The sequence below is a fragment of the Cinclus cinclus genome, chromosome Z (genome assembly GCF_963662255.1).
Source record: "Cinclus cinclus chromosome Z, bCinCin1.1, whole genome shotgun sequence".
Lineage (NCBI taxonomy): Eukaryota > Metazoa > Chordata > Aves > Passeriformes > Cinclidae > Cinclus > Cinclus cinclus.
Window position 1 is genome coordinate 5,862,015 of NC_085084.1, and position 144,179 is coordinate 6,006,193.

Genomic DNA, 144,179 nt, shown 5'->3' on the forward strand with positions numbered 1-144,179 from the left:
CCATTGTCAGGTGGTAGCAGCTGCTCAGCAGAAGGCTCTGCTTTAACTTCAGCTCATCACACCTGGGGGCAGCCCTAGAAGTGCTCCACACCTCAGCTGGTGCCAGAGCACAGGGACACCCAGACACCCTCTTTAGACCCTTGTGTGCCATAAACTAAAGGCATCTCCCCAAACCAAGCTATCCAATTCAGCACTTAGCACAGAATATGTCACTGCCAGGGAAGTCAGCATGTAAGAATTCAGAGAAAAATGCAATCATGAAATGTATTGGGGATTCAATATAACAGAGGATAAATTCAAATTTTGGTACTTACCTTCATAAATGAGCATATATACTAGCTGTTTTCTCTGGAGTGTACTTCAAGAGTGTGCACTTTCCATAGCAGTAACATTCTTCACTTCATGCATTCACAGCCACCAGAGCTCTCACACAACTTGTTGTTTCTCTTAACTGTAAGGAAGGCCTTAGTTCAAATGAACCATGCTGCTTCCTCCAAAAGATACCGAATTATGGCAATAATACATGCAAAGTCATAGGTTCTTTAAGGCAGGCCACTGGTATCTAAAATAAGGATGGTTTACATGTAGCATCATATGCACATAAGGTAACAATCAATTTTCTTATGTTTGTGAAAAATATGCTTTGTGCTCCCAGAAAGTACACAGTCAAATAAAGCCAAACTCAGATACAAATGCTTTCTTCACCATGAAAATGGCCAAACAAAGAATAGCTGCCAGTGATACATTTCCTACAGCTCTGTTTGCCCCAGGTGTGGATACAACCAGCGTCTGAGCTGCTCAGATCATTCCGGCCCGTTGATCCGAGCCTGTCCCAGAGTGTCACCAACAAGGACATGGAAGTTCAGCGTCCCGTGCTCTATGCCCTGTGCTCCTCTCTGGGTTCCTGAGAGCTCCTCCAGGGACAGGATAAACCCCCGCCAGTGGGGACCAGCTCCTGCTGTGTCACCAGGCAGCCTCGGATGGTGCTGGGGCAGCAGCCCATGCAGGGCTCGCTCAGCGCCAGCCCCGGGCACTGTGGGCAGTGCTGCATTCTCAGCAAAGCTCTGCTGCAGGCTTTGCAGAAGTGTGGGTGTTCTGTTGGATTGATCCCTGCAATCCCCAAATTCAGAGCCCGCAGCAAAGTCCAGCTGGCTGTGAGTGATCTTCCCATTTGTCCCGTGGCCTTTTTGGGAATGCTGCCAAGGAGCCTGATGTCTCTTCTCCCCACCTGGAGGCATCAGCACATGCCAGGGACCTGTCAGTGGCACCAGGGTTAATCACAGTTCCTAGACTACTGCAAACAGGGTGGTGTCAAAACATGCATTCGCTAATTCCTCTGTGCTAATGCCTGTGCCCAGCAGGAAGAGTGCAACATCTGTGAAAAGCTCCTGCACATCCACAGCAGCCTCAGTATCTGTGTTGGTAGAAGCATTGCAGAAAAGTGTGCTTGTGAATTCTCAGCCAGTCTGATAAGCATTTCAAGGTTTCAATCAATCAATCAATCAATCAATCAATATTTTTATGGTTTTAAAAAAAAAAGCAATTAGTGGGAGCATTTAAAGCAATTAAATTACATAACGTTCATATATCCCAAATTAATATTATCATGAGAATTGTGGGGGAGACAAATTCCTCACAAACTAGCACAGCTGTCTTTAGAAACACCTTACAGGTAAAGTTACAACACAATCAATAATTCATGTTTTCCTTGCAGGTTGCATTAAACACAGCCTACAAACATGTGTAACAGGAAATCATTGTAGGCAGAGTTCTTAGGTAACCAACTGCAGCAAAGGCCTGTTGTACCTGTCTCTGTAGCTCTCTTACCTCGTGTCTCAGTCTTCAAGTTGCAATAAACAACTGAATGATCCCAGCAACTCTGAGTCCTTCCTCTTATCATCCTGAATGGATGGGCAAAAGTAGCATTAAACAATACAAACAACTCTTCCATTCTATCATAACTTAAACCTCAGAAGTTTGGATTTTGTGTCTTGCAGGGCAAGCGGATGTACCAAACACACAGGAGAACATGATTTGAGATGATGCTGTTTGGTCTGGTATGCTCAAGAGCTGCTTTCCCAAGGAACTGATGGATAATCCCTCTCTAAACCTCAAGAACTGCAGAATGGTAAAGCCTGAATGGACAAACTTGCATTTCACGTGGTACCTGGTAATCCGCATAGACTCAGATTAGTGTTGGATAAAGCAGGTAAAGGATACTGGAAAAAACATCCTCTCCTGATGTGATCTGTGATTTCCAGGTAAGAGAAAAGTCAGTTTTCAAAAGACAAAAAGGATGTTTACATTGAGGTATTCCCTAGACCTGCCTGAGAAGGTTGCCCTTCAGGGAAGGCAATGAAGCAATAGACAGATCAAAAAGAAATTTAGCTTAAAATTGAGAATAATAACACAGAAACACATGTTTCAAATATTAACCCATTTTATACACCTAAGGGCTACAACTCAGTATCTTTTAATTCAACTTGTACAAGTTTTCAATCATTTTTTTTCACATTTACTTTTAAGTGGGACTGTACAAATAATGTAAGGAAAAACATGAAGTACACTTAATGCTGACTAAAGCAGGATGTTAAATACAGGCAGAATCAAATACTGTCAAACTATGTCAAGTATTTTCTGAAGCAATCTGAAGTCTGCTGAGAAGTCACTGACTGAAAGGAAGAGTAGCAAAAACCAGAATAAGTGTAGAAAAGACAGGGCTGGTATAGGAGAACAAGTAGGGTGTGGAACAGAGAGCCCAGTTGGTCGAGACATTCTGGCTTTGGTCGGGTACAGACCATGGAATAAGAAAGCACAGATATGAAGCAAAGAGCTTCATGTGCAGCTGTCAGGTTTTTTGGAACTATGTGTTTTTGTAAGGCTGCCAAGTAATGCGAACAATAGGCTGATTCTGTAACTGGGGGGACATTCTGGCCTGGGGATGTGACTGCTTGGGGCTGCAACAGTCTAGAAGGCTGACCTGAGAGAACAATACATTACTTCAGTGACTGCAGTGACTTCAAGAACTTCAGTAACTTCAATGACTTCAATGTCTTCAATTCTGATTTCAACTCTGATTTCAACTTCAAATCTGACTTCTTTCTGCTTGGACTTTGGCTTCTTGCTTGGATTACTTTTTGTACCCCTCCTTTGCAGTCCCATCTCTCAGTCATGCAGCAGACTGGCTATCACATCTTTAATAAATATCCATGTAGAAGTGCCTTATATTATGATCAAAAGTTTGTTCAGTTGAGGTGAGTGAAAGGATTCTTGCTGACTGCAGTGGGTTGGAAACCGCATACTTTGAGAGAAGATCACAGAGAAAAGATTGAAGTGATCAGCATATCCTTTGTATTCAGTCTCTGTTTTCTCCCGTCTAAATGAGATACATACTCATAAATCACAACCATTCTTCTGTTCTCTTTAAGTCTTAGTTTGGTATTCCAGATGGCTGTTGAAATTAAATTGGCTTTCTGGAAAGCAATTTGCTATTCTTCTAGTAGTCACACAAGTAGGGACAACAAGGGTTGAAAGCTCAGAGTAAAGAATCAAAAAGCAAATTTGCATGTGTTATTTTGTGGTTTTCTATTGCTACATCACATACATATGTGAACTTCTCCTAATGTGAGTTTTGCTATCATCATTCATAAATATCACAGTGATTCAGCAAAGGGATTACTTTATTTCCAAAGTCAGTGCCCTTCAAGAAGCTGTCTTCTCACCAATGGAGACCTCAACAAAGCTTCTTGGATTTCTCCTGGGAGTTAACAGCAGATGTGCCAGCGGAGCACCTCTGCAGCTCCAAACATCTCCTGCAGCCCCTTATGCCTCAGTGCTGAGCTAGATTTATTTATATACATATTTTATATGAATTGATTTCTATATTTATTTCTCTATTTCTGTTTCTATTTCTATTTCCATATCTATTTCTACAGAAAGAATATGAGCAGCTCATCTCAACCTCATCAGCTCATCTTCTGTACCCAAGACACTTGTCCTGCACTCCATGTCTTAGGGGTGCAGGTATGTATGGGAGACCCATTTACTTCTGGAGCAGCAAATGAGGCACAACAGATCCGACAGGGAAGATTCAGTGGATCAAAAGGCCCACTTTAAGGCACCTGAAGCAAGGATGAGATCTCCACCAGCCCTAAAGGCAGTTTGGACACCCAGCTCCCCTGGAGGCACAGGTAGGTGGGAAACTGAAGGACAGCCCTGAATGATGAACTATCTAACTGTAGTACACCTCAATTTTCCCTGGGGAAATAAGGAATGCAAAGAACATGCAGCCCTACTAGAGAAACTTTGTGGAGCTGTCTGAGAGTGTTTGATAGCATTTTGAAAGGTAGATGCCATTTTTTATTTGCCTATCCAAAAGGGCTTGTGTGTTCCACAGCTTTTGTGTCATATCCGTACGTCCTTTATGGGCATTTTGTATTTAAAACGGTTCCAGAGGGCTGTGCTGAGACCATGGAATTAAATTCTAGATATCTGGTTATCACAGGTTTGACAAGCCTTCATACACAACCGTGGAGGAGCCCAGAAGAGCAAAGACAAAAATGGAAGTCAAAGTGATTCTGGGTTTAGATGGCTTAAAATAATAAGAGGGGAAGAAGATGAAAACTTTTTTTATTATTACTTTTCCTAGATGGAAAGCATAAATTCTGGGATCTAAAATGTCTCTTACAATCCACAGCTGCACTGTCCTCTTACCAAGAGCACAAATATTAGCTGATAGAATAAATCATGCTGCACATGGATAATCAAGAAATTTTATAATGTGGTCTAAACAAGAACCAATCTTTAAGATTGAATTACATTGCTGCTGCCTCAGCAGCTGCCAGATGAATGAGTACAATAATCAACTAGGACAGAAACTGACTTTTTCTGCCTTTCAAAACAGGATACAATGATACTGGTCACTTGTGTTTATAATTCTGCATCATGTGGTTTAATTGTCATTTTATGATTTCTTACAATATCTGTCAACCAAGTTTTCTTCTACTGGCCCATCTTCTGCTTTATAGCCATGGCTATTTCTGAGATTTGTTTTGCTCTCAGCAAATCTGCTGGCAGACAGCAAATCAGACCTATGTTTTCCTGCAATGTTCAAGAGCTCCTGGGAATACCTGACACTGGCAATCTCTGTCATTCACAACGCTTTCTGACCCTTCAGTGCCAAATCAAGTGACACTGTTTCAATACTGCAAGCTGCAGCAATGAGTTTATTTTTTAAATCTGTGGGCTGAGACTAAAATGATCAGCATGAATTATTCGGCAACATAAAAGAAGTGATGAGTTTTCAATCACTATACATCTAATCCATATAAAGCACATTTTAAGTATAATTAAGATGAGCTAGATAAGCTCTTTTTATTGTTATCAAATGAAGTTTTCATCTTCGGCACCGAGGTCTCTTATCTACGTCATTTATGAGATCTTCATATTAACTGCTCTACAATATCCCAAAGATACTTTGTGCAACGCTCCTGTTAATAATGTCTATTGTTTACCATTCACAAAGTGTCAATTTTGTTTCTCTTCAGCAAGAGAGAATTAAAATTATTATTTGAACGATCCTAAATCAAACTTCATCAAACTTGTCAATTTTTTAACCAATTAATTTTGGAAAGGACAGTAGTATTTCTCTTCCTGATTTTACTAAGAAAGAACAAAACACGAAGCTAGCAAAAACTGTAGATGAGATCTTGTTTATGTAGAGCATTTCTTCAGCTGATACTTCATACCTGTACATATATACGTTGTATTTAGATTATAGTATATTTACCTAAGGGCTTACAAACTGATGCAAAATACCTATCAGGTCATTGCTTTAAAGGATTTGTTCTCTTCCCTTCCTTTAACAGTTGTGTTCCTGAGAACCATGGGTAATTGTAAATGATAAAGAAGTTGCATGGTATCAATTAGTTCAGTGGGTTACTGGCATTAAAATCAAAATCAAAAATATACACACGCCTTGTTTACTAGGAAGAAAGAGAACAAAAGGGAAATCGAGATTTTGATTCCTGGACATTAATCGGATTTAATGGAAATATTGCAAAGATTGAAAGAGAATTTGGATTCAATTCTAAACCAGCCCTGCAATTCTCACCCTTAACTGCTTTAGCAAAGTGTCTTGATACTAGAGGTTCCTTAGAAAATAAGTTGAACTAAAGTTCTATGGAACCATGCTGTTGTAAAACCTTTCTTAAATTTGCCCTTTCTTCACAGAGAAGCATGAATGTTCTAGAAATCTGCTAAAGGAGAGAAGACATGGTTCTAAATGCTGAGCACTACCTTTTGAAACACCCAGGGTACGTAATGCAGAGATAGCCTAGAAAGTAAAAAATCAGTATTAATAGTGGGGCAACAAGCGCTGAAGTCTTATCATTGATCCCATTTATAATCAGGTCTGCTCTCGGCAGTGGATTTGAGCTCCAAAAGCCAAGCAGAGCCTGCAGGATGGGGTACTGATCTGTAACTGCAGTTCCAGGAGGGGTCCTGTTGGCAGCTCAGGAACAGCTCCCTTGTCCATCAGCAATGTGCCCGTTCCTCCTGCGTGCTGCCAGTCCTTCCCTTGCAGTGCCAGCAGGAGCTGCTCCCTGCCACCGGCCAGCTCCTTAGCCTGGAGTGCCTTCCAGTGCTGGCAGTCCAAGCTCCCTCTTGCCTTGAGCCAAACACGTGCCTGCACCTTGGGCTGGCTTTGCCAGGTCTCTTTTTCCAAGTGTCTGACTCCCAGGCTTCTGCCCCAGCCCAGGGACATTGGTTATTTCCATCACCAGGTAGTTTTACACCATGAACCATTTTGTTTTTAGTCAGGAGGTGAATCATTATGATTCTGGTGTTTTCTTGTACCCAATGTCCTGTTAAGACCAAGAATGAGCTGTTCCCACAGCTTAGTTGGTGGCTATTCCTACACCATTTTATTCCACACTGCATGACTAAAGAAAAGCTATCCTTTTCCTTCCTATGTTCAAGCTCACTGAGTACTTCCTACATGTATATACATATACATATACATATACATATACATATACATATACATATACATATATATATATTTGTATATATGGATGTTGGCATATAAAGAACCAAACATCAATGGAATGATCTGAAAATCCACAGAGCACAAGTTCTGTGCCCAGTGGAGTCCCGGAGTTTCCTCAGCAGGCTTTGCAGGGAGTTCTTGGTTGAACATGTGCCTCTGCTGCCATCCCAAATCTCCCTTTCCTTGCCCAGCCTGAGAGCACGTGGGACTTGTGCTGGGCATGGCTGGAGATTTTCACAATCAAAATCCTCCAGCACCATCGCCTTTACACCTGCTCATTGCTTTGGACAGCACAAATCACACAACACCCATCTCAGCCGACAAATGTCATTTCTTGCACATTGCTACAGCCACACTGCTGATCGACAAACACACAAGAATATTGATTTCAGCTGAAAAAGAGAGTTTGTTACAAATTGTGACACCCGTGCTGACAATACAGAACGACACCAATCTCTGTTAAGGTTAAAAAAAGGAATTTATTACATTAGGACAACAATGCTATGGAAATATATACAAATACTAACTGCAGTTAACAAAAAGATTAATTTATTGCCAACATCTACAACAACTCACTATACACAAAGATCAATTAAGTGTTGAACAACCTAATTTATTACATACTACTACAAGTGTACAGTCCATATAGAAGTACAAATATATGCATTCCCTCTCTAAATAGATAAAACTATACCATTCTACAACTCCATACACGTTGAAATAGAACTCAATTAATACATATATACATATATATAAATACATATAAACATATAACTATACACAGATGTAAAGATAGATTAAATATTACATATTAAATACAATATAGATAAACACATATATAAAAAACCCTATCTATAAATTTAAAAATATCTCTGTGCCAAACTAAATGTCCATATAACTGCACCAGTACAGAGCTATTCAATTGGATACAAATGTGAATAGAATGACATCTAGAAATTGATTATTACACATCTAAAAATAAAACATAGACCTATGCAAATAACAATATACCTATTTAAAACGCCATCTACCTATAATTGCATCAAAACAAATAAATATGTACAGAAAAACGTATACATAGGAAACAGAACTAAAACTAGATAGCATAATATACACATCTACTTAGACACATATATACACATATCTGTAACTACAAACATATATGTATGTGTATGCATACATATATGCATAGCATAGGTCCATTAATATAACAACAGACGTATAAATATAATTCTATACAAATAGCAATCCACATATGTTTATTTCCATATAATTACTGCTGCCTATGTGCAAGTCCATCTATCTTGAACAAGGACGCTGAGGGATTCCAGCAGGCCCAGCTCCAAAGCCTCTCCCTCGGTCTCCTCGTCCCGTGCACAGCAGCTCTCCTGGACAGGGACAGCACATGGCACATCTGGGAAGCAAAGGGAACACGGAGTCAGGATCAGGCCCTTTCCCTTGGCAGCACCTGCCCTTCCATCAGGGAAGCGAAGAGAAAACCTCAGCACCTCCCCAGGAGGGTTGGAAGAAAAAGCAGGCCCAGCGGGCCAGGCTGTGGTGAGCGCAGCCGCGGCGGGACTGTCCCACAGCCCCCGGCAGCCCGGCACAGCCGGCACAGCTCCCGGGCCCTGCCGGCACAGCTGCCTTGCCCAAGGACAGCCCCTGTGCCGGCCGGGGCAGCTGCGCTGAGCAGCCCCAGCACGGACAGGGCCCGCTCCTGCCCCGCCGGGCAGTGCCCACGGCCACAGCCCACGGCACCCTCACCCCCACCCTGCCTCCCCGGCCCTGTGCCCTCACCCAGGCTCTCGGGGACAGCAGCAGCTCCCTGCTCGCTCCTCTTGCTCCTGCCCTTCAGCTCCTCCCTGCTGCCTCCTGTCAGTGCTCCTGCTGTCTTCCAGGCCTTCACTGCAGCTGTGGCACAAGAGGAGGCTCAGCAATGGCTTCCAAGGCCTGCCAGAGCTGCAGTCCCGCAGCCCTCTGTGCTCACTGCTGGCCCCCTCCATCCCCTCAGCCCCGCCATGCTCTCGGCAAACCCCGAGTCCCCTTCAGGTTCTTCTGAGCCCCGCAGTTCCCTCACCCCCCTCAGTCCCTTCTGACCCATCCCATCCCCTTAGACCTGCCACCACCCCCCTCAGCCTGTGCCAACTTCCCTGTCACCTCAGTGCCACCATTGCCCTCTGCTGCCCCACAGCCTCAGCCCCAGCAGCACCTCCAGGTCACCGTCCCTTCAGTGTCACCGCCTCCTCAGCCCCCTCAGTCCCCTCAGTCTCACCGTCCCTCAGCAGCTCCTCAGGGGACAGTGCCTGGGGCCACCGGCAGCTCCCACCTCTCCAGGGACACCCGGGGCTGGAACTGCTGCTCCGCCCGGCCCGGCCGCCAGCTCGGACCCAGTACAGGAGGAGGGGACAGAGGGGAAAAACAAGAGATGAGAAAGGCATCCAACAGGGAAAAAAGAAAGTAAAAATGCAGCCTAAGCCTGCACAAATATCCATCTATCCACCTAAATATCCATATAACTTTAACTATGCAACAATGCAACTTCATCAATATTACTTCTTATTACTTGCAAGTTTACATACTTACTTATGTTTACGGTACTTATAAATATTACGTCTATGTTTAAATATTTTGCTACGCATATATAAATGCACTCTGCCAATCTATAAATATAATTGCATAGACATGATTCTATCTCATCTATAACTCGATATATATATTTAACTATATAGGTCTATAAATATATATACATGCATTAACATAACTCCATAAATCTATAAATGTAAATATAAGCATGTATAAATATAACTATATAGACACCTATACATCTACATATAAAAAGAGGGATTCCACCTGCCCAATGATCACTGGCTCTCCCTTGCTCCCTCCTTTGCACGCAGGGCAGCCCTCCTGGCAAGGTAGATCAGGTGGATATCTGGGAAGCAAAGGAAACACTGAGTTCATATAGGCCTGTGTCCATCTGTTCCTTTGGAAGTAACTGTCCTTCTATCAAAGAGTGTAAAAGATGGCCTGAAAGGCAGACTCTCACTTGGGAATTGGAAGCCTGCTCTTTAAAGAGCAGGGATCCATCCAAGCGTTCAAACCTGTGGATAGCACTGCAGTATCTCGATAAAGTCTCAGCACTCACAGCGCAAATCGCACCCAAATCCAGACCTTGAAACACAGACAGTCTCAGCTCCCACAAAGAAACCCAGCCTTGCTCTTTGTCTGTGCTGACAGAGACATCAGTCCTCTCTGAAATGGCTGAAGCTGAAGGCTGCCGGGAGCTGAGTTATGAAACCAAATGGGGACACCCAGCTTGGGGCTGACACAACTCCCACAAGGTCAGGTTTACTCCTGGCTCTCTTGCCACAGCAGAAGACTCAATGTCAGAGCCTTTGGAGAAGCGTGGAGGGCAGGGCTCAGGGAGGTTGTGTCACTGCAGAATTGGAACTAAAGGCTCCCAGAAGCACCAACACTGCAGACAAGAACTCAACTCTTCTCATCTCCCTTCCTGCCACACGCAGGCTCAGAGCAGCTGTCCCACACCTCCCTAAACCAATGTGGGCTCTCTCCTTACCAAGCTCCTCGTGTTCCTGGGAACTGTTCCCACAGCTCGCGGCGCCAGGCAAAGCTCCCTCTGCTGCAGCCTTGGTCACAGGCTCCCCTCCTGAAGACTCAGGGGCAGCATTAATATTCCCCTTGAAAGAGAAACACAAAGAAATAAACCCTTCCTACCAGTTACACAAGACATCTGGTCCAACAACTCTGTGGCTCACATACTTCATCTCTTGTTCCTAACAAGAAATGTGGACCCCAAAAACCTTGAAAAGCCAGAGAGATTTGACTTCTCCAACATGATCCAAAAGCTGTCAAAGCTGACAGTGTTGAGTGTGTGGGTGACACTGAACACATAGATTGGCTGCTGAGGAAGGAGTCCTGCCAGCTCCTGGCACAGGGATGTGCTCCTCCCTCCACAGCCCTCTGCAGAACAGTCTCACACAGGCTGCAGCTTTGCAGGGACTGCGTGGCAACACACATCTCTTCCCACACACATGCGCAACAGCAAGGTGACCCAGCTCTGGGACATGGAGAGCAAGACTGGCCAGTTTGCCCAGTGGAGGATTTCCCAGACAGAAACTGGACTGCAGGCACCAGGTTACTGAGAGGGCAAGAGAGCTGCAGCTCCAGCCCATCCCCAAACACAGCTCTGGGAGCACCTACACGCACAGCAGGGCTCACACAGCAGCTGCAGCAGCTCCAGCCCAGCCCTTGCTCTCCCTTGGCCTTCCAACAACAAAGAGGCAGAGCCCACATCTGCTGCTGCAGCAGAGGCACCTCTCGCATGCCCCTCCCTGCAAGGGACACTTGGCCTTCAGTAGCATTCTCCAAACACTCCTCTCTTCTTCCCCATCAAACAAAGCCTGGTTGAATGCACAAAGCTTCCACTTCCTCACCGCTAACGCCCCTGCAGAAGGCATTCTGCCCAGGAAAAGGAGCACCCAAACTTGGCCAACACAGGCTGACACCTCTCATCCTCACCAAGGGCACACACTTTTTCATTCCCCTTCCCTTGGAAACCTTCCTTCAGCAAGCAAATCCTTCCCTGGCCATTCACAACTGAATTCAAGAAGCCTTTGCTTCTCAGCCATGTAACAACTTTCCAAAGCTCTCCATCCAGTCCCTTTCATCCCTCTTCAGTGCACTTACCTGAGCACAGCGAGACCTTTCACGTGGGGAGGATGAAAGCATCTCCTCCAGTGTCTCAAGCACCATGTCCAGATCTGGGGGTGGCAACTCTTCTTCCCCAGGAGTATTCCAGAGCCAGCTGGGGGCTCTCCATGGTGCATAAGCAGCACAGCCAGCTGGAGCACTGGGGGCTGAAGTGCCTGGATTGGCTGCAACAATTCAAACGCATGGGTCAGGTTCCAGAATGCAGCTTTGGGACACTGAGCTCTATGCTGCCTTGGATGAAACATCACAAGAAGCACACAGCAACCTCACTTCCAGACCTGTGTTCAAATTTCCCAGGGAATGGGAAGAGTGACTTCTAGCTCTTGAGAAGTCTTTCTTCTAAAGGACGTATATGTATATTAAAGGATGGATTCTAAAATTGATCTACACATACAAAAAAACACTTGACAATCACTGCCTTTTCTATCTCCCCATTAGCTTTTGGATTTGGTGGCTTCGCAGTTTCTCATCACAACAAACCACAGAAAGTGGATTCACCCAGGAAGAGCCCAGATCTGCAGACACACATGCTGAATTAAACTGTGAGTTTATTCTAAAAAGCAGCCTTGTGGGTGAGGCTGTATTCTGCCGCTGCAGCTCTTCTGGGAACACACAGAGCTCACTGAATTTTAATAGCATTATTTGAAGGAGAGACAACCTAGAAACACTGCAATACCCTATCGTGTTCCTAGTTTGGCTTCATTCCGAGAAAGATGGCCATTTACCTTGCACTGACCAGTTGTAGACAAAGGGTTTTTTTTCCTTGCCCTTGCACCCCTACAGATTGGCTGTCTGGAAAATGCCCAGAACCCCCTCCAAATCTGCAGCAAGGACAGGAAAAGCAGACAGAGATGGGTTCTGTTTTCATGGTTCCACTTCCTAGAACACCTGCCCCTTTCCTCCTCATTATCACTTGAGATCTACCCATGACAGAGCAGTGCAGGGAAATATTTTAAGCTTAATTTTCATGACCATTCTGAAAAGCAAGGGTAGAAACTATTTCCCTACCTGATGGGCAGTAGGTTGGCAAGCGCTGCTCAGGAGATGCGCAGCTGCTCCGCTCCGGAACTGTCACCAAAGTGCTTTGCTGGTGCACAGGAACCGGTGGAACAATAAGCTCAGGCCGGAGTTGAAATCTGTACGTGCCTGCCTCCACTGATCTGGACTCGCCAAGAAGTCCAGAGGTGACAAACACTTTCTCAGGAGGTGCTGGGGAAGCCTGATGCTTTTGAGCACCTGCACTTGTCCTGCAGGTGCCTGGAGGCACCTCTGCATCCTCAGGTGAGGCAGCACTGTTGGCTGGGATGGGCTGCCCTGAAGAGGTGCAGCTGCTGCTCTCTCCAAGGGCCCTGCAGGCAGCTTCAGGCTCGATGTGAACCAGCGGAATGGTGAGCTGGTGGAGATTAAATCTGCGCAGGAGCTCCCTTGATGTTTCCACTGCTAAAGCGCCAGAAAGTCCAGAGGAGGCACAGACTTTCTTGGCAGGTGGTGGGGAAGCCTCAGACTCCTGAGCACCTGCACGTCCCCTGGAAGAGCCTGGAAGCAGCTCTGCGTCCTCAGCTGAGGCAGCAGCAAAGTTCTGGCATGACGGAGCTATGCAGCAGTGAGGGAAGAAGAAAGGAAGCAAAGGAAAGCCTGGGTCACTTTTGGTCTTTGCGTGTGTTTCCCTTGGCAGCAAGTGTACTTCTGTCAGGGAAGACAAAAGCTCCCCCCCCGCCAAGTAAGGTGAGAAAGAAGAGGAAGGAAAAAAGAAAAAAATATTCTGGGGCTATTCAATACCCAGTTCCTTGCCTACTTAGCTCTCCCCTGTTCGTTCAACTGCCTGGGAAAAGTGTCCTGCTGCCATTCCCTGGCAGGAAGCAACTGCCAGGAACCCAACTGCCAGGTGTCTTCCCCTGCGCCCCAGAGGAGCAGGAGGCTCCCTCCGGCTGGGCCTGACCACGACCGAGCCCCTCGGCTCACACGCACTCACGGAGAGCTCCCCAAGCATCCCCGGGCCGGGCACGGAGCAGCAGCGGCCACGGCGCCCGCAGCTCCCACCCCGTCTCACCGGCTCTGGGGGGCTGCCCGGCAGAGAAGGCGAGCAGCGGCCGCTGCGTGTGGAGCTGCTGCAAGCGGCTGGGCTGGCGGCTGCGCACCTCCAGCCCCGCCGCCAGCCGCTGCCTGTTGGCCCTGGTCAGGCGCTTGATGCGGAGGAGGAGGTCGGGGCGATCGCGGCGAAAGTTGGGATTGCTGAAGTGCAGGCAGCCCCCGACATCGCCCGGCACCTTGTGGAAGCCGTAGAGGTTGAGCTGGCGCACGAAGCTGCCGAAGTGCGTGGCTTGGAAGGAGTCCGGGGCCGGCCCCGCCCCTTGGGCGCCCGCTCCGTGGGCGCCGCCCGGGCTGAGCAGCTCCCGCTCGAACAGGCAGCGGTCGACGAGCAGCCCCTGGGCCCGGCCGTCCCAGCGCACGGACACGACGCGGGGGCTGTTCACCAGGCGCCACAGCTTGGCGGGGAAGGTGTCGGCGTTGAGCCCGGCGGGCAGCGGCAGCTCCGCCATCTCGCCCATCGCCGACTGTCGCCACAACGCCCGCGGCGCAACGGCCGCGGCTGCAACGGCGGCGCGCGGCCTGAGGGGGGCGCTGCGCTCGGCCCCGCTCGCGGCCCCCGCGCGGGCCGGACTTGGCGGGGACGAGCGCCGCAGAGCCGGGGCTGCGGGACCAGCGCGGGCGGGGCGGCTCCCGGGGCTGGCCGGGCACCGCAGGGCGGGCCGGGGCGGGGCGGGGCAGGGTGAGCTGCAAACCCTTTGGAGGTCAAGTGGGAGAAGGGGAAACGGAAAGAGAGAATGGAAGACGTTCTTTTTGCCCCATTTCCAGCCAGCTGGCTGCTTCTTTCTCACTGTCTCTGCCTGTCCTCAGCAGATTTGGCACATTTCTCACTCTCTGGAGATTGAAGCAGCAGCAGCAGGAAGGGGCAGCAATTTTGTCAGCATTTTCATCAGACCTAGAGTCCTGCCGCCTGGAAGGATGTTGCTTTAGCCGAGGTAGTCATTGCTTACAGTGACAGTGAACTCATGCTGCTGTCTTCACCAAGAGGTTTTGCATTCTTCTTTCCTCAGAAATGTTCTCTTTTTTCCCCCCACAATCAGGGGAGAGTTACAATGTAAAATCCCTCCCACCACCATGTCTCTTCAATGTAAACAGGCAAAGGTGATCTAGCAATGATCTGCTTAGTGTCACTTCTTCTTTTTATTTTAAATGCTCTCTTGAAATGGAAACATTTTTTCAGAGCAGGGAAATATAGACCTATTTCTCCCATCTCTTTTAGTTCATGCCCCTTTTTTTATGTCTTTCCATCATTTCACCATGAGGCCTCATGTGAGTATATTGGGTGGAATGGCAGAAGCTCACCCCCCACACACAGTGGGTATTTTCCTTACGTCCAGCTTGCCTGGAGTTCTGGCTGACACTGCCTTCTCTTGCCCTCCTTCCAGGTCCCTCTGTGAGGAGCCCAGCCCTGTCACTTCAGCCACTGCCCTGTGGGTGACATGCTGACACAAGGATTGTTGGTCCCATCACATTCTGGAGCAGTCTTTCGGAGTGAGTGTTTCCAAGATGCCCTGTCATCTTTTCCTCTGTGTGCTGGCTTTCTCAGAAAAATTGAAATGCACTGCCTAGAAAATCTCTTCCCATTTCATCTTAAATAGCTTCAAACAGAACCTGAATTACAAATGTTGCACCTTGGCTGGATGGTGTTGGTCTTTTTTTTCAACGCAGTGTAAGAAACCTGCCAGAAAGTAAGCCAGCAACTGAATTAGAACAAAATTCCTGATGAATAGGCCAGCAGGAGAAGAGGGGAGTTCAGAAAAGAGGGGACATCTGTCTTGATGTTGCATGGCCCTTATTTCCCACATGTCCCTCTATGTGCTGCTGCATCAAGCAAAGCCTCTTTTTTAAGGCCTCCTCTGTAATCTCTGTGAGTCATGAGACCCACAGGAATAGTGGCCCTGTGGCCTGCTGGAGATGAGGAAGCAGGTGGTTGAAAAGTGCATTGTCCATTGGAGTGTTTAGTCCCACCTGTAGTATAGTTGTGGTTACATGGACTTTTCCACAGTACTCTGTGGCTAAGAATGAGAAGTTACCCTTAGCTGTGTTTCAAGGATGCTGAAACTCATAAAGAAATTATTATTGAGAAGTTGTCAGAAATGATTGATCTTTTCAATATATCTGTGATACACTGGTGTGTGTTTCAGCTGGAACTCTCCTGTGTGCCCTAATGCTAGCAGGTGTGATTTCTTTGCAGTGTAGGAAGACACAGCTTTCCCTTTCTGATTTGCACACAGCTCTGTCACTGCCTTCACCTTTTCATCTCCAATGCTTAGATAGTTTTCCCTCCAACACATGTGCCAGCAGTATTCCTTGAGGTGATGGAGGTGTGGTGGGCATGCAGGATCCAAAGTGTTCCTGATTTTCTGGGAGCTAACTCTTGGTCCCTGAATGAATCCTTTCCTGTTGATTTCTACACTAGACTTGTGGCAAAGGGTGTTCCTGCCTGTGTTTTTAGGTTACTTGGTCCAACCACAGCACCGTGAATAGGAAAAGCTGAAGAAAATAGTGTGTCTTTTTCTGACCACTTTAGCTGGAGTCTGTATCTGGGGCTTCCATTGCTGATGAAAGGGAGAACTCTTGGCAAGCTGATTCCTGGAAAGCAAGTGATGAGTCATTGAATTTAGCATGTATTTCATAGATTTCTGGGCTACAGAATGGGAAAGAGAATGTTCATCATTTTCTTCCTTTTCACAGGTGTGCTCTTTACCATGGATGGGAAGATTTAGGCTTCAAATTTTACCTATGCAGAACTGAAAATATTTGCATAGGAGATAGAATGCCATCAGAAAAAGGGGCAATGTTACTGCAAGAGCAGGTACAGAGTATGGTGAATGGAAGAGACAGATAAAAGTGATGAAGGGGTCTGGTATCTCTAGGCCTTACAGAGCAGAAACCACGGGAGAGGTGGACACAAGGTAAGTGCTCCATGGGCAAGAAGTGACTGAGAAACATGTGGTGAAATTTTGTGATAAGATAATGTTACCAGGTAATGTGATGTCATGAAGAATGTGTAACCAGTGGGAAATTGTTACCAAAATTAGAGCCCTCTGTGATTGCCCTACAAGGTAAACCCCATATAAACACCTTGTATACTCAATGAAACTGGCTTCAAGAGATGTTCCCCATCTGTCCATTCACTCACAACAGAGTAGCCATACTCTTCAGTCTAGTGAATTCAAAACACCTGAAACGAACACTTAGGGGGCCACCTTAGTCTCTGGACTTGAGAGTGTAGGGAGAGATAACATCAGGCCTGTTATAACAAAAATAAGACTGCAAAGCAAAAAGTCGTGGTAAATGCCTTGAAAATGCATCTCAGTTTTGGAACAAACTTGGCATGAAATGGTTCTTTGTTGAACTTCACCAGCAACTTCTTTCTCTGCTTCCTCACTTGGGTTTGTTTTGTCTGCAAACACCACTTCAGGTTGTTGTAGTGCTGCTCCCGCCTGACTCAAATGTCACTGTACATTCCCCAGTCTCAGCTGAATATCTCCATGAAGTGTTTTGTGTGATGACTGCACAAGTCTTGTTAAACCTGAAGCTGGGATGCTTTGGTTTGAGTCCCCCTGTCTGCTGGACATGCTGCTCAGGTCTGCCAGGATCCTTATCCTCCCTCAAGTGAGCTGAGCTAGTGGAAGCGTGTCAGGGACATTGAAGAGCCCAGGGAGCTCAAGTGGAAGAAATTCTCTTCATGTGTGCCCATTCAGGCTGGCTGTGACTCTGCCAGGGGGGAGTGGCATTTGTTGCCCGAGTAGCTCCAGGAGGACTGAAGGTCAGGATGAGATGTTGTGGTGAGGGCTGTGGCAAAGGAGCAAAAGTGGGATTTTTCAGGGGATTTTTCAAGTAATAATCGCATCTCGTTCTCACTGCTGTCACAGGTAGTTTAATCACTGCCCTAAGGTAGTTCAGAAGTGGTTGTGGAATACTGCCCTTGGTCTTGAAATGGTATGGAGTACTCCTCATCCAGATGGGTGGCTGTGACCCTGTGTGTTTATCAGGGACACGCAAACTGAGAGAGGCAGACAAATTCTGCAGGGCTCCTGGGATTCAGGTGTGCCCTCCTGCAAGATGCATCTCACTGTTCTTGTCCAGGAGTGTCAGCTTGACCATCTGCATCTTGCAGCTCATGCCAAGGGAAGTATGGGGGACCTGGACATTTCATGGACTCTGTTGGGGTTGTGGGTTTAATCTTCAAAAGAGCTGAGCTGTTCAAAAGAGTTGAGCTGTTCGTAGTTGCTATAAAGTTGTTTGTTGGAAAGGCACGTGGGTCTCAAAAAGGAAAGGTTCCCAAGGGTTCAAGTCCCTTCTAAAAGCTTTTGGCATAGAGTCCAGACCAACATGGAGCATTTTTTTTTGTTATGTCAAGGCATGGTTGCCAGATAGTTGTGGTGACATCAGAAAGTTGTTTTGATGCACCCAAGACCTCAGTGCCAGAGCAGCTCTTGGGTGTGCCCAGCACAGCAGCATCCTCGAGTTTGTCAGTGGGCAGCTGAGCACAGTGACAGGGGCCTTGTTTTTTCTGGTGTTTCTGAACTGTCTGCAAACTGCACAGGAGCGCTACAAAGATTGAGCAAGTCATTGCTGCAATTTGCACAGTTTATGGCAGTGGTTGTTCAGGATATTACCTGACTAACGTGACATGTAAGTAGAGATTTTCCGTGGGTATAACCTAGTTTGTCTTTTAGATATCTTCCTGCTCTTTCTTAGTGACTGGGTTGATTTTGAAACAGAAAGAGCATTAGGATGCCACTGGTTTGGTAAAGCTCCTTTCAAACTGTTCCCCTAAACATGGGGTGTCTGTAGCCAGGGGGCTGCGGGCAGCATTTGCAAGGGAACCTGCAGGGGTTGCATTCCCTCCCCGGGAGAGTCTGTGGCAGCAGAGTCTGCCATTTCCTCAGTTTGCTGGGTCAAGCAGGACAACTTTGAAAATGCAGACTGGAAGACCTTCTCAGAAGCCCTTCTAAAGACTTTGTGGTTCTCCCCAGCACTGAGCAAAAGCTGCTTTTATTGTGAATTGTGACATGAAAGGATTGGACTATCTAACCTGACCCTTTACTGAGTGCTTAATAGTGATTGCCTTTACAATGAAGTGCAAACTGCAAAGCAGTGAGTGTCAGCTCCTGAAGCCTGGAGCTGCTCCTGAGCTGTTTCACAATAGAACTGCCATAGCTCAGGGGGATTTGGGGGAAGTTTTTCTGGGCAACTGTTTTCAGCAGCTTAATGAGAATTAGTGCATCCAATTTATTTGAGGAAAAGGTACATGAAAGAGAAGAGAAGAGAACAAAAGGTGCTTTATCTGGTGGACATGAGCATTGAGAGTTAAAAAACCAATTGTGTTCTCTTCCTAAGTTAGCATTCATTTACTGTCAAAACAGACCACAGTGTAGGCAGGACAAAAGATATTGTCCTATTCTCTTTCTGGCTGTGTGAAAGAGCTGTGTCTCCTGGAGGGATGTTGTGAAATGGAAAGGCCCTCTGTTTGGCTTGAGCTGTTCTGAGGGATTCAGCAGCCCAGATTTCTCAAGGAATCTGGTTCATTTTCCCTTGCCCACTGCAGGTCACCTGAGGCAGATATTGAGAGGTGAGTGAGAAAGGAAGATTTGATGTTCCTGGTGTTTTGGAATTGTGCAGCAAGCTGTGAACTTGACCTGTGGCAGTTGAGGGCCAGCTGAGTAGGCTGAAAGAAAATCCATTTCCATGTCTGCAGCAGCAACAGCAAAGGCATCGCTGGCTATTTCCTAATGCTGCATTTCAGATCTCTTAAGGAACTGAAAGCCCAGTTTTGCAGAGAGAATGTTGTTTCCTGACAGTAGTCAGGGTGGATTATGGAATTCAGAGCAATTTGCAGTTCTGTTGAAGAAGAAGAAGAAAAAGAACAAAAACAAGAAGAAAAACAAGACAAAAACGTAAAAGGAATAGAAAAAATAAAGGAAAGAAAAGAGAAAATGAACAAAAATAAGGAGAAAAAGAAGAAGAACAAGGAGTAGAAAAAGAAAAATATGAAGAAATAGCGAAAGAAACAGAATAAGAACAAAGACAAGAAGAAGAAATAGAAGTAGAACAAGAAATAGAAGAAGAAAACCAATAACAATAAGAAAATGCAAATGAAAATGAGAAGAAAATAAGTAACCACCAAAGAAATCCTCAAGCAGTTGTGCTTGCTTTTCCCTTCATTAACCAAAGCACGTCAATTTTCCTGCATACTGTACCATCTTTTCCTGATCCTGTGTGTCTTCAAATCTTTCAGGCTTTCAAATCATCTGTACATTGTTGTGTCATGTCCCTGGGTGACCCGGCTAAGTTTAGGATGTTTTTTTCTCTGACTGCAGTTAGAATTGCCCACCAAAGCCTTGGGTGTTTCTTGGTACTTTAACAGTAGATGAGCTGCAGTCAGGTGTGTGGCTGGGATCCAAGGGCTGTGGTTGATGCCGGTGCTGTGTTCCTTTACTGCAGGAGCAGGGCCATCCCTGACTTGCACAGTTCCAATGACAGTGAGCATTTCAGCTCCCCACCACGTCCAGTGGCTGAGCTCAGCTGCAGAAGGACGGGATCAAAGCCCCTTTGTGATCTCTGGGGTGTGGGTGAAGTGAAGGAAATTTTCCTCTGGCTTGAAAAGGAAAGTAACAAAGTCTCTGGTCCCCATCTGTTTCAGTGCCAGCAGCACCCAGCTGTTACTATTGCAGTGGGCATTTTCATGGAGAGTCCTAGGCCTCTTCCCATTGCTCTCTCTCTCTAGTTGAGATAGATTCTGCATCTGCATTTTTTTTCTAGAAGAGAACAAAAAACTTGATTTTTGTTTAGTGGGAGCTGTGCTAAAGGGACCAAGCACTGCAGAGATTCCTTTCGTGCCATAATGCTTGGAAATAGTATAGCTAGAGCACACTGCCCTTCCAAACAGCTTGTCAAACTGGTGGGAATCGTCAGAGAAATGAAATGTGCTTTTGCTGATGTAGCTGCCACTAAGTAGGTCAGTCACTGAAATCAGCTGCCAAGGCAGGATCCCTTGAATGTTGGAAAAGCTGTGGCTGCTTTGGGGTTTGGGTGTTTTAGTGGTGTAGGAAAGTCATCTCTGCCTCTCTGCCAGGGCAGAAACTGCCACTGCAGAGTGGAGGTTAAACAAGGGCATCTGGGAGAGCAGTTACAGATGTGAAAGAAGCAGGTAGAGCCTCCTGTTTCCTTTTTGTGCAGCCTCAGCTCCTGATAGCCACCGGAGGGAGACCAAAGCTGCAGCAGCCCGACCTCTTCTCTCCTTTGCTGCGGCACCTCCTGAGCTGCTGCCTGCAGAGAGACGAGGCACAGTGCTGGTCTGCCAAGGAGCTCCTGCAGGTAAAATGTGAAGGGGCTGCAGGTGAAACAGTGTGCCAGGGATGGGTTCCTCCTCCTCCACTGAGTTCCAAGGCATCAGATGAGCCCCCCTCCTCCCCACCTCTAGTCTTGGTGCTGTTGAGAGGAAAAGGGCAGGGAATCCCTAGACTGGGCTGGGCTGGCAGGGAGCTGTAAAGGTCATCTGGTCCAAGTGGCCTGCAATGAGCAGGGACAACTTTCAGGAGGTCAGGTTGCTCAGAGCCTTGTCCCACTTGAGCTGGGATGGTTCCAGGGATGGGGCACCTCCCAGCTCCTGGGGCAACTTGTGCCAGTGTTGCTGCATGCTCCCAGTAAACAACTTCTTCCTTAGGCCTACTGGGACTTGATCCCCTTTTTGTTTCCAAATGGTAACCCAGCAGTATTACATTGTATTGTAAGTGGACATTTTAAAGGAGGTGTCCCCCACTCCCTCAGAAACCACACGGAAGTTTTGGAAAGTGGCACTAAAGTCTCCCTGGGGCCTATTCTTCAGGTTCAATAACTCTAGGTCTCTCAGTCCGTCCTCAGGAGAGAGGTGCTCTGTCCTCTGACTGTTTCTGTTGCCCTGTTTTGTAATTTGGTGGTGGTTAAGTAGAGCAATGCTGGGTGCAGAGGCATGAAACAGTGTTGGAAGAAGCCAAGGAAGCCAGACCTGACTGAGCAGTCTGAGATTTGGCTGCGGGAAGGAGGGGCTGTGGTGGGCTCAGAGTGAGCCTCTGAGGGGCCGTGCTCTGTGCCCCCCACCCCACTCTTAGAGGTTTCTACCAGGCAAACAGGGACAGCTGAGAGGGACTTGTCCCAGCCCCATCTGCTGCCTGGCGTGGTCAAGCAGACAGGAACTGCCCCAGGGTTTCTGCCAGGCTGTGGGGCAGAGAGGGAACTGCAGGACCCAGTGCCACTCGGCTGTCCCTGCTAGGAAGGAAGGAAGGGAGGGAGAGAGGGAGGGAGGATTCCAGGAAGGAAGGATTCCAGGAAGGAATCCAGGAAGGAAGGAAGAATTCCAGGAAGGATTCCAGGAAGGAAGGAAGGATTGCAGGAAGGAAGGAAGGAAGGCATCCAGCACAGGGAGGCACATGGCATGCAAACACTGCTCTGTCTCCATGTGGAAATTAGCATGATGCCTGTCTTCAAAGAGAGGCACCTACGTGAGTCTTTGGAGTTTCCTGAAAGGAAGAAACCTCAGAGACCGAAAGCACCATTTCCAGAGCCCTGGCAGGAGAAAAATCCCAGCAAGGTGAAGACACCAGAATTAAGAGATGAGTGGGATTCTGGGCCAGGTTTGCTTGTGATGGCAAGGTCCTGCACATGAAGGTTGAGGTGCAGATGACCCCACTGGTCCTCTTGCTGCGTCTTTCTCTGAACCAGAGGAATCCTGATTGACCTTGTGAAGCACTGACCTTGAAAACTCATGGTTCATTGCTTTTCTGTTGTTTGTTGTTCTTTGATTTTTTTTGGTTCTTTTCTTTTCTTGTGGCCAGCATCGATTTGTGGCTTCGGTCAAGCCTACTTCCTGCCTGCTGCCACTGATTGTTTCTATGAAGAAGAGGATGGTGGAGAAGAGACTGTCATAATCACATCTGGATCGTTTGCTCCCCAGGCAGTTTACCGTTTTAGAGTAGGACTGTAGAGTAGGACTGCAGAGTAGGATTGCAGAGTATGATTGTAGAGAAGAATTATAGAGTAGCATTGTAAATAATGATATTTTCTGAAACGTCAACTCATCTGGACGATTCATTTCTAGATCACCGTGTGTCAGAGACTGAAATATCCGAATTTTAGACTGAAACATTTTCTTGAAGGACTTGTAGAACTGTATTACAATAGCTGCACAGAATATCACCTTATCCTTTGGAGTGAGCCCCTGGATTGTTGCACAATGAAGGTAAGATAAAACTCAGGAACTGGGGACATTCACCAAGCACAAGCTTAGCACCTTTGGGGAGGAGACAACAGCCACAAGGCTATCAGCTGCCAGACTCACACAGAGCCTCACCCCAAAGGGTGGGCAGAGAGAGAAGCTTTGGGGGTGTGTTGGAAAGCCTCTGGTGAGAGGGTCATGATACGAACCCAAGATGAAGTGGCAATGGGAATGATAGACACCAGTTCCCAATACTGACACACCAATGCTTCTGCTCCTCTGGAACTGAACACCTGCTTGTCTTGGAGGACAAAAAATCCTTCCACATGGAAATGAATCCCTCAAAGCCTCCTGAGATTAATTCTTGCTAACAGTAAATATTGAACGCGATGAAATTCAGTACCAAGAGAGAAAACAGCTTGTGCCAGGGATGTGTCCCAGGCCTGATGCAGCTGCCTGGTGTGCTGGTGTGTTCTGCAAAGGAAAGTACAGATGTCTTTGCAGGTTTTGGCAGGTGCCTCAGAAGAAATAGCCTGGACTTGTGCCATGTGCCCAGTGCCATTTCCTAGCAAGAGCCCTAGCACAGGCCTCCCTCAGCTGCTCCCCTGCAGGGCCAGCCTTGCCCTGAGCCTTGCCACGGAGCATCCCTGGCTGTATCCAATGTGAGCCAGGGCCCTGCCGCGCCTGCTCCAAAGGCCACAGCTGCCCCAGAGCCCAAGGGCTGCAGGAGGCCTGACTGCCCTTGCCACCATCAGTGCTCTGACAGAAGCTCTGAGCCATTCCCAGCCTTTCATACCACACACAAACACACAGACACACAGACACTTCTCCCTGCCCTCCTGCTCTGCAAATCCCAGGGGGGATGCAGCACCAGAGCTGCAGCTGACCCTGTGCAACTGCACTGCAGGAAGGGAGGGCCCGTCCGGGACAAACCCACCTCGGGGTCCATCTCAGCTCTTAGCCTGGGAGATACAGCTAAACCTTCTCCAAATCATCCTTTCAATACTGTAAACAGCTTCACATGGCACCCCACTGCCAGTGCCAAGGCTTAATTGTTATTTCACTCACCTCAGGTAGTCAGCTTGGTTGTTTGTTGCAGACCATGTGGACACAATGGAAGTCTCTATTCTCTCTCCTGTAGAAAAGCAGAATTTGGACACTCTTCACCAGGAGATCTTTAAAAAGCAAAAACAGACCTCCGGGATGACCATGAAAAATTCCTTCAGAGCTTTGTTCTCACAGGAAATGACTCATGAAAAGCTACAACACTTATTAATGAGGCAGCCATAATGTTCTCTACAGTAGCCAAGTCCCGAGCTTTAGACAGAATGCATGGCCACTTTATTCTACAGGTTCTGCACTAGCACAGGATAAAGCCCAGCTCAGCTCTTCTGTTTTGAGGGCATGAGATGGCATCTGCACAACCATTCAAGTCTTGCAGTAACAGATGCAGCTTCACAAAAGACAAAAGCTTGAGAGGGACAGAGGGGCAAAGAGAGTGATGGCAAGAGAGGGCAGATGTTCACCAGGACCACGGGAGGTGTTTTAGAGCAGCACTGATAGCTCTGGTGTCTCTGCAAGAACTACTTCATGTACAGAACTGCTGCAGCCTCAGGAAATGCAAAGATGCAAAGACCACTGTGGACTTCAGTGCTGGGATAGAAGATGTTGGAAAAGTCCAGCGAGAAGTGTGGAGGAGGCAGATGGGGAGAAGAAAGCTCGAACTGTAGAGGCAAAATATTTTAGATGGAATTTTCAATCCAAGTGCAGCTGAGCTTCAGCAATTTGCAGCTTGCTGTTAATATAAGCTGCTGTGGGGAGAGTTTAAGGAGTTGAGTGGCAAATATTTTAGCATAAATCTTCCTAAAGAGTCTAGAGCAAAAAGCATTGATTGTGAAAGGCACATGGAATTATTTGGTGGAACAAAAAGAAGAGCAGTTTGTTGTGGACAGAGGATGATTTTGGCATTTGAAAAAGTGGAATGGTTTGTATGGCTTGTGGAGTAACGCTTTGTGTGTTGTTATGCCCTGTCCCAGGTATTTGTGTGGGTTTATTTCTCATGGAGGGAAATAAAAGTGAAAAAGAAATAAAAGTGAAAAAAAACAAAATAAAAAGGGTAAGAGCAATGGTTGGGAATGCTTGTGGTAGGGAGGGCAAGAGAAGTGTAAATAAGAGAGGTTTTTCAGTGTTGAAAGATGACGCTGGTAAAAAGGAAGTAGTGGTTTACTTGTGAGTCAGAAGGTTTGTGTGAGGTTGGAGGTGTGAGTGCAGAGTGGAGGAAAAGGGAGAAAAGGAAATCGGAGGGGGAAAGGAATGGAGTGGGTTAGTGCAAGAGCAAAATGAATTGTAAGGACAAGGGAGATTTTTTTTTTGTGTCTCCCCAAATGGCAGATGAGAGGCGAGCAGGCAAGGCAGGAGCTGGCTGACTCCCACTGGGCATTTTATGGGCACAGTCTGTGGCCAAGGAACTGGCTGAGCCAAAAGCAAGTTCCCAGCAGGCTGAGCTTAGTCTTGAACCTGCACTATTGCAGTCATCATGGCATATCCAACATCACTGAGCCAAACACTCAGGACACTTGCAGTGTCTCTGTGCAGGTGGTGATGGCTGTGCTGCCACCTCTGGCTGTGTCCCTGCATTGCTGCCATGTTTCCCTCTGGCCTGTCTCTGCTCTCATTCCCTCTTTACTGCCATGTTCCCCAATGTCCTGTCTCTGCTGTCACTCCCACCTTGCTGCCATATTCCCCACTCCCCCAGCTCTCCATGCACCACAGCCCTGCCACGCTGACTCTGCTCCAGCTGCGGGACAAGCCAAGCGTGCCATGGACCTGCCTGCCCTGCCATGGCCCTGGACAGCTCCACCAGGAGCCCTGCACAGAGGATTCCATGCTGCACCAGCTTTCCTGATGGCACTTGTCACCGCGTGGGGGACCCAGCTTGGAGCAGCCTGGCCTTCAGGGACTGCACCCCATGGAAGAGTGAGCCAAACTGACACACTTTGTGGACAACGGAGCCATGCACTCACACTGGAGGAATTCCTGGACAGCTCAGCATCATCCTTTCTCAGCACAAGATTACATGCCATGACTTTTGGGATTTTTCCCTTTTTAATTTCATTCAATTAATACTCATTTAACTCACACTCTGCAGAACGCTTAATCTGAGCTAAAGTTCTGGCTTTACTCAGAAGATTATTATGACATGAGAGTGGGCAAATGATCAGGAAGGTCACTGTCCTGTCAAACCTCCTGAAGGCTTGGACCTTCCTGTCCATTTTGGATTTCCTTCATTCTGGCAATAACCATTTGTAATGTTTCAAACTTCCATTGCTATGGACAAGGAATGAAGTTGTGTGGTTTAGAAGAACTGAAATTCCCTCCTGCTATCTCCTGTCTTTGACCTACAGGAAGAAGGACTATGTCTTTTTCTCATGAACAGTTTCTCAGGCTTCTGAAATACACTGTAGAGAAAAAGCTTAGGGCAAAGATAGGAGAGGAGATTAACTAAATCTATATGTACATAATTAAAACTTTTTTTTCTTCCCAAATAACCTTTTGTCTTAAGCTATAAGAAATCTACACAGCATGATGCTACTTATCTTTCATCTGATGGCTGGACTTCACTGGTACAAGGAGGGCTCTTCCAGTATTCAATATTGGTTTTCTAGGGCTATTTGAGATGCCCTTGCACAGCCTGTCTGGTCTCCTGCTGTACTGCAGAATGGTGTTTATACCTGTGTATTCTGTGTGATCCTCAGGCCATTCCAGCTGACTGGGTGAAGAGAGATGAAAGCACTGGATTAGACAACCCCACAGCTTCCATTTGGCTGAGGGGTCATTTCCATTCTGCACTGGGACCAAACAAGTGCCAAGACAAGCACAGCTTTAAGCTGAATGCACAGCAGCTCATGTTTAGTATTTAATGTGTAGTTTTTCAAACCAGTGTTCCAGTGAGAACACATTGGTGGCTTGTTTCATTCCCTGGCTTCTTTCCTCCAACTTCGCAGTGCAGAGTGTGGGATTCAAGGCTTGCACAATGAAGACAGCAGGTTCTCCATCTGAGGACACACACATTGATCAAAAGCATCCCCAAGTTCAGGACTGTGTGGGGCAGAGACAAGGCTGTCCAGGCTGGCAGTGATGAGGTTGACAAGAAGAGCACCTGGGTAGTTAAAAAGGACTTCAAGGCTCTGGGTCTCGTGGTTGATGGGGCAGGAGCTCTGGTGGTGTTGTGCTCAGTTCCTTCACTGTGAGGGATGAGTGAGGAAATTAGAGAGGCAAAAGCCCAGTTAGAACTTGCTGGTGGCTGCTGTGAAGGATGATAAAAATATTTTTATAAATACATGAAGGGAAGAGGATGGGCAAGGACAACCTGGGTTCTTTATTGGATGTGGGAGGGAATTAGGTAGGCAAAGATGGGGAAAAGGCAGAGGTACTTGAACACCTTGTTTGGGTCACTTTTCAACAGTAAGAGTGGTCATGCTCAGGACAAGTGTCCCCTGGGCTGGGAGATGGGCCAGGGAGGAGAACAGACCCCTGTGATCCAGGAGGAAGCAGCTGGGAACCTGCTGAGCCACTCACATGTTCACAGGTGTGTCTGGGAGCAGATGGGATCCATCTTAGAGGGATGAGGGAGCTGCTGGATGAGCTCCCCAAGGTGCTCTCCACTATTTATCATCAGTCCTGGCTCACCAGGGAGGTCTCAGAGGAGTGGAGGTGCCAATGTGACCCCATCCCAAGAAGGGCTGGAAGGAGGATCTGGGGAACTCCAGGCCTGTCAGCCTGACCTGGGTGCCTGGTGAGGTGATGGAACAGATCACCTTGAGTGCCATCACAGGGCACCTCCAGGATGGCCAAGGGATCAGAGCCAGCCAGCATGGATTTAGGGGGGGCAGGTCCTGTCTGACCAACCTGATCTCCTTGTATGTCCAGGTGACCAGCCTGGTGGATGTGGGAAAGGCTGTGGATGTTGTGTGCCTGGACTTCAGCAAAGCTTCTGTCATGGTGAGCCACAGCATTCCCTGGAAAAGCTGCAGCCCACAGCTTGGAAAGGTGCACTCTTCAGTGGGTCAAGAAGTGGCTGGAGGCTGGGCCAAGAGAGTGGTGGGGAGTGGTGCCACATCCAGCTGGGAGGCAGTCACCAGTGGTGTCCCCAGGGATCAGTGCTGGGGCCATCTGTTAACATCTGTTTAACATCTGCATTGCTGTTTCCTGTTTACAATCTTTATTGAGGATGTGGATGAGGGCATTGAGTCCACCAGTAGCAAATGTGCAGATGGCACCAAGCTGGGTGTGAGTGTGGATCTGCTGGAGGGGAGGAGGGCTCTGCACAGGGACCTGGACAGGCTGGATCCAGAGGCCAAATCCAACAAGGTGAGCTTCAACAAGACCAAGTTCCAGGTCCTGCACTTTGGCCACAACCACCCCTGCAGTGCTGCAGGCTGGGGACAGAGTGGGTGGACAGGGGCCAGGCAGAAAGGGACCTGGGGTCAGTGATGGACAGCAGGCTGGGCATGAGCCAGCCGTATGCCCAGGGGGCCAGGAAGGCCAATGGCCCCTGGCCTGGATCAGGAATGGTGTGGCCAGCAGGAGCAGGACAGAGATTCTTCTCCTCTACTACTCTGCACTGGTGATGCTGAACCTCCAGTGCTGTGTCCAGTTCTAGGTCCCCAATTTCAGATAAGGATAAATTTGTGATAAGGTGGTGTTAGGTCACAGCTTGGGACTTGATGATCTCCACGGTCTTTCACAGCCTGATTGATTCTGGGATTCTGGGATTCCAGGCCCTTTTTGTCCTTGAGTGGAAACTTGACTCTTCATGAAGAATGTTAATGTATAACCAATGATTACTTACACTAGGTAGTTAATCAGGATCACTCTTTGTTCCTTTTTTGATTAAGAAGATGGCAGTTTGAATGTAAAACAAGGGAATTACTTAGGATTAAGCCCTCTGTTTTTTCAACAGCATTGAAGGAATGCTGAGTTTCTCAGCTTTGCCTAGAAAAACCTGGAAAGCAGAACTATACTTTTGCAATACTGGATTGCAGCTTTTATAATCTGAAATATTAGACCTCTATGATGGATTTTTCTGTTTTAGCATTACTATTATTACTAGTATTTTCTTTTCTCTTTTCTTTTCTTGTCTTGTCTTGTCTTGTCTTGTCTTGTCTTTTCTTTCCTTTTCTTTCCTTTTCTTTTCTTTCCTTTTCTTTTCTTTCCTTTCCTTTCCTTTCCTTTCCTTTCCTTTCCTTTCCTTTCCTTTCCTTTCCTTTCCTTTCCTTTCCTTTCCTTTCCTTTCCTTTCCTTTCCTTTCCTTTCCTTTCCTTTCCTTTCCTTTCCTTTCCTTTCCTTTCCTTTCCTTTCCTTTCCTTTCCTTTCCTTTCCTTTCCTTTCCTTTCCTTTCCTTTCCTTTCCTTTCCTTTCCTTTCCTTTCCTTTCCTTTCCTTTCCTTTCCTTTCCTTTCCTTTCCTTTCCTTTTCTTTTCTTTTCTATTCTTTTCTTTTCTTCCAATTCTTTAATTGTTCTTATTTCAACCCAAGGACTTTCCTTTCCTCTTCTCCCTGCGGGAGTAACTACCTGCATGGTACTCGGTTGCCAGCTGGGTGAAACCATGAGAGCACAAATGACATTTCCTACATTTCCCGTGCCAATTCAAAATACCCTGTAGTCAAATGTAAAACAAACAAAAAAGTTCAAAGCACTTCCCATCTTTCATTAGAGACTTTATTGCTTTAACCTACATGTACATGAAGTATATGGTAGTGAGAGGGAGAACGATGAACATCAGTCATCTCTGGAAAATATGTTCCCACAACAAAACACTTTTTTTATATCAACTAAGAAAAAAAAACAGGCATACTTGAAAGGTAATTGGTGAATCAGGTCTCCTGTACAAAGTGGTATTTGTTAAATTCCACTGTCCTCAGAGTATTACTAATCTGGAACATGACAGACATAAAGCCTATACCTGAAGTCACTAAAATGTGATGTTATCAAGACTAATCTGCAAACTACTATTTTTTAAGACAGTATATTACAATATAAATGTGCTTCATACTTGTTTCTAGAAAATGTACTGCCATGAAGCAAAAAAAAAAAAAAACAAAAAACAAATGAGGACAAAAAGGCAGAAGAAAGAGGATGCCCAGAGTGTGGCATTTGTCCATCTGTCAATACAAACCTCATGCTGAGATTTGCTTAAGGTACAGCAATGATCTGGCAGACAGAGGAGGTGCCAAGAGAGATGGTAAACTAGAGAGGAAGGAGCACGACCGTGCCACCCTGCCCCTTGAGCGTCCCAGGGCTGTAGGCATCAGCTTCTTGCTGGGTCAGTTGCTGCTGACCCCCTTTGTGGAGGCTGTGGGGTTCCCTAGGATGGGAAGCACATCTCGTAGTGGCATGGAATGTGGCTCTTTTTTTGGCAGGTCGTAGGGATCCTGGCCAAAGCGCCCGCCGCCGCTGCCGAACGAGCCCTGGACAACGCTGACCGTGGGCTCTGTGAGGAGAGAGAGCATGCACACAACTTTAGGGAAAACACTGAGACTTCATTTCAGCTTCTGCTGCAGCAGGAAGATTCCTCGATGTGTTGAGTCCTCAAATGTAGCTGTACAAACACAGGTTGGTGTTTTTGCTTTGCACTTGCAGCGGGGCCCTGACATGAGTGTCTTTACAGACAGAAACGAGACAGCATCTCTTCCTTTTGTGTCTTTATTTTCAGCAAATTCAAAAAACAAAACAAAACAAAACAACAGTTTACCAACTTGAATTTGAAGTTTTTACTCAAGGCTTGATAAAAATTCTTAAAAGCAGAATGGGTATGTTGATGGAATTCAGTGGTCTCTACTTGCATGCAGAAAAGGAAAATATATCCTGTAGCAGGGGACACAATTTATTCCAGCCCAGAGGTGATCAGGATAGCTACCAATCCACAGGACCCCAAAGTTTTCTGTATCTACAGAAATATGGTAACTGGCTAGGGCCCATATGAGTGGAATACTGTGTCTGTGGATGGAGTTGCCATTTTTTTCTGATCAAGAGAAAGCAATAGAACTTCAACCCTGCCATCCATAATTCCAGCTGTGCTCAATCTCACCTAGAGCTGAACTCCATTGCAATCAAATGCCAAGCTTATCATATGCTGTTGTTCAAAAGAAGGCTTTCACACCAGGGAAATTCAGAAGTACCTGAGCAGAGCTGAAGGTACTTCAAACCCTGTTTGTGTGAATTACAGCAAAAGAGTAAAGAACGCTGTTGTTACAGCTTTTGAGCAGAACATGGACTCTAATCCCATCATTTTGTGTTTCCAGTGATTTTCACGTTTTTTGATGAAACTGAATCAAGGAATAAAAAGCCCTGTGCTCTTTGTCCCCAAGCCCCAGCATCCAGAGGTGGATTTTGTTCCTACCAACTTCATACACGTTCTTGCTGGCTGTAGCAGAGCCGGCGATCTGGGCGTAGCAGGAGTCACGACATGCTGGGGACTTGATTTCCACGTAGCCACATTCTGAACTCTGTGGCACCAGAGCTGGTGGGTCTTTGATAGTAGCACAGGGGTTCTCAGAGCTGCTCAGCGAGCAATGACTTCAATGGTATTCCGAGCTCTTCACCAGATCTCTTCACCAGATCTTCAGCAGGTCTCCAGCCTGCTGCCTGCTATGGGCATTGCTACCAAAGAAACCCAAAGAACACTTTTCTTACAAGATGCCTTCTAAAAAATCACTCAGAAGTGAACATGTAAATGGAAACAAGTAGCAACACTTCAAAATTCTTTACAGCAATCAATGAAAGCATCTCAGCTGCTGTGCTCCTTAATGGGCTTGATCTTGCCACCAGCAAATTACTTTTGCAAAATCCGAGCATCTTCATATCTGGTTAAAATAGCTCCTAGTATTATTTAGAGATAGGCTGTAGAATCAGTTTTCAATAAGCCCTGCAGAACACTTTCTGCCCCTCCAGGTGTTGAACTCAGGACACTTGAAAATAACTGATCTGAGACCGTTCCAGAGCAATGTCTGGGCAAATGGCAGCATGGTTTCTAGGGATGGCTTTGGTGGTGCAAAGTTGCAGAATTTGAGTACACTAAAAGCATAACCAGCTTCTCCTAAGTTTTCTCTAAGGCACACACAGTAGACCTGGAATGGAAACATCAGGTGGCTTGTGATATCAGGATTTAACTGAAGGACGACAAACTGGTTTCAGACATGTTTGCTCTTGCTGTGATTGCAAGTGATTTTGTGGTGTTTGTGTTACTTTGTTCTCTGTGTTGATTCCTGATAGTGTTTTTTAGCATGAGACTTCCTTAGCTCATTCCTGACTCCATATCCAACATGAGACTGACCTGGTGGACCTGTCAGTGGATGAGTGCTCATGATTTTGGGATTCATTCAAATTGGGCTTTCTGTACTCATAGAATTGTAGAATGGTTTGGGTTATCAAAGACGCTTCAGATCGTGGAGTCCAACCGTTGATATAACACTGTCAAATCCATCACGTTAACTGTGTTCCTAAGTGCCAAATTTTCTCATCTTTTCAATCTCCTTGGGGATGATGACTCCACCACTTCCCTGGGCAGCCTGGGCCAATGCTTGACAGCCCTTTGAGGAAGGAATTCCTCCTGATGTGCAACTTCTCAAAGCCTGTCTTGTTGTGAGGGGCCCAGAGCTGCCCTGAGGATTTGAGGTGTGGCCTCAGCAGGGCCAGCACAGGGACAGTCCCTGCCCTGCTCCTGCTGCCACACCATGGCTGGGACAGCCCAGGGGCCAGCGGCCTCTTGGCCACCTGGGCACCCCTGGGCTCGTGTCCAGCTGCTGTCACCAGCACCCCCAGAGCCTGTCCCAGCTTTCCAGACACTTTTCCCCCAGCGTGGAGCTGCAGGGGTTGTTGTGATCTGAGGGCAGGAAAAAAACAGGTGTAAGAAATCACTCTGTCAATTTAATTGTGGCCTATTGTACACAAGGGGACAACCCAGCTGCCCTCTGTCTATGTGTTTAACTCATCATCCATAGGGACCTTGCTGTACCTTTTCCATTCTTTGGCTATCCAGGCAGGCACCCTTGGCATGCCCTGATCAGGTACCACAAACAGTGAGTGACACACATCAGGGGGGTACAGTGGAAAGTCTTGTGAGAAAACTGCATCATTCACAAGATCAAAGTATCAGACCACTACCCTGAATTTCGGAAGCTTTTCATTGCTGTCTGTGCCTCTGTATTTTGATATCCTTTCCAAGGGTCTTCCTTTCCTATCCTTTCCAGTGCATGCAGTGAAGGTTTGTGCTCATGCAGACCAGGCCAGCTGCAGTTGGAATTGTCTCTCTTTTACAGCCTTTCAGCACAGGCAGCATGTGTTCTGCAGTCTAGAACCGTGCTGTGCTGTGACTTGAGCATGGCAGAAAACATTCGATCTCTGTGACACATAGGGCACTTAAAATGCCTTGGTTTGTGGTTTTGTCTTTTAATTTAGTAAAAAAAGTGAAGCAACAACCTCCCCTGAAAAAAGATAAAAAGCCCCACACCAACGAACAAACCAATCATGCATTGATTGTCTATGTAATCATGTATGGTGTCTAAAAAATTTAGTCTAGAATGATTTTTATATTCTCTTCACCTAGAAACCAAGGGTAATTCAGAAAAGTACAAGGCATGTCTATGTAGTTTCACCTAAATACATCAGGAAAAACCTCACCACGCAGGGACTTCCCCACATATCCCCTATCAAGTCCAAATCTCCTGAGGAGACAATGATACAAAAAAACCAGAGTAGTTTTAAAATCAAAGAAAACAAAAGTGATTAGGCAGCAGCATCTCAATGTTTAGGAATTGCCTTGGCACTCATTTCTGCCCTAGCTGAATAATTCTCTCCTAAGGACTGTGGAACTGCCCAGGATGGGGGTGCAGAAGCACTTGTACTATTTGCTTGCACATTTTCCAGCAGGAGCAGGGAAGGTGGGTCATAAGGGACCATTAAATGATCAAGTCTGACCTCCCATAATGCCAGTTACCCACCCCTGAATAATTCTAAGAAGTGCTGCTGCCCTACAGTTTGTTTGATTGTTTCTTTGTTTGTTTGTTTCTTTGTTTGTCTGTCTGGATAAAACCTACCTAGCAGAATGGTATCCCACCTTGACCTGAAAATGTCAGGTGCACAGAGATCACTCCAATTCTCAATGCTCTGCTTCCAAATGTAATCCCTCTGGAATCAGGGTCATCCTGCTCCAGCACCAGTGGCCTCAACACCTTGCCCCTGAATTTACAACTCTGCAATTACCTGCAATTACTGCAAATTTCTCTCAGTAAATGTAAGCAGCAGTTCCCGACATCTGTCCTCAGAGACCTGGCACTTTCCGGGTTACTGAGCTATTCAAATAGCTTTGATTGATATTGTGAAGACTGAATTTATTCCTTAGGCTGTATTGTGGAACTATGCCAGAAGCATTATAAAAGCCTAAAATGATTTTATCTATACCAAAACCAATTTCATAATTTTCAAGAAGGAAGTGACATTATTTAAGGGGACTTAAGCATAATTAATTTCATTCCTACCCCATTAGTATTTATGAGATCTCGTGTCACCTGTCCTGTTGTTTTCACAAGTTTGATGCTCAGGTCTCCAGCCTCGAGTTACCCAAGTAATCCTATTTGATTTTCTAGGAAATAGACACAATATCAACATTCATCCAGTCCTCTGGAACCTTCCTGCTGCTCAAGATCCTCCTGCCTTGGGCTGACCACAGCAAGTGTCTCTAAGGAATATTTAGTGTGAGTTAAAACGTTCTAAGAAAATACAAAGCTGAATATTGAGCATGATGACTGAAATCCCATTCTGAAAAAAAACACCAAAAAACCAACCCAAACAAAACCCAAACCAAACACTACAGATCTGAGCCTGAACTGTGGTTTGACCAAGGCTGGGGAAGAGCAGGGAAAAAACCCAGTGCTGCATACTGTTGTTCCAAATTCCAGAGACTGATGTATGGAAGTACCAGAAGTGAAGGTAATTCAATTTCCTGAATTATACTGCCACTGAAAGTCCTTTTAAAGACTTTCACTGGTCAGGGCAATCCAGCCTTTTTTTGGAATGTATGAGAGTGGAAAAGGATGAAAAGACAACCTAAAGCAGGATGCAGCAACTCTCAGTATTTCTTGGGCATTTCTCTTCTTAAAGACAGTGCTCTGTCTTTCAGCAGACAGGAGGCTTCTCTGGGAAGATCTACTATTTACACCTGAAGTGGCTCAGGTAATGGAAAAATACTTTTGAAAGCACTGACTGCATTTTGTAGGGATTCAAAAAGGAAAAGAATATATGCAAACATTCATTTATTTAATACGAATTTTTAATTTTGTCCAAACAGACACTTGTAGAGACCCACATTTTTGTGGAACTAAACAAGAAGCAAATCTCTCAATAAAATGAGATATTTTTCACATCATCTCTGCACTTGGCATCAATATCTGTTCCACCATTCCTCACAAGGGATCACTTTTTCATCTCTTCCTGCCTTAAGGGATGCGTCCCACATACAATGAATAACACTGACATTCTCCTCCTCTTTCTTTTCCTTTTTTTTTTTTTTATTACCAAGCTCATTGATGTAGCCACCATGTTCCCACCCTGCTGACAGTGTTCCTGTGTAGTCCATGACAGCACTTTCTTTTCCAGCCTCCATATCCTTCAGGTTCACAAAGAGCTGCCTGGTTTTTGCCTATTCAAAATTCTGCCCCCTCTCTAGCAGTTTTGTCTGCTACTTGATTTCTGATGTTGCTGGGTCTTTGTGTGTACTGGTGAGCTTTGCAGTGCATTATTGCTGCTTTAGCAGGGAACTGGACACTCCCAAAGCTGTCCATATTTGCTTGGAGATTGTGATTCCTTGTAGAAGGATTGAGGAACATAGCAGGGTTCAAGGTAGGAGCTGTCTTTAGCACCATGTCTTTTGATCTTGCAATACCACCTGTTATTTTAAGATTCTGCTCAGGGATAACCAGTGACTTCCTTTGTGCTCTAAACCACACATAACCTGGGTGACACAGAAGCTGGCATTTTTTCCCCATTCATTTTCCAGCCTATTCTATCAGTGAGGACCATGGTGTCTCCTGGTCTGAGGTGAACTGGCCATCCCTCGAGTACATGTGATATGGAAAAGGAGCTTGGATGGAAATATTCAACGCATTTTCAATGGCATGCTTTATTCCCTCTCCCTGTAATGACTGCAAGAGAGTATTATTGCTGCCAGTTGACTGAAATCAGGAGTAAGATTGGCTAAGGAGAAGCTGGAAGTAAAAGGATCATAAACTGACTATAAACTATTTTTCCAGATGTGTCAATATAACTTCAATGGCCACCTGCAGTCAGCACAACTATCAGCCTGTGATTGTGTTCAGGGTCAGCACTGGCTCTTCCATGTCAGTTCCTCCTGCAGAGCCCATGGGGGCCTGTGCATGCTGCTGGCTTGTATCCTTTTAGGAGAAGGGGATGAGGAAAACTCCAGGGGCTTTTGTCAAAGAGATGATATTTGGGTGAGCAGGTACGTGCTGGAAGCCTCACAGACTGACCGGCCCATGGCAGGATCGAGCAGTGCTGGTAGGGCTGCACCTTGCTGCCCTTGTGAGAGGTGTTCAGCTGCACCTTCACCCAGGAGACAGCCAAGTACAGCACTTTTGTGCAGAAACACTTAATTAGCCCTGCTTTGCACAACTGCAGCAACTGGGGTGACCGGAGCACCTCTTCCTGCTCTTGGAAATGAGCTGAGTCCCTTGGGGAACTGGGCAGTGCATTCCTATGTGTGCCCAGTGGGAATTCCCTCTGCCCTGGGTGTGTCCCATCCAGCTCCTCAGTGACATCCCACCCAGCCTGGAACATGGAGCTGCCTGTTTGCAAGGACACGAGGCCATTGTCAGCAGCACAGGGCAGGACCGGTCAGACCCTTCCGTGGCTGCAGCGAGAGCGGAGGTGTCCGAGCGCTCAGCGAGTGCTCTTCCAGCTTGGTTGGATCTCACACCCGTTGGTCAAGAGGCTGATCCACACACTGAGTGGAGGTAAATATTTACAGTTCTGGGCAGAAAGGGGGGGCTCAGTGGCAAATTCACAAAGCCTGCACCATAAGCCCCAGAACATTTTAGTATTCATACATTTGAACCAGCAAAGCTCTTTGTGTTCATTGACTGCAAGTTCCCGAGTTCTGTTCATAATTAATATTCTGTCTGTTCTTGGGTAACGATCCTCTTGTTTCTCCTGCTTAGGAGGAAAGCAGTGTATATGATTACCATACTGTTTATGATTAATTTAAGAAGCAATTACAAAGTTAATTAAGTACATTAAGCGGGAGAAAATATAGGCTAAACAAGTAATGAAATGCTCCATAAATAATCCAGGCTGGTGGAAACCCATCAGCCCCCTCTGATATTTGTTCCCATTCTTCTATAAAATGCACGGGTGGTCTTAGAAGAAACTTATTCATTTAGCTGACGTAAAAGGATGTGAATTTCAGGTGACTCCCTGCTCCCCTTGATGTCCAGTCCCTATCCTAAGCTCTTCCAGTGTTGATGACTGAAACAGAAATCTCAGTGGAATTGTTTTGAGGCAATACTTAGTGCAAATGACAGTGCCATGGATGAAGGATGAACAGTGTCACAAGCAAAATGTTGAGGGATTTCCAAAGGACGGTGGAATATTGCTTTCACAGGTATTTGCAAGTGATATTCCTGTTTAAATAAAAGTCCAGGCAAATTCCAGATGAATAGATTTTAGCTTCACTTTCAGCCCATTTTGCTTTTAGAATGAAGCAGTTACATGGCAGTAGGCTGTTTTTGTTAAAAAATATGGTTTTGTTTACAGACATTTTAGTGAGTTTTGAGCTCCCTGTGGCACATTCTGTAGCAAATGATGAGTTCAGCCAAGCAATCCAAATTTTGTTACATGTCATTAACCTGGGATAAACTGTTTCCATGTCACATCTATGCAAATAAATACACCTAGAGCTGCGGAGAAGAGAAAGGGTTTTGGTGCCTGTTCCAGACAAAATTCACCATTTGCAGTTGAAATTCTTCTTGGAGCTCACTGCAGCATGTGCTTCCTTAGTACCAAATCAATGCCAGCGCTGGGTGCTGTCCCAACTTTGTGATCTTTTTGGGAACCACTCTCACCTGGTTTGTCAGCTGAGCTCTGGCCAGTCCAGTTGTCCTCAGGCACTTGATTTCAAGGGAAGCCCGTGCCTATAAATTCCAGCAACTGGGACAGGATGACTTGCTACTTGAGCACTTGTCTGCATTGGAGGTGAAGTGACAGTCGCTGTCTCAGGGCAGTTTTGTAGCCGGCTGCTTTCAGAGGGAGAATTGTGTCACAGCAGCTGTTTTTAGTGATGGGACAGCAAAAATTTTCAACTAGAGCTCTCGTTTAAAAGTAAGGGCCTGGTGAATCACCAGGAATGGAGTGCTGGCTGGAAGTTTTACAGAGCATTTCTTTTTCCTTTTAGCCAAGTTCCAGTGAGGCATTGCACATTGGAAGTGCGCAGGTTGTAAAACTGTATAACCCACTTGGAGGTATGGTTGCTTTGCATATTTTGTTCAATGTCTGTAAGATTTTCAACTTGGTAATTTATTCTTGCATCATATTCTTGGGCCAGGTGGTGTGTTCAGAGTTCTCAGCTATAGGTGGTTTGCCCTGAGGTCTGCCTTGCATTCTCTTGTCACTACATTCAGCCATTGGCCTGTTTTCCTCTTGGAAAGCCTGCCAGTCCTTCCCTGTCCCCATACTGCTTGATGGAATTTTGGAATTTTGGAATGTTTGGAATTTTGAGCATTGAGGTCCAGGTAGGGACTACCCAATGCTCTTAAGTAACCTGCCTTGGTAACTAATGTTTTGGTTTTCAAGTGGACTTTGGGGTAGCTAGGCACTCTGTTTATGTGTTAAACCTTGGAAATTGACCAAAAATGACATTGAGGAAGTCCCATGCAGAATTTCATAAGGTCAAGATGGAAAATGTTACTTGATTTCATTCTTTGTCATGGTCAGTAAGAAGTAACGGTAGACACAATACAGTTTTGGGTCCTTTTCAAAGAAAGTGAAAGGCAAGTAATGTTGTCATCTTCCCCACAGATTCCATAACTGTGCACAAAGCCCAGTGTGCTCTGGTGGTGCCATCTGTTATTAACCTGTTCTGAGTAGTGTTTCCCCAAGGAGCCTGGCTCCAGGCAGACATGAGGTGGATATTCCCCTTCCAGGCACTCCGTGGTGCTGCCTGTAGCAGACAGCTGAATTAGGCACAGCCAGCTGCCCTGAGAAAAAGAGGCTCTCACCTGGCTGTGGCTGCAGTCACCTGCCTGCAGGGACATCCCTGCCACTGAAAGTGCAGCTCTTCCTCTGCCTTAGCTGAGTGCTGAGCATTTTAGGGCAGCAACATCATGGTATTTTGGGGAAATGAAACTAAACCTCCAAATTTGTTTTTATGGATCTTCTGTTTATATATCATGTGAATGGTGATTTGTGTAACACTTGCTGATAGTTTACATAGATCCAAAGGGAATATTGAACATTTCAGCAATTGAGATTGAAAACAGGCAGTAGTGAGATAATTGTGGAACTTGGTCTGGATGGTTTTGCTTTGGGCTGGCACTGAGAAACTCAGGTGAGTCAGGTGTGGTTGCTGGTAGGGTACAGGGTACCCTTGCAACATGCTCCATGCAGTACCAGTTAGGGATTGGGCTTTGTCACAGAATGAGAGAATACGCTTAGCTGGAAGGGATTCACAAGGATATGCAAGTGCAGCTCTGTGCCCAAGAATTCCATCATAAGTTTAAATCAGCTCTCTTGCCTGCTCCCAATGACAATTCATTTCTGTTTTCCTTTCCTTTGGGTAAACAAAAGTGCCCAGCCAAACACTTCATATCTTGCACCCGAGAAGAAGAAAACAATGCCCATGAAGGCTGCAGAGAGTGAAGGCAATCCTTGCACTGCTGTTTATCGCCGACCCTACAGGGACAGGGTGATTCATTTGCTTGCTCTGAGGACGTACAAGAAGCCAGAGTTACTTGCCCGCTTGCAGAGAGATGGAGTCATGCAAAAGGACAAGGGTACCCTTGGAAAGATCCTCCAGCAGGTGAGATTGTGCAGTTTGTTCCAGCAATTTTTTCCACCACGTTGTTCTTTTGTCCTTAATTTATATTTCTTCCTTCAATCTTTCTATAAGAAACTTTTCTCTTTTTAAAATCCTCCCTGTTCCCCATGGCTGTTGTTGAATTATGCCAACATTAATATACCACATAAGAATACATCTTCTTCAGCTATGAACAATGTCCAGGGAGGATAATTCAAATGGATACAATTTTGGATGCACAGACTTGCTTATCAAATGGCTTCACAGACTGACTTCCCTTCCAACACAACCTTAGTTCTGCTTTTAAGACATGAAATCCTCAATTTTGGTATCTTTGTTACTTCTACATTTTTTTTAAGCTGGGGGGACAGAGACATCAACACAGACCATCAGATAAACATCAGTGTTTATAATGTCTTCAAAGAAAGAGAAAGGCCAGATATGGAGGCATGGTGGTGCTGTGTTGATGAGGTATTTAATGTATTGTCGGGGTAAATGGAGAGAGACTTTTCCTGTCTTCATCTCAGCAGGATCTCTGAGCAGGTGACAGGTGATAAAATCTAAACCAGCACTATTCATGTCAGTGGTCTTGAAGTATTACTACCTCATTTTAGCTTCTTGAGTAGACTTTGTATTTGTCTAGAGGGAGGGATGAACCTCATTTATTGTCAAAGGAATAGAGCAAGCCATGTGCACTGCCTTCTCACAACAGGACTTGTCAGGAATGAACCCTGGCTCTGCCAAGTGAAGAGGGAGGGATACTGGGCCTGACAGCCTCTCCTTACACATTGCAGCACTAAATGTTGTTTTCAAAGGAATACTTGCCTGATATCAATAGACATACTTGGTTGTTTCAAGTCGGTGAAAGTTTGACATGGCTTGAAACTCATGTGATAGAGGAATAATTCATCTCTGTACCAAAGGACATTGTTTAGTTTGAGTTGGGTGCTCACAAACAGCTGTCAGGACCAATTGGATTTCTCTAGTTTGCATAACACAACCATAATTGATGTTTCTTTTCTTGTATGTCTGCCTGTAGGTAGCCAACCTGAACCTAAAGGATAATTCCTTCAGTCTGAAGGAACATCTATTTCCAACCCTTCAGACTGATTGGCCTGGCTACACTGAAATCGATAGGGAGAATTTGAAGTTAATACTAGCTAGGTAAGTTCAGTCTTTAGAGGAAGGAAAAGAGACTTTTCAGAGGAAACACCCTGGGAAATGAAGCCGAGCTTGTTAGAATATGCTGAGTCAGCAGCAACCCATCACGGTCATGGAGTCCAACTCCTGGCCCTGCTCTGGACACCACGAGAATCACAGCCTGTGCCCAAGAGTGTTGTCCAAACACTTTTTGAAGCCCTTGCTGTAGTGTCCACTGGCCAGGAGAGCCTGTTCTAGTCCTCAAGCACCCTCTGGGGCAAGAATGTTTTCCTGATATCCAGCTGAAAGCTCTCTCAACTCAGCCCAATGCAGTTTCCTTGAGTCCTGACACTGAAAGTCTGTTTTGTTGGCAAGGAAAGAACTATGTCAGTTGATACTTAATCCTTGTAACCTGAAATGTTTGACCATCTTCCTAGCAAATCAACTCCATCTCAGAAGCGCACCAGCACCAGCCAAGTGACATCTCCAGGGCCTTCTGAGAGAGATGCTCCAGCAAGACCTGCTCAGGTATTTGGTGCATTTTTGCACATTCTTTGTTTTGTATTAATGTTCAGACCTCTGCTGATGGGAATAAAGCTGTGATGGGAATGTGCAAAACCAGGGGCAAAATATGCTGTGCCTCAGGCATTGTGACTGCTTGGACAGGAAGGTTGTGATCAGAAGAGAGGGTCCTGCAGGGCTGGAGCAGCACTGTCCTGAGCCAACTTCCTGCTCTGCCTGGACACTTGAGCTCAGCAGCCACTTTCCACTCTTTCCCTGGAGAAGGGCTCAAAGGGCTGGCACTGCATGCATGACAAAACTGTGGTATTCCCTCACTCCCTTCTCAACCTTAATTTCTCTCCTCCCTCACTCTGCCTGGGAACAGCATGGCTGTCCTGTTCCACTCCATCTTCAGCCCTCAAGTTTGCTGTGTTTGAGTGGGGAGCTTCTGGCCATGTGTTGAGGTTTGTGAGCCAGCACCTCTGAGAAGGTCCTTGGGAGGAGCTGAGAAATGATTGAAGGGCACTGAGGGAAAAGGAAGGGCTCATAAGTCACCACTTGTAAAAGTCTGCTGTACAAATCTAAGAAGTTTTGAACCAGCAGCTTTGAGTCTAAAGAGTGGAGTGGCTGCTTGAGTCAGGGCAATTCCACCTAAAAGCACCTAAAGAATTTCCTGACATGTGACTGATGTCTTTGCTCATCCTGATGAGAATTCACAACCAACCACCACAGCCTGTACTCCTGGGTTGGGTGAATGAAGCCCTGATCTTGTCTTTAACGGGTAAAACCCTAAACTAGCCAAGGGTGTCTTTAGTGCATCATGTAGGTGTGTGCGAGCAAGAGCTGAGTCTTTTCCTGGTGTGTACAAGCAGGAATTGGGAGCTAGACAAAGCCAACTGGAGCTGATCCTGATCATGAAAGAATGAATGAATGAATGAATGAATGAATGAACAACTTTTGTATTGTTGCAGAAACGCCCTCTGGCTTCTGACTTTACTGATCCTGTGATGAGCAAGAAGAGGCGAATTGGTCACCAGCAATTCACCAGTCACATCCAGCCAGCAGCTGCATGCCTCTCTTCTTCCTGGGTGCTACCTTCCACATCCTTTTCTACTTTGAACATGTCTCCAAGGGTCGGCTCCATTTCCCCCTGCACCCATGAGGTGCACCAGGATGAAAATTTCCAGAGTTCTTGTGTCCCAGAGTGTGACATGGTGCAGAAGGAGGTCCCCAGTTCAAATGGGAAGAAAAATGAATTGGGAAGGCTGAAGCAGTCTCATCCTTTGGATTTCGATGAAGGTATTAATATGCTGCTTCTCCTAAGTCCTCTCTGGAGAACTGTGGTGGAAAGATTTGGTTATGTAGAGAAGCTTCTGCCCAAATTAGAGCGGAAGTGAGATCCTTTTCAAGTGTGCAGATGTTATTAAGAGTAAATGCAAAGTAGGGAGCTAGAAAAGAATAAGAGAAGAGAGGTGGGGCTTGGGGAAGAGAGAGAGATGTTAAGTATGAAGATATCAGCACCACATGGATTCTCTGTCATCCAGCCAGTCTTTCTTCAGCCTTGGTCTTGTTGGTGATGGGGGTCCCCAAGTCCCTCTGGAGGTACTACCTTTATACTGCCCAGGATTTGAGTACCCATAGATACAGATGGTCACAGATATTCTTAGATCTTGGCCTGTAAGGGATGTAAGCTGTCCTTTCCTTTCCCACAGTCCCTCCAACAGCATTTCTGTCTGGTCTCCTAATTCCAAGTCTTCACCTCTGTTAGGTCATGGCTTAGTGCATTTCTTCATGCCATCTGTGCTTTTCTAAAATTCCTGTTCTGATGGCTTATCTTATGGGAACATCCCTCTTTGACTGTGCTCTGAAATAGTGAATTGTGTTCTTGCACGGTGTGAAAAGGGAGCTTGGAAACCTGGGACTGAAGACATGAAGGCACTGCTCTCTATTACTGCTCTACATTATCCCTCATGCACCGTCCTGAAAAATCAAGACTTTGTTTTCTGCCTTTGCATTACATTGTAAGTCTTGTTGTTTAAAAGACAGCAAGAGCAAAGCCCAGAATCTGTGCTGCTGGAACCTTATCTAAGACATCATTCAATTTTAGAACTTCTCCCTCTGTATTGCAAAACCAGTCAAGAAAAAGAAATGTGACCCATGGATTAATGTTGGGGAAACCTGCTAAAAATGAGGAGCCAGGAACTAGAAAGCCACAGAGAATGGATGTTTTCTTTTAGTTTGATTTCTAGTAAAAGTAACAGTTGATTGAGGCACCACTTTTTCCACCAGCAGGTTTTCAAGTCTGCATGTTGAAGACAGAAACCCATTACACATTGATTGCAGACTAGTTTGCTGAAATATGTAGATCAAATCGCAATGATTTCAACATTGTTCGTTGAACTCAGCCTTTTCATGGGAACTCCAAAAGCTACGAAACCTGGGCTGGGGTTCCTGAAGTTGTAGTTTGGGTTTTGCCAGGAGCTCCTCTGTATCTTAGCTGCAGAATTTCTTTCTTCAAAAGCTTTACAAGACTGAAAATGACACTGAAAAGCTAAACAGAAAGGCACAAAGAACACTTGACTTCTGATCCCAGAGACACGCCCAGTAGGGCAGAGTTCAGTTGCTTTCTCTGTGTGTTGTCTCTTTTGGAAGTTGAATTTGCAAATCACTAGTTGCATTTAGCCTGGAGGCATGTTCAGAGTGTGCAGATGCCTCTTGAGAGTGGTGGTGTGCTTGTAGGGACAGGTGCTTTGAGGTGGTCTTTCCACATTTCTTCTGGACATACACACAATACCAAAAAACCTTGGGATGACTTTGGAAGGGCTCCTGCTTGAATCTATAAACACATGAGCATTGTTCTTCAGGAGCCAGTTACAAAACCCTGAGCAGCTAGTGAGGGAAAATTCTGGACTGTGTTTCAAGTTGGGGCTTGGTCTGAAGCTTTTGTGTAGACTGAATCATGAGAGCAAATGCACTTTCGGGAATGAAATGCTCTCCGCAAAGCTGCTCTTACAAGTTGTATTGAACATAATGTGACTTTCCTGCAGACAAAAGTGCAGAAACTTTGCATGCACACTTGGTTTCATCCAAACTGTGTCCAACTGGAATGGGCAAGGAAGTGGTCTATTTCTTGTTAGAACCTCCATGTTGGTCTCTCTCTTTCCCCCTCTGTCCCTCTCAAGCTGTTATCTTTTGTGAATCTGCATCTGTTGCTGCAAGACTTGAATGTTTGTGCAGATGCCACCTCATGCCCTCAAAACAGAAGAGCTGAGCTGGGCTTTATCCTGTGCTAGTGCAAAACCTGTAGAATAAAGTGGCCATGCATTCTGGCTAAAGCTCGGAACTGGCTACTGTAGAGAATGTTATGTCTGCCCCATTATTACTTTGTGTAGGGTTTCTTGAATAATTTCCTGTGAGAACAAAACTCTGAAGGGCTTTTTCAAAGCCATCCCGGAGGTCTGTTTTTATTTTTTAAAGATCTCCTGGTGAAGAGTGTCCAGATTCTGCTTTTCTACAGGACAGAGAAAAGAGACTTCCATTGTGTCCACATGGTCTGCAACAAACAACCAAGCTGACTACCTGAGGTGAGTGAAATAACAATTAAGCCTTGGCACTGGCAGTGGGGTGCCATGTGAAGCTGTTTACAGTATTGAAAGGATGATTTGGAGAAGGTTTTGCTGTATCTCCCAGGCTAAAAGCTGAGATGAACCTTGAGGTGGGTTTGTCCCGGACGGGCCCTCCCTTCCTGCAGTGCAGTTGCACAGGGTCAGCTGCAGCTCTGGTGCTGCATCCCCCCTGGGATTTGCAGAGCAGGAGGGCAGGGAGAAGTGTCTGTGTGTGTGTGTGTGTGGTATGAAAGGCTGGGAATGGCTCAGAGCTTTTGTCAGAGCACTGATGGTGGCAAGGGCAGTCAGGCCTCCTGCAGCCCTTGGGCTCTGGGGCAGCTGTGGCCTTTGGAGCAGGCGCGGCAGGGCCCTGGCTCACATTGGATACAGCCAGGGATGCTCCGTGGCAAGGCTCAGGGCAAGGCTGGCCCTGCAGGGGAGCAGCTGAGGGAGGCCTGTGCTAGGGCTCTTGCTAGGAAATGGCTCTGGGCACATGGCACAAGTCCAGGCTATTTCTTCTGAGGCACCTGCCAAAACCTGCAAAGACATCTGTGCTTTCCTTTCCAGAACACACCAGCACACCAGGCAGGTGCATCAGGCCTGGGACCCATCCCTGGCACAAGATGCTGTCTGTCTTGGTACCAAATTTCAGCGTGTTAAATAATTACTGCTTGCAATAATTAATCTCAGGATGCTTTGAAGGATTCATTTCCATGTGTTTGGGGAGTTTTTGTAGTGCAAATGAGCCAGGTGCTCAGAGGAGCAGAAGCATTGGTGTGTCAGTATTGGCAACCGGTGTCTGTCGTTCCCCTTGCCACTTCCTCTTTCATTGTTATTATGAGCTTTATAAACTTCACTTTGGTTAACTTGAGGGAGAAAGGATGTAGAAATTTTTCTCTCCGTCAGTGGCATTAATGAGTTTTACCCCCCATAGCAGCTGATGTCATTTGGGATTTTTTTGTTGTGGTTTCAGACATGTGTAGAGTATTTTTAAATTGGCTTTATAACAAGGGCCTCAGTTCAAGATTCAGTTTTGTAACAGCTGTCCACTAGAAGAATCAAATATTATCATTACCTCTGCTTTGCTGTTAGACAGGCAGATAAAAATGTAGCTCAGAAGTCCAGCTCTGTGCAACCAAATCCATAAATGCCAAAGTCCCTGCCAAAAACGAATTACAAATGGATTTTCAAGAGCAAATGTAAACTTAAAAGCTTTCCCTATATAGAAAGAGAATATAATTCAGCAATGTTTCTTCTCTTCCTGAGGCTGTGGTCATTGCTGGTCCTTTGACATTTCAAATGAGTGCCAGTGTTTCCTAAATGTGCTCTACTGCCTAATGAAGACAACCTCTACTATGTAAACCCTTAGTAATTAAGTGTCATAGAAATGTGGCAGATTTCTAGAGTCACCTGACTACATTCTCTTCTAGCACATGAACTTGCATGTAGAAACAGTGAGGGCCAGAGCAACTGACTCAGAGCTTGGGGGTCTGTGCTTGACATTTGCCACGTGCTTGGTGTAAAACTACACATAAGAATGTTCTCTTCGAGTTCATTCATAGAAAAATGATCTGATTTTTTCCATTAGAAAATACATAGCCATAGTCTCCTGGGAGCAACGCCAGCACTACAAGGATGACTTCAACACAGAGTATGAGGAATACCAGAATTTACATACTCAGATTGACAAGATCAACAGGAATTTTAGACAGTTCCATGAACAGTGGAAGTCTCTGAATCGAGGCTCCAAAGTCTACCAGGTAAAGAAGGATAAAACTGTGAAGGCTGTGCTTCATCACAGCACTGTTTTGGATTCCCTGGAGCTGCTCAGTGGGACAAATGGAATCTGCGTAACTGCCACATGTGCTCAGCCACTGCTTGGGCTGGGTCTAATTTTTGCAAGACCCTGCCCAATACCCCCTGTTTGATGTGTTTATGAAGAAAGAGGAAGGTGAGATGTGTCCCAGGCAGAACCTCAGAGCATGTGCTCCTTGTGTTCCCTATTCAGAGGCTTAATTGCAGATCTTGGGTGATGCCTGGAGTTGGAGTTTTGTTTTTGCAAACATTCCAGATGAGTGGTGGCTCACAGAGAAGAAAATCTCTGGAGTCAAACTGAGGGTAGTTTGAGTGTTTTACCTAGGTTTGCATTTTATAGTAGTAGTGAAACATTCTTCATGGTTTTTTCTTGAAGATGCTGCTTCATCGAGTCCTAGCAGATTATCAGCAGTTACAAGAGGTATGTGTGAGACCAGACCTGCACGGCCATGGTTACTGCTGAGTCTGGCTCAAGGCTTTTTAAAAGCAAGGGATATCAGATTCTAAACTCAGCAGAGATGCTTGCATTCCCTACTTTTTTTTTTCTTCCCCTTCACAGGGTAGCCCCAGCTACTCTGAAATGAAGAGCAGGTGCCAGTACCTCCATAAAAAGCTGTCCCATATTCAGAGCCGAATATCAGAATTTGACAAGCAGGTAGCGGAGTCCTGGCACCAGACATCTGCTTCAGCCTTATAAATCAGTGACCTCTGGATTTTTATTTGAAATAGAAGATTAGGCTTTTAGGATTATTTAAGTTACTATTGAACAGTTAGATATATTAACACATAGCATTGAGCAGATGATTACTTGTTAAAAATGTAGGATTAGTCTAAAGAAGTTTAGGCAGCTTTAGAAGTTGAAAGCAGTTAGTTTTGAACTTTTCCAATAAAGAAATTTCACTGTTGATAGCTGTATCTCTCATTCTTTATACATTATTTGGAGTGGCTTTCTTCTGGTCAATTCTTTGCTTCAAGCCTTAGGTATATCCATGGAAATAAACTTTTTCAGTAGAGGGTAGAAGCCCAGTACCTCTACTATGAGGCGATGCACATGCTAAGAGGATATTGTGGAAAACTGAAATTCTTTATGATAGGTATAGGGGTGATTTTTGGTCTTTCTTGTAATTTTAACTCTTTACATTATTCTGTCAAAGGTATAAAAGTTTCGGCAAATCCTTCCCCTAATCACCATCTTTTGGAGGGTTACAGAGGAATGCATATGGGCTGCTCCAAGATGTCAGTTGAAGCACCTCCTAGGACCCCTTGTAGACCGTGGTTTGTCCTTGTCAGTGTGCCAAGGAATATGGAGATCTTGGCAAATGTTTTGTCAAACACATTTACAAGTGATGGAGAGAAGATACTTGAGCAGGTTTTAAAGAGAAATTAAGTGAATGTGTCAATATGGAGACACTGTTCAGTAGTTCTTTCAAAAATAGTCCGTCACAACTAGATATTCTAGAGAGACAGAGCTGTTGGTTCCTGCACAGACCTATGGGGACTTGGAAGTCCAGCCATTTTCCTAATTCTCCCGTTGTTAATATATTCAGCTGACACTGTGGAGTTTTGGCCAGCAATGTCATAACATTTTTATGGGGAAGGATAGAAAAATGACTGAGGGAAGAAAATATATGATAAGACTCAAATGGGGCTGTGAAAGCCCATTTCTTCCTTGGAGAGTATTTTAGAACTTCCTCAATTATCTCCATGCCAACACAGTTAAGTCCCCATAACTGAGATATCTTGCTGCATTTTGTGATTGAACAGCTGAGTTGTTGCTGCCCTTTGTTCTCCTTCCAGTGAAGTTCAAGAAAATGTCACCTCTTAAATCCCAAGATTTGGGTCCATTTTTGCCTGGGGCAGGGGCTGCTCCTATACCTCTGGAGTGCAGCAGCACAAGGAACTCTGCCACAGGGGAGCATGGGGTGAATTCTGCTGGGGAGCCTGCCCTTGGCTTGCTGACTGCTGCTGCTTGGAACCACATGCAAGAGTGTTGCTGTCAAGAGTGGGCTGAAACAGAGGATTTTTCATGGTTACCCCTTCATGACTTCTCACTCCTTACATGGCAATTCTTCTAATTCTATACAGCGTAAAGAAGTCATATGTTCATGCTTTTAGAGGCTTCAAATTCTCAGTTGACTTTATTTTGCCATCTAGATCTTCATGTGTTGCAGCTGGCTTCCTTTGTGGAAGTTTTACCAATGCACTTAGCCCATCCCTTTTTATTGATGCAGGAGTGCTTAGGAGTACTTGAAATGGTCATATCCACTTTTCTTTCAGTGCCTTCTTGCTTTGCTTTCTGACATACACACAGTCCCCAGGTTGATGAGGTATGTACCTGTCATCCAAAGTCATCAGGGATGCTCACACCAGAAATCTGTCCAAAGATGAGAGAACTTTTCCCAGAGATGAGATCACTTTTCCCAAAGGTGATACACACAGATTTAAATGATCATTTCCTATCACATGATTGTCTATAGAAAGCATTGTAACCTGGGAAGGTCTTCCACTTAGCATTTCATATGGGCTCACTTTTTTCTTTAGAAGCCACTTGAATTCTGATCCTCAATAGTGCAAGGGAAAGTGCTTTTGGCCACATCCCAGTGGCTTCCTTGCAAATTTTACTAATTTGTCTTTTTAGACTCTGATTTGTTCTCCCATCTTGCTGCTGGGGTAAGACCTCCATAGGTTACGTCCCAAGGAACTTGGAGTGTTCTGTATCGATTTTGTCCAATTTCAGCTATGAAATGACAATCTCCACCTGCTGACATTCTGAGCTGTGTGTATAGAGTGGCAAAATAAGCTAACAAATACTATAAGGGATAAACTTGCCACAAAAGACCAGATGAAAAGCAAGGAGAGATTGCCAAGATCCTCAGTGTTCCTTCCTGTTGCAGCTGATTTTTTCCTTATGCCAGATCATTTTATTTTCATAATTTTCCAACAATTCTCTGAAATGATGGCTTTGAGCTCATGTGTGCAGAGTTTCCCAAAAGCCTTTGAAAAGAGCCAAAGAGCAATTCACAAGTGCATGGCTCTTTCCAACCCAATCTTGTCATTTTAATGAGGAGCTTTGTGTGCAGGTTATTGGAGCCTTGGTGCCAGTAACCCCTCTAGAATGGAATTGGTTTTCCTTCTGACAAGAGTGCAGAAACTCATGCAAACTTTGTGCCTCTAGATTCAGACTTTATGAGCCCTGTGATGAGCAAGTGTCCTGGGTTGACTTTATGATGCTTGCATCCCCAGTTGTTTGTTCTCTTTGGGCTGGCTATTAAGTTCTGCAACTTGAAGACTGGTTCCAAGAGTGAAGGGGGAGTGAAGAGGTGCACAGTTTGTTATCAGGGACTGCACTTGCTCCCCCACATTCCTACACACAGACTGTGTTGTCTGCAGTGGACAGCAGGGGAGAGCTCTCCTTTGCTTTTACTTTGGTTTTGCCTAGCTGAGACAGAGAAGTTCCCTAGACTGTATGTTATTTTCGTTGTTCTTGGAACTGTTGGAAGCTGCTCTAGACTGGAAAACTCAGAAGAGCAGCAGGATCTGGCACCTGTGGCACAGAATGCCTGGCCTGGGCTGTGGCATTTCCCAGCTCTGGAGGGACTGAGAAAAGCCTGAGTGAGCCGGGCTGCACCCCACAAAAGGGACTCTGCTGAATGTGTCATCTCATTTGTCAGAGCAGAGAGAGGTTTTGTTGTTTAGTGTTCTTCATTTTTGTGCTGGGGACTGCTTTGCCTGTTAAATAAACACCTCTTTTCCACTTCACTCCAAGGAAACCTTTGCCCAAACCAGTTGGAGGAGGGGCCGCTATGAGGGCAGTCTGTTTCCCAGAGGGAACCCATTCAGAGGTTTCCTTCAAAGTTTTCCCAAAACCAAGACAGCAAGAAGCAGAGGATTGACCAGCAGCCCAATCAAGTCCTTCCAGCAGCTGCTTCCTTGGTTCTGCCTTCCAGATTCCCGTTCCACTTCATCCCTGTCCCCAAGTGTCGGCTCCATTTGCCCCTGCAAACATGAGGTACCAAAAATGATAAATTTTGGAGCTCCAGCATCCCAGCACCTGCCATGGTGCCGAAGAAGAACTGAAAGTCCAATAGGAAGTAAAAACACTTGCTGAGGCTGAAGGAGTAGTGTCCTTTGGATGTTGATGAAAATATTGTTGGGCTGTGTTTCCTAGGTCCTGTGTGGATAACCATGGTGGAATGATTTGATTATTAAGAGAAGCCTCTGCCTGAATTAAGGTACAAGCAAGGCCATATTCCAGAATCAATAGTACAGACGTAATTAGTAGTAAATGTGATCAAGAGATAGAAAGGAATAGGAGGAGATGGGTGTGGTGGGAGGGAGAGCTGAGATGGACCCCGAGGTGGGTTTGTCCCGGACGGGCCCTCCCTTCCTGCAGTGCAGTTGCACAGGGTCAGCTGCAGCTCTGGTGCTGCATCCCCCCTGGGATTTGCAGAGCAGGAGGGCAGGGAGAAGTGTCTGTGTGTGTGTGTGTGTGTGTGTGTGTGTGTGTGTCTGTGTGTGTGGTATGAAAGGCTGGGAATGGCTCAGAGCTTCTGTCAGAGCACTGATGGTGGCAAGGGCAGTCAGGCCTCCTGCAGCCCTTGGGCTCTGGGGCAGCTGTGGCCTTTGGAGCAGGCGCGGCAGGGCCCTGGCTCACATTGGATACAGCCAGGGATGCTCCGTGGCAAGGCTCAGGGCAAGGCTGGCCCTGCACAGAGTGCTCCATGTGTTAGGCTCAGGACACAAACCCACGTTCAATTCCCAGCCTCTTCTGGGAGAAAATGAACGGGGTCAGCTCTTTGCTGTCTGGTTCCTAAGCAGCTGGGGACAGTGATACTGAGCAGCAAGACATGTGGGAATGGGATGGAACTGAGCAGTCAAGTAGAATGCCTCTAAGCACTGGTAAAATTCAAAACCAAACCAAAAGTTATAGCAAGAAATCCTCCATGTAAGATTTCATGAAGCTTGCTTAGGTCTGATTTGGATGAAAATTTACTTGAAAACTTCTCTGGGAAAGGAGCTGTACCTGGAATATCATCACAGATAATCTTGTGGCCACAGAGACCTAGGAAAAACTGAGCTCCTGCTGTTTCCGAGATCTGCGTGACCATTCAAGAAGGTCTGAAAGCAAAGAGCAGCTGCAATTAAAACCAGTCCAAATCTCTTTGTAGTGTGTGGAAGCTTCTCTTCTTGATTCAGAGTGCTACGTCATTCATGAGGATGACCACAGCTTTTGGATAAAAGTAATGTCTATCTTAATGTTTATTAGAGATGATTAGAGTAAGGAGACTCAAGTGTTTCAAGAAAAAAATGTAGCTCTTTTCCTGTGGTAGGAAAGAGCTGTTCCTACAGCTTAGTTTGTGGCTATTCCTACACCTTTTTATTCCACACTGCATGACTAAAGAAAATCCATCCTTTTCCTTCCTAAGATTAGGATGCAGCTTAGTGCAAATACGTGTTGAAAGAGGATGTGTCATAATCTTGTGACATTTTTCAATCCACTCCGCTGCCAGGGTGCGGCCTGAGGAAGTCCTAGAGACGGACCACAACTCACAGACAAAATAACCTCAGACAGGTTCTATTACCCACCGATTGACAGACCTGTAAGGAATTGGCTGCCACAGCCTGTCCCACACTCACAAAGCATAAGGATCAGTGCAGAAAGAGGGACAAACCTTGATGTGGTCACTCAGCATGGAAACCACAAGAGCCCCAAAGTCCATGTCAGTTTCTAAGGGAAATTTAGTCCAGATTGCTACAACTGCAATGCTTATATACTCTGACCAATTTCAGTTCAAAGATGGTGACAGAACTGTACAACCCTGCTGCCTCTGTAAAGATAGAAAGATCCATTTCAGTTCCCACAATCAAGTATGTTCCAGCTCACTAAGTACTGCCTACATGTGTGTATATATATATATATATATATATATATATGTGTGTGTGTGTATTTATATACAGGGATGCTTGTATATAAAGAACCAAACATCAATGGAATGACCTGAAAATCCACAGAGCACAAGTTCTGTGCCCAGTGGATTCCCAGAGGTTTCTCAGCAGGCTTTGCAGGGAGTTCTTGGTGAACGTGTGCCTCTGCTGCCATCCCAAATCTGCTCTTTCCTTGTCCAGCCTGAGTGCACGTGGGACATGTGCTGGGCACGGCTGGAGATTTTCACAATCAAAATGCTTCAGCATCATCCCCTTTACATCTGCTCATTGCTTTGGACAGCACAAATCACACAACATCCATCTCAGCTGACAAATGTCATTTCTTGCAGATTGTTGCAGCCACACTGCTGATTGACAAATACACAAGAGCACTGATTTCAGCTGAAAAATGTCATTTATTACAAATTGTGACACTCGTGCTGACAATACAGGACTATACAAATCTCAGTTAAGGTTAAAAAAAGGAATTTATTACATTAGGACAACAAGGCTATGGAAATATATACAAAATCCAGTTAACAAAAAACTTAATTTATTGCCAACCTCCACAACAAATAAGTACACTCAAAGATCAATTAAGTATTTAACAACTTAATTTACTATATAATACTACAAGTGCACAGCCCATAGAGAAATATAAAAATACGCATACCCTCTCTAAATAGATAAAACTAAACCATTCTACAACTCCACACACATTTCAATACAACTAATTTAATACATATATACATATATATAAATGGATATAAAACTATAATGATATACAGATAAAAATACAGATTAAGTATTACATATTAGATACAATATAGAAAACCACATATATAAAACAAACCTATCTATAAATTTAAAAATATCCCTGTGCCAAGCTAAATATCCCTATAACTGCATCAATACAAATACACAGCTATACAATTGGATACATAGGTAAATATAATGACATCTAGAAATTGAGTATTATACATACAAACATAGAACATATATACCTATGCAAATACCAATATACCTATTGAAAGAGCCTTATACCTATAATTGCATCTATACAAAGAGATACCCACACAGCTCATACCTAGGAAATACAACTAAAAACAGATAGAACAACATACGTGTATACTCAGATACATATATACACATATATGCAATTACAAACATATATGTATGCATATGCATACACATATGCACAGCATAGGTCCATAAATAAAACAAAAGACGTATAAAAGTATTGCTATACAGATAGCAACCAACATATGTAAATATCTGTAGAATAATCGGAATCTATGTGCAAGTCCATCTATCTTGAACAAGGACGCTGAGCAGAAGGATTCCAGCAGCCCCAGCTCCAAAGCCTCTCCCTCGGTCTCCTCGTCCCGTGCAGAGCAGCTCTCCTGGACAGGGACAGCACATGGCACATTTGGGAAGCAAAGGGAACACGGAGTCAGGATCAGGCCCTTTCCCTTGGCAGCACCTGCCCTTCCATCGGGGAAGCGAACAGAAAACCTCAGCACCTCCCCAGGAAGGTTGGAAGAAAAAGCAGGCCCAGCGGGCCAGGCTGTGGTGAGCGCAGCCGCGGCGGGACTGTCCCACAGCCCCCGGCAGCCCGGCACAGCCGGCACAGCTCCCAGGCCCTGCCGGCACAGCTGCCTTGCAAGGACAGCCCCTGTGCCGGCCGGGGCAGCTGCGCTGAGCAGCCCCAGCACGGACAGGGCCCGCTCCTGCCCTGCCGGGCAGTGCCCACGGCCACAGCCCACGGCACCCTCACCCCCACCCTGCCTCCCCGGCCCTGTGCCCTCACCCAGGCTCTCGCGGGGCAGCAGCAGCTCCCTGCTCGCTCCTCTTGCTCCTGCCCTTCAGCTCCTCCCTGCTGCCTCCTGTCAGTGCTCCTGCTGTCTTCCAGATCTTCACTGCAGCTGTGGCACAAGTGGAGGCTCAGCAATGGCTTCCAAGGCCTGCCAGAGCTGCAGTCCCTCAAACCTCTGTGCTCCCTGCTGGCCCCCTCCATCCCCTCAGCCCCGCCATGCTCTCAGCAAACGCCGAGTCCCCTTCAGGTTCTTCTGAGCCCCGCAGTCCCCTCACCCCCCTCAGTCCCTTCTGAGCCATCCCGTCCACTTGGCCCCACCACCACCCTCCTCAGCCTGTGCCACTTCCCTGTCACCTCAGTGCCACCATTGCCCTCTGCTGCCCCACAGCCTCAGCCCCAGCAGCACCTCCAGGTCACCGTCCCTTCAGTGTCACTGCCTCCTCAGCCCCCTCAGTCTCACCGTCCCTCAGCAGCTCCTCAGGGGACAGTGCCTGGGGCCACGGCAGCTCCCACCTCTCCAGGGACACCCGGGGCTGGAACTGCTGCTCCGCCCGGCCCGGCCGCCAGCTCGGACCCAGCACAGGAGGAGGGGACAGAGGGGGCACAGGGGAAAGACAAGAGATGAAAAATCGGCATGCCAGGGGGGAAAGAGCTTAAGAAAAGACCTGCACCTATACAGATATCAAGCTTTCTAAGTGAACTCCCAAATATTAATACAAATATGTCTATTTATAAACATAGCTATAGATATGTAAATGCTATTCTAGATATGTATAAATGCATCTAGGCATATCTAGAACTATACATTCACATATAAAAAGACATATATCTACGACTATATATATAAATTTAACTATACAGATCTATAAATACAACTATATAGACATATAAATACACCTATATAGATCTAGAAACATAAATTTATAACTATATCATTATAACTCTAAATATCAACAAACACGTCTACTGGCAGAGGGATTCACCTGCCCGATGGTCACAGGCCTTTCCTCTGTCTCTTCCTGCCACACAGGGCAGCCCTCCTGGAGAGGCGGATCAGATGGGATCTGGGAAGCAAAGGGAACACCGAGTTAATATTGGCCCTTGTGCACACTTCCCTTGGGCACCAATTGTCCTTCTATCCGGGACTGTTCAAGACAGTCTGAAAGGCAGAATCTCATTTGGAATTTAAAGCCTGCTCTTCAGAGAGCACGGATCCTTCCAAGTGTTCAAAACTGTGGAAAGCATTGAAAGCTTTATCATTTATCTTGATAAAGTCTCAGAGCTCATAGTGCAAATAGCACCTTTGAGACCTTGAAACACAGTCTCAGCTCCCACAAGGAAGCCCAGCCTTGTTCTTTCTCTGTGCTGACACAGAGACCTCAGTCCTCACTGAAATGGCTGAAGCTGAAGGGTGCTGTGAGCTGGGTTAGGAACCAGCTCCATGAGCTGAGTTCTACCAACTGCCCTCTGCACTGAGCAACAGCTGCTCCAGCTCAACCATCAGCTCTGGCAGGAAGAGCTGGCAGGGAAAGAGCTCCCTACCAGGCCTGCGGGCTGGACCAGCTTGCTAAAGATAGAATCTATGATGTTCCCTCTGTCCTCTCAGGTCTTGCTAATTTGGGGTCATTCAGCCTTTGACTTTTGTCAATGGATTTGCAATTTTTCAATTGATTGGCCTCTGATCTTTTGCTCCTTTTTCTTTTTTCTTCTGTCTCAGGAAAGAGAGCAGCAGACTGGTACTACATTTAGTCAGTGATCTGGACTTCTCTCCTGACTTTTTGCTCTTTTTTCCCGCCCCTCTTCCTTCATGGGCCAGGCTCAGACTGGCTTTCCTTGTCACTCTACAGCAAACTTATCCATGGACTTCAGCACAAAATTGGGACACCTGGCCTGTGGGCGACACAACTCCCACGAGGTCAGGTTTACTCCTGGCTCTCTTGCCCCAGCAGAGGACTCAGTGTCAGAGCCTCTGGAGAAGCGTGGAGGGCAGGGCTCAGGGAGGTTGTGTCACTGCAGGATTTGATCGAAAGGCACCCAGAAGCACCAACCCTGCAGACAAGAACTCAGCTCTTCTCATCTCCCCTCCTGTCACAGGCAGGCTCAGAGCAGCTGTCTCACACCTCCCTAATCCAATGGGGGCTCTCTCCTTACCAGGCTCCTCACGCTCTGGGGAACTGTTCCCGCAGCTCTCGGTGCCAGATGAAGCTTCCTCTGCTGCAGCCTTGTTCAGAGCGTCCTCTCCTGATGACTCAGGGGCAGCATTGATATTCCCCTTGAAAGAGAAACAGAAAGAAAGCAACCCAAAGATCATTCACTATTTTCTTGGAATCACATCAGGGGTACAGGAACTCTCCTTCCCCACTCCCAGGGGACATGGAGAACAAGGGGGGAACACTGCCCACATGGTTCACATGACAAGCATTTTCAATTCAGGATTTGGGTGACCAAGGTGAAACTGAAGCTCTTACAAAATGACCTTTGAGGCAAAACATGAACACAGAAAAACAGAAGACACCAAGTGAGGGGACGTGCCCTCAGGTGCTGACCCTGCCTTATCCCATGAGCTGTACGAAATCAGCCAGCAGAGAGCCAGGGACCCTCCTTGTTGACACCACAGGCAAGGGCAGAGCTCACTCCCAGCACTGCCCAGGGCTCTGTGCTGCAACCCCACACAAAAAGCACACATTTCTGCCAGGGACTCTCATCACCCCCGACCCAAACGCTCAGACAATCCATCACCAGCTGGTGCTTTTTTGGAGCCTTCTGCTGCTGCCCCGTACGTATGATCCAAGCAAACATTTAGTGACCTAGGGTATTTCCACGATCAGATTTTCCAGTGGCAAAAATCTGTAAATCTGGAGGGCGAAAGTAAAAAACAACCTGCCTCTTCTGCAATAGCCTGCCCATCAGAATCCTAAAGATTCTAAAGATGGTTCAGAGCCTACAAAGTTTCCTTTTAGTGCAGAATAAAATTCTCTTGAAAAGTGCTACGTTTGAGTTTATGGAAGACAAAAGACATCCCACTGGAGAATTAAATATTAGAAAAACCTAAAAAATCCCACTCCCTGCCCTGAGTCTGCCCTTCCTCAGTCATAGATGTACTGCAGCCAGTGGGATCAGCACATCAAGAGAAAGAGAGCCATTCTTTGGACAACACGTGGAATAGCTGTGAAAAGGCTTTTGTAACACTCCAGGCAAGTTGGGGAAGAGTTCAGAGAAATGGGATTCCTAATGCAAAGACTGAATCTGTCAATCAAAAGGACAGAAGGCTGCAGCTCCAGCCCATCCCCAAACGCAGCTCTGGGAGCACCTACACGCACAGCAGGGCTCACACAGCAGCTGCAGCAGCTCCAGCCCAGCCCTTGCTTTGCCTGGGCCTTCCAACACCAAAGAGGCAGAGCCCACATCTGCTGCTGCAGCAGAGGCACCTCTCGCATGCCCCTCCCTGCAAGGGACACTTGGCCTTCAGTGCCCTTCTTCAAATGCTCTTCTGTTCTTTCCCAACAAACAAAGCCTGGTAGAACCTACAAAGCATCACCACAACTGCCTCTGCACGAGGCATTCTTCCCAGGAAAAGGAGCATCCAAACGTGGCCAGCGCAGGCTCACACCTCTCATCCTCACTAAGGGAGAAAACTTTTTCATCCTTCTCCATTTAGAAATCCTACCTTACCTAGAATAATTAGATAGCTATACAATAACAAAACAAATTCAGTTCAAGAAGCCTTTGCTTCCTAGTCCAGCCCCTTTTCTTCCCATCCAATGGGCTTACCTGAGCAGAGGGAGACCTTTGAGGCAAGGATCTCCTGATCTCCCGAATCATTTTTTCTATTTCAAACCCTAGATCTGCCACTGGTGATTGCTCTTCCGCAGGTGCATTCCGTGCTGAGCTGGAGGCCATCGATGCTGCACAACCAGCACTACCAGGTGGAACACTGAGGGCTGAAGTGCCTGGGTGGGAGGCTGCAGGAATCCAAAAACATTGGTCAGGTTCCAGAATGAGGCTTTGGGACACAGAGCTCTATGGCTGCCTTGGATCAAACATCGCAGGAAGCACACAGGAAAACCAGGCAGAGAATCTTTTGGCCTTCTAGGTGCCCCTTCCTAACAGTCTTGACAATTTCTGTCTCACAATGACAGAGCAGCGCTGAAAAATACTTCAAGCGCTCGCTTTTCATGACCTTCTGGAAAAGCAAGGCTACAATTCTTTTCCTACCTGGCTCACCGGAGGCTGGGAGCTGCTGCTCCCTGTGCAGCTGCTGGAAGCTGCAGGGCTGGATCCTGAGCACCTCCTGCTCGGCCGGAGGCAGCTGCTCCCCGCAGAGCTCCGGCAAGCGGCTGGGGGGCCCCTCCCGGCCGAGCGGCAGCGGTCGCTCCCCGTGGAGCCCGAGGAAGTGGCAGGGCGGCAGCCGGAGCACCTCCCGCTCGGCGGGCAGCGGCCGCTCCCCGTAGAACTCCTGCAAGCGGCTCGGCCCCTCCCGCCGGGCCGGCAGCGGCCGCTCCCCGTGCAGCAGGTGGAAGCCGCAGGGCGGGCGCCGGAAGAGCAGCGGCCCCTCCCTGGGGGGCTGCTGGAAGCGGCCGGGCCGGGGGCCGCGCAGCTCCCGCCCGTCCGGCAGCGGCCGCGCCCTGGGGAGCTGCTGGGAGCCGCGGGGCGGGCGCCTGCGCCCCTCCCGCCCCGCCGGCAGCCGCTGCCTGTTGGCCGCGCTCCGGCGCCGCATGCGGAGCAGCAGGTCGGGGCGGTCGCGGCGAAAGCAGGGGTTGGCGTAGTGGAGCCAGGCGCCGGCATCGCCGGGCACAGCCGAGCCGAGCCAGCCCGGCACCTTGCGGAAGCCGTAGCGGTAGAGCTGGCGCACGAAGCTGCGGAACCGCGTGGCCCTGAAGGTGCGCGGGGCCGGTGGCCGGGCGGCGGCCGGGCTGAGCAGCTCCCGCTCGAACAGGCAGCGGTCGACGAGCAGCCCCTGGGCCCGGCCGTCCCAGCGCACGGACACGACGCGGGGGCTGTTCACCAGGCGCCACAGCTTGGCGGGGAAGGTGTCGGCGTTGAGCCCGGCGGGCAGCGGCAGCTCCGCCATCTCGCCCATCGCCGACTGTCGCCACAACGCCCGCGGCGCAACGGCCGCGGCTGCAACGGCGGCGCGCGGCCTGAGGGGGGCGCTGCGCTCGGCCCCGCTCGCGGCCCCCGCGCGGGCCGGACTTGGCGGGGACGAGCGCCGCAGAGCCGGGGCTGCGGGACCAGCGCGGGCGGGGCGGCTCCCGGGGCTGGCCGGGCACCGCAGGGCGGCCCGGGGTGAGCTGCAAACCCCTTCTGGGACGGGTTTGCCTGCGATGGAAAGGTCCTGCACATGAAGGTTGAGGTGCACATGTCCCCGCTGCACCTCTTGGTGCATCTTTGTATGGACCACAGGAATACCCACTGAGCCTGTGAAGCGCTGAGTTTGGAAAGTCATAGTTCATGGGGGTTTCTTGTTTTTTTTGTTTGCTGCTTTATTTGTTTATTGGTTTTTGAGTTGTTTCTTTCTTGTAGGCAGCATCCATTTGTGGCATCAGTCAACGCTACTTCCTGCCTGGTGCCACTGATCATTCCTGTGAGGAAGAGGGTGCTTGAGAAAGACTGTCAAAATCACATCTGGACCATTTACTCCACAGCCAGTTTATAATGTTAGAGTAGAACTGTAGAGTAGGAATGCAGAGTAGCATTAGAGAGTAGGATTGTAGAGAAGAACTATAGAGTAGCATTGTAAATAAAGGTATTCTCTGAAACATCAACTCATCTGGAGGATTCCTTTCTAGATCACCGTGTGTCAGAGACTGAAATATTCTAATTTTAGACTGAAACATTTTCTTGAAGGACTTGTAGGACTGAATTGCAATAGCTGCACATAATACCACCATATCCTGAACAGGCCTTTGGAGTGAGGCCCTGGACTGTTCCACAATGAAGGTAAGATAAAACTCAGGAACTGGGACGTTCACCAAGCACAAGCTTAGCACCTCTGGAGAGGAGACAACAGCCACAAGGCTATCAGCTGCCAGGCTCGCACAGAGCCTCACCCCAAAGGGTGGGCAGAGAGAGAAGCTTTGGGGGTGTGTTGGAAAGCCTCTGGTGAGAGGCTCAGGGACCACCCATCCTCCCATGTGCAGACCAGCCCCGCTGTGGGGTCCTTCACCCAGGGGAAAGCTCATCCACAGCAGAGGGGCTGACAAAGCCCGTGCCACCAGCTGACATGAAGTTGCTACATCAAATATATCCATTTCTTGCTTGCTTCCAACTTTTACTGTTAACAATCTGGAGTTGCCTTTTTACTCATTTTATTTGAATCTCAACATTTGACTCAAATTGGTCTGCAAAGATCTTGTCTTGATGTTTTAGGCTGGATTACATCTGAGTGAGTGCCATCAGAATTGTTCTTGTGAACAGTGGTGTGAAAATGCTTTTATAATTTGGGTGGTTTCAGGTCAATCTGGGCTGAAACACCAGTTTGTTATTGTGTTTTTAGTTTGCCATTTTGAAATTTCCCAGGCAATGCATCAATTGTTGTGGTGGGACTAGTACTTGTCAAATCACAGTGCACCTTCAAGTCCCAGAGACTTTATTTCTTTACAATTGTGGTCTCATTCCTCCTCTACAATCCTTTTCAACAATCCTGCTCTAAGCTTGTTGTCGTGTAAATGATCCTGGTGTGATTATCACAGTCTTCTCTCTTCCTTTCTCTGTTCTCTGAAATGATGAATAGCACATTGATGGAACTAGGCTTAGATAATGGTACAGATGTTCAGTCACAAAAGGCTCCAAGAATTCTTCAACACCATTGGTATGGAGACAATTGAGGAAGTTCTAAAATACTCCCTAAGGGGAAAAGGGCATTCAGAGACCCTTTGAATGTTCCCAAATATTCTCCTCCCTCAGTCAGTTGCATACACTTCCCCAGAAGAAGGTTATGGCATTGCTGGCCACACCTCTACTCTGTCAGCTGAATAAATCAACAGCAAGAAACTTAGGAAAAGGATTAGACACCAAACTTCATAGACCCCATAGGTCTGTGCACAAATCAATGACTGTCACTCTGGAAAGAGTGTTTGGAAGAGCATGTTTTGGAGAAAACTACAAAACTGCCAGAGTTTCCATATGGACAGATTCAACCAATTGCTCTTGAAAATCTGCTGCAGTACCTTGACTGCAACATTTCTTTATGTGTTTTACAGAAGACTTGCCAAAATCTGCATATTCCTTGGCTCACTGACAAGGTGAAACCAAGGTCTACAAATAGTCCTGGGAGGTGTTTCAGCTGACATCTTGGAGCAGCCTGTACACATTCCTCTGTAACCCTCCAAGGCAAGGTGATTTAGGGGGGGATTGTCTGAACTTCTACACTTTTGACAGCATAAGGCAAAGCACTTAAACTATAAGAATGTTCAGAAAACACCCCTGTATTCATCATAAAGAATTTCAATTTGCCGCAATATTTTCTTAAAATGTGCACAACTTCATAGCAGAGGTATTTGGCTTCCACCCGCTACTGAAAAAGTTTATTTCAATGAACAAACCTAAGGCTTGAAGAAAAGAATTGACCTGAAGAAAGCCACTCCAAAGGCTGTATAAACAATGAGAGATAGAGTTATCAACAGGGAACATTTTTTTTTTATTTTTAAAGGTCTAAACTAACTTCTATCAACTTCTAAAACTTTCTAAACATATTTGAACGAATCCTACATTTTGAACAAATATTCAACTGCTCAGTGCTGTGTGCTAACAGAACTGTTCATTACTAACTTAAGTAAGGCTCAAAGACTAATCTTCTAATTGAAATAAAAATCCAAAGGCCAGAGATTTGATCAGGCTGAAGCCTAAGTGTGGTGCTAGGACTCCACTACCTGCTTGTCAAGTTCAGATGTTTGGCTCTGAATATGGGACAGCTTTTTGTGGAGCTACTGGCACCTGCTCTTCATTTCAGAGTAGCTGGGGCTACCCTGTGAAGGAGGAAGAAAAAGAAAATTAGGGCATGCAAGCATCTTTGCAGAATTTAGAATCTGTTGTCTTTTGATTTAAAAAAAGCCTTGAGCCAGTCTCAGCAGTAACCATGGCCCTGCAGGTCTGGTCTCACACATACCTCTTGTAACTGCTGATAATCTGCTAGGATTCGATGAAGCAGCATCTTCAAGAAAAAACCATGAAGAATGTTTCACTACCACTATAAAATGCAAACCTAGGTAAACACTAAAAATCCCCTCTGCTTGACTCTGTTCTTGTGCTTCTTCTCTGTGAACCACCACTCTTGTGGGAGGTTAGCAAAAACAAATCTCCAACTCCCAGTATCACCCAAGATCTGCAATTAAGCCTCTCAATAGGGAACACAAGGAGCACATGCTCTGAGGCTCTGCTTGGGACATATCTCACCTTCCTGTTTGTCCATAGACACCTCAAACAGCGGGTTTGGGCAGGGTCTTGCAAAACTCAGACCCAGGCAAAGCAGTGACTTAGCACATATGGCAGTTGTGCAGTTTCCATTTGTCTCACTGAGCGCTCCAGGGATCCAAAACAGTGCTGTGATGAAGCACAGCCTTCACAGTTTTATCCTTCTTTACCTGGTAGACTTTGGAGCCTCGATTCAGAGACTTCCACTATTCATGAAACTGTCTGAAATTCCTGTTGATCTTGTCAATCTGAGTATGTAAATTCTGGTATTCCTCATACTCTGTGTTGAAGTCATCCTTGTAATGCTGGCGTTGCTCCAAGGAGACTATGGTTATGTATTTTCTAATGGAAAAAATTAGATCATTTTTCTCTGAATGAACTCTAAGTGAATATTCTAATGTGTTCCAATTCTATAAACCACATGTGTAGTTTTACACCAAGCACGTGGCAAATGTCAAGCACAGACCCCCAAGCTCTGAGTCAGTTGCTCTGGCCCTCACTGTTTCTACATGCAAGTTCATGTGCTAGAAGAGAATGTAATGAGGTGACTCTAGAAATCTGCCACATTTCTATGACACTTAATTACCAAAATTTTACATAGTAGAGGTTGTCTTCGTTAGGCAGTAGAGCACATTTAGGAAACACTGGCACTCATTTGAAATGTCAAAGGACCAGCAATGACCACAGCCTCAGGAAGAGAAGAAACATTGCTGAATTATATTTTCTTTCTATATAGGGAAAGCTTTTAAGTTTACATTTGCTTTTGAAAATCCATTTGTAATTCATTTTTGCAGGGACTACGTTTATGGATTTGGTTGCACTGAGCTGGACTTCTGAGCTACATTTATATCTGCCTGTCTATATCTGCCTGTCTAACAGCAAAGCATAGGTAATGATAATATTTGATTGTTCTTGTGGATAGCTGTTACAAAACTGAATCTCGAACTGAGGCATTTGTAATGCAGCCATTAAGTAAACTCTATACATGTCTGAAACTACAACAACAAAATCCCAAACCACATCAGCTGCTAAGGAGGGCAAAACACATTAATGCCACTGACGGAGAGAAAAATTTCTACACCCTTTCTCCCTCAAGTTAACCAAAGTAAAATTTATAGACCTCATGATACGAATCCAAGATGAAGTGGAAATGGGAATGATAGACACCAATTCCTAACACTGACACACCAATGCTTCTGCTCCTCTGAGCCTGAGCACCTGGCTCATTTGCACGACAAAAACTCCCTCCACAAGGAAATTAATCCTTCAAAGAATCCTGAGATTAACTTTTGCAAGGTGTAAATATATAACATGCTGAAATTTGGTACCAAGACAGACAGCATCGTGTGCCAGGGATGTGCCCCAGGCCAGATGCAGCTGCCTGGTGTGCTGGTGTGTTCTGCAAAGGAAAGTACAGATGTCTTTGCAGGTTTTGGCAGGTGCCTCAGAAGAAATAGCCTGGACTTGTGCCATGTGCCCAGTGCCATTTCCTAGCAAGAGCCCTAGCACAGGCCTCCCTCAGCTGCTCCCCTGCAGGGCCAGCCTTGCCCTGAGCCTTGCCACGGAGCATCCCTGGCTGTATCCAATGTGAGCCAGGGCCCTGCCGCGCCTGCTCCAAAGGCCACAGCTGCCCCAGAGCCCAAGGGCTGCAGGAGGCCTGACTGCCCTTGCCATCATCAGTGCTCTGACAAAAGCTCTGAGCCATTCCCAGCCTTTCATACCACACACACAGACACACACACGCACACAGACACACACATGCACACACACACACACACACACACACACACACACACACACACACACACACACAGACACTTCTCCCTGCCCTCCTGCTCTGCAAATCCCAGGGGGGATGCAGCACCAGAGCTGCAGCTGACCCTGTGCAACTGCACTGCAGGAAGGGAGGGCCCGTCCGGGACAAACCCACCTCGGGGTCCATCTCAGCTCTCCCTCCCACCCCACCCTTCTCCTCCTATTCCTTTCTATCTCTTGATCACATTTACTACTAAATACGTCTGTACTATTGATTCTGGAACATGGCCTTGCTTGTACCTTAATTCAGGCAGAGGCTTCTCTTAATAATCAAATCATTCCACCATGGTTATCCACACAGGACCTAGGAAACACAGCCCAACAATATTTTCATCAACATCCAAAGGACACTACTCCTTCAGCCTCAGCAAGTGCATTTACTTCCTATTGGACTTTTGGTTCTACTTCGGTACCCTGTCAGGCGCTGGGATTCTGGAGCTCCAAAATTTATCATTTTTGGTACCTCATGTTTGCAGGGGCAAATGGAGCCGACACTTGGGGACAGGGATGAAGTGGAACGGGAATCTGGAAGGCAGAATCAAGGAAGCAGCTGCTGGAAGGACTTGATTGGGCTGCTGGTCAATCCTCTGCTTCTTGCTGTCCTGGATTAGGGAACATTTGGAAGGAAACCTCTGAATGGGTTCCCTCTGGGAAACAGACTGCCCTCTAGCGGCCCCTCCTCCAACTGGTTTGGGAAAAGGTTTCCTTGGAGTGAAGTGGAAAAGAGGTGTTTATTTAACAGGCAAAGCAGTCCCCAGCACAAAAATGAAGAACACTAAACAACAAAACCTCTCTCTGCTCTGACAAATGAGATGACACATTCAGCAGAGTCCCTTTTGTGGGGTGCAGCCCGGCTCACTCAGGCTGTTCTCAGTCCCTCCAGAGCTGGGAAATGCCACAGCCCAGGCCAGGTATTCTGTGCCACAGGTGCCAGATCCTGCTGCTCTTCTGAGTTTTCCAGTCTAGAGCAGGTTCCAACAATTCCAAGAAAAAGGAAAATAACATACAGTCTAGGGAACTTCTCTGCCTCAGCTAGTCAAAAACAAAGTAAAAGCAAAGGAGAGCTCTCCCCTGCTGTCCACTGCAGGCACAGTCTGTGTGTAGGAATGTGGGGGAGCAAGTGCAGTCCCTGATGACAAACTGTGCACCTCTTCACTCCCCCTTCACTCTTGGAACCAGTCTTCAAGTTGCAGAACTTAATAGCCAGCCCAAAGAGAACAAACAACTGGGGATGCAAGCATCATAAAGTCAACCCAGGACACTTGCTCATCACAGAGCTCATAAAGTCTGAATCTAGAGGCACAATGTTTGCATGAGTTTCTGCACTCTTGTCAGAAGGAAAACCAATTCCATTCTAGAGGGGTTACTGGCACCAAGGCTCCAATAACCTGCACACAAAGTCGAGTGTTCCTCATTAAAATGACAAGATTGGGTTGGAAAAAGCCATGCACTTGTCAATTGCTCTTTGTCTCTTTTCAAAGGCGTTTGGGAAGCTCTGCACACATAAGCTCAAAGCCATCATTTCAGAGAAATGTTGAAGAATTATGAAAATAAAAAGATCTGGCATAAGGAAAAATCAGCTGCAACAGGAAGGAACACTGAGGATCTTGGCAATCTACTTTGCTTTTCATCTGGTGTTTTGTCGCAAGTTTACCCTTTATAGTCTTTGTTAGCTTACATTGCCACTCTATACACACAGCTCGGAATGTCAGCAGGTGGAGATTGTCATTTCATAGCTGAAATTGGACAAAATAGATACAGAACACTCCCAGTTCCATGGGACCGACTTAATCCATGGAGGTCTCACCCCAGCAGCAAGATGAGAGAACAAATCAGCATCTTAAAACACAAATGAATAAAATTTTCCAGGGAACCACTCAGAAGTGGCCAAAAGCACATTCCCCTTGCACTATTAAGGATCAGAATTCAAGTGGCTTCTAAGTAAAAAGTGAGCCCATATGAAATGCTCTGTGGAAGACCTTCCCAAGTTCCAATCCTGTCTAGAGACAATCATGTGATAGGAAATGATAGTTTAAATCTGTGCGTACCACCTTTGGGAAAAGTGCTCTCATCCTTGGGAAAAGTGCTCTCATCTTTGGACAGATTTCTGATGTGAGCATCCCTGATGACTTTGGAGGTCAGGTACATACCTCATCAACCTGGGGACTGTGTGTATGTCAGAAAGCAAAGCAAGAAGGCACTGAAAGAAAAGTGGATATGACCATTTCAAGTACTCCTAAGCACTCCTGCATCAATAAAAAGGGATGGGATAAGTGCATTGGTAGAAATTCCCCAAGAGGAGCCTGCTATAGCACTTGACGGTCTAGATGGGAAAATAAGGTCAACTGAGAATCTGAAGCCTCTAGAAGCATGAACATATGTCTTCTTTACGCTGTATCGAATTAGAAGAATTGCCATGTAAGGAGAGAGAAATCATGAAGGGTTAACCATGAAAAATCCTCTGTTTCAGCCCACTCTTGACAGCAACACTCTTGCATGTGGTTCCAAGCAGCAGCAGTCAGCAAGCCAAGGGCAGGCTCCCCAGCAGAATTCACCCCATGCTCCCCTGTGGCAGAGTTCCTTGTGCTGTTGCACTCCAGAGGTGTAGGAGCACCCCTGCCCCAGGAAAAAAATGGACACACATCTCAGGGTTTAGGAGGTGATATTTTCTAGCAATTCCCTTGAAGGAGAACAAAGGGCAGCAACAGCTCAGGCGTTCAAGCAACAAATGCAGCAAGATGTCTCAGTTATGGGGACTTCACGTTGTTGTCACGGAGACAATTGAGGAAGTTCTAAAACAGTCTCCAAGGAAGAAATGGGCATTCACAGCCCTATTTGAGTGTTCCCAAATATTGTCCTCCCTCAGCTAACTTCATATCCTTCCCCAAAATAAGGTTATGGCATTGCTGGCCACACCTCCACCCCATCAGCTGAACATGTTAACAACCGGAAACTTAGGAAAAAGACTGGACTTCCATGTTCCCATAGCTCTGTGCACAAATCAACTTTTGTGGCTCTCTAGAAAGACTATGACAGATTAATTGTGAGACAACTACAAACCAGAGTTTCCATAGGAATTCATTCACCCAATTTCTCTTTCAAACCCACTGAAATACCTTGCCTTCAACATTTGTAAATGTGTTTTACAAAACACTTGCAAAAAACTGGATATCCCTTGGCTCATTGACAAGCTGAAACCAAGGTCTACAAGTAGTCCTGGGAGGTGCTTCAGCTGACCTCTCAGAGCAGCCCATATGCATTCCTCTGTAACCCTCCAATGCAACCTGGTTTGGGGATGGGGTTGTCCAAACTTCTACACCTTCAACCACTCAAGGCAAAGATCGTAAATTAACAAGTGTCTTAGGTTGCAAAGCAGGAGTAGCCAAAAGCAGGTATTCTATCTTCAGCTGTTAAAACCACGTGCGGGAGTTGTCACCATCAGGTTGGACGTGACACACACACACACACACACACACAAACACACACACACACACTCACACACTTGAGCAGAGTTACAATGGTGTCTTTGTCCTTCTAATTCTGCGTGTTCTCCTCTTTATATACTCTGAACAAAGCATGATCCTAAGGCGTTGTCTACACCTCAATTGCTTATTATATTCATTGGTGCAGAGCAGTTAGTGTCAATATATTTGGCAAAAGTTTTACACCAATTTAATAAGGCAGGTATACACATTTCCTTATGTACCTAGTCTAACTACAAAAATCCTTCATGTACCTTTTTCAACCAGTTTCCATGCTAATGGCCTTGTCTTCTTCTTTGCTACGGATATGCTAGGAATTCATCAATTGCTGTTTTTTCTACTGACTCAGTTTGGCTTACAGGCCAGCTCTCAAGCCTCTTACATAGATAGTTGAATGTGACATAGGGAAAAGTGCTGCAAAATGCCAATGATTAAATGCCCATTGCATCTGAGGCAGGTGTTGGTCCAGCATGCTCATGCCACACTGCAGGTCTGTAGTGGATGCCTGTGATTCACCAGCAAAACACATTTACCCACTTCCCAAAAAACCCTACAGGTCCTGTCCAAGTACCCACTACAAATCTCCTGCTTACGAGCATCTCTGGAAAGACATCTCAAATATGGCTTTTACTGGATTCATCTGCAAACCAGCATTATATTACACCTGGATTGTTACGAGATGGCACTTGCACAGACCCTCATAAACTAACATGCTGGTTTGTAATAACTTTTTCCTTTTTTGGGGAGGGGGGGAAGGAATGAATGAGTTATGCAAAAAATTCCCTGTAAGGATCTGGGGAGCTTGCTTTTGACCAGAAAAAAACCCATCAGTGGCTGATTTTTAATACTGACACATTGCCATACCAGTGAAAATTTAGATGCGTGTCTGGGAACACACATGTAAAGATGAACAACAAAGCCTGGAAATCTCCCTTGCCCTTCTATCCTGAATACAGGCAATACCCTGGCCAGGCAGGCTCTGCCCCTTTGCAGGGCTGGGTCAGGCCAAGCATTTGCACACCACTGTTCACAAGAACAATTCAATTCTGATGGCACTCACTCAGATGTAATCCAGCCTAAAACATCAAGACAAGATCACTGCAGACTAATTTGACTCAAATGTTGAGATTCAAAAAAAAAAATTAAGAATCAAGCCCAACATGGAAACAGTAAAAATTGGAAGCAAGCAAGAAATGGATATATTTGATGAAGCAACTTCATGTCAGCTGGTGACACGGGCTTTGTCAGCCCCTCTGCTGTGGATGAGCTTTCCCCTGGGTGAAGGACCCCACAGCGGGGCTGGTCTGCACATGGGAGGATGGGTGGTCCCTGAGCCTCTCACCAGAGGCTTTCCAACACACCCCCAAAGCTTCTCTCCCTGCCCACCCTTTGGGGTGAGGCTCTGTGCAAGCCTGGCAGCTGATAGCCTTGTGGCTGTTGTCTCCTGCCCAGAGGTGCTAAGCTTGTGCTTGGTCAATGTCCCCAGTTCCTGAGTTTTATCTTACCTTCACTGTGGAACAGTCCAGGGCCTCACTCCAAAGGCCTATTCAGGATATGGTGGTATTATGTGCAGCCATTGTAATACACTTCTAAATATCCTTCAAGAAAATGTTTCAGTCTAAAATTAGAATATTTCAGTCTCTGACACATGGTGAGAAGGAAAGGAATCTTCCAGATGGGTTGAGGTTTCAGAAAATGTCTTTATTCACAATCCTACTCTATAATCCTTGTCTACAATCCTATTCTACAATCCTACTCTGCAGTCCTACTCTACAGTCCTAGTCTAAAATCATACACTGGTTGGTGGAGGAAATAGTCCAGATGTGCTTATCACAGTTTCTTCTCCACCATCCTCTTCTTCAAAGAAACAATCAGTGGCACCAGGCAGGAAGTAGGCTCGACTGATGCCACAAATGGATGCTGCCCAGCAGAAAAAAAACAAAAATTAACAACAAACAACAAAAAACAATGAACCGTGACTTTCCAAGGTCAGTGCTTTACAGGCTCAATCAGGATTCCTCTGGTTCATAGAAAGATGAAGATGTGGGGAGGTGGAGGACTCATCTGGTGCCTTGGACTTGAGTGGAGGAGGAGCCCATCCCTGGCACACTGTTTCACCTGCAGCCCCTTCACATTTTACCTGCAGGAGATCCTTGGCAGTCCAGCGCCGAGCCTCATCTGTCTGCAGGCAGCAGCTCAGGAAGTGCCGCAGCAAAGGAGAGAAGAGGTCGGGCTGCTGCAGCTTTGGTCTCCCTCCGGTGGCTATCAGGAGCTGAGGCTGCACAAAAAGGAAACGCGAGGCTCCACCTGCTTCTTTCACATCTGTAACTGCTCTCCCCGATGCCCTTGTTTAACCTCCATTCTGCAGTGGCAGTTTCTGCCCTGGCAGAGAGGCAGAGATGACTTTCCTACACCACCAAAACACCCAAACCCAAAAGGAGCCACAGATTTTCCAACATTCAAGGGATCCTGCCTTGGCAGGTGATTTCATTGACTGACCTCTTGCAAAAGCAAGTGTGTTTCCCTGAGGATTCACACCAGCTGAACAGGCTTTTTGGAAGGGGGACTTTGCTATATTATCTAACACTACTATTTCCAAGGGTAATTACATGAAAGGCATCTCTGAGTGCTTCTTGGTCCCTTAAGCACAGTGGCCATAAAATAAAGCTCATCAAGCTTTTTATCCTGTACTTGGTTAAAAAAGGAAATAGATAGCAGAACTGCTTGGAGATTGCTTTGCTGATTGTCCTTTCCCTTCCCCTTTCCCTTTCCTTTTCCCTTTCCCTTTCCCTTTCCCCTTCTGTTTTTTTTCTTGTTCTTTTTTCATTTTTTCTTACTTTTACTATAAAATTGAGACTAGGATCATCCAACCTCCAATGTGAAGGATATTTGTCATGTATTTAAACATTTCACTGAAAAAAACCCTTCCTTCAGAAACAGAGCTCCAACAGGGCTCCAAAAGCAAATCAGAAATAGCAGGCATAGCTGGAGCTCAAAGTTGCTGAACTGGCTTCCTGCCACTTCCCTTCTGGTGCAACCAAAACTACAGCAGATGTGCTGAACTATGGGGACATTTTACAAGGGGACCATGGTGGAAGGGGTGCCAGCAGATGGCAATGGGATTTTGTCCAGTGGCACACACAACATGGCACAGGTGAGAAAGACAGCGGCATCAGGAAGTCTTTGCACCTTACCCACACAGCAGTTTCATTCCAGTAGGGAACTTCTCCTTCCACCATTTCAATGCCCACAATTCCAAAAGACCATATATCCAGTTTAGGGCCATATTGTTGACCTGTCAGGACTTCAGGTGCCATCCACCCAGAAGTGCTGGCCACTGAGTCCTGTCTTCTCTGCTCAGGGCTGAGCTGAGCTAAGAGGCCAAAATCAGCTGTGGAGAAAACAACACACCATGAAAGCCAGCTCAAATTAGCAAACAAGGCAAAAGAATTCCCCACTCTCACTCTGAGAATGTGCTGTTGATGAATGTCCTGGAGAACTGTCAGTGGGGATTTAGCCAAGGGAGTAGGGAAATGTCCACTTCCAAAAATAACCTAGGTTTTTAAATGCTGCTCACAGCAGTGGCCTTTATTCCCCTGAAGGTTTCGATAGTATCTCCCTCCCTCTGGAAAAGACACACACAGACCAATGCCACTCTTGACTGCTTGTGGCTCCTTATCATACCTCTGTGCACATTGCAACTGTGCCTTCAGCTCAGAGCAGGGGCCCCTGCACTGCTACCAGCACCATTTTTGGGGAGCTGGCAGTCACTCATAGCAGCCCAAAACCCCACATCCCTGGAATGCTGCCTCTGACCAAGAATATACTGACCCAGCTTGACAGAGCCATCGCTTCTGAGAAGGATGTTGCGGCTCTTCACATTTTGATGGATCACGCACATTTTGTGAAGAAAATCCAGGCCTTGCAGGCACTGGGAAGGGAAACAGAAAGAGGAGGGCAAAAATTAGTGATGGGATTTTATCCCACAAGAAAGGAAATAACTCCAAATCACTTCCTTTCCACAGGAATAGGGAATCATGGCAGAACACTGTGCCATTGAGAGGAAGAGCATGCTGCTCCAACACTAGCAGAGCAGGACCTCTCTAAGGAAAGGCACGCCAGCTTTTGAAAGAGCAACAGCAACTGCTGTTGTAGACCGTCCCCTGCAGACCAGCCAGAATGCCTGCTCCTGCAGTGGATGTGCTCAGAATCCAACAGCACTTTGGGTGCACTATTATCCTCTTCAGCTGAGGACTGTGAGAAAAGAGTCTCTCTTTCCTCTTTGCCGTTTGTTTCAAATCCTGCCAGCAGCACCTTTGCTTTCCCAGGCAAGGAATGCAGTGCACACAGGCTGGAGGTAAACATTTAGAGAAGTTGGGTAGAGAACAGCAAATACAAAGAGACAGAGTGAGGATACAAGAGCAGGAGAAAAGCGTACAGGAATAGAGTACAGTGAGTTGTGGGGCACTGGTAGACAATTGACTTGAGATGCTCTAGCTTCCCCATAGCATTCTAGCAACACAGAAACAAAGCTTGGCACATGAAATCTCTCCAGTTCTGAGCCCCACTTTCCCAGACAATCCTGCCCAAGGCCCTGGAAGCACAGGTGGGATCCCTGACCTGCTGACTGACAGCTGCCATCTCATCTTCAGACAGGAAGGTCCAGCTAATGACATTGCTCAGAGTGCCTCCATCCATGTACTCCATCACCAGCCAGAATTGCTTATCCACAAGGTAGCTGAAAGAAGGAAACAAGGGCATGGATATGAACATGCATGACTACGTTGCTGTTTGGAAAAGATATGGGTTGATTCTTTGTTTCTGGGTCTCTTTGTGATGAGAACAGAATAAAAGGAATAGACATTCCCTCTAGGCTGTGTAGTGTTTGCAGACTCTGCTGGCTCAAGGAAAACTACACATCTGGGAAAAAGAGATGTGTTAGATGACCAGCAAGGGAAAAATGCAGTTTAGTATCAGATCAAGAAGCTGTCACAATGGAAAAATGCAGTTTAGTATCAGATCAAGAAGCTGTCACACTGTGTGTTTCTGGAAAAGAGCACCTAGTGTCCCTGGCATGCACAGTAATGGAAAAGACGGAACACAATCCAAGGGAAATCCTTGTTAGTTTATCTGCATGTAAGAAGACACTTGAAACAACCAAGCCCCAAAACAATGGGGTGGCAGTGAATTTACAGGCTATTGATTTAGTAAGATACTGTTGATCCACGTTTTGGAACAATTTTTAAATTACGTGGACCAGGGAAAACTCATGCAGACAAGATCCACTCTCTTCCCATCCATAGTGAGGGTGAGCAGAACAATAACAATTTACTAATAATAACAGCTGTCTTTTCTGCCAGGGACCAAAGTGGGTTTTTACCTTGTGTGTTTGCAGTGCGTAAACAAACAGTCATGGAACAAAAGCACAACAACTCACCAGTCTAAATATTTGACCAGGTTGGGATTCCTATTCTTCTTGATGACCATAAGTTCATCAACTTTTAGTTCCCTCTTCCGCAGTTGGTGGAGATTAATTTTCTTTATGGCCACCTAAGATGACATTCACAATCAATAACTTCAGATGTTGGTGGCACGAGACCACAGTGCACGTGGAGTGAGTGATTTTGCAATGACACAGCCAAGCTGAGCCAAAGTGCCTTGTGATTAGACATTGGAGGAATTAGGAACTGACATTCCAGCAGCCCATTTCTCGGCTCCATTGGAGTCCAGTTTCAGGACATGTGGCCACTGACATTTTGTGTTGTCCACTTGGGAACAAAGATGGCTCTACTATCACCCACAAAGCTCTGACCACACTCTCTACTGCTCTGTCTAGGATTCAAAAGCAATCCTTGCTTTGCTCCTCTGTTGATACATCCCAGGCTATAAGCAGGGCTTAGGGCTTTTAGGGACACCTTGCAGATCTCTGCCTACATGCAGTTCCCAAGTGCAGCACTGCAGGTGGCTAAGGAACTCCCAGTAACATTCAGATATATTTGCTGGCAGCCAGAAATGAGAATAGAGCTCTGAAGCTGTAGCCCCAAAGAGCAGTGAGATGCTCTAAGGCACCAGCTTTGTTTCAGCAGCTGAGAGCGAGTGAGCGCGTCCTTCTCTGAAAGGAACCGCTGCCCTCCTCGCCTTCCTTCTGGCAGCTGAGAAGGACAAACACTGTCCCTAATGCAATTTGCAGGCTGGCACCAGTCTGGGCTTCTTGTGCCTTTGCAGCACAGCTCTACCCAAAGCTCCAGCCACAGCTCACACCAGAGGGGAAAGCTCTCAAGAGCTGCAGAGTCTGCAGGGGCTGTTGACATTTACCTCTTCTCCTGTGGTAGTGTCGAGTGCCCTACAAACCTCCCCAAATGTCCTAGAAACAAAACAAAGCAAAGAAAGGAGAAGCCGTTTAGATCTCTGAGTGAAAGCCAGCCCAGACAGGAGATCTGTGCTGGCAGTGCCTAAAACCTGCAGGATGCAGGAAGTGTCTGCCAGAAGGCAGCTGATGCATTTCCCTCTCAAGTGCATGGGCACTGGACCTGTTCCTGGAGTGATGGGCTTTACTGCCTCAGCTCAAAAAGAGAGCTTATTCTTTCATCTCAGGCTGCAGTTTCTAAACTGTACAGTTCTTATCCTGACCATGGAGTATTTCCTTCAACAAACTCTTGGAAAGAAATGTTCCTGAGAACTCTTATCTCACAGCTATCATAGTGGGCAGGTTGCTTTTTAAGGCAAGCAAGATTATTCTCCTTTCATTATTGTGGCTGTATGATGTGAAGATATTCAAAAATGCTAAGGCAATTAACACAGAGATGGCCCACACTTGATAGACAAGAAAGAAATCTTCCAGGTCCTGTTCCTTGCTGCTGGCAAGGCCTTGGAAGCATGGAGATCTCTTTGACAAGGAGTTCAGACCACGCTCACAAATTCTGGCTGGTACTGAGAAGTGGGACAATCTAACTCCAGTTTCTGAATATGTGTGCAGCTTGCCTGACTCCACAATTGATAGATATACTATCAGTAAACCCCCTGCCTCATTCTTGTGTAGAAGTAATTGCGGATGGACTCACCCACTGCCAATATTTTCCAGTTCAGTGTACTTCATCATGGGGTTTCCCATGTTCACTATTTTCCCTGAGAGAAACCAAAATGTAAGATACTCACTTTAAAGCAAAGATCTCTGCTTCCAGATGATAAGAAAGGCAGCCCCACTGTCTGGGTCTCTGAACCCTTTGTGCTTGGTGGGGAACAACAACAACCAGGCAGACAGCTCTGCAGTACAGATGGCCAGCACAGAGAGGGATTTTTCTACAGCAGTTCATGTGGGGAGTCCTAAGTATCCCTGTAACACCAGACTGAGGAGGAACATTTGGTACAGCTATGCTGACACATGCACACAACACACTGTCCCTCAGACAAGAAATACACCAGACGTACTCAGTAGCTGCAAGTACTTCTCCTCTGCCTCCTCTTGCTGAGCAGCAGCTCTGTCAGTGCTGGTGATGAACAAACTGCCCAGGCTCAACTTTTCAGGCTGGGGAACAAAGGCTCCTTTAGACAATGCTGCTGCTGCTGCTGCTGCTGCTTCAGGTTCAGTGACAGTGCCTGTGTAGATCTGAGACAAGTAATGAGTTTGTGTCAGAAAGTTGGCTGTCAGAGATGATCCTGAGATCCCTTTTCAAACGCAAAATTTTAGGAAGATGTTGTCAGCCACATGAAGGGCTCTTAAAAGGGATTATTTGGATGTCCCCTATTCAGACTGGATGGGTCCATATCAAAGGCCGCTTTTACTTGACTTCATGACCACATTCATGTTCCAAACTCATGGATTTTCTGAAGGATGTCTGCCACAATGACCATTCCACTTCCTCCCCAAGGATTCCTTTCTCCTTCCAAGGGCTGCTGACACACTTATTAAAATGCTCTACCTCCTCCCACTCAGTTCTCTTTCCCTGCACCATCTTCGGGACGTGCCCAACCTGCAGCATCTCTGATTGGGAAAGCTCCCGTGTCTCTCGTCGACCACGGGGCTTTTTGTTTCCAGTCATTTGCTGGAAGTCTTCACAGGCTGGCACATCAGAAGTGAACAATTCCACCTCAAGTTAAACAGAACAAAGCAGTCAGAGACTACAGGTTGTCCCTGTGAGCCAAGAGTCATTGACTGTGAGGAAAGGGAGAGAACAGATTTACTAGGGTTACAGACTGTTTGTTCCAATCCTCCATCTGGGTCACCATGCCCCTCTGTAAAAATACCTCAAGAAAAAAGGAATGCAGGAACAGCCCAGCAGGAATCCATTTGTATGAGTGCTAACATAAAGGCCAAAGGACTAGCCTCACTGTGCAGGGCAGCTTCAGAGATTTGGCACACCAGGAGAAGTCCTTCAGAGTAGCTGTGATGGACCCTACAGCAGGATGGCACTCAGAGGCATCACCCCACCCACTGCTACTCTACACTGGAAAGGCAAGAAGGGCAGAGACCAGCAGATGGGTGACTGCACTGGCTATTGATGTTCCACTCACTTGCTTTTGTACAGCCTGAAGCAGGGGATTATGTTTCTCTCTGATAAGTTTTATTTCTTCCCTCAGCCTCTTCTCTCTTGCCTTCATCCCAGCCTCAATTTCATGCAGCTCTGCATGCAGGTTGTCCTTGAGGTTCTGTAAAAAACAAGAGACATCTGTCACGAGTGGAGTGTCTTCCACTCTTGCACTCACCTGGTTTTGTTGATCGCCTGTCTGCTGATGGAGATTCATCTCCTCTTGGATGCTTCTCATGTCTTCCTTGTGCCTTCCCCTTACTGCCATGATGGCAATCGGAGCTTCGGGCAGCTCTGCTTGTGGCTCTGCCTTGATGTTCTGCAGACACAAATGCAGAGCAAGTCACAGGGAGCTGCCACCAGGCTCAGCTTTTTCCTCTTTCAGCCTCAAAACCAAATTCATTCAGCCACTTCTTTCTGCTCCCCTACCCACCTCTGCTTCCATTGTAACCCTCCCGTGCTAGCGCTGATCTCTGCACATCACAAGGCCCTGTGCTTTCAGTGCCTGTGGCACTCCTGGCCGCCTCGGTCCCAAGAGCTCTGTTTTATGCCTCTGCTCCTCTCCGTCATTCTGGCACCTGGGGAGCCAGGCTTACCTGGCCATTCTCCTGTACCTCTTCCACCTGCGGCCTGAGCTGCACCTCCTGCTCCTGGGCTGGGAACAGCTCTCCCTGAGTCTGCTGTGGCACCTCTGATAAAGCACTCTGCTCGTTCTCTTCCTCTAGAAGGACCTGCACAGAAAGCAAGACAAGAAGGCTTTCAACATCCCATACAACATTTGTGGGCCAGGTCTCAAAGACTGATGGCTTCACACGTTCCCAAAGCACTGTGCTGCTGCTGCTGCTCTCCTGGCTCGTTCTCTGCCCATGGGGAGGCACAGATTCCAAAGTGACACTGGCAGTACAATCAGGGTCCATCTGGGACTGAAGCTCCAACAGCCTCTCAGGCAGCTGACAGGGAAGGTGTGGCATTTCTCAAGGGTCTGCTGAGGGCCTCCCTCCACTTCTGCCGTTTCCATTTTGTCTTTCCATCGTGACTGACACTCATCCCTCTCTCACAGCTCCCTCCTGCCCACTCTGGGCTCACTCCTTGTGAGAGACACTTCTGGAGTTCACGTTCTCTTCAGACCTGCCCCACCATTCCTGCCTTTCTGACATCTACCCTCTTGTCACAAAATCCTGCTCATTCAGGACATGAGGATGCATGCACAGCTCCTCTGATGAAGGTCAGAGCGCCTCTACAGCCCCCTCAGTATCTGGAGGAGGGCCAAGGTGTTTATTCTTCCTCTTTGTCAACTGAGAATTCAGACCAGCTCTAAGAGAGACCCTCTTAAGGCCCCATCAACAAATGAACTTTCACATCCTTAGGGATGCCAAGGATGAAAATCATGTGGCATGTAATGCATGTATGACCAGATTCACCAAACACCACCTAAAACATGGAATTGTTCCACGTCACTAGGAGGGGGAGAAATGCAAAGAATGAACTGGGGGCTTCAGGGCAGAAGAGGCTGGAGGAGGATTGCAACTCTGAGGGGAAAGAACAACCATTTCTGGAGGGGAAACATCTCAGCCTGCTCAGGATCTGTTGATAGAACACGTCTCTCCTCTTCTTCTGAAGGGATGCCTTTGGGTGAGCTTTGCACCTCCAGCTGCCTCTGCCCAGAGCCAGGAAGAGTCAGTTATGGAACAGTTACATAGATAGACGGATAGATAAATAGATCTCGTGTAATTTGTCTTACTGTATTTTCTATTATGACACACCATAGCACGTGGCTGCCAGTGCCCCCATCAGCAGCAGGAATCCTGAACTTGCTCTCCTGTTGCTTCATTAAACCACATCCCTGGGGAATCTGGAGCATGTAGGTCCTTATGGAATGAGATTACACCCAGACTACTGCTCTGGGAACTGAACTCCTTGTGCATCAGTGCTTGGGCAAGTTCTTCTCTTCCTCACAACCACACTGACAATGCTCAAGTGGCTGTAATCAGAAATGAAGCCCAGTCCCTCCCAGCTCCTCTGATCTCTGAGCACCAGCCAGAATGCAAGGGACTTGATTTCCTGCTAAATTCCCAAATACAATCCTGACTGAATTATTTGACAATTGCTGAACCACAAGGCTGCCAAAAGGTAAGGGTTCTGTTAACACAAGAGTGATCTGCTGGCTGGCCTGGCATCAGAGCAGCTCTTTCTGCACCAACGTCCCTGCCCCAAACTACATCCTCTCGTGCAGGAGAATGTTGTGATAAAGCGCCTTTGCTAGCCAGAGGAAGAAACTAAACAGATCTTCTCCTCCTAGCAAATCAACAACCCAACAAAACAAACCATCAAAGTGACACCTAGTCCAGTGTCTAAAGCATCTGGGTGCAGTGAGGGGATTCTTGTCATGGAAGTGGTCCTTGTGAGGAGCACTGTCACGCAGGCATTTATGGAAGTGTGCCTGGAAGGACTCTCATGAGCCTCCCTTTCCCCAGGCTAAAGCTCCCTCAAGCACCTCCTCACTGGGTTTGTGCTCCCACTTCTCGCCAGCTCCCTTGCCCTTCTCTGGGCTCGCTCCAGCCCCTCAATGTCTTTCTGCTTCAGAAGGGCCCAGAACTGGACACAGCACTCGAGCTGTGGCCGCAGCAGTGCCCAGCAAAGGGCACAGCTCACTGCCCTGCTCCTGCTGCCCCACTATTGCTGACACTGGCCACGATGGCCTTGGCTTTCTTGGCCACCTGGGCACACGCTGCCTCATGTTCAGCTGCTGTTGACTGCAACCCCTGGGTCCTTTTGAACAAGTTGCATGTTTGTCTTAAGATACAGCATCGGGAATTCCAAGATGTCTTTCCTGTAGTTATCAACACAAGACAGCAGTCAAGGACTTGCAGCTTCACCTAAACTCCAGACTCCAATGGAGTTTTCACATCTGCAGACTACACCACAAAATGTATCAACAGAAACTTGCCCTTTCTGGTTTGTGCCTCAGAAGAAGGGTTCAGAATTATGCCCTGGGTTTCTTTTGCCACAAGGGACAAGAATGTCCCCCACAGCTTCACGAACAGCACAATCATCTCTTTGCAGCTTATCAAAAGCCAAAAGACAGGTGGGCAAAACCAGTCTTCGGATGTGAAGAATTCCTCAAGGAAATGGCAGAGGAATTCCACAAGCTCCAAACACAGCATTTCAGAAAGGGAAAACAAACAAAGCCCTGTGATCTGCAGCGCTACCACATGTGCCCTTTGGCCATAGCACTGCAGAAGCCAAGTGTGCTGGTTTTACCCTGGGGGAAGGGCACACTAGGAAGTTTTATCTGCATGAGAATTTCCTCTGTGGATTGATGGGACCACTTGGAGGCTGGTTTAGATGTTGACAGCCTGAGAAACCAATTGGAAAAGTCGGTTCGCTCCGTGAATCCCATTTGAAGCAAGTAAACCCCGGGAAAGCTCCCTTGCATTGCCGGCCTTTCACAAGGTAACACTGACCTGGCCCGGGCCCGCTTCCAATGCGGCCAGGGCCAGGCGGGAGCGGGCTCCGGAGGCTGCTGGGCCTCGTTTTAACCAGGGGTCCCAGCGGCCAAGGGGAGGAGAGCCCATTGCTGGGATTCTCGCCTTTTCCCGGTGTGGCCGTGCTCGGCGGGGCCCTGCCCAGCCGCCCTCACGGCCTGGGGGGAGGCAGCTGGGCCCGGTTTGGGAGAGCCCCCCACGGCTTTGTGTGCTGGGCAGGGCAGAGGGAGAACCCCCGGCCCGCGGCTGGAACTGAATGCAGTCAGTGCGGGAAGAAAGCCATGGAGCCAAAGGCTTGTCACCCATTTCTCCTCTGACTGGACTAGGTAGTTTTCATCCTGCCCCTCCAGCGTGGCCTGGGCGGCCTGAGATCCTGACACAGCTCCAGCATGGCCTGGCCCAACTCCTGCAACTTCTGTGTGAGATTTTAATTTTTTTTCGTAATGCTCAGATATCACTTACAGACTTTTGTCTTTCCTTGGGTGAGAGGGAGAAGAACAGAAAGGATACACTAAATTCAGTGAAATAAAAGCCAAGTCTCTAAATGGAAGGAGAATGACGAAATGACATGAAAGTTGTCTGAAATATCTTTTTGCAAGTTGTAGGCATGGACTGTATTCACAAATAAAATTCCTTTAAACTATGGAAAAAAAGAAAGACATGGGAGGTGGAGCAAGGTGTAAAGTGTTTGAAGAATCCTTTGCCCTGAGGAAAAGGAGGGGAATCTCTGTTCCTGGGAATGAACTATAAACAGAGAGAAGTGAGCAACAGAGAACTTTTGCCTTGGAGTAGCTCAACCTTAAAAGTAATACCTGATGACTATTTAACATGGCCCGCAACTCAGTTCTGAAAAGACTGTATAGTGGGAGGAAATTCATGATAGCAGGTCCCAGGTGCCAGTCAATCATGAAAAAGTGGATTCCAGAGAGAACTGGGGATTTCCTCTCTTGGTAAAAGAACCTTATAGCTAAACCAAAAGAAACTCCTCTCCCTAAAATAAACTGAAGAAAATTATTTAAGTAGGGAATTGACTGAAGTGTCCCTGTATGTTGTTCTTCTGTAACAACAGGGGAAGGAGGAACTGGCCTGAAAATCTGTTCTGAATTTACTATTTTTATTCTTTGTGTTGTTAATAATTTTTTTTCTTTATTGCCTTTTTTAAGTTTTAGGGTTGCTTCACTTTTACTCCTAATCCTATTTCACAAGAAAAGGTAAATATATTACAATTGGCAAACCTTAAACCATTACACCAAGAGACAGAGCGTCACTGAGCCAAGGATCCCGATGCTCACCCAGAGGCACCAGATTTTTGGTACCTCAACATGACAGACCAAAGCCCAGTTTCCAGCTCTCACTAGCTGGGGGAGAATTGCTATGTCCCAGCAGGTCTCCAGCTCTCAGCATCCTCAGCCACCAACAGCAAGTGCTGGCTGCTCAGCATCTTGCAGCTCTGTCTTGCACTAAAGACAGCACCAGCCAGAACTGGCACTTACCGGCTCGGAATATTCAGGTTGTGCTGTGAACACAGCTGGAGGATTGCGGTCATTCAGCTCCTCTTTGGCCACATCTCCAGGAACTGAGAGGGTCAGTGGAGAGTCTGCTGTGGGTTCAGGGCTCTGTGAACAGACAGCAGCATGAGGGACAGGCAGTTACCTATCATTTATAACCTTACTCCTATTCAGCTCTACAACCTGCTCTACTAAGGACAAATGATAAACTGCCATTGCAATGTGATTCTAAGTCACTCCAACAGAATTAAAATGGGCTGATTCAGCAGAATTTCATATGGCTCTGAATTCAATATTCCCTGTGCTTAATATCAGCAGGCAAGGTTCCCTCTGGAAACTGAGCTTTGAGTGCTTTAGAGCTCTGAAATGGAAAATTAGGAAACAGCCAGTGATGCCTTTGCAATTGCTGATTCAGGTATGGGAATGGATTTTCTTTTAACCTACCCAGCTGGCCATCTACACCCTACTACCACAGGCCAAGCTCACAGATTCCTTCACAATTCTTAAACGTCAGGAGCATCCAAGGTTCCTTTCTCACTCACCTCAGGATCTGCACCTCTGAATACACGTCTCAGGTGTCCTGTAGAGGGCAGGGAAAATGAAATAAATTATTTGAGAAAACTGGAGAGAGCCGTAATGTTTTTAGAAATCCTTCTGAGAACATCTCCCTGTCTGCGTTTTCAAAGTTGTCCTGCTTGACCCAGCAAACTGAGGAAATGGCAGACTCTGCTGCCACAGACTCTCCCGGGGAGGGAATGCAACCCCTGCAGGTTCCTTGCAAATGCTGCCCGCAGCTCCCTGGCTACAGACACCCCGTCTTTAGCAGAACAGGTTGACAGGAGCTGTACCAAACCAGTGGCATCCTCATGCTCTTTCTGTTCCAAAATCAACCGGGTCACTACAACAGAGCAGGAAGACATCTAAAAGCCAGATTAGGTTACACCCAGGGAAAATCTCTACTTACGTCCCAGGCTAGTCAGATAATATCCTGAATAACCAATGCCATAAACAGTGCAAACTGCAGCAACGAGTTGCTCAATCATGGTAGCACTGCTGTGCAAGTTTGCAGACTCTTCTGAAACACTAGAAAAAACAAGGCTCCTGTCACAGTGTGCAGCTGCCCACTGACAAACAGGAGGATGCTCCTGCACTGAGCACAGGCAAGAGCTGCTCTGCCACTGAGGCCTTGGGTGCACCAAAGCAACCTTCTGATGTCACCACAGCAACGTGGCAACCGTGCCCTGACATCACAAAGCAAACGTTCTGCATTGGTCTGTGAATTTATGCAAAGCAGCCCAACCCTCCCTACAGCAAACACAAAATCACCTGGGACGTTCTCCTCTGTCACAAAGCAGCACAAACTCCCCTGGTGGGACAAACCCTGTTGTTCAAGGGATCCTAGAGTAACTTGGAGATAGAAAACAAAGAGAACTTGTAAGCAGAGTGCTTACAAGAAAGCTACTCAGTGAAGGCAGGATGGATGTAAAAATGTCTCTAAAATGTAACATGCAGTACCAGCCCAGTAGTTTGCAGAAATTGTTTTACAAGCACATGTCTTTGGGGGAAAATCCTGATGTTGCTAATAGGGAACCAATCATGTATATTATTGGTTAGCAGACAACTGAACATTTATACTATTGGCCATCCAGGATCACACTATTCCAACCCAATACTGAAAATATGATAAAAGGTGTATCCATTTCTAATGTTTCTGGGTATGCCATATGTGGTAACTGTGTAGCATTCATACATTGCAGTGCCCCAAGCACCTACAGCCTGTACTGCAACTGAGCACTGAGATGGGACTAAAGCAAAGGAAATCAGACCTTTGGCCACTGATGCCTCTGACTAGACCCAAGAATGCTTCTGTTCCTGTACCAAACCTGCCGCACACACATCAGCACCTTTCAACCTGCCTTGGCTTCACCTGGGACACAGAAGCCTCTGGGCCATTCTCTGACCCCAGCAGTCACCACTGGCTGCATTTCCTGCTTGCTGTCAGTGGCACCTGAAACATGCTTTTGCAGACTGAAAGCATTCTGCGTCATTCCTTCCAAAATTAATAATGAAAACACAATTTGCCTACTGAAACCCTGCTGCTCCCTTCCAAATCAGGTCACTGCTCAAGCACAAGCCTCAGGCTCATCCCTGATTCTGTCTGTGAGATATCAGGTAATCTTTTGCTTCACCTGAAAGGGTATTAGAAAAAAGAATGAAAGTGGCTGGTTCTAGGCTTTGTTATTTGTGGTTTGGATTTGTTCTACTAAATTTCCTGGGATTTCCTGTGGCCTGGGAGTGGGGCAGGGTTGAACACCGGACCAAGAAGAAAGTGGGGTGAGAGGGGAGGAGGGGACAGACAGAAAAGTAGATAGTCAGAAGAGAATGTGAAGTTCCCTGGGATGCAGCCAGTGGCAAAGGGGACAGGGATTGGACCCAGCTGGGAAAGGCAATAAAAAGAAGCATCTTGTTGGAGTGTGTGTATGTGTGTGTGTGTGTGTGTGTTTGTGTGTGTGTGTGTGTGTGTGTGTATGTGTGTGTGTGTGTGTGTGTGTTTGTGTGTGTGTGTGTGTGTGTGTATGTGTGTGTGTGTGTGTTTGTGTGTGTGTGTGTGTGTTTGTGTGTGTGTGTGTGTGTATGTGTGTGTGTGTGAATTTGTGTGTGTGTGTGTGTGTGTATGTGTGTGTATGTGTGTGTGTGTATGTGTGTGTGTGTGTGTGTTCGCCTTTCGGTGTGGGACACACATACACTCCTGGCTCAGCTGAATCCCTACTAAGAAACTGTTCTGGTTTGCTTTGATGACTTTGTCCCCATTTGATGGTATCTAGGAGTTGGTTCATTTCTAACATCTCCCTGCCAGCAGCTCAGAGCTGCATCGCACAGTGCTTGCTGTGCTCCAGAGAGCACAGAGCAGGCTGGCCTGGTGGCCCCGAATATTTCCACAAAACCCTCTGCATGTCCCACCTTTGCTGTGGCTCAGTGCAGAACTCCAGGACTGCAGGCGCTTCCTGCCAGAGCTGTGGGAGGCAGATGTGTCTCCTGCAGATGTGACCTGACCAGCTGCCAGTGCCTCCCGCTGGCCTGGGTTCCCCTGGCAGAACTGCCGTGCCTGAAGGACGCTGCCCTGGGCTGGAGCCTGCGGAGCAGCCCGGCTCCCTGCCCTGTGCCCAGAGTGCTGCACACACTGCTGACCTTTCCCAGAGTTACAGGGCAGTGGCGCCAGAGTAAGAATCCTCAGCCAGGGCACCAGCCCTCGGCTGCTCTCTGCTTTTCTCTCCCGCTGGCCACACTCCGGACGGCCAATGCTACCACAAACTTTATCTTTTACAATCGTGGTCTCAATTCCCACTCTACAATCCTTTTCAACAACCCTACTCTAAGCTGCTTGTAAATGGTCCTGATGTGATGATCAGTCTTTTCTTCACTGAAATGATGAGTGGCACTGGGATGCAATTAGGCTTACAAGATGTTACAGGTGTTCAATCACAAAAGGCTCCAAGATTTCTTCAACATTTTTGGTATGGAGACAATTGAGGAAGTTCTAAAATACTCTCTAAGGAAAATAGGGCAATCAGAGACTCTTTGAATGTTCCCAAATATTGTCCTCCCTCAGTCAATTTCATATACTTTTGCCAAAGAAAGTTATGACATTGCTGGCCACACGTCTATCCTGTCAGCTGAATAAATCAACAGCGGGAAACTTAGGAAAAGGATTAGACATCAAATTTCTTAGACCCCATAGGTCTGGGCACAAATCAAGAGCTGTGTCACTCTTGAAAGACTGGTGGGAACAGATTATTTTTGAGAGTACTACAAAACTGCCAGAGTTTGCATATGGACACATTCAAGCAATTTGTCTTTAAAATCTGCTGAAGTACCTTGCATGCAACACTTGTAAATGTGTTTTACAAAAGATTTGCAAAGATCTGGCTATTCCTTGGCTCACTGACAAGGTGCAGCCGAGGTCTAAAGGCAGTCCAGGGAGGTGTTTCAGCCGACATCTTGGAGCAGCCCGTAGCCATTCCTCTGTAACCCTCCAATACAAGGTGATTTGGGAGGGGTCTGCCCAAGCTTCTACACCTTTGACAGTATAAGGCAAAGAGTTAAAATTAAAAAGAAATTTCAGAAAACACCCCTATATTATCACAATAATAATTTCACTTTGCCACTATATTTTCTAAAAATGTCCACAACTTCATAGCAGATGTAGTAGGCGTCCACCATCTGCTGAAAAAGTTTATTTCAATGGACAAGCCTAGGGCCTGAAGAAAAGAATTGACCAAAAGAAAGCCACTCCAAACGCTGTATGAACAACAGTGAGAGATAGAGTTATCAACAGTGAGATTTTTTTATTATTAAAGATCCAAACTAACTTCTTTCAACTCTTTCAACTTACTAATCTTCTTTGAACTAATCCTATATTTTAAAGAAATAATCAACTGCTCAGTGCAAATGTAAGCTACTGGAATTACTAATTTAAGTAATCCTTAAAAACGAATCTCAAAATTTGAAACAAATTCCAAAGCTCAGAGATTTTGTCAGGCTGAAGCGTAAGTCTTGTGCCATGACTCTACTTCCTGCTTGTCAAATTCAGATATTCCTCTCTGAATATGGGACAGCTTTTTGTGGAGGTATTGGAACCTGCTCTTCATTTCAGAGTAGCTGGGGCTAGCCTGTGAAGGAGAAAGTAGAAGAAAATTAGGGCAGGCAAACATTTCTGCAGAGTTTAGAATCTGGTGTCCTTTCCCTTAAGAAGGCCCAGAGCCAGACTCAGCAGTAACCATGGCCCTGCAGGTCTGGTGTCACTCATACCTCTTTGTGCTGGTTATGCCTTGAAGGCACCTGGGGGCAGGGAATACAAGGAAGTTTTTCTCCATGAGAACTCCCTCTGTGAATTGATGGGACCAGTTGGAGGCTGCTTTAGTTGTTGACAGCCTGAAAAACCAATAGGAGAAGTCAGTTTGCTTCCCAGAATCACATTTGAAGCAAGCAATCCACGGGAAAAGCTCTTTTTAATTTCCAACCTCTCACAAGATGACACCGTCCTGGCCCAGGCTCGGGAGGCTGCCGGGCCCCGTTTCCACCCGGGGCCCCGATAGCCAAAAAGAAGCAAAGCCCATTGCTGAGATCCTCGCCCTCCCCCGGTGTGGCCCTGCCCGGCCCCGGCTCGGAGCAGCCCTGGGGTGGCCGAGCTCGCCCGGCCGCCCTCACGGCCTGGGGGGAGGCAGCTGGGCCCGGTTTGGGGAGCCCCCCACGGCTTTGTGTGCTGGGCAGGGCAGAGGGAGAACCCCCGGCCCGCGGCCGGAGCTGGGTGCGGCTGGCAGCGGAGGGCAGCCTTGGAGCCAGAGCCTTGGCACCCATTTCTCCTCTGGCTGCACTTTGCAGTTTTCGTCCGGCTCCCCCCAGCGCGGCCTGAGATCCTGACACAGCTCCAGCATGGCCTGGCCTAAGCCCTGCAACTTCTGTGTGACATTTTAACTTTCCCAATGCTCAGATAAGCCTTACAGACCTTCCATCCTTCCTTGGGTGAGAGGAAAAAGAGCAGAAAGGATACACCAAAGTCAATGAAGAAAAAGCTGAGGTTTTCGATGGAAGGAGAATGATGAGGCGCCATGAAGGTTGGCTGAAAATCTTTTGGGAGGAGTTTCACCATTGTGGATTCCTGAGCAGCTGCTGTTTGTGAAAAACAGTGAAATCATGAGAGAACTGCTCTTTTTTCCTCTCTGGAAAAAGATGCCTATAGCTGAACAAGAAGAAACTTCTCTCCCTAAAGTGAACCGCAAAAGATTATTTAAGTAAGGAATTGACTGAAGTGTCTCTGTATATTGTTAAGAAGGTGTGAAAAGGGGGTGGAGGGAGTGGTCTGAAGATCTATTCTGAATTTAGTATTTTTTTTTTGTGTTGTTCATAAAGTTTTCTTTGTACACTTTTAAGTTTTGGGCCTGCTTTGCTTTTGCTCCTAATTCTATTTCACAGCAGAAGGTGAATACATTTCAATTGTCAAACCCAAGCTAGGACACGGTTGTTTACTGGTATGTCGAAGAAGGCAAACAATGAACAACAACTATGGAATTACTAACAAATAGAAGCAGGGCCCCCATGACAGCCTTGTGGGCCGAGATGGGAAAGGATGGAAGAGAAGCTTTGCTCCACAACCCCCCCTGGAGCAGTTGATCCTGGTGCCCCAGCAGGACTCTGAGGAGCACCAAGCTGGAACATCAGGAATGAGGAGAAATCCCAGGGCGGTGGACCAGATGTGTCAGGAGCTGCGTGGCTGTAGCTGGAATTGCAGGACATCCCAGCAGGGCAGGGGCTGCAGGGCCCAGCAGCAGAAGAAAGGCAGCTCCCACCTGGGTTCCTGCCATGGTAGCAAAATTCCTTTTGCCAAGCAGGGTTGAGCTCGACCATCTTCCTCCAAAGCCCTGAGAGAGTGAGAGAGCCAGCAGCTGCCCCCACTCCTGTCCTTCCCCTGCACCCCAAGGATCCCCCAAAATCTCACAGTATCTCCTGCCTCGGAGAGAAGCTCCCAGAGAAAAAAGAAGTGTAGTCAGATGCTACACACCTCTCCCCCACCTTAGCCACTCTTTTGTTTTCCTTAAGTACCAGTAGTTAGTTGGGTACTAACTTATGGGAAAAACTTCTGTAAGTAAAGGGAAAGAAAAATAAGCCCCACAAACCATGCTCCAGGATGGGCAAGAAGGGGAAATGTGCTCCAGTTGCAGCAGGTGTGGTTTAGGTTCACCTAGAGGGCAGTCAGGGCTGGTCAGCACTGGAAGATCCAGCTGCAGTCCCCGAGATCCTTTCAGTGATGCCTGACGGATGTCTGCAGCCTGGATCCAGAGATCCCTGGACAGGGGGCTCCTGTGGCTGGCTTTGCACTCAGGGTGAAGATGCCCAGAAGCCATTTGGGTTTATGCTTGTTGGGTTGTTTTTTGAGAAACTCTAGGTCAGATTCAGAAATCAGTGCAGCAGTCTCAAAAACAGAACTTAAGAAAGAAATTCCGTGTTATTTGCCATTGTTCATTTTCCTTTCCTTTTCTTTACAGAAACCATCCCTCACACCAAAGGTGGGGATGTCAACAGCCACTATTTCTCTAACCCCAGTTACCATCCTCTGCCTCAGTGCTCCAGCCCACCTCATGTCACCAGCGTGGAGAGATTGACCTTGGCAAAGGTAAAGGAGAAAACCATGGAAACTGCTCTGACAGGCTTTAATTTATTTTACATTGTTCGCTATTCTCTACTCCTATTTGGCTCATTTCTGCTCTTCCTAATTATCACCTGGAAATTCAGCATCTTCCTTGCAATTTCAGTCTTTCTTTGAATAGGCAAAAACCAGCCAGCTGTTTGTGAACCTGAAGAAAATGGAGCCTGGAAAACAAAGTGCTGTCATGGACTACACAGGAACACTGCCATCAGACTGGAAACATGGTGGCTATATCAATCAGCTTGAGATATATATATATATATATATATAAGAAGGAGGACAATGTGAATGTTATTCATTGTACGTGGGATGCATCCCTTAAGGCAGGACAAGATCAAAAAGTGACCCCTTGTGAGGAACGGTGTAACAGTTTTTGATGCCCAGTGCAGACATCATGTGAAAAATATCTCAGTTTTATGGAAAGACTTCCGTATTGTTTAGTTTCACCAAAAAATGGGGTTTTTACAGTGTCTGTTTGGACAAAATTACAAATTCTTATTAAATAAATGAACGTTTGCATATATTCTTTTGCTTTTTGAATCCCCACAAAATGAAATCAGTGGTTTAAAAATTATTTTTCCATTACCTGATCCACTTCAGGTGTAAATAGTAGATCTTCCCAGAGAAGCCTCCTGTGTGAGGCTAAAAGACAGAGCACTGTCTTTAAGAAGAGAAATTCCCAAGAAATGCTGAGAGTTGCTGCATCCTGCTTTAGGCTGTCTTTTCATCCTTTTCCACTCTCATGCGTTCCAAAAAGGCTGGATTGCACTGACCAGTGAAAGTCTTTAAAAGGACTTTCAGTGGCAGTATAATTCAGGAAATTGAATTACCTTCATTTCTGGTACATCAGTCTCTGGAATTTGGAACAACAGTATGCAGCACTGGGTTTTTTCCCTGCTCTTCCCCAGCCTTGGTCAAGCCTAACACCACCTTATCACAAATTTATCCTTATCTGAAATTGGGGACCTAGAACTGGACACAGCACTGGAGGTTCAGCATCACCAGTGCAGAGTAGTAGAGGAGAAGAATCTCTGTCCTGCTCCTGCTGGCCACACCATTCCTGATCCAGGCCAGGGGCCATTGGCCTTCCTGGCCCCCTGGGCACACAACTGGCTCATGTCCAGCCTGCTGTCCATCACTGACCCCAGGTCCCTTTCTGCCTGGCCCCTGTCCACCTACTCTGTCCCCAGCCTGCAGCACTGCAGGGGTGGCTGTGGCCAAAGTGCAGGACCTGGAACTTGGTCTTGTTGAAGCTCACCTTGTTGGATTTGGCCTCTGGATCCAGCCTGTCCAGGTCCCTGTGCAGAGCCCTCCTCCCCTCCAGCAGATCCACACTCACACCCAGCTTGGTGCCATCTGGACATTTGCTGCTGGTGGACTCAATGCCCTCATCCACATCCTCAATAAAGATTCTAAACAGGAAACAACAATGCAGATGTTAAACAGATGTTAACAGATGGCCCCAGCACTGATCCCTGGGGACACCACTGGTGACTGCCTCCCAGCTGGATGTGGCACCACTCCCCACCACTCTCTTGACCCAGCCTCCAGCCACTTCTTGACCCACTGAAGAGTGCATCTTTCCAAGCTGTGGGCTGCAGCTTTTCCAGGGAATGCTGTGGCTCACCATGACAGAGGCTTTGCTGAAGTCCAGGCACACAACATCCACAGTCTTTCCCACATCCACCAGGCTGGTCACCTGGACATACAAGGAGATCAGGTTGGTCAGACAGGACCTGCCCCCCCTAAATCCACGCTGGCTGGCTCTGATCCCTCAGCCATCCTGGAGGTGCCCTGTGATGGCACTCAAGGTGATCTGTTCCATCACCTCACCAGGCACCCAGGTCAGGCTGACAGGCCTGGAGCTCCCCAGATCCTCCTTCCAGCCCTTCTTGGGATGGGGTCACATTGGCACCTCCACTCCTCTGAGACCTTCCTGGTGAGCCAGGACTGATGATAAATGGTGGAGAGCACCTTGGGGAGCTCATCCAGCAGCTCCCTCATCCACCTAGGATGGATCCCATCTGCTCCCAGACACACCTGTGAGCATGTGAGTGGCTCAGCAGGTTCCCAGCTGCTTCCTCCTGGATCACAGGTGTCTGTTCTCCTCCCTGGCCCATCTCCCAGCCCAGGGGACACTTGTCCTGAGCATGACCACTCTTACTGTTGAAAAGTGACCCAAACAAGGTGTTCAAGTACCTCTGCCTTTTCCCCATCTTTGCCTACCTAATTCCCTCCCACATCCAATAAAGAACCCAGGTTGTCCTTGCCCATCCTCTTCCCTTCATGTATTCATAAAAATATTTTTATCATCCTTCACAGCAGCCACCAGCAAGTTCTAACTGGGCTTTTGCCTCTCTGATTTCCTCACTCATCCCTCACAGTGAAGGAACTGAGCACAACACCACAAGAGCTCCTGCCCCATCAACCAAGTGACCCAGAGCCTTGAAGTCCTTTTTAACTACCCAGGTGCTCTTCTTTTCAACCTCATCACTGCCAGCCTGGACAGCCTTGTCTCTGCCCCCCACAGTCCTGAACTTGGGGATGCTTTTGATCAATGTGTGTGTCCTCAGATGGAGAACCTGCTGTCTTCATTGTGCGAGCCTTGAATCCCACACTCTGCACTTCAGAGTTGGAGGAAAGAAACCAGGTAATGAAACAAGCCACCGAAGTGTTCTCGTTGGAACACTCGTTTGAAAAACTACACATTAAATACTAAACATGAGCTGCTGTGCATTCAGCTTAAAGCTGTGCTTGTCTTGGCACTTGTTTGGTCCCAGTGCAGAATGGAAATGACCCCTCAGCCAAATGGAAGCTGTGGGGTTGTCTAATCCAGTGCTTTCATCTCTCTTCACCCAGTCAGCTGGAATGGCCTGAGGATCACACAGAATACACAGGTATAAACACCATTCTGCAGGAGACCAGACAGGCTGTGCAAGGGCATCTCAAATAGCCCTAGAAAACCAATATTGAATACTGGAAGAGCCCTCCTTGTACCAGTGAAGTCCAGCCATCAGATGAAAGATAAGTAGCATCATGCTGTGTAGATTTCTTATAGCTGAAGACAAAGGTTATTTGGGAAGAAAAAGAAGTTTTAATTATGTACATATAGATTTAGTTAATCTCCTCTCCTATCTTTGCCCTAAGCTTTTTCTCTACACTGTATTTCAGAAGCCTGAGAAACTCTTCATGAGAAAAAGACATATTCCTTCTTCCTGTAAGTCAAAGACAGGAGATATCAGGAGGGAATCTCAGTTCTTCTTCTAAACCACACAACCTCATTCCTTGTCCATAGCAATGGAAGTTTGAAACATTACAAATGGTTATTGCCAGAATGAAGGAAATCCAAAATGGACAGGAAGGTCCAAGCCTTCAGGAGGTTTGACAGGACAGTGACCTTCCTGATCATTTGCCCACTCTCATGTCATAATAATCTTCTGAGTAAAGCCAGAACTTTAGCTCCGCTTAAGCGTTCTGCAGAGTGTGAGTTAAATGAGTATTAATTGAATGAAATTAAAAAGGGAAAAATCCCAAAAGTCATGGCCTGTAATCTAGTGCTGAGAAAGGATGATGCTGAGCTGTCCAGGAATTCCTCCAGTGTGAGTGCATGGCTCCGTTGTCCACAAAGTGTGTCAGCTTGGCTCACTCTTCCATGGGGTGCAGTCCCTGAAGGCCAGGCTGCTCCAAGCTGGGTCCCCCACGCGGTGACAAGTGCCATCAGGAAAGCTGGTGCAGCGTGGAGTCCTCTGTGCAGGGCTCCTGGTGGAGCTGTCCGGGGCCACGGCAGGGCAGGCAGGTCCATGGCACGCTTGGCTTGTCCCGCAGCTGGAGCAGAGTCAGCGTGGCAGGGCTGTGGTGCATGGAGAGCTGGGGGAGTGGAGAATATGGCAGCAAGGTGGGAGTGACAGCAGAGACAGGACATTGGGGAACATGGCAGTAAAGAGGGAATGAGAGCAGAGACAGGCCACAGGGAAACATGGCAGCAATGCAGGGACACAGCCAGAGGTGGCAGCACAGCCATCGCCACCCACACGGAGATATTCCAAGTGTCCTGAGTGTTTGGCTCACTGGCTGCAGGTTCAAGACTGAGCTCAGCCTGCTGGGAACCTGCTTGTGGCTCAGCTCCTTCCTTGGTCACAAACTGTGCCCATCAATACCCAGTGGGAGTCAGCCAGCTGCTCACCTCTCATCTGCCATTTGGGGAGACACAAAAAAATCTCCCTTGTCCTTACAATTCATTTTGCTCTTGCACTAACCCACTCCATTCCTTACCACCTCGCCATTTCCTTTCCTCTCCTCCCTTTTCCTCCACTCTGCACTCACACCTCCAACCTCACACAAACTCTCTCACTCACAAGCAAAACACTACTTCCTTTTTACCAACACTGAAAAACCTCTCTTATTTACACTTCTCTTGCCCTCCCTACCACAAGCATTCCCAATCATTGCTCTTACCCTTTTTATTTTGTTCTTTTTTCACTTTTATTTCCCTCCATGAGAAATAAACCTACACAAATACCTGGGACAGGGCATAACAACACACAAAGCATACTGCACAAGCCATACAAACCACTCCATCTTTTCAAATGCCAAAATCATCCTCTGTCTACAACAAACTACTCTTTTTTTTATTCCACCAAATAATTACATGTGCCTTTCATAATCAATGCTTTTTGCTCTAGACTCTTTAGGAAGATTTATGCTAAAATCTTTGCCACTCAACTCCTTAAACTCTCCCCACAGCAGCTTACATTAACAGCAAGCTGCAAATTGCTGAAGCTCAGCTGCACTTGGATTGAAAATTCCATCTAAAATATTTTGCCTCTACAGTTCGAGCTTTCTTCTCCCCATCTGCCTCCTCCACATTTCTCACTGGACTTTTCCCACCTCTTGTATCCCAGCACTGAAGTCCACAGTGGCCTTTGCATCTTTGCATTTCCTGAGGCTGCAGCAGTTCTGTACATGAAGTGGTCCTTGCAGAGACACCAGAGCTATCAGTGCTGCTCTAAAACACCTCCCGTGGCCCTGGTGAACATCTGCCCTCTCTTGCCATCACTCTCTTTCCCCCTCTGTCCCTCTCAAGCTGTTGTCTTTTGTGAAGCTGCATCTGTTACTGTAAGACTTGAATGGTTGTGCAGATGCCATCTCATGCCCTCAAAACAGAAGAGCTGAGCTGGGCTTTATCCTGTGCTAGTGCAGAACCTGTTGAATAAAGTGGCCATGCATTCTGTCTAAAGCTCGGAACTGGCTACTGTAGAGAATGTTATGTCTGCCCCATTGTTAAGTTTGGTAGGGTTTCCTGAATAATTTCCTGTGAGAACAAAGCTCTGAAGGAATTTTTCATGGTCATCCCGGAGGTCTGTTTTCGCTTTTTAAAGATCTCCTGGTGAAGAGTGTCCAAATTCTGCTTTTCTACAGGACAGAGAAAAGAGACTTCCATTGTGTCCACATGGTCTGCAACAAACAACCAAGCTGACTACCTGAGGTGAGTGAAATAACAATTAAGCCTTGGCACTGGCAGTGGGGTGCCATGTGAAGCTGTTTACAGTATTGAAAGGATGATTTGGAGTAGGTTTTGCTGTATCTCCCAGGCTAAGAGCTGAGATGGACCCCGAGGTGGGTTTGTCCCGGACGGGCCCTCCCTTCCTGCAGTGCAGTTGCACAGGGTCAGCTGCAGCTCTGGTGCTGCATCCCCCCTGGGATTTGCAGAGCAGGAGGGCAGGGAGAAGTGTCTGTGTGTTTGTGTGTGGTATGAAAGGCTGGGAATGGCTCAGAGCTTCTGTCAGAGCACTGATGGTGGCAAGGGCAGTCAGGCCTCCTGCAGCCCTTGGGCTCTGGGGCAGCTGTGGCCTTTGGAGCAGGCGCGGCAGGGCCCTGGCTCACATTGGATACAGCCAGGGATGCTCCGTGGCAAGGCTCAGGGCAAGGCTGGCCCTGCAGGGGAGCAGCTGAGGGAGGCCTGTGCTAGGGCTCTTGCTAGGAAATGGCACTGGGCACATGGCACAAGTCTAGGCTTTTCTTTCTCTGGTACCTGCCAAAACCTGCAAAGACATCTGTACTTTCCTTTGCAGAACACACCAGCACACCAGGCAGCTGCATCAGGCCTGGGACACATCCCTGGCGCGAGCTGTTTTCTGTCTTGGTACTGAATTTCATTGTGTTCAATATTTACTGTTAGCAAGAATTAATCTCAGGAGGCTTTGAGGGATTCATTTCCATGTGGAGGGATTTTTTGTCCTCCAAGACAAGCAGGTGTTCAGACCAAGAGGAGCAGAAGCATTGCTGTGTCAGTATTGGGAACTGGTGTCTATCATTCCCATTGCCACTTCATCTTGGGTTCGTATCATGACCCTCTCACCAGAGGCTTTCCAACACACCCCCAAAGCTTCTCTCTCTGCCCATCCTTTGGGGTGAGGCTCTGTGTGAGTCTGGCAGCTGATAGCCTTGTGGCTTTGTCTCCTCCCCAAAGGTGCTAAGCTTGTGCTTGGTGAATGTCCCCAGTTCCTGAGTTTTATCTTATCTTCATTGTGCAACAATCCAGGGGCTCACTCCAAAGGATAAGGTGATATTCTGTGCAGCTATTGTAATACAGTTCTACAAGTCCTTCAAGAAAATGTTTCAGTCTAAAATTCGGATATTTCAGTCTCTGACACACGGTGATCTAGAAAGGAATCGTCCAGATGAGTTGACGTTTCAGAAAATATCATTATTTACAATGCTACTCTATAATTCTTCTCTACAATCATACTCTGCAATCCTACTCTGCAGTCCTACTCTACAGTCCTACTCTAAAACGGTAAACTGCCTGGGGAGTAAATGATACAGATGTGATTATGACAGTCTCTTCTCCACCATCCTCTTCTTCACAGAAACAATCAGTGGCAGCAGGCAGGAAGTAGGCTTGACCGATGCCACAAATGGATGCTGGCCACAAGAAAAAAACAAAACCAAAACAAAGCAAATAACAACAAACAACAGAAAACCAATGAACCATGAGTTTTCAAGGTCAGTGCTTCACAAGGTCAATCAGGATTCCTGTGGTTCATAGAAAGACGCAGCAAGAGGACCAGTGGGGTCATCTGCACCTCAACCTTCGTGTGCAGGACCTTGCCATCACAAGCAAACCTGGCCCAGAATCCCACTCATCTCTTAATTCTGGTTGTCTTCACCTCGCTGCGATTTTTCTTCTGCCAGGGCTCTGGAAATGGTGCTTTCGGTCTCTGAGGTTTCTTCCTTTCAGGAAACTCCAAAGACTCACGTAGGTGCCTCTCTTTGAAGACAGGCATCATGCTAATTTCCACATGGAGACAGAGCAGTGTTTGCATGCCATGTGCCTCCCTGTGCTGGATGCCTTCCTTCCTTCCTGCAATCCTTCCTGGAATCCTTCCTGGAATCCTTCCTGGAATCCTTCCTTCCTGGAATCCTCCCTCCCTCCCTTCCTAGCAGGGACAGCCAAGTGGCACTGGGTCCTGCAGTTCCCTCTCTGCCCCACAGCCTGGCAGAAACCCTGGGGCAGTTCCTATCTGCTTGACCAGGCCAGGCAGCAGATGGGGCTGGGACAAGTCCCTCTCAGCTGTCCCTGTTTGCCTGGTAGAAACCTCTAAGAGTGGGGTGGGGGGCACAGAGCACGGCCCCTCAGAGGCTCACTCTGAGCCCACCACAGCCCCTCCTTCCCGCAGCCAAATCTGGGGCTGCTCAGTCAGGTCTGGCTTCCTTGGCTTCTTCCAATGCTGTTTCATGCCTCTGCACCCAGCATTGCTCTACTTAACCACCACCAAATTACAAAAGAGGGCAACAGAAACAGTCAGAGGACAGAGCACCTCTCTCCTGAGGAGGGACTGAGAGACCTAGAGTTATTCAAACTGAAGAATAGGCCCCAGGGAGACTTTAGTGCCACTTTCCAAAACTTCCGTGTGGTTTCTGAGAGAGTGGGGGACACCTCCTTTAAAATGTCTACTTACAATACAGTGTAATACTGCTGGGCTACCATTTGGAAACAAAAAGGGGATCAAGTCCCAGTAGGCCTAAGGAAGAAGTTGTTTACTAGGAGCATGGAGCAACACTGACACAAGTTGCCTCAGGAGCTGGGAGGTGCCCCATCCCTGGAACCATCCCAGCTCAGGTGGGACAAGGCTCTGAGCAACCTGACCTCCTGAAAGTTGTCCCTGCTCATTGCAGGCCACTTGGACCAGATGACCTTTACAGCTTCCTGCCAGCCCAGCCCAGTCTAGGGATTCCCTGCCCTTTTCTTTTCAACAGCACCAAGACTAGAGGTGGGGAGGAGAGGGGCTCATCTGATGCCTTGGAATTCAGTGGAGGAGGAGGAGGAACCCATCCCTGGCACACTGTTTCACCTGCAGCCCCTTCACATTTTACCTGCAGGAGCTCCTTGGCAGACCAGCACTGTGCCTCGTCTCTCTGCAGGCAGCGGCTCAGGAGGTGCCGCAGCAAAGGAGAGAAGAGGTCGGGCTGCTGCAGCTTTGGTCTCCCTCCGGTGGCTATCAGGAGCTGAGGCTGCAGAAAAAGGAAACACGAGGCTCCACCTGCTTCTTTCACATCTGTAATTGCTCTCCCAGATGTCCTTGCTTAACCTCCACTCTGCAGTGGCAGTTTCTGCCCTGGCAGAGAGGCAGAGATGACTTTCCTACACCACCAAAACACCCAAACCCCAAAGCAGCCACAGCTTTTCCAACATTCAAGGGATCTTGCCTTGGCAGCTGATTTCAGTGACTGACCTTCTTAGTGGCAGCTACATCAGCAAAAGCACATTTCATTTCTCTGACGATTCACACCAGCTTGACAAGCTGTTTGGAAGGGCAGTGTGCTCTAGCTATACTATTTCCAAGCATTATGGCATGAAAGGAATCTCTGCAGTGCTTGGTCCATTTAGCACAGCTCCCACTAAACAAAAATCAAGTTTTTTGTTCTCTTCTAGAAAAAAAAAATGCAGATGCAGAATCTATCTCAACTAGAGAGAAAGAACAATGGGAAGAGGCCTAGGACTCTCCATGAAAATGCCCACTGCAATAGTAACAGCTGGGTGCTGCTGGCACTGAAACAGATGGGGACCAGAGACTTTGTTACTTTCCTTTTCAAGCCAGAGGAAAATTTCCTTCACTTCACCCACACCCCAGAGATCACAAAGGGGCTTTGATCCCGTCCTTCTGCAGCTGAGCTCAGCCACTGGACGTGGTGGGGAGCTGAAATGCTCACTGTCATTGGAACTGTGCAAGTCAGGGATGGCCCTGCTCCTGCAGTAAAGGAACACAGCACCGGCATCAACCACAGCCCTTGGATCCCAGCCACACACCTGACTGCAGCTCATCTACTGTTAAAGTACCAAGAAACACCCAAGGCTTTGGTGGGCAATTCTAACTGCAGTCAGAGAAAAACACATCCTAAACTTAGCCGGGTCACCCAGGGACATGACACAACAATGTACAGATGATTTGAAAGCCTGAAAGATTTGAAGAGACACAGGATTTGGAAAAGATGGTACAGTATGCAGGAAAATTGACGTGCTTTGGTTAATGAAGGGAAAAGCAAGCACAACTGCTTGAGGATTTCTCTGGTGCTTACTTACTTTCTTCTCATTTTCATTTGCATTTCCTTATTGTTATTGTTTTTTGTTTTTCTTCCTCTCTTTCTTGTCCTACTTCTATTTCTTCTTCTTGTCTTTGTTCTTATTCTGTTTCTTTCGCTACTTCTTCATATTTTTCTTTTTCTACTCCTTTTTCTTCTTCTTTTTCTCCTTATTTTTATTCATTTTCTCTTTTCTTTCCTTTATTTTTTCTATTCCTTTTACGTTTTTGTCTTGTTTTTCTTCTTGTTTTTGTTCTTTTTCTTCTTCTTCTTCAACAGAACTGCAAATTGCTCTGAATTCCATAATCCACCCTGACTACTGTCAGGAAGCAACATTCTCTCTGCAAAACTGGGATTTCAGTTCCTTAAGAGGTCTGAAATGCAGCATTAGGAAATAGCCAGCGATGCCTTTGCTGTTGCTGCTGCAGACATGGAAATGGATTTTCTTTCAGCCTACTCAGCTGGCCCTCAACTGCCACAGGTCAAGTTCACAGCTTGCTGCACAATTCCTAAACACCAGGAACATCAAATCTTCCTTTCTCACTCACCTCTCAATATCTGCCTCAGGTGACCTGCAGTGGGCAAGGGAAAAATGAACCAGATTCCTTGAGAAATCTGGGCTGCTGAATCCCTCAGAACAGCTCAAGCCAAACAGAGGGCATTTCCATTTCACAACATCCCTCCAGGAGACACAGCTCTTTCACACAGCCAGAAAGAGAATAGGACAATATCTTTGGTCCTGCCTACACTTTGGCCTGTTTTGACAGTAAATGAATGCTAACTTAGGAAGAGAACACAATTGGTTTTTTAACTCTCAATGCTCATGTCCACCAGATAAAGCACCTTTTGTTCTCTTCTCTTTCATGTACCTTTTCCTCAAATAAATTGGATGCACTAATTCTCACTAAGCTGCTGAAAACAGTTGCCCAGAAAAACTTCCCCCAAATCCCCCTGAGCTATGGCAGTTCTATTGTGAAACAGCTCAGGAGCAGCTCCAGGCTTCAGGAGCAGACACTCACTGCTTTGCAGTTTGCACTTCATTGTAAAGGCAATCGCTATTAAGCACTCAGTAAAGGGTCAGGTTAGATAGTCAAATCCTTTCATGACACAATTCAGAATAAAAGCAGCTTTTGCTCAGTGCTGGGGAGAACCACAAAGTCTTTAGAAGGGCTTCTGAGAAGGTCTTCCAGTCTGCATTTTCAAAGTTGTCCTGCTTGACCCAGCAAACTGAGGAAATGGCAGACTCTGCTGCCACAGACTCTCCCGGGGAGGGAATGCAACCCCTGCAGGTTCCCTTGCAAATGCTGCCCGCAGCCCCCTGGCTACAGACACCCCGTGTTTAGGGGAACAGGTTGAAAGGAGCTTTACCAAACCAGTGACATCCTAATGCTCTTTCTGTTTCAAAATCAACCCAGTCACTAAGAAAGAACAGAAAGACATCTAAAAGACAAATTAGGTTATACCCACGGAAAATCTCTACTTACATGCCACATTAGTCAGGTAATATCCTGAACAACCACTGCCATAAACCGTGCAAACTGCAGCAATGACTTGCTCAATCTTTGTAGCGCTCCTGTGCAGTTTGCAGACAGTTCAGAAACACCAGAAAAAACAAGGCCCCTGTCACTGTGCTCAGCTGCCCACTGACAAACTGGAGGATGCTGCTGCGCTGGGCACACCCAAGAGCTGCTCTGGCACTGAGGTCTTGGGTGCACCAAAGCAACCTTCTTATGTCACCACAACTATTTGGCAACCATGCCCTGACATAACAAAAAAAATGCTCCATGTTGGTCTGGACTCTATGCCAAAAGCTTTTAGCAGGGACTTGAACCCTTGGTACCCTTTCCTTTTTGAGACCCATGTGCCGTTCCAACAAACAACTTTATAGCAACTACGAACAGCTCAGCTCTTTTGAACAGCTCAGCTCTTTTGAAGATTAAACCCACAACCCCAACAGAGTCCATGAAATGTCCAGGTCCCCCGTACTTCCCTTGGCATGAGCTGCAAGATGCAGATGGTCAAGGTGATACTCCTGGACAAGAACAGCGAGATGTATCTTGCAGGAGGGCACACCTGAATCCCAGGAGCCCTGCAGAATTTGTCTGCCTCTCTCAGTTTGCGTGTCCCTGATAAAGACACAGGGTCACAGCCACCCATCTGGATGAAGAGTACTCCATACCATTTCAAGACCAAGGGCAGTATTCCACAACCACTTCTGAACTACCTTAGGGCAGTGATTAAACGACCTGTGACAGCAGCCAGGATGCGATGTGATTATTACTTGAAAAATCCCACTTTTGCTCCTTTGCCACAGCCCTCACCACAACATCTCATCCTGACCTTCAGTCCTCCTGGAGCTACTCGGGCAACAAATGCCACTCCCCCCTGGCAGAGTCACAGCCAGCTTGAATGGGCACACATGAAGAGAATTTCTTCCACTTGAGCTTCCTGGGCTCTTCAATGTCCCTGACACACTTCCACTAGCTCAGCTCACTTGAGGGGGGATAACGATCCTGGCAGACCTAAGCAGCATGTCCAGCAGGCAGGGGGACTCAAACCAAAGCATCCCAGCTTCAGGTTTAACAAGACTTGTGCAGTCATCACACAAAACACTTCATGGAGATATTCAGCTGAGACTGGGGAATGTACAGTGACATTTGAGTCAGGCGGGAGCGGCACTACAACAACCTGAAGTGGTGTTTGCAGACAAAACAAACCCAAGTAAGGAAGCAGAGAAAGAGGCAGAAGTTGCTGGTGAAGTTCAACAAAGAACCATTTCATGCCAAGTTTGTTCCAAAACTGAGATGCATTTTCAAGGCATTTACCACGACTTTTTGTTTGCAGTCTTGTTTTTGTTATAACAGGCCTGACGTTCTCTCTCCCTACACGCTCAAGTCCAGAGACTAAGGTGGCCCCCTAAGTGTTCGTTTCAGGTGTTTTGAATTCACTAGACTGAAGAGTATGGCTACTCTGTTGTGAGTGAATGGACAGATGGGGAACATCTCCTGAAGCCAGTTTCATTGAGTATACAAGGTGTTTATATGGGGTTTACCTTGTAGGGCAATCACAGAGGGCTCTAATTTTGGTAACAATTTCCCACTGGTTACACATTCTTCATGACATCACATTACCTGGTAACATTATCTTATCACAGAATTTCACCACATGTTTCTCAGTCACTTCTTGCCCATGGAGCACTTACCTTGTGTCCACCTCCCCCATGGTTTCTGCTCTGTAAGGCCTAGAGATACCAGACCCCTTCATCACTTTTATCTGTCTCTCTTCCATTCACCATAGTCTGTACCTGCTGTTGCAGTAAGATTGCCCCTTTTTCTGATGGCATTCTATCTCCTATGCAAATATTTTCAGTTCTGCAAAGGTAAAATTTGAAGCCTAAATCTTCCCATCCATGGTAAAGAGCCGACCTGTGAAAAGGAAGAAAACAATGAACATTCTCTTTCCCATTCTGTAGCCCAGAAATCTATGAAATACATGCTAAATTCAATGACTCATCACTTGCTTTCCAGGAATCAGCTTACCAAGAGTTCTCCCTTTCATCAGCAATGGAAGCCCCAGATACAGACTCCAGCTAAAGTGGTCAGAAAAAGACACACTATTTTCTTCAGCTTTTCCAATTCACGGTGCTGTGGTTGGACAAAGTAACCTAAAAACACAGGCAGGAACACCCTTTGCCACAAGTCTAATGTAGAAATCAACAGGAAAGGATTCATTCAGGGACCAAGAGTTAGCTCCCAGAAAATCAGGAACACTTTGGATCCTGCATGCCCACCACGCCTCCATCACCTCAAGGAATACTGCTGGCACAGGTGTTGGAGGGAAAACTATCTAAGCATTGGAGATGAAAAGGTGAAGGCAGTGACAGAGCTGTGTGCAAATCAGAAAGGGAAAGCTGTGTCTTCCTACACTGCAAAGAGATCTCACCTGCTAGCATTAGGGCACACAGGAGAGTTCCAGCTGAAACACACACCAGTGTATCACAGATATATTGAAAAGATCAATCATTTCTGACAACTTCTCAATAATAATTTCTTTATGAGTTTCAGCATCCTTGAAACACAGCTAAAGGTAACTTCTCATTCTTAGCCACAGAGTACTGTGCAAAAGTCCATGTAACCACAACTATACTACAGGTGGGACTAAACACTCCAATGGACAATGCACTTTTCAACCACCTGCTTCCTCATCTCCAGCAGGCCACAGGGCCACTATTCCTGTGGGTCTCATGACTCACAGAGATTACAGAGGAAGCCTTAAAAAAGAGGCTTTGCTTGATGCAGCAGCACATAGAGGGACATGTGGGAAATAAGGGCCATGCAACATCAAGACAGATGTCCCCTCTTTTCTGAACTCCCCTCTTCTCCTGCTGGCCTATTCATCAGGAATTTTGTTGTAATTCAGTTGCTGGCTTACTTTCTGGCAGGTTTCTTACACTGCGTTGAAAAAAAGACCAACACCATCCAGCCAAGGTGCAACATTTGTAATTCAGGTTCTGTTTGAAGCTATTTAAGATGAAACGGGAAGAGATTTTTTAGGCAGCGCATTTCAATTTTTCTGAGAAAGCCAGCACACAGAGGAAAAGATGACAGGGCATCTTGGAAACACTCACTCCAAAAGACTGCTCCAGAATGTGATGGGACAAACAATCCTTGTGTCAGCATGTCACCCACAGGGCAGTGGCTGAAGTGACAGGGCTGGGCTCCTCACAGAGGGACCTGGAAGGAGGGCAAGAGAAGGCAGTGTCAGCCAGAACTCCAGGCAAGCTGGACATAAGGAAAATACCCACTGTGTGTGGGGGGTGAGCTTCTGCCATTCCACCCAATATACTCACCTGAGGCCTCATGGTGAAATGATGGAAAGACATAAAAGAAGGGGCATGAATTTAAAGAGATGGGAGAAATAGGTCTATATTTCCCTGCTCTGAAAAATGTTTCCATTTCAAGAGAGCGTTTAAAATAAAAAGAAGAAGTGACACTGAGCAGATCATTGCTAGATCACCTTTGCCATTTACATTGAAGAGACATGGTGGTGGGAGGGATTTTTACATTGTAACTCTCCCCTGATTGTGGGGAAAAAAAAGAGAAGAAAACATTTCTGAGGAAAGAAGAATGCAAAACCTCTTGGTGAAGACAGCAGCATGAGTTCACTGTCACTGTAAGCAATGAATGCCTCGGCTAAAGCAACATCCTTCCAGGCGGCAGGACTCTAGGTCTGATGAAAATACTGACAAAATTGCTGCCCCTTCCTGCTGCTGCTGCTTCTATCTCCAGAGAGTGAGAAATGTGCCAAATCTGCTGAGGACAGGCAGAGACAGCGAGAAAGAAGCAATCAGCGGGCTGGAAAAAGGGGCAAAAAGAACGTCTTCCATTCTCTCTTTCCGTTTCCCCTTCTCGCACTTGACCTCCAAAGGGTTTGCAGCTCACCCCGCCCCGGCCCGCCCCGGCCCGCCCTGCGGTGCCCGGCCAGCCCCGGGAGCCGCCCCGCCCGCGCTGGTCCCGCAGCCCCGGCTCTGCGGCGCTCGTCCCCGCCAAGTCCGGCCCGCGCGGGGGCCGCGAGCGGGGCCGAGCGCAGCGCCCCCCTCAGGCCGCGCGCCGCCGTTGCAGCCGCGGCCGTTGCGCCGCGGGCGTTGTGGCGACAGTCGGCGATGGGCGAGATGGCGGAGCTGCCGCTGCCCGCCGGGCTCAACGCCGACACCTTCCCCGCCAAGCTGTGGCGCCTGGTGAACAGCCCCCGCGTCGTGTCCGTGCGCTGGGACGGCCGGGCCCAGGGGCTGCTCGTCGACCGCTGCCTGTTCGAGCGGGAGCTGCTCAGCCCGGCCGCCGCCCGGCCACCGGCCCCGCGCACCTTCAGGGCCACGCGGTTCCGCAGCTTCGTGCGCCAGCTCTACCGCTACGGCTTCCGCAAGGTGCCGGGCTGGCTCGGCTCGGCTGTGCCGGGCGATGCCGGCGCCTGGCTCCACTACGCCAACCCCTGCTTTCGCCGCGACCGCCCCGACCTGCTGTTCCGCATGCGGCGCCGGAGCGCGGGCAACAGGCAGCGGCTGCCGGCGGGGCGGGAGGGGCGCAGGCGCCCGCCCCGCGGCTCCCAGCAGCTCCCCAGGGCGCGGCCGCCGCCGGACGGTCGGGAGCTGCGCAGCCCCCGGCCCGGCCGCTTCCAGCAGCCCCCCAGGGAGGGGCCGCTGCTCTTCCGGCGCCCGCCCTGCGGCTTCCACCTGCTGCACGGGGAGCGGCCGCTGCCGGCCCGGCGGGAGGGGCCGAGCCGCTTGCAGGAGCTCTACGGGGAGCGGCCGCTGCCCGCCGAGCGGGAGGTGCTCCGGCTGCCGCCCTGCCACTTCCTCGGGCTCCACGGGGAGCGACCGCTGCCGCTCGGCCGGGAGGGGCCCCCCAGCCGCTTGCCGGAGCTCTGCGGGGAGCAGCTGCCTCCGGCCGAGCAGGAGGTGCTCAGGATCCAGCCCTGCAGCTTCCAGCAGCTGCACAGGGAGCAGCAGCTCCCAGCATCCGGTGAGCCAGGTAGGAAAAGAATTGTAGCCTTGCTTTTCCAGAAGGTCATGAAAAGCAAGCGCTTGAAGTAGTTTTCAGCACTGCTCTGTCATTGTGAGACAGAAATTGTCAAGACTGTTAGGAAGGGGCACCTAGAAGGCCAAAAGATTCTCTGCCTGGTTTTCCTGTGTGCTTCCTGCGATGTTTGATCCAAGGCAGCCATAGAGCTCTGTGTCCCAAAGCCTCATTCTGGAACCTGACCAATGTTTTTGGATTCCTGCAGCCTCCCACCCAGGCACTTCAGCCCTCAGTGTTCCACCTGGTAGTGCTGGTTGTGCAGCATCGATGGCCTCCAGCTCAGCACAGAATGCACCTGCGGAAGAGCAATCACCAGTGGCAGATCTAGGCATTGAAATAGAAAAAATGATTCGGGAGATCAGGAGATCGTTGCCTCAAAGGTCTCCCTCTGCTCAGGTAAGCCCATTGGATGGGAAGAAAAGGGGCTGGACTAGGAAGCAAAGGCTTCTTGAACTGAATTTGTTTTGTTATTGTATAGCTATCTAATTATTCTGGGTAAGGTAGGATTTCTAAAAGGAGAAGGATGAAAAAGTCTTCTCCCTTAGTGAGGATGAGAGGTGTGAGCCTGTGCTGGCCACGTTTGGTTGCTCCTTTTCCTGGGAGGAGTGCTTCGTGCAGAGGCAGTTGTGGTGATGCTTTGTAGGTTCCACCAGGCTTAAGGAAAACGACACATCTGGGAAAAAAGAGTTGTGTTAGATGACCAGTAAGGGAAAAATGCAGTTTACTAACAGATCAAGAACCTGTCACACTGTGTGTTTCTGGAAAAAAGCACCTAGTGTCCGTGTCCCTGGCATGCACAGTAATGGAAAAGAGGGAACACAATCCAAGGGAAATCCTTGTTAGTTTATCTGCATGTAAGAAGACACTTGAAACAACCAAGCCCCAAAACAATGGGGTGGCAGTGAATTTACAGGATATTGATTTAGTAAGATACGGTTAATCCAGGATTTTTAGCAAATTTAAACTACGTGGACCAGGGAAAACTCATGCAGACAAGATCCACTCTCTTCCCATCCATAGTGAGGGTGAGCAGAACAATAACAATTTACTAATAATAACAGCTGTCTTTTCTGCCAGGGACCAAAGTGGGTTTTTACCTTGTGTGTTTGCAGTACGTAAACAAACAATCATGGAACAAAAGCACAACAACTCACCAGTCTAAATATTTGACCTAGTTGGGATTCCTATTCTTCTTGATGACCATAAGTTCATCAACTTTTAGTTCCCTCTTCCTCAGTTGGTGGAGATTAATTTTCTTTATGGCCACCTAAAATGACATTCACAATCATTAACTTGAGAAGTTGATGGCACAAGACCACAGTGCTCGTGAGTGCAGGATGCACTTGTGATGGGTGAGGGTACTGCTGGAAAGTCTGAGGGAGGCAGACTACACCCACATCAGGGAGAACAGAAGGGGAATTGCTGCAGTGGGTGAGGGATTTGAGACTGGGACAGGGGAGTGAGGAGGAGGCAGTAGGGGGATCAAAGCGGTTGCGGGTCTTGAAAGGAATGACACCGAGGGCTCAACAGAAGAGACTGAAGGGGGAACTGAAGTGCCCAAGGGGAGACCTGGGGCAACTGGCAGAGGGGTTGAGGCATTTTTGAGTAACCAGAAGGAGAAAGATAAGTAATCGAGGGGACACCATCTACTACTACTTCTATCTTCCCCCTTTCTTTTTGCTTTTGTAGTTTGCTTGATTTTCATTGACTGTGGCACTTTTTTCCCAACAGGCTGTGTAGGAAAACTGTTCCATGTCCAGAGTTTCTCAGGTTCTTAAATAGATTTAACTGAGAACACATCCACGGATCCCGTGTTCCATACCAAGGCCACTCCCTTTGTAGGTCTAAGTTAGACCAGACTTCTGGACAATAAAAAATCAGTTTTATTTGGTCTAGACCGTTGGTGGCCTCCCGAGTGTCCCATTAATGCAGTATCTGTACAAGAGAGCAATTAGGTGGAATACTCTTTACTTTCTTCCGGTTTCCTTTCTGGCAACTCTCTGCCTTTCTCCAACGCTTTCTGGTATCTATTCCTTTTGCCTAACCAGAAAATCACTACCTAGTAACTCAAGTCAGGCTTTTACTAAAATTTTAAGGTGCCCTTACCCAAACAGAAAACTACAGACACGCAACACAACTGTTGAACTAAAAATTTACCCTTTCCTTAAACTCGGGAACCTCTAGACATCCAATGCAGGAATTAAGACTCTTTAAAACTCTCTTCACCTACTCAGTTTTACACACAGATTTCCTTTCTCCCCAGGAACACGCTATTAGGGCAAGGATGGAATTCACTCACACCAGGCCTACAGGAGCAGCATGGATCCTTGTGTGTGACTCTCACTCATGGCTGGGCCTCCACATGCTCAGAGCCACCCAGCCACGTAGCCTTTACAAGGGAGGCCTTACCCCTTTTGCCTCCCAGCTTACATTAAGGATCTCCAGGGGACCTGGGGTGGAGGGAATAGAAAAGACAGTGTGTGTTGGCCTTCCTTTGTCCCCAGGAGATGGCTCACCCACTCCTCAGGGCCTTGTTAGGCCTCTCTCACTTCCCTCGTGGCCGGCCTCCCTACAGGAGTTCTGAACCTCAGTGCTCACAACACCTCCCTCACTTCAGGGCTCCGGGCTACCAGCCCCCGTCCCACTCTTCGCCACCCGCCCCCCCCACCTTACTCCCATCACCGCTTTCTTACCTACTCCTGGTGCTCCTTCACCTCTCCTCACATTCCAGCTCCACCAGCTGTCCCCACAGGGAGCTCAGCCGCCTGCTCCCAGCTCCTCTGCAGGGGCAGCTCTCCTCCACGAGCCCCCGAGGTGCCCCCAACCACCCACAACCAGCTCCCTTTCAAAAGCCTTCACCGATCACAGCTCCACCTGGGGCCCCAGGAGGTCACACACACCAATGCTGCTCCCACAGCACAGCCTGAAGGACAACACCAGCTCAGCTCTGCCCCCCAGCTCCCCTAGGGCTCCCACCCACACCACATCAAACACACAAACCAAGTCCTCGCCAAGGGCTGTCATAGTAATCAGCTGCTATTCAAGTCATAGCAACAAGACAAAGAACACTCTGGTTGCTGATTTGATGTTCTTCACTGTTTTGCTGACTCAAAAATGTCATTTTCAGTCTTTAGTTTTACACTGGCTCGTTGTTCTTGGGGTCCTTTTATTCCTAAACAATTCTGGATGTCTCGAATTTGCATGTAGCCTTGGGCGCACAGCCTCTTGGGAGCAGCAGAAGTGATACCCCAAGGAGGGGCAGACAGTGACAGGGTAGGTTCCAGAAGGGGTACAAGCTTTGACTAACAGTTAATCTTACGACATCAACATTTAACAATTAAAGCTTAACAATCCTGGGACATTAACATTTAACAATTATACCTTAACAATCTTGGAACATTAGCATTTAAGAATTAAACCTTTAACAATTAAATAGCTCTTCAACAAAGGACCTGTGTTTGGGGATTCCATTCCCCACACCCTGGGTGTCTGTAAACGTCCATTTAAACAGAGGGCTGAAAGGGGGGGGAGGTGTGCTCTGCCCGCCCTGTGCTGCTCCAGGGCTGGGGCTGGGCAGGCAGGGGCTGCAGAGCACCCAGGGAGGGACAGCCTCAGCCCTGGTCACCGTCTTGTGTGTGTCTGCCTCAGCCCTGGTCACCGTCTTGTGTGTGTCTGCCTCAGCCCCCGCCACCATCTTGTGCCTCCACCAAGTCCAGCTCTGAAGGCAATGTGTTGCTGTTTTGCCAGCAGGCAGGGGCAGCACCAAAGACACCAACACCAACTTATGGAATAAGTGTCATTTAATGAAGTGCAAAGCAGCAATGAAATACAAAAGGATAAGCTAAGCAATGCACCCAATTATTACTGTAAAAGATTGTCTGTAGACACTAGGAAAGGTACATCACCAGTGGCCCTAATACTTGACCATCATCCTGACACACCCGTCCCCTGGGGAGCCCCTGTCACAGCAAAGGATTGGAGAGGCACTGCCAGGAACTGGAAACTCCTGTGCAGTTTGCCCACCCTCACGCATGGTCGCCACCTTTGCTGTGAGAGGCACAGATTTTATACTGTTGAATAAACAAGCCACCATAACTTGTATTGCGGGAACATCTGCTTTCATCTTCCTCTTGGCTAGGGCTCAGGGAGGAACCAAGGGAGTTTACTTTGACCATATAACTTCAGGAAAAAACAGACAGTGATTTTGTGGCCTTGTCTGGCTTCTAAGTGTAGAGAGGTAAATGCCTGTTGCGCTGACAAGCAGATTCAAACATATACTGGTAATGATCATCCATATTTTGCTAATGAGTGAATATATATATAATGTTTGGCTGGAGGTCATCTTTGGCTCAGAGCTTGTTGTTCAGCCTTAGTACTTCACTGGAATTGTCCTTTTACAGGCAGTGATCCTGTCCCCTCAGCTGCAATGGAATCCTCATCTGGTCCCACAGGGATTGCTCAAGCTCTGGATGTGCTGAGCTCCTTGTGCGTGGAGTCATCAGTCTCTTGGACAAGCAGATTCTCTGTCACAGTGTACAGAATTTTTCCCTGGGATCCACCAAGGTAAGAGGAAAGGTCTCTGCAGCTCTGACATGGAAATTGTCCTGCTGGGTGGCCTTGGCTGTGAGTCTGAAGCACAGCAGCTCTCTGGCCCACACGGTGCTGCAGGCAGAGCTGGCTGCTGCCTACTCAAGGCTCAGGTAGGCGCCTGAGCTGCCTTGCTGCACGGCCAAAACCATCTCAGTGCTCAGTGGCACCTCCCGACCCCTGGTCTCAGTGGGGTCCCCCTGGCAGTGTCAGAGCAGTGGCTCGTCAGGGTCGGTGCTGCCCGTGCTCTCCGCCCGCCCTGGCCACGGCAGTCCTGGCCCGCAGCCATGCACTCACAGGGAATGGGAACTGCTGCCTGTGGCTTTCTGAGCTGCGCTTCTGCTGCTGCTGCTGAAGACACCTTGATGAATGAACTAGTGGGACTATGGGCCATATTGGCCTGTGATAGCGAGGTCATGAAGGCAGAGGTGCAGATGGTTCCGTCCAGTCCTATTTCTGCATATTTCTGGAAACCAAGGAATCTCTCTTGATCCTGTGAGGCGCTGAGTTTGCAAAGTAATGGCTCCTTTGTTGTTGTTGTTTTCCCTCTGGACAACAGCCATATTTAAAGACAGCTGAACCTCTCTCGAGACTGGCACCTCTAATCATTGCAATAAATCAATGGAGGGAGTTCAGGAGGTGGTGATGACTAATTCAGGATGGCTCTCTCCAGTTCAGGCCCTGAGTAGAACTCAGAATAACAACTTTTATTAAACCTGAACTCCATTGGAAGCTTCCCTTCCTTGTCATCCTCTGAATAAACTCTACATTAACTTTTTGAATTGTCCAATGGTTTTTTTTTTTCTTCAATTTGGAAAGTTCTGATTATGGTGGTTGTGATGTGATTAGGAGTTGGTGACGGTTCTCCTTCTGCCACCCAAATTATTTTTTGTTTTTTTATTTCCTTCATATATATTCATAGATGTATAGACTATTGCTGTACGGTTACATAGTTCCTAGGTAACTTCAGTACTTTTCCTCCCCTGATAGGCAGAAAGACAAAACACATTCCTAAGGCTCCTATCCTATCTTGCTTCCTCTGGGAACCAAGGTTAAAACACATTGTCAGGACACTTTCTCATAAAATGAGTGTAGCCCATACCGCTATTAGCAAGAAAGAGGGGCTCCAGAGGAGGTGGATTGAAAAGGGGGAAAATATCCTCATTATTGTGCTTCTAATTGGGAATTCTTGTCAATTATGCTAATTTTCAAAACTTATAAAACCAAATTTGCCCTATGTGGGGTGGACATTTTTCCGTATCTGCCCCTGGAGGCCTCCAGTTAGAGACCGGATTTGATATTACCTCCTATTGCGTAATATTGTCACAAAAGTGTGTTCTTTTGTTTCTCAATCATTAGGGCATCGCGTCCTCCACACTGCAGTGCCTGCGGAACACGGCACACCGTCCAATTTTTTCACAACCGTGGTACTTCTCCAGGAGGCAGAAAGTACAATTGCATTTCCAAAGGCCAAGAGCCGATGAGGAGTGGGGCAGCCGGAGCATCCTGTGCACATACAGGCCTGCAGCTGTGACTCGAGAGCGTTTTGGTTCCTGCCCAGCGCAGCGGGTGCGTGTCCTCTGCCACTGCTGCTCCTTCCCTGGTGCCCATGGATAGTAGGTACAGGGTTCTGCAGGGGGAATGGAACAGGGTGGGGACATCTGCTGGCAATGGAGTGCAGTGGAAAATGTCAAAAAAATGTTTGACTGTAACAACCTGTGAATTCCTGAAACTTTACCAGAGAGTTCTTAGTCGTGTATTCCCTCATACCAATGATTGATGTGTGCAAGTGGATATCTTAGTCTTGAGAATAGAGTGGGCCTTCTGAGAAGATCGCTGCAATGTATTTAAGGGGAATCAGCTGGTTTTAGGAGGCTTTTGACCAACAAAGGATAGTTTAAGACATGGGATGTTCCCCAGATGACCACCAGGGACTTTTAAGAGACCTTTATTCTAATACAAATAATTCTGTGGAAATGATTTATAAAAGTAAAATTATCTGCAGAAATGCTTAGCCTATGTGTTTGTGCAAAGTAGTGAATATGCCTTAGTTCCATGGATACAAAATAGTAGGTGCCGGAAAAAAAAACAATTCCTTCTCTCTATCCCTGTTAAAAAGGGATCCAGAAAGAAGAATCAAGAATCACTCTATTTTCCAAACAGCAATGTTGCATTGCACATTGATCTCCATGCCCCTATTTCCTTTTTCAGCCACCTTGAGGATAAGCAATGCTGGCTGGTGATGGAGTACATGGATGGAGGCACTCAGAGATGTGATTAGTGAGACTCACATGTCTGAAGATGAGATTGCAGCTGCCAGTCAGGACGTCAGGGATCCCACCTGTTTTTCCAAGGACTTGGGCAGGATTGTCTGGGAAACAGGGCGACAAAACAGGAGCAATTCCATGTGCCAGTGGGCAAGAAAGAGCATTTCTGCACAAGTGTGTGTGTGTGCATGTGTGCATGTGTGTGTGTGTGTGTGTGTGTGTGTGCATGTGTGTGTGTGTGTGTGTGTGCATGTGTGTGTGTGTGCATGTGTGCATGTGTGTGTCTGTGTGCGTGTGTGTGTCTGTGTGTGTGCGTGTGTGTGGTATGAAAGGCTGGGAATGGCTCAGAGCTTCTGTCAGAGCACTGATGGTGGCAAGGGCAGTCAGGCCTCCTGCAGCCCTTGGGCTCTGGGGCAGCTGTGGCCTTTGGAGCAGGCGCGGCAGGGCCCTGGCTCACATTGGATACAGCCAGGGATGCTCCGTGGCAAGGCTCAGGGCAAGGCTGGCCCTGCAGGGGAGCAGCTGAGGGAGGCCTGTGCTAGGGCTCTTGCTAGGAAATGGCACTGGGCACATGGCACAAGTCCAGGCTATTTCTTCTGAGGCACCTGCCAAAACCTGCAAAGACATCTGTACTTTCCTTTCCAGAACACACCAGCACACCAGGCAGCTGCATCTGGCCTGGGACACATCCCTGGCACAAGCTGTTTTTTGTCTTGGTACTGAATTTCAGAGTGTCAAGTATTTACTGCTTGCAACAATTAATCTCAGGAGGCTTTGAAGGATTCATTTCCATGTGGAGGGAATTTTTGTCGTGCAAAAGAGGCAGGACAGAGGCTCAGGCTCAGAGGAGCAGAAGCATTGATGTGTCAGTGTTAGGAACTGGTGTCTGTTATTTTCATTGCCACATCATTTTGGATTTATATAATGATCTTTGCAAAATTAACTCATGTTAGTTTGAGGGAGAAGGGAATGAAGAAAAAATTTCTCCCATCAGTGTCTTTATGTATTAATGGGTTTTGCCCTCCTGAGCAGCTGGTGTGGTTTGGGATTTTGTTGTTGTAGTTTCAGACTTGTGTAGAGTTGTTTTTTTTTTTTTCTAATGGCTGTATTGCAAGTGCCTCAGTTCAAGGCTCAGTTTTGTAACTGCTGTCCAGTAGAAGAATCAAATATTATCATCACCTCTGCTTTGCTGTTAGACAGGCAGACATAAATGTAGCTCAGAAGTCCAGCTCTGTGCAACCAAATCCATAAATGCAGTCCCTGCCAAAAATGAATTACAAATGGATTTTCAAAAGGAAATGTAAATTCAAATGTATTCCTAACTACAGAGAGAATATACTTTAGCAATGGGTCTTCTCTTCCTGAGGCCGTGGTCTCTGTTGTTCCTTTGACATTTGAAATGAGTCCCAATGATTCTGAATGGGTTCCACTTGCTAATGAAGAAAATCTCTACTATGTAAACTTGTAGTAATTAAGTGTCATAGACATGTGACAGATTTCTAGAGTCACCTGTCTACATTCTCTTCAAGCACATGAACTTGCATGTAGAAACAGTGAGGGCCAGAGGAACTGACTCAGAGCTTGGGGGTCTGTGCTTGACATTTGCCACGTGCTTGGTGTAAAACTACACATGTGCTTTATGGAATAGGAACACATTAGAATGTTCTCTCAGAGTTCATTCATAGAGAAATGATCTATTTTTTTACCATTAGAAAATATATAGCCATAGTCTCCTGGGAGCAACACCAGCACTACAAGGATGACTTCAATGCAGACTATGAGGAATACCAGGATTTACATACTCAGATTGACAAGATCAGCAGGAATTTCAGATGGTTTCATGAACAATGGAAGTCTCTGAATCGAGGCTCCAAAGCCTACCAGGTAAAGAAGGATTAAACTGTGAAGGCTGTACTTCATCACAGCACTGTTTTGGATTCCCTGGAGCTGCTCAGTGGGACAAATGGAAACGGCAGAATTGGCATATGTGCTCAGTCACTGCTTGGGCTGGGTCTGAGTTTTTGCAAGGCCCTGCCCAAAAAACTGTGTTTGAGGTGTTTATGAACAAACAGGAAGGTGAGATGTGTCCCAAGCAGAGCCTCAGAGCATGAGCTCCTTGTGTTCCCTATCGAGAGGCTTAATTGCAGATTTTGGGTGATGCTGGGAGTTGGGGACTTGTTTTTGCAAACATTCCGGAAGAGTAGTGGCTGACAGGGAAGAAAATTTCTGGAGTCAAACAGAGAGTAGTTTTAGTGTTTTACCTAGGTTTGCATTTTATGGTGGTAGTGAAACATGCTTTATGGTTTTATCTTGATGATGCTGCTTCATCAAATCCTAGCAGATTATCAGCAGTTACAAGAGGTATGTGTGAGACCAGACCTGCAGGGCCATGGTTACTGCTGAGACTGGCTCAAGGCTTTTTTTTAAATCAAAAGACAACAGATTCTAAATTCTGCAGAGATGCTTGCATGCCCTAATTTTCTTTTTCTTCCTCCTTCACAGGGTAGCCCCAGCTACTCTGAAATGAAGAGCAGGTGCCAGTACCTCCATAAAAAGCTGTCCTATATTCAGAGCTGAATATCAGAATTTGACAAGCAGGTAGCGGAGTCCTGGCACCAGACATCTGCTTCAGCCTTATAAATCAGTGACCTCTGGATTTTTATTTGAACTAGAAGATTAGGCTTTTTGGATTACTTTAGTTAGTATTGAATAGTTGAGATATGTTAGCACATAGCACTGAGGAGTTATTTGTTAAAAATGTAGGATTAGTTCAAAGATGTTTAGGAAGTTTTAGATGTTGTAAGAAGTTAGTTTTGAACTTTTACAGTAAAGAAATTTCACTGTTGATATCTCCTTCTCTCGTTGTTTATACACTATTTGGAGTGGCTTTCTTCTGGTCAATACTTTTCTTCAAGCCTTTGCTATGTCCCTTGAAATAAACATTTTCAGTTGAGGGTTGAAGCGCAGTACCTCTACTGTGAACCTGTAGACATGTTAAGAGGATATTGTGGAAAATTGAAGTTCTTTATGATAGGTATAGGGGTGTTTTTCAATCTTTCTTGCAATTTGAACTCTTTACCTTATTTTGTCAAAGGTGTAGAAGTTTGTAAAACTTCATCCCCAAATCAGCTTGTTTTGGAGGGTTACAGAGGAATGCATATGGGCTGCTCCAAGATATCAGCTGAAGCACCTCCTGGACTGCCTGTAGATTTTGGTTTCACCTTGTTCGTGAGTCAAGGAATATCCAGATCATGGCAAAAGTTTTGTAAAATACATTTACAAGTGTTGCAGAAAAGATACTTTGGTGGATTTTAAAGAGAAATTAGATGAATGTGTCAATATGGAGACACTGTTTAGTAGTCCTTTCAAAAATAATCTGTCACATCTGGATTTTCTAGAGAGACAGAGCTGTTGATTCCTGCACAGACCTATGGGGACTTGGAAGTCCGTCCATTTTCCTAAGTTTCCTGTTGATAATATATTCAGCTGTCAAGGTAGAGTTTTGGCCATCCATGCCATAACATTCTTCTGGGCAAGCATAGAAAAAATGACTGAGGGAAGACATCATTTGAGAAGACTCAAATGGGGCTGTGAAAGCCCATTTCTTCCTTGGAGAGTATTTTAGAACTTCCTCAATTATCTCCATGCCAACATTGTCAAGTCCCATAATTGAGATATCGTGGTTCATTTGTTACTTGAACACCTGAGCTGTTGCTGCCCTTTGTTCTCCTTCAAGGGAATTGCTAGAAAATATCACCTCCTTAACCCTGAGATGTGTGTCCATTTTTTCCTGGGGCAGGGGTGCTCCGACACCTCTGGAGTGCAACAGCACAAGGAACTCTGCCACGGGGGGCATGGGGTGAATTCTGCTGGGGAGCCTGCCCTTGGCTTGCTGACTGCTGCTGCTTGGAACCACATGCAAGAGTGTTGCTGTCAAGAGTGAGCTGGGACTGAGGATTTTTCATGTTACCCCTTCATGACTTCTCTCTCCTTACATGGCAATTCTTCTAATTCTATACAGCATAAAGAAGTCATATGTTCATGCTTTTAGAGGCTTCAAATTCTCAGTTGACTTTATTTTGCCATCGAGATCTTCAAGTGTTGTAGCTGGCTCCTCTTGGGGAATTTCTACCAATGCACTTATCCCATCCCTTTTTATTGATGCAGGAGTGCTTAGGAGTACTTGAAATGGTCATATCCACTTTTCTTTCAGTGTCTTCTTGCTTTGCTTTCTGACATAGACACAGTCCCCAGGTTGATGAGGTATGTACCTGACCTCCAAAGTTGTCACGGATGCTCACACCAGAAAGCTGCTCAAAGATGAGAGAACTTTTCCCAGAGATGAGATCACTTTTCCCAAAGGTGATACACAGACTGAAATGATCATTTCCTATCACATGATTGTCTCTAGACAGGATTGGAACTTGGGAAGGTCTTCCACAGAGCATTTTATATGGGCTCGCTTTACTTTAGGAGCCACTTGAGTTCTGATCCTCAATAGTGCAAGGGAAAGTGCTTTTGGCCACATCCCAGTGGTTTCCTTGCAAATTTTACTAATTTGTCTTTTTAGACTCTTATTTGTTCTCTCATCTTGCTGCTGGGGTAAGACCTCCATAGGTTACGTCCCATAGAACTGGGAGTGTTCTGCATAGATTTTGTCCAATTTCAGCTATGAAATGACAATCTCCACCTGCTGACATTCCAAGCAGTGTGTATACAGTGGCAATGTAAGCTAACAAAGATTATAAAAAATCCTGTGGTCTTTAAACTGGCCACAAAACCCCAGATGGAAAGCAGAGAGAGATTCCCAAGATCCTCAGTGTTCCCTCCTGTTGCAGCGATTTTTCCTTATGCCAGCTGTTTGTATTTTCATAATTCTTCAACATTTCTTTGAAATGATGGCTTTGAGCTTATGTATGCAGAGCTTCCCAAATGCCTTTGAAAAGAGCCAAAGAGCAATTCACAAGTGCATGGCTCTTTCCAACCCAATCTTGTCATTTTAATGAGGAGCACTCAACTTTGTGTGCAGGTTATTGGAGCCTTGGTGCCAATAACCCCTCTAGAATGGAATTGGTTTTCCTTGTGACAAGAGTGCAGAAACTCATGCAAACTTTGTGCCCCTAGATTCAGACTTTATGAGCCCTGTGATGAGCAAATGTCCTGGGTTGACTTTATGATGCTTGCATCCCCAGTTGTTTGTTCTCTTTGGGTTGGCTATTAAGTTCTGCAACTTGAAGACTGGTTCCAAGAGTGAAGGGGGAGTGAAGTGGCGCACAGTTTTTCATCAGGGACTGCACTTGCTCCCCCACATTCCTACACACAGACTGTGTTGTCTGCAGTGGACAGCAGGGGAGAGCTCTCCTTTGCTTTTACTTTGTTTTTGACTAGCTGAGGCAGAGGTATTCCTTGGTCTATGCTTTTTTTTACTTTTTCTTGGAATTGTTGGGAGCTGCTCTGGACTGGAAAACTCAGAAGGGCAGCAGGATCTGGCACCTGTGGCACAGAATGCCTGGCCTGGGCTGTGGCATTTCCCAGCTCTGGAGGGACTGAGAACAGCCTGAGTGAGCCGGGCTGCACCCCACAAAAGGGACTCTGCTGAATTTGTCATCTCATTTGTCAGAGCAGAGAGATGTTTTGTTTTTTAGTGTTGTCAATTGTTGTGCTGGGCACTGCTTTGCCTGTTAAAGAAACAGATTTTTTCCACTTCACTCTTTTCCCAAACACTTTGGGGCAGGGGCCATACCAAAACTTTGTTAATGTTACTGAAATCTCTCTTTCTTCTTCTTTGTTAACATTGACAGTAGTTTGAATAACAGAATGGAGATGACATGAGACAATTTATTATAACCTGTAAACAAATTTCCATGGGGTTTTTATGAGACTTTTTTTTTTCCCAGTTAGTTATGGTGTTATAGTTTTGTTTGGGGTTTTTCTATTTCTGTGATGCTTAAATGTGTCCTAAAGTTCTTGTGCATTCTGGAGGCTCTATAGTGCCCTCCATGGCAATTTGCTTCTCTATATACAAGCTCAGAGACCAGCATGTGTTAACTCAGGCTGAGAACAAAGCAAGCATAGGAGGAGTCTGCAAGGTGCTCTGTAGCAATAGGTACTTTTGGCTGTTATCCAGTGTGTAAGAACTACATACCCTCTGCCTCAGATTCTCCTCATATTGCACACTGTTCTTGTTCTGTATGATGCAGCTCTCTTCAATTCTCTTACACCCTATCTTCTCAAAAATTCACATGATGTTTGCTAAAAGAATTCTGCCCCAGCTGAAAAGCACAAGGTACACTATGCTCTGAGCAATAGCAGTAGATAAATGGACATACACAGACTTCAGGGGCAGAAGTGGCATTAAATCTGTGACAACATGTAGGAGTAAAAACACAGAAATCCACAAATAGTTGCACAGCCCACACATCTCCCCTTGGTTCTGCAGAATGGCATCAAATAACGCACAGGGATCCAGACCACGAAGTGGTGCTGCACTTACTTGTCAGTGGGCAGAGCTGTGGGAGGCAGGAATTAAAGGAGATTTTGGACCAGGAAGAAGAAAGGGAAAGACAGCATCCAGCTGGAGACAGACTGGAACTGCTCTGCTGACCCAAGCAGAACAGGGCACAAGTTGCAAATTAGTTGGAAGGAAGAGTTTTGTAAAAGGAAACCATGATATCTGGGCATTGGTGTTCTTTCCACAACACACAGAGTTTAGAGCTGGAATATACATCAGAGATAAATATTCTTGCAAAGTCTTAGAAAAAATGCTTTACCTCTGGTTATTTCCTCAATTACTTCCCTGCAGGAATGATAAACCTGCACAGCTACATGTATTATTAAGAAGGATACTCTGTAGATTCTCATATTAAGACTTGCATAATTACCTCTGGTACTTCCTAAATATTGAAAGATTTTTTGTCTCCTTTTGTGTCTTCAAAACATACGAAATGTAATGAAATTCTCTTTTTACACTGAAAACTTCTGCATGCCAAAGCAAGCCATGATTTGCTTGCTCCTAATCATCTTTTCCCTGTCTCTTAGAGGCACTGATGCATTAATTATTTATCCAAACTTGAAACAGTTCATGAGTGATTCTGAAGATAAAATTAATGAGCCAATATCAGTGGAAATCATGTCCTCTGCCTCTTAAAACCGGTGTTTTCTACATGTCAGAATTAAGTCTTGATACCTAATAAATGGGAAAAGAATGAAATATACTCACTAGATTACCATGTTTCAAGGGATCATTGCATTTTAGTCTTATTTGACCAAGTTAGTAATCCAGGAGAGAATGGACTGGTCAATTATAATAGAGAAAGTAGACGAAGAAGATGTCTAGGTGTGGTGCAAAAATTAAGCATGTTGTTTTGAAGTTGGGAAGTGATACTGTATCAGGTGATTTTAACAAAACATTACTAAATGCATGATCTTCAAACAAACACATTGGCAACAAATAGCATGACAGAAGGAAGGCATGGGGTTTTCAGGAGTGTGCAAATCAAGCACTTCGTTCTGGATCACTATGGAATCTCCATTAAGCAAAAATACTAAGTGGAGTGCTCTTCACCCACTTAATATTTTACTAAAACTCAGTGAAACATACTTTTTTGGAGTGTAAAAACCTTTGATGTGGAAAACAGGAGTGTGCTGAGAGATTTTTAAGTCTGGCCCAAAGAGTGGTCAGAATTTCAAGTCTGGCCCCCTGTTAAAAATCAGAGTCTAAAACTTTTCAAGTTAAATGACCCTGGATGAGGTAAGAAAAACAAGTCCTTCCCTTGAAGCTTTAATGGCTTTAAGGAATGAAGAAGCCTCTGTTTCTTATATTAGGCCCTGTTGTCCATTGTCAGGTGGTAGCAGCTGCTCAGCAGAAGGCTCTGCTTTAACTTCAGCTCATCACACCTGGGGGCAGCCCTAGAAGTGCTCCACACCTCAGCTGGTGCCAGAGCACAGGGACACCCAGACAGCCTTTTAGACCCTTGTGTGCCATTAACTAAAGGTATCTCCCCAAACCAAGCTATCCAATTCAGCACTTAGCACAGAATATGTCACCGCCAGGGAAGTTAGCATGTAAGAATTCAGAGAAAAATGCAATTACTAAATATACTGGGGATTCAATATAATACGGGACAAATTCAAATTTTGGTACTTACCTTCATAAATGAGCATATATACTAGCTGTTTTCTCTGGAGTGTAGTTCAAGAGTGTGCACTTTCCAAAGCAGTAACATTCTTCACTTCATGCATTCACAGCCACCAGAGCTCTCACACAACTTGTTGTTTCTCTTAAGTGTAAGGAAGGCCTTAGTTCAAATGAACCGTGCTGCTTCCTCCAAAAGATACCAAATTATGGCAATAATACATGCAATGTCATAGGTTCTTTAAGGCAGGCCACTGGTATCTAAAATAAGGATGGTTTACATGTAGCATCATATGCACATAAGGTAACAATCAATTTTCTTATGTTTGAGAAAAATATGTTTTGTGCTCCCAGAAAGTACACAGACAAATAAAGCCAAACTCAGATACAAATGCTTTCTTCACCATGAAAATGGCCAAACAAAGAATAGCTGCCCGTGATACATTTCCTACGGCCCTGTTTGCCCCAGGTGTGGATACAACCAGCGTCTGAGCTGCTCAGATCATTCCGGCCCGTTGATCCGAGCCTGTCCCAGAGTGTCACCAACAAGGGCATGGAAGTTCAGCGTCCCGTGCTCTATGCCCTGTGCTCCTCTCTGGGCTCCTGAGAGCTCCTCCAGGGACAGGATAAACCCCCACCAGTGGGGACCAGCTCCTGCTGTGTCACCAGGCAGCCTCGGATGGTGCTGGGGCAGCAGCCCATGCAGGGCTCGCTCAGCGTCAGCCCCGGGCACTGTGGGCAGTGCTGCATTCTCAGCAAAGCTCTGCTGCAGGCTTTGCAGAAGTGTGGGTGTTCTGTTGGATTGATCCCTGCAATCCCCAAATTCAGAGCCCGCAGCAAAGTCCAGCTGGCTGTGAGTGATCTTCCCATTTGTCCCGTGGCCTTTTTGGGAATGCTGCCAAGGAGCCTGATGTCTCTTCTCCCCACTTGGAGGCATCAGCACATGCCAGGGACCTGTCAGTGGCACCAGGGTTAATCACAGTTCCTAGACTACTGCAAACAGGGTGGTGTCAAAACATGCATTCGGTAATTCCTCTGTGCTAATGCCTGTGCCCAGCAGGAAGAGTGCAACATCTGTGAAAAGCTCCTGCACATCCACAGCAGCCTCAGTATCTGTGTTGGTGGAAGCATTGCAGAAAAGTGTGCTTGTGAATTCTCAGCCAGTCTGATAAGCCTTTCAAGGGTTTCAATCGATCAATCAATTGATCAATCAATCAATATTTTTATGGTTTTTAAAAACAATTAGTGGGAGCATTTAAAGCAATTAAATTACATAACTTTCATATATCCCAAATTAATATTATCATGAGAATTGTGGAGGAGACAAATTCCTCACAAACTAGCACAGCTGTCTTTAGAGAAACACCTTACAGGTAATGTTACAACACAACCAATAATTCATGTTTTCTTTGCAGGTTGCATTAAACACAGCCTACGAACATGTGTAACAGGAAATCATTGTAGGCAGAGTTCTTAGGTAACCAACTGCAGCAAAGGCCTGTTGTACCTGTCTCTGTAGCTCTCTTACCTCGTGTCTCAGTCTTCAAGTTGCAATAAAGAACTGAATGTTCCCAGCGACTCTGAGTCCTTCCTCTTATCATCCTGAATGGATGGGCAAAAGTAGCATTAAACAATACAAACAACTCTTCCATTCTATCATAACTTAAACCTCAGAAGTTTGGATTTTGTGTCTTGCAGGGCAAGTGGATGCACCAAACACACAGGAGAACATGATTTGAGATGATGCTGTTTGGTCTGGTATGCTCAAGAGCTGCTTTCCCAAGGAACTGATGGATAATCCCTCTCTAAACCTCAAGAACTGCAGAATGAGTAAAGCCTGAATGGACAAACTTGCATTTCACGTGGTACCTGGTAATCCACATAGACTCAGATTAGTGTTGGATAAAGCAGGTAAAGGATACTGGAAAAAACATCCTCTCCTGATGTGATCTGTGATTTCCAGGTAAGAAAAAAGTCAGTTTTCAAAAGACAAAAAGGATGTTTACATTGAGGAATGCCCTAGACCTGCCTGAGAAGGTTGCCCTTCAGAGAAGGCAGTGAAGCAATAGACAGATCAAAAAGAAACTTAGCTTAAAATTGAGAATAATAACACAGAAACATGTATTACAAATATTAACCCATTTTATACACCTAAGGGCTACAACTCAGTATCTTTTAATTCAACTTGTACAAGTTTTCATGCATTTTTTTCACATTTACTTTTAAGTGGGACTGCACAAATAATGTAAGGAAAAACATGAAGTACACTTAATGCTGACTAAAGCAGGATGTTAAATACAGGCAGAATCAAATACTGTCAAACTATGTCAAGTATTTTCTGAAGCAATCTGAAGTCTGCTGAGAAGTCGCTGATTGAAAGGAAGAGTAGCAAAAACCAGAATAAGTGTAGAAAAGACAGGGCTGGTATAGGAGAACAAGTAGGGTGTGGAACAGAGAGCCCAGTTGGTCGAGACATTCTGGCTTTGGTCGGGTACAGACCATGGAATAAGAAAGCACAGATATGAAGCAAAGAGCTTCATGTGCAGCTATCAGGTTTTTTGGAACTATGTGTTTTTGTAAGGCTGCCAAGTAATGCGAACAATAGGCTGATTCTGTAACTGGGGGGACATTCTGGCCTGGGGATGTGACTGCTTGGGGCTGCAACAGTCTAGAAGGCTGACCTGAGAGAACAATACATTACTTCAGTGACTGCAGTGACTCAAGAACTTCAGTAACTTCAATGACTTCAATGTCTTCAACTCTGACTTCAACTCTGATTTCAACTTCAAATCTGACTTCTTTCTGCTTGGACTTTGGCTTCTTGCTTGGATTACTTTTTGTACCCCTCCTTTGCAGTCCCGTCTCTCAGTCACGCAGCAGACTGGCTATCACATCTTTAATATCCATGCAGCAGTGTCTGATATTATGATCAAAAGTTTGTTCATTTCAGGTGAGTGAAAGGACTCTTGCTGACTGCAGTGGATTGGATACTGCATGCTTTGGGAAAAGATCACAGAGAAAACATTCAAGTGATCAGCATATCCTTTGTATTCAGTCTCTGTTTCCTCCAGTCTAAATGAGATACATGCTTATAAATCACAACCATTCTTCTGCTCTCTTTAAGTCTTAGTTGGTATTCCAGATGGCTCTTGGAATTAAATTGGCTTTCTGGAAAGCAATTTTCTATTCTTCTAGTAGTCACACAAGTAGGGACAAAGAGTCTTGGTAGCTCACAGTAGAATCAGAAAGTGCATTTGACGGGTTGTGTGTTTTTGTATTGCTACGTCTCATACATATGTGAACCTCTCCTAATGTAAGTTCCACTTTCATCATTCATAAATATCACAGTGATTCAGCAAAGGGATTAATTTATTTCCAAAATCAGACTCCTAAAGTGAGTGTCCTTTGTGAAGATGAGTTCCCACCAATGGAGATCTCAATGGAAATTCTTGGATTTATCCTGGGAGTTAAGAGCAGATGTACCAGCTGAGCACCTCTGCAGTTCCAAACATCTCCTGCAGCCCATTATGCCTCTGCACTAAGCTACATTTATTTAAATACATATTTTACATGTATTGATTTCTATATTTATTTCTATTTCTATTTCTATTTCAAAACAAGATGAGCAGCGTATCTCATCCTCCCCTTCAGCAGCTCATCTCCTGTACCCAAGACACTTGCCCTGCAGCCCATGTCTGTAGGGGTGCCGGTGTGCATGGGAGACCCATTTCCTTCTGGAGCAGCAAATGAGGCACAACAGATCCCACAGGGAAGATTCAATGGATCAAAAGGCCCACTTTAAGGCACCTGAAGCAAGGATGAGATCTCCACCAGCCCTACAGGCAGTTTGGACACCCAGCTCCCCTGGAGGCACAGGTAGGTGGGAAACTCAAGGACAGCCCTGAATGATGAACTATCTAACTGTAGTACACCTCAATTTTCCCTGGGGAAATAAGGAATGCAAAGAACTTGCAGCCCTACTAGAGAAACTTCATGGAGCTGTCTGAGAGTGTTTGATAGCATTTTGAAAGGTAGATGCCATTTTTTATTTGCCTATCCAAAAGGGCTTTTGTGTTCCACAGCTTTTGTGTCATATCTGTAGGTCCTTTATGGACATTTTGTATTTAAAATGGTTCCAGAGGGCTGTGCTGAAACCATGGAATTAAATTCTAGATATCTGGTTATCACAGGTTTGACAAGCCTTCATATACAACCGTGGAGGAGCCCAGAAGAGCAAAGACAAAAATGGAAGTCAAAGTGATTCTGGGTTTAGATGGCTTAAAATAATAAGAGGGGAAGAAGATGAAAGCTTTTTTATTATTACTTTTCCTAGATGGAAAGCATAAATTCTGGGATCTAAAATGTCTCTTACAATCCACAGCTGCACTGTCCTTTTACGAAAAGCACAAATATTAGCTGATAGAATAAATCATGCCGCACATGGATAATCAAGAAATTTTATAATGTGGTCTAAACAAGAAGCACTCTTTAAGATTGAATTACATTGCTGCTGCCTCAGCAACTGCCAGATGAATGAGTACAATAATCAACTAGGACAGAAACTGACTTTTTCTGCCTTTCAAAACAGGATACTGGCCACTTGTGTTTATAATTCTGCATCATGTGGTTTAATTGTGATTTTATGATTTCTTACAATATCTGTCAATCAGGTTTTCTTCTACTGGCCCATTTTCTGCTTTATAGCCATGGCTATTTCTGAGATTTGTTTTGCTCTCAGCAAATCTGCTGGCAGACAGCAAATCAGTCCTATGTTTTCTTGCAATGTTCAAGAGCTCCTGGGAATACCTGACACTGGCAATCTCTGTCATTCACAACACTTTCTGACCCTTCAGTGCCAAATCAAGTGACACTGCTTCAATACTGCAAGCTGCAGCAATGAGTTTATCTTTTAAATCTGTGGGCTGAGACTAAAATGATCAGCATGAATTATTCGGCAACATAAAAGAAGTGATGAGTTTTCAATCACTATACATCTAATGCATATAAAGCACATTTTAAGTATAACTGAGATGAGCTAGATAAGCTCTTTTTATTGTTATCAAATGAAGTTTTCATCTTCAGCACCGAGGTCTCTTATCTACGTCATTTATGAGATCTTCATATTAACTGCTCTACAATATCCCAAAGATACTTTGTGCAACGCTCCTGTTAATAATGTCTATTGTTTACCACTCACAAAGTGTCAATTTTGTTTCTCTTCAGCAAGAGAGAATTAAAATTATTATTTGAACTATCCTAAATCAAACTTCATCAAACTTGTCAATTTTTAAACCAATTAATTTTGGAAAGGACAGTAGTATTTCTCTTCCTGATTTTACTAAGAAAGAACAAAACAGGAGGCTAGCAAAAACTGTAGATGAGATCTTGTTTATGTAGAGCATTTCTTCAGCTGATACTTCATACCTGTACATATATACGTTGTATTTAGATTATAGTATATTTACCTAAGGGCTTACAAACTGATGTAAAATACCTATCAGGTCATTGCTTTAAAAGATTTGCTCACTTCCCTTCTTTTAACAGCTGTGTTTCTGAGAACCATGGGTAATTGTAAATGATAAAGAAGTATCAATTAGTCCAGTGGGTTACTGGCATTAAAATCAAAATCAAAAATATACACACGACTTGTTTACTAGGAAGAAAGAGAACAAAAGAGAAATCGAGATTTTGATACCTGGAAGTTAATGGGATTTAATGGAAATATTGCACAGATTGAAAGAGAATTTGGATTCAATTCTAAACCAGCCCTGCAATTCTCACCCTTAACTGCTTTAGCAAAGTGTCTTGATACTAGAGGTTCCTTAGAAAATAAGTTGAACTAAAGTTCTATGGAACCATGCTGTTGTAAAACCTTTCTTAAATTTGCCCTTTCTTCACAGAGAAGCATGAATGTTCTAGAAATCTGCTAAAGGAGAGAAGACATGGTTCTAAATGCTGAGCACTACCTTTTGAAACACCCAGGGTATGTAATGCAGAGATAGCCTAGAAAGTAAAAAATCAGTATTAACAGTGGGGCAACAAGCGCTGAAGTCTTATCATTGATCCCATTTATAATCAGGTCTGCTCTCGGCAGTGGATTTGAGCTCCAAAAGCCAAGCAGAGCCTGCAGGATGGGGAACTGATCTGTAACTGCAGTTCCAGGAGGGGTCCCGTTAGCAGCTCAGGAACAGCTCCCTTGTCCATCAGCAATGTGCCCGCTCCTCCTGCGTGCTGCCAGTCCTTCCCTTGCAGTGCCAGCAGGAGCTGCTCCCTGCCACCGGCCAGCTCCTTAGCCTGGAGTGCCTTCCAGTGCTGGCAGTCCAAGCTCCCTCTTGCCTTGAGCCAAACACGTGCCTGCACCTTGGGCTGGCTTTGCCAGGTCTCTTTTTCCAAGCGGCTGACTCCCAGGCTTCTGCCCCAGCCCAGGGACATTGGTTATTTCTATAACCAGGTAGTTTTACACCATGAACCATTTTGATTTTAGTCAGGAGGTGAATCATTACGATTCTGGTGTTTTCTTCCACCCAATGTCCTGTTAAGACCAAGAATGAGCTGTTCCCACAGCTTAGTTTGTGGCTATTCCTACACCATTTTATTCCACACTGCATGACTAATGAAATCTATCCTTTTCCTTCCTATGTTCCAGCTCACTAAGTACTTCCTACATATGTGTGTGTATATATATATATATATATATATATATATATATATATGGATGTCTGGGTATAAAGAACCAAATACCAATGGAATGATCTGAAAATCCATGGAGCACAAGTTCTGTGCCAGTGGAGTCCTGGAGTTTCCTCAGCAGGCTTTGCAGGGAGTTCTTGGTGAACATGTGCCTCTGCTGCCATCCCAAATCTGCCCTTTCCCTTCCCAGCCTGAGTGCACGTGGGACTTGTGCTGGGCATGGCTGGAGATTTTCACAATCAAAATCCTCCAGCGCCATCGCCTTTACACCTGCTCATTGCTTTGGACAGCACAAATCACACAACACCCATCTCAGCCGACAAATGTCATTTCTTGCACATTGCTACAGCCACACTGCTGATCGACAAACACACAAGAATATTGATTTCAGCTGAAAAATAGAATTTGTTACAAATTGTGACACCCATGCTGACAATACAGAAAGACACCAATCTCTGTTAAGGTCAAAAAAAGGAATTTATTACATTAGGACAACAAGGCTATGGAAATATATACAAATACTAACTGCAGTTAACAAAAAGATTAATTTATTGCCAACATCTACAACAACTCACTATACACAAAGATCATTTAAGTGTTGAACAACCTAATTTATTACATACTACTACAAGTGTACAGGCCATATAGAAATACAAATATATGCATTCCCTCTCCAAATAGATAAAACTATACCATTCTACAACTCCATACATGTTGAAATAGAACTCAATTAATACATATATACATATATATAAAAACATATAAACATATGATACACAGATGTAAAGATAAATTAAATATTACATATTAAATACAATATAGATAAACAGATATATAAAAATCCCTATCTATAAATTTAAAAATATCCCTGTGCCAAGCTAAATATCCATATAACTGCACCAGCACAAATACAGAGCTATTCAACTGGATAGAAATGTAAATAGAATGACAACCAGAAATTGATTATTATACATCTAAAAATAAAACATATAGACCTATGCAAATAACAATATACCTATTTAAAGCGCCATCTTCCTATAACTGCATCAAAACAAATAGATACATATGTACAGAAAAATGTATTCAAAGGAAACAGAACTAAAAGTAGATAGAACAACATACATGTCTACTTAGACACATATATACACATATATGTAATTACAAACATATATGTATGTATATGCATACATATATGCATAGCATAGGTCCATCAATATAACAACAGGCGTATAAATACAATGCTATACAAATAGAAACCCATATATGCATATTTCCATATAAAAATCACTGCCTATGTGCAAGTCCATCTGTCTTGAACAAGGACCCTGAGCAGAAGGATTCCAGCAGCCCCAGCTCCAAAGCCTCTCCCTCGGTCTCCTCGGCCCGTGCAGAGCAGCTCTCCTGGACAGGGACAGCACATGGCACATCTGGGAAGCAAAGGGAACACGGAGTCAGGATCAGGCCCTTTCCCTTGGCAGCACCTGCCCTTCCATCAGGGAAGCGAAGAGAAAACCTCAGCACCTCCCCAGGAAGGTTGGAAGAAAAAGCAGGCCCAGCGGGCCAGGCTGTGGTGAGCGCAGCCGCGGCGGGACTGTCCCACAGCCCCCGGCAGCCCGGCACAGCCGGCACAGCTCCCGGGCCCTGCCGGCACAGCTGCCTTGCCCAAGGACAGCCCCTGTGCCGGCCGGGGCAGCTGCGCTGAGCAGCCCCAGCACGGACAGGGCCCGCTCCTGCCCCGCCGGGCAGTGCCCACGGCCACAGCCCACGGCACCCTCACCCCCACCCTGCCTCCCCGGCCCTGTGCCCTCACCCAGGCTCTCGCGGGGCAGCACCAGCTCCCTGCTCGCTCCTCTTGCTCCTGCCCTTCAGCTCCTCCCTGCTGCCTCCTGTCAGTGCTCCTGCTGTCTTCCAGGCCTTCACTGCAGCTGTGGCACAAGTGGAGGCTCAGCAATGGCTTCCAAGGCCTGCCAGAGCTGCAGTCCCTCAGCCCTCTGTGCTCCCTGCTGGCCCCCTCCATCCCCTCAGCCCCACCATGCTCTCGGCAAACCCCAAGTCCCCTTCAGGTTCTTCTGAGCCCCGCAGTCCCCTCACCCCCTCAGTCCCTTCTGACCCATTCCGTCCCCTTAGACCTGCTGCCAGCCCCTCAGCCTGTGCCACTTTCCTGTCACCTCAGTGCCACCATTGCCCTCTGCTGCCCCACAGCCTCAGCCCCAGCAGCACCTCCAGGTCACCGTCCCTTCAGTGTCACCGCCTCCTCAGCCCCCTCAGTCCCCTCAGTCTCACCGTCCCTCAGCAGCTCCTCAGGGGACAGTGCCTGGGGCCACCGGCAGCTCCCACCTCTCCAGGGACACCCGGGGCTGGAACTGCTGCTCCGCCCGGCCCGGCCGCCAGCTCGGACCCAGCACAGGAGGAGGGGACAGAGGGGAAAAACAAGAGATGAGAAAGGCATCCGGCAGGGGAAAAAGAAAGTAAAAATGCAGCCTAAGCCTGCACAAATATCCATCTATCCACCTAAATATCCATATAACTTTAACTACGCAACTATGCAACTTCATCAATATTACTTCATATTACTTGCAAGTTTATATACTTACTTATGTTTACATTACTTATAAATATTACTTGTATGTTTAAATATTTTGCTACGCATATACAAATGCACTCTGCCAATCTATAAATGTAACTGCATAGATATGATTCTATCTAATCTATAACTCGATATATATATTTAACTATATAGGTCTATAAACATATACATGCATAAGCACAACTCCATAAATCTATAAATGTAAATATAAGCATGTATAAATATAACTATATAGACACCTATACATCTACATATAAAAAGAGGGATTCCACCTGCCCAATGATCACAGGCTCTCCCTTGCTCCCTCCTTCGCACGCAGGGCAGCCCTCCTGGCAAGGTAGATCAGGTGGATATCTGGGAAGCAAAGGAAACACTGAGTTCATATAGGCCTGTGTCCATCTGTTCCTTTGGAATTAACTGTCCTTCTATCAAAGAGTGTAAAAGATGGCCTGAAAGGCAGACTCTCACTTGGGAATTGGAAGCCTGCTCTTTAAAGAGCAGGGATCCATCCAAGTGTTCAAACCTGTGGGTAGCACTGCAGTATCTCGATAAAGTCTCAGCACTCACAGTGCAAATCGCACCCAAATCCAGACCTTGAAACACAGACAGTCTCAGCTCCCACAAAGAAACCCAGCCTTGCTCTTTGTCTGTGCTGACAGAGACATCAGTCCTCTCTGAAATGGCTGAAGCTGAAGGCTGCTGGCAGCTGAGTTAGGAAACCAAATGGGGACACCCGGCTTGGGGCTGACACAACTCCCACAAGGTCAGGTTTACTCCTGGCTCTCTTGCCACAGCAGAGGACTCAGTGTCAGAGCCTCTGGAGAAGCGTGGAGGGCAGGGCTCAGGGAGGTTGTGTCACTGCAGAATTGGAACTAAAGGCTCCCAGAAGCACCAACCCTGCAGACAAGAACTCAACTCTTCTCATCTCCCTTCCTGTCACAGGCAGGCTCAGAGCAGCTATCTCACACCTCCCTAAACCAATGTGGGTTCTGTCCTTACCAAGCTCCTCATGTTCCTGGGAACTGTTCCCACAGCTCTCGGCGCCAGGCAAAGCTCCCTCTGCTGCAGCCTTGGTCACAGGCTCCCCTCCTGAAGACTCAGGGGCAACATTAATATTCCCCTTGAAAAAGAAACACAAAGAAATAAACCCTTCCTACCAGTTACACAAGACATCTGGTCCAACAACTCTGTGGCTCACATACTTCATCTCTTGTTCCTAACAAGAAATGTGGATCCCAAAAACCTTGAAAAGTCAGAAAGATTTGACTTCTCCAACATGGTCCAAAAGCTGTCAAAGCTGACAGTGTTGAGTGTGGGGGTGACACTGAACACATAGATTGGCTGCTGAGGAAGGAGTCCTGCCAGCTCCTGGCACAGGGATGTGCTCCTCCCTCCACAGCCCTCTGCAGAACAGTCTCACCCAGGCTGCAGCTTTGCAGGGACTGCGTGGCAACACACAACTCCTCCCACACACATGCCCAACAGCAAGGTGACCGAGCTCTGGGACATGGAGAGCAAGACTGGCCAGTTTGCCCAGTGGAGGATTTCCCAGACAGAAACTGGACTGCAGGCACCAGGTTACTGAGAGGACAAGAGAGCTGCAGCTCCAGCCCATCCCCAAACACAGCTCTGGGAGCACCTACACACACAGCAGGGCTCACACAGCAGCTGCAGCAGCTCCAGCCCAGCCCTTGCTCTCCCTTGGCCTTCCAACACCAAAGAGGCAGAGCCCACATCTGCTGCTGCAGCAGAGGCACCTCTCGCATGCCCCTCCCTGCAAGGGACACTCGGCCTTCAGTAGCATTCTCCAAACACTCCTCTCTTCTTCCCCATCAAACAAAGCCTGGTTGAATGCACAAAGCTTCCACTTCCTCACCGCTAACGCCCCTGCAGAAGGCATTCTGCCCAGGAAAAGGAGCACCCAAACTTGGCCAACACAGGCTGACACCTCTCGTCCTCACCAAGGGCACACACTTTTTCATTCCCCTTCCCTTAGAAACCTTCCTTCAGCAAGCAAATCCTTCCCTGTCCATTCACAACTGAATTCAAGAAGCCTTTGCTTCTCAGCCATGTAACAACTTTCCAAAGTTCTCTGTCCAGTCCCTTTCACCCCTCTTCAGTGCACTTACCTGAGCACAGCGAGACTTTTCACGTGGGGAGGACGAAAGCATCTCCTCCAGTGTCTCAAGCACCATGTCCAGATCCGGGGGTGGCAACTCTTCTTCCCCAGGAGTATTCCAGAGCCAGCTGGGAGCTCTCCATGGTGCATAAGCAGCACAGCCAGCTGGAGCACTGGGGGCTGAAGTGCCTGGATTGGCTGCAACAATTCAAACGCATGGGTCAGGCTCCAGAATGCAGCTTTGGGACACTGAGCTCTATGCTGCCTTGGATGAAACATCACAAGAAGCACACAGCAACCTCACTTCCAGACCTGTGTTCAAATTTCCCAGGGAATGGGAAGAGTGACTTCTAGCTCTTGAGAAGTCTTTCTTCTAAAGGACGTATATGTATATTAAAGGATGGATTCTAAAATTGATCTACACATACAAAAAACCACTTGACAATCACTGCCTTTTCTATCTCCCCATTAGCTTTTGGATTTGGTGGCTTCGCAGTTTCTCATCACAACAAACCACAGAAAGTGGATTCACCCAGGAAGAGCCCAGATCTGCAGACACACATGCTGAATTAAACTGTGAGTTTATTCTAAAAAGCAGCCTTGCGGGTGAGGCTGTATTCTGCCGCTGCAGCTGTTCTGGGAACACACAGAGCTCACTGAATTTTAATAGCATTATTTGAAGGAGAGACAACCTAGAAACACTGCAATACCCTATCGGGCTCCTAGTTTGGCTTCATTCCGAGAAAGATGGCCATTTACCTTGCACTGACCAGTTGTAGACAAAGGGGTTTTTTTCCTTGCCCTTGCACCCCTACAGATTGGCTGTCTGGAAAATGCCCAGAACCCCCCCCCAAATCTGCAGCAAGTACAGGAAAAGCAGACAGAGATGGGTTCTGTTTTCATGGTTCCACTTCCTAGAACACCTGCCCCTTTCACCCTCATTATCACTTGAGATCTACCCATGACAGAGCAGTGCAGGGAAATATTTTAAGCTTAATTTTCATGACCATTCTGAAAAGCAAGGGTAGACACTATTTCCCTACCTGATGGGCAGTAGGTTGGCAAGCGCTGCCCAGGAGATGCGCAGCTGCTCCGCTCCGGAACTGTCACCAAAGTGCTTTGCTGGTGCACAGGAACCGGTGGAACAATAAGCTCAGGCCGGAGTTGAAATCTGTACGTGCCTGCCTCCACTGATCTGGACTCGCCAAGAAGTCCAGAGGTGACAAACACTTTCTCAGGAGGTGCTGGGGAAGCCTGATGCTTTTGAGCACCTGCACGTGTCCTGGAGGTGCCTGGAGGCACCTCTGCATCCTCAGGTGAGGCAGCACTGTTGGCTGGGATGTGCTGCCCTGAAGAGGTGCAGCTGCTGCTCTCTCCAAGGGCCCTGCAGGCAGCTTCAGGCTCGATGTGAACCAGCGGAATGGTGAGCTGGCTGAGATTAAATCTGCGCAGGAGCTCCCTTGATGTTTCCACTGCTAAAGCCCCAGAAAGTCCAGAGGAGGCACAGACTTTCTTGGCAGGTGGTGGGGAAGCCTCAGACTCCTGAGCACCTGCACGTCCCCTGGAAGAGCCTGGAAGCAGCTCTGCGTCCTCAGCTGAGGCAGCAGCAAAGTTCTGGCATGACGGAGCTATGCACCAGTGAGGGAAGAAGAAAGGAAGCAAAGGAAAGCCTGGGTCACTAGTGGTCTTTGCGTGTGTTTCCCTTGGCAGCAAGTGTACTTCTGTCAGGGGAGACAAAAAGCTCCTCCCCCCCCGCCAAGTAAGGTGAGAAAGAAGAGGAAGGAAAAAAGAAAAAAATATTCTGGGGCTATTCAATACCCAGTTCCTTGCCTACTTAGCTCTCCCCTGTTCGTTCAACTGCCTGGGAAAAGTGTCCTGCTGCCATTCCCTGGCAGGAAGCAACTGCCAGGAACCCAACTGCCAGGTGTCTTCCCCTGCGCCCCAGAGGAGCAGGAGGCTCCCTCCGGCTGGGCCTGACCACGACCGAGCCCCTCGGCTCACACGCACTCACGGAGAGCTCCCCAAGCATCCCCGGGCCGGGCACGGAGCAACAGCGGCCACGGCGCCCGCAGCTCCCACCCCGTCTCACCGGCTCTGGGGGGCTGCCCGGCAGAGAAGGCGAGCAGCGGCCGCTGCGTGTGGAGCTGCTGCAAGCGGCTGGGCTGGCGGCTGCGCACCTCCAGCCCCGCCGCCAGCCGCTGCCTGTTGGCCCTGGTCAGGCGCTTGATGCGGAGGAGGAGGTCGGGGCGATCGCGGCGAAAGTTGGGATTGCTGAAGTGCAGGCAGCCCCCGACATCGCCTGGCACCTTGCGGAAGCCGTAGAGGTTGAGCTGGCGCACGAAGCTGCCGAAGTGCGTGGCTTGGAAGGAGTCCGGGGCCGGCCCCGCCCCTTGGGCGCCCGCTCCGTGGGCGCCGCCCGGGCTGAGCAGCTCCCGCTCGAACAGGCAGCGGTCGACGAGCAGCCCCTGGGCCCGGCCGTCCCAGCGCACGGACACGACGCGGGGGCTGTTCACCAGGCGCCACAGCTTGGCAGGGAAGGTGTCGTCGTTGAGCCCGGCGGGCAGCGGCAGCTCCGCCATCTCGCCCATCGCCGACTGTCGCCACAACGCCCGCGGCGCAACGGCCGCGGCTGCAACGGCGGCGCGCGGCCTGAGGGGGGCGCTGCGCTCGGCCCCGCTCGCGGCCCCCGCGCGGGCCGGACTTGGCGGGGACGAGCGCCGCAGAGCCGGGGCTGCGGGACCAGCGCGGGCGGGGCGGCTCCCGGGGCTGGCCGGGCACCGCAGGGCGGGCCGGGGTGGGGCGGGGTGAGCTGCAAACCCTTTGGAGGTCAAGTGCGAGAAGGGGAAACGGAAAGAGAGAATGGAAGACGTTCTTTTGCCCCTTTTTCCAGCCAGCTGGCTGCTTCTTTCTCGCTGTCTCTGCCTGTCCTCAGCAGATTTGGCACATTTCTCACTCTCTGGAGATAGAAGCAGCAGCAGCAGGAAGGGGCAGCAATTTTGTCAGCATTTTCATCAGACCTAGAGTCCTGCCGCCTGGAAGGATGTTGCTTTAGCCGAGGCATTCATTGCTTACAGTGACAGTGAACTCATGCTGCTGTCTTCACCAAGAGGTTTTGCATTCTTTTTTCCTCAGAAATGTTTTCTTCTCTTTCTTTTTCCCACAATCAGGGGAGAGTTGCAATGTAAAATCCCTCCCACCACCATGTCTCTTCAATGTAAACCGGCAAAGGTGATCTAGCAATGATCTGCTTAGTGTCACTTCTTCTTTTTATTTTAAACGCTCTCTTGAAATGGAACCATTTTTCAGAGCAGGGAAATATAGACCTATTTCTCCCATCTCTTTTAATTCATGCCCCTTTTTTTATGTCTTTCCATCATTTCACCATGAGGCCTCACGTGAGTATATTGGGTGGAATGGCAGAAGCTCACCCCCCACACACAGTGGGTATTTTCCTTATGTCCAGCTTGCCTGGAGTTCTGGCTGACACTGCCTTCTCTTGCCCTCCTTCCAGGTCCCTCTGTGAGGAGCCCAGCCCTGTCACTTCAGCCACTGCCCTGTGGGTGACATGCTGACACAAGGATTGTTGGTCTCATCACATTCTGGAGCAGTCTTTTGGAGTGAGTGTTTCCAAGATGCCCTGTCATCTTTTCCTCTGTGTGCTGGCTTTCTCAGAAAAATTGAAATGCACTGCCTAGAAAATCTCTTCCCGTTTCATGTTAAATAGCTTCAAACAGAACGTGAATTACAAATGTTGCACCTTGGCTGGGTGGTATTGGTCTTTTTTTCAACGCAGTGTAAGAAACCTGCCAGAAAGTAAGCCAGCAACTGAATTAGAACAAAATTCCTGATGAATAGGCCAGCAGGAGAAGAGGGGAGTTCAGAAAAGAGGGGACATCTGTCTTGATGTTTCATGGCCCTTATTTCCCACATGTCCCTCTATGTGCTGCTGCATCAAGCAAAGCCTCTTTTTTAAGGCCTCCTCTGTAATCTCTGTGAGTCATGAGACCCACAGGAATAGTGGCCCTGTGGCCTGCTGGAGATGAGGAAGCAGGTGGTTGAAAAGTGCATTGTCCATTGGAGTGTTTAGTCCCACCTGTAGTATAGTTGTGGTTACATGGACTTTTCCACAGTACTCTGTGGCTAAGAATGAGAAGTTACCCTTAGCTATGTTTCAAGGATGCTGAAACTCATAAAGAAATTATTATTGAGAAGTTGTCAGAAATGATTGATCTTTTCAATATATCTGTGATACACTGGTGTGTGTTTCAGCTGGAACTCTCCTGTGTGCCCTAGTGCTAGCAGGTGAGATCTCTTTGCAGTGTAGGAAGACACAGCTTTCCCTTTCTGATTTGCACACAGCTCTGTCACTGCCTTCACCTTTTCATCTCCAATGCTTAGATAGTTTTCCCTCCAACACCTGTGCCAGCAGTATTCCTTGAGGTGATGGAGGCGTGGTAGGCATGCAGGATCCAAAGTGTTCCTGATTGTCTGGGAGCTAACTCTTAGTCCCTGAATGAATCTTTTCCTGTTGATTTCTACACTAGACTTGTGGCAAAGGGTGTTCCTTGCCTGTGTTTTTAGGTCACTTGGTCCAACCACAGCACCATGAATAGGAAAAGCTGAAGAAAATAGTGTGTGTTTTTCTGACCAGTTTAGCTGGAGTCTGTATCTGGGGCTTCCATTGCTGATGAAAGGGAGAACTCTTGGCAAGCTGATTCCTGGAAAGCAAGTGATGAGTCATTGAATTTAGCATGTATTTCATAGATTTCTGGGCTACAGAATGGGAAAGAGAATGTTCATCGTTTTCTTCCTTTTAACAGGTGTGCTCTTTACCATGGATGGGAAGATTTAGGCTTTAAATTTTACCTTTGCAGAACTGAAAATATTTGCATAGGAGATAGAATGCCATCAGAAAAAGGGGCAATGTTACTGCAACAGCAGGTACAGAGTATGGTGAATGGAAGAGAGACAGATAAAAGTGATGAAGGGGTCTGGTATCTCTAGGCCTTACAGAGCAGAAACCACGGGAGAGGTGGACACAAGGTAAGTGCTCCGTGGGCAAGAAGTGACTGAGAAACATGTGGTGAAATTTTGTGATAAGATAATGTTACCAGGTAATGTGATGTCATGAAGAATGTGTAACCAGTGGGAAATTGTTACCAAAATTAGAGCCCTCTGTGATTGCCCTACAAGGTAAACCCCATATAAACACCTTGTATACTCAATGAAACTGGCTTCAGGAGATGTTCCCCATCTGTCCAATCACTCACAACAGAGTAGCCATACTCTTCAGTCTAGTGAATTCAAAACACCTGAAACGAACACTTAGGGGGCCACCTTAGTCTCTGGACTTGAGAGTGTAGGGAGAGAGAACGTCAGGCCTGTTATAACAAAAACAAGACTGCAAACAAAAAGTCGTGGTAAATGCCTTGAAAATGCATCTCAGTTTTGGAACAAACTTGGCATGAAATGGTTCTTTGTTGAACTTCACCAGCAACTTCTGCCTCTTTCTCTGCTTCCTTACTTGGGTTTGTTTTGTCTGCAAACACCACTTCAGGTTGTTGTAGTGCCGCTCCCGCCTGACTCAAATGTCACTGTACATTCCCCAGTCTCAGCTGAATATCTCCATGAAGTGTTTTGTGTGATGACTGCACAAGTCTTGTTAAACCTGAAGCTGGGATGCTTTGGTTTGAGTCCCCCTGTCTGCTGGACATGCTGCTTAGGTCTGCCAGGATCCTTATCCTCCCTCAAGTGAGCTGAGCTAGTGGAAGCGTGTCAGGGACATTGAAGAGCCCAGGGAGCTCAAGTGGAAGAAATTCTCTTCATGTGTGCCCATTCAGGCTGGCTGTGACTCTGCCAGGGGGGAGTGGCATTTGTTGCCTGAGTAGCTCCAGGAGGATTGAAGGTCAGGATGAGATGTTGTGGTGAGGGCTGTGGCAAAGGAGCAAAAGTGGGATTTTTCAAGTAATAATCACATCTCATCCTGGCTGCTGTCACAGGTAGTTTAATCACTGCCCTAAGGTAGTTCAGAAGTGGTTGTGGAATATTGCCCTTGGTCTTGAAATGGTATGGAGTACTCCTCATCCAGATGGGTGGCTGTGACCCTGTGTGTTTATCAGGGACACGCAAACTGAGAGAGGCAGACAAATTCTGCAGGGCTCCTGGGATTCAGGTGTGTCCTCCTGCAAGATACATCTCACTGTTCTTGTCCAGGAGTATCAGCTTGACCATCTGCATCTTGCAGCTCATGCCAAGGGAAGTATGGGGGACCTGGACATTTCTTGGACTCTGTTGGGGTTGTGAGTTTAATCTTCAAAAGAGCTGAGCTGTTCAAAAGAGCTGAGCTGTTCGTAGTTGCTATAAAGTTGTTTGTTGGAAAGGCACGTGGGTCTCAAAAAGGAAAGGTTCCCAAGGGTTCAAGTCCCTGCTAAAATCTTTCGGCATAGAGTCCAGACCAACATGGAGCATTTTTTTTTGTTATGTCAAGGCATGGTTGCCAAATAGTTGTGGTGACATCAGAAGGTTGTTTTGATGCACCCAAGACCTCAGTGCCAGAGCAGCTCTTGGGTGTGCCCAGCACAGCAGCATCCTCCAGTTTGTCAGTGGGCAGCTGAGCACAGTGACAGGAGCCTTGTATTTTCTGGTGTTTCTGAACTGTCTGCAAACTGCACAGGAGCGCTACAAAGATTGAGCAAGTCATTGCTGCAGTTTGCACTGTTTATGGCAGTGGTTGTTCAGGATATTACCTGACTAACGAGGCATGTAAGTAGAGATTTTCCATGGGTATAACCTAATTTGTCTTTTAGATGTCTTCCTGCTCTTTCTTAGTGACTGGGTTGATTTTGAAACAGAAAGAGCATTAGGATGCCACTGGTTTGGTAAAGCTCCTTTCAACCTGTTCCCCTAAACACGGGGTGTCTGTAGCCAGGGGGCTGCGGGCAGCATTTGCAAGGGAACCTGCAGGGGTTGCATTCCCTCCCCGGGAGAGTCTGTGGCAGCAGAGTCTGCCATTTCCTCAGTTTGCTGGGTCAAGCAGGACAACTTTGAAAATGCAGACTGGGAGACCTTCTCAGAAGCCCTTCTAAAGACTTTGTGGTTCTCCCCAGCACTGAGCAAAAGCTGCTTTTATTCTGAATTGTGACATGAAAGGATTGGACTATCTAACCTGACCCTTTACTGAGTGCTTAATAGTGATTGCCTTTACAATGAAGTGCAAACTGCAAAGCAGTGAGTGTCTGCTCCTGAAGCCTGGAGCTGCTCCTGAGCTGTTTCACAATAGAACTGCCATAGCTCAAGGGGATTTGGGGGAAGTTTTTCTGGGCAACTGTTTTCAGCAGCTTAATGAGAATTAGTGCATCCAATTTATTTGAGGAAAAGGTACATGAAAGAGAAGAGAAGAGAACAAAAGGTGCTTTATCTGGTGGACATGAGCATTGAGAGTTAAAAAACCAATTGTGTTCTCTTCCTAAGTTAGCATTCATTTACTGTCAAAACAGACCAAAGTGTAGGCAGGACAAAAGATATTGTCCTATTCTCTTTCTGGCTGTGTGAAAGAGCTGTGTCTCCTGGAGGGATGTTGTGAAATGGAAAGGCCCTCTGTTTGGCTTGAGCTGTTCTGAGGGATTCAGCAGCCCAGATTTCTCAAGGAATCTGGTTCATTTTCCCTTGCCCACTGCAGGTCACCTGAGGCAGATATTGAGAGGTGAGTGAGAAAGGAACATTTGTTGTTCCTGGTGTTTTGGAATTGTGCAGCAAGCTGTGAACTTGACCTGTGGCAGTTGAGGGCCAGCTGAGTAGGCTGAAAGAAAATCCATTTCCATGTCTGCAGCAACAACAGCAAAGGCATCGCTGGCTATTTCCTAATGCTGCATTTCAGATCTCTTAAGGAACTAAAAGCCCAGTTTTGCAGAGAGAATGCTGTTTCCTGACAGTAGTCAGGGTGGATTATGGAATTCAGAGCAATTTGCAGTTCTGTTGAAGAAGAAGAAGAACAAAAACAAGAAGAAAAACAAGACAAAAACGTAAAAGGAATAGAAAAAATAAAGGGGAAAAAAAGAGAAAATGAACAAAAATAAGGAGAAAAAGAAGAAGAAAAAGGAGTAGAAAAAGAAAAATATGAAGAAATAGCGAAAGAAACAGAATAAGAACAAAGACAAGAAGAAGAAATAGAAGTAGGACAAGAAATAGAAGAAGAAAAACAAGAAACAGTAAGAAAATGCAAATGAAAATGAGAAGAAAATAAGTAACCACCAAAGAAATCCTCAAGCAGTTGTGCTTGCTTTTCCCTTCATTAACCAAAGCACGTCAATTTTCCTGCATACTGTACCATCTTTTCCAAATCCTGTGTGTCTTCAAATCTTTCAGGCTTTCAAATCATCTGTACATTGTTGTGTCATGTCCCTGGGTGACCCGGCTAAGTTTAGGATGTGTTTTTCTCTGACTGCAGTTAGAATTGCCCACCAAAGCCTTGGGTGTTTCTTGGTACTTTAACAGTAGATGAGCTGCAGTCAGGTGTGTGGCTGGGATCCAAGGGCTGTGGTTGATGCCGGTGCTGTGTTCCTTTACTGCAGGAGCAGGGCCATCCCTGACTTGCACAGTTCCAATGACAGTGAGCATTTCAGCTCCCCACCACGTCCAGTGGCTGAGCTCAGCTGCAGAAGGACGGGATCAAAGCCCCTTTGTGATCTCTGGGGTGTGGGTGAAGTGAAGGAAATTTTCCTCTGGCTTGAAAAGGAAAGTAACAAAGTCTCTGGTCCCCATCTGTTTCAGTGCCAGCAGCACCCAGCTGTTACTATTGCAGTGGGCATTTTCATGGAGAGTCCTAGGCCTCTTCCCATTGTTATTTCTCTCTAGTTGAGATAGATTCTGCATCTGCATTTTTTTTTTCTAGAAGAGAACAAAAACTTGATTTTTGTTTAGTGGGAGCTGTGCTAAAGGGACCAAGCACTGCAGAGATTCCTTTCGTGCCATAATGCTTGGAAATAGTATAGCTAGAGCACACTGCCCTTCCAAACAGCTTGTCAAGCTGGTGTGAATCGTCAGAGAAATGAAATGTGCTTTTGCTGATGTAGCTGCCACTAAGTAGGTCAGTCACTGAAATCAGCTGCCAAGGCAGGATCCCTTGAATGTTGGAAAAGCTGTGGCTCCTTTTGGGTTTGGGTGTTTTGGTGGTGTAGGAAAGTCATCTCTGCCTCTCTACCAGGGCAGAAACTGCCACTGCAGAGTGGAGGTTAAACAAGGGCATCTGGGAGAGCAGTTACAGATGTGAAAGAAGCAGGTGGAGCCTCGCGTTTCCTTTTTCTGCAGCCTCAGCTCCTGATAGCCACCGGAGGGAGACCAAAGCTGCAGCAGCCCGACCTGTTCTCTCCTTTGCTGGCACCTCCTGAGCCACTGCCTGCAGAGAGACGAGGCACAGTGCTGGTCTGCCAAGGAGCTCCTGCAGGTAAAATGTGAAGGGGCTGCAGGTGGAACAGTGTGCCAGGGATGGGCTCCTCCTCCTCCACTGAATTCCAAGGCATCAGATGAGCCCCCCTCCTCCCCACCTCTAGTCTTGGTGCTGTTGAAAGGAAAAGGGCAGGGAATCCCTAGACTGGGCTGGGCTGGCAGGGAGCTGTAAAGGTCATCTGGTCCAAGTGGCCTGCAATGAGCAGGGACAACTTTCAGGAGGTCAGGTTGCTCAGAGCCCTGTCCCACCTGAGCTGGGATGGTTCCAGGGATGGGGCACCTCCCAGCTCCTGGGGCAACTTGTGCCAGTGTTGCTGCATGCTCCCAGTAAACAACTTCTTCCTTAGGCCTACTGGGACTTGATCCCCTTTTTGTTTCCAAATTGTAGCCCAGCAGTATTACATTATATTGTAAGTGGACATTTTAAAGGAGGTGTCCCCCACTCCCTCAGAAACCACACGGAAGTTTTGGAAAGTGGCAGTAAAGTCTCCTTGGGGCCTATTCTTCAGGTTGAATAACTCTAGGTCTCTCAGTCCATCCTCAGGAGAGAGGTGCTCTGTCCTCTGACTGTTTCTGTTGCACTGTTTTGTAATTTGGTGGTGGTTAAGTAGAGCAATGCTGGGTGCAGAGGCATGAAACAGCGTTGGAAGAAGCCAAGGAAGCCAGACCTGACTGAGCAGTCCGAGATTTGGCTGCGGGAAGGAGGGGCTGTGGTGGGCTCAGAGTGAGCCTCTGAGGGGCCGTGCTCTGTGCCCCCCACCCCACTCTTAGAGGTTTCTACCAGGCAAACAGGGACAGCTGAGAGGGACTTGTCCCAGCCCCATCTGCTGCCTGGCCTGGTCAAGCAGACAGGAACTGCCCCAGGGTTTCTGCCAGGCTGTGGGGCAGAGAGGGAACTGCAGGACCCAGTGCCACTCGGCTGTCCCTGCTAGGAAGGAAGGAAGGGAGGGAGAGAGGGAGGGAGGATTCCAGGAAGGAAGGATTGCAGGAAGGATTGCAGGAAGGAAGGATTGCAGGAAGGAAGGAAGGCATCCAGCACAGGGAGGCACATGGCATGCAAACACTGCTCTGTCTCCATGTGGAAATTAGCATGATGCCTGTCTTCAAAGAGAGGCACCTACATGAGTCTTTGGAGTTTCCTGAAAGGAAGAAACCTCAGAGACCGAAAGCACCATTTCCAGAGCCCTGGCAGGAGAAAAATCCCAGCAAGGTGAAGACAACCAGAATTAAGAGATGAGTGGGATTCTGGGCCAGGTTTGCTTGTGATGGCAAGGTCCTGCACATGAAGGTTGAGGTGCAGATGACCCCACTGGTCCTCTTGCTGCATCATTCTATGAACCAGAGGAATCCTGATTGACCTTGTGAAGCACTGACCTTGAAAACTCATGGTTCATTGGTTTTCTGTTGTTTGTTGTTATTTGCTTTGTTTTGGTTTTTTTTTTTTTCTTGTGGCCAGCATCCATTTGTGGCTTCGGTCAAGCCTACTTCCTGCCTGCTGCCACTGATTGTTAATGTGAAGAAGAGGATGGTGGAGAAGAGACTGTCATAATCCCATCTGGATCATTTGCTCCCCAGGCAGTTTACCGTTTTAGAGTAGGACTGTAGAGTAGGACTGCAGAGTAGGATTGCAGAGTATGATTGTAGAGAAGAATTATAGAGTAGCATTGTAAATAATGATATTTTCTGAAACGTCAACTCACCTGGACGATTCCTTTCTAGATCACCGTGTGTCAGAGACTGAAATATCCGAATTTTAGACGGAAACATTTTCTTGAAGGACTTGTAGAACTGTATTACAATAGCTGCACAGAATATCACCTTATCCTTTGGAGTGAGGCCCTGGATTGTTGCACAGTGAAGATAAGATAAAACTCAGGAACTGGGGACATTCACCAAGCACAAGCTTAGCACCTCTGGGGAGGAGACAACAGCCACAAGGCTATCAGCTGCCAGGCTCACACAGAGCCTCACACCAAAGGGTGGGCAGAGAGAGAAGCTTTGGGGGTGTGTTGGAAAGCCTCTGATGAGAGGGTCATGATACGAACCCAAGATGAAGTCGCAATGGGAATGATAGACACCAGTTCCCAATACTGACACACCAATGCTTCTGGTCCTCTGGGCCTGAACACCTGCTTGTCTCGGAGGACAAAAAATCCTTCCACATGGAACTGAATCCCTCAAAGCCTCCTGAGATTAATTGTTGCAAGTAGTAAATATTGAACACGCTGAAATTCAGTACCAAGAGAGAAAACAGCTTGTGCCAGGGATGTGTCCCAGGCCAGATGCAGCTGCCTGGTGTGCTGGTGTGTTCTGGAAAGTACAGAGATCTTTGCAGGTTTTGGCAGGTACCAGAGAAAGAAAAGCCTGGACTTGTGCCATGTGCCCAGTGCCATTTCCTAGCAAGAGCCCTAGCACAGGCCTCCCTCAGCTGCTCCCCTGCAGGGCCAGCCTTGCCCTGAGCCTTGCCACGGAGCATCCCTGGCTGTATCCAATGTGAGCCAGGGCCCTGCCGCGCCTGCTCCAAAGGCCACAGCTGCCCCAGAGCCCAAGGGCTGCAGGAGGCCTGACTGCCCTTGCCACCATCAGTGCTCTGACAGAAGCTCTGAGCCATTCCCAGCCTTTCATACCACACACACACACACACACACACAGACACTTCTCCCTGCCCTCCTGCTCTGCAAATCCCAGGGGGGATGCAGCACCAGAGCTGCAGCTGACCCTGTGCAACTGCACTGCAGGAAGGGAGGGCCCGTCCGGGACAAACCCACCTCGGGGTCCATCTCAGCTCTTAGCCTGGGAGATACAGCAA